The 144179-nt window shown below is 39.7% G+C and overlaps 1 protein-coding gene and 1 long non-coding RNA gene across 3 annotated transcripts; both read right to left on the reverse strand.

The window, feature by feature from the left end:
- Nucleotides 1–1243: 1243 nt before the first annotated feature.
- LOC143176965 (uncharacterized) lies at nt 1244–90703 on the reverse strand. Of its 2 annotated transcripts, none has more exons than XM_076374651.1 (5): nt 90097–90703; nt 7819–8112; nt 4067–7159; nt 2400–2743; nt 1244–2270 (listed from the first exon to the last, which is right to left on the reverse strand). In XM_076374651.1, exons 1-5 carry the CDS (start codon nt 90149–90151, stop codon nt 1728–1730), a joined length of 4329 nt encoding a protein of 1442 aa, XP_076230766.1. In that variant the 5' UTR covers nt 90152–90703; the 3' UTR covers nt 1244–1727. The 2 variants fall into 2 exon arrangements, with proteins under 2 accessions (XP_076230766.1, XP_076230767.1); XM_076374652.1 differs by lacking the exon at nt 90097–90703 and adding an exon at nt 10362–10453.
- LOC143188591 (uncharacterized) lies at nt 82862–83185 on the reverse strand. Its single transcript, XR_013003546.1, has 2 exons — nt 83070–83185; nt 82862–82987 (listed from the first exon to the last, which is right to left on the reverse strand). It is a non-coding gene; the product is annotated as an uncharacterized LOC143188591 (long non-coding RNA).
- Nucleotides 90704–144179: the final 53476 nt, after the last annotated feature.

Genomic DNA, 144179 nt, shown 5'->3' on the forward strand with positions numbered 1-144179 from the left:
TTATAGGTAGGATATGACGTACACGGAAGCGAATATCGTGTACGCTGTAGAGGATATTTATATTTCTCTGCTGCGTTAAATAGTTCAAATTTTAATTACGTTTTCATATACTTACAGTTTGTCAACAACTACAAAATTTGAGACATATGTAACATATGTCTCTAACATATCTAAAATAAAGGCGAACCTTTTCTTATGAGTATTTTTATTATAAAGGAGTAGTAAGCAAACTGTCCCAAAAGTCAGTGGCTCTTTGTTATGTTTCGATGCTCCTTACCATGTAACGCTGTAATTGTGAATTTATTTCGTGAAAAAAATCTGATTTCCTTACCGTGGCTTACCCATCCAACAGTCAGTTTAAATAGCTCTTCTAACAGATCCAATTACGTGGACCTCAGATTCATTTGCAGGAAGCGCTTAAATTCAAAGGAGAATAAAGAGAAGCTTCGGTTCATAGCTTTGGTGTATTTTTATTAACCGAAATCCTAAGCTATAATAAAGAATGCTATGTGTATACATATCCTCCATCTATATACAATAAATCCATCTCTCGCAACGTTACCATCGTAACATTTGGCAACTTGAAACTTGATTCTCTGTGTTCTCTTTATTTGTGGCAGGAGTCACGCGTTAATTCGTCGCAATTCGAAATGTTGTAGTTTCCGGACGTGATCAGCAACACGGCCTTTAGTTCCAGAAACAAAACCGCGATTCCTGGATCGTGGTCAATTAGAAGGGGATGGAAAAAAAAATGAGACGTCGTGTCTACTAGAAGACCTTTCGTTAATTAACTTTAGTGCTGATCGTTGGGACTATCGATACGAATAATGTAATATTGTTTACGCAGCACTATAGGGGCGAGGGATCTCCTCATGGAATATACGAGCATCGATTACGAACATCGTTTAAGTCGCGAATAGTTTGTATGGTATTATTTACAAAAAAATTGTCACACAGTATCGTACGTACAATATGAGCATCGAAATGATGAGAGACAACGGCATTAAAAAATCAGTCTTCGTAGGAGAGATTCAATGTTTCAAAAAGGGGTCGTTTACATCGTTGTTCGGTTCACGTGAGTGGTCGAAGGATCGGTTTTTAGCAAAAGACAATAAACCGTACGGTTCATTAGAAACTTTCTCGATACTAATTGTAAGCAACACCTTCCGGTCCCTGTGCTCCGGTTTCCTCACGAGCCGGAAGACTTCAGATTCTACTCCAAATCCCCAAACTTTTGGCACGTGACAGAGATTTCATTCTTCACTGACATTCCCGATATTTCTCTTTAACGCAATATTTGTAACCCTCGTTCGAGCAGAACGGATATCTCGAAACCCTTCTAACATGCGTCGTTACACTAGTTCCTTTAGTTCTGGATTGAGATATACGCACAACAGTTTTGGCACTTCTCACGATCGTTTTTCCTGCTCGCTAACGTTAGACTTCTCCCTTCGAATCATTCACCCTAACTATCCCTATAAACGAAAACAGTCTGTCACGAAAAATCGTAATTTCCAATTTGTACCCAAGAAATCTTGAAGAACGAAAGGGTAATCGGCACCACTTTCCGATGGGACACCAGCTGCTCGACGTTTATCGATATCTTTTATTCGACTGAGCATTCACCTCGATGGCCTCGGTTAGCCAAAGATACCCCCACAGCTGGGATCGTTCTTCATGTCGATAGCACGGTGATCAGCCTCTATGCGAGACTCCTTCGGCTTGTGCTACGAATTCAAGGGTGTGGTGCCGATATTGCTGATGAAGCTGGGGCAAGTGTTGTCAGCCCTGTCGCCGCTCTGCAGCGAGAAATGCCTATAGGACATATACGCCTGCGGGTTCGAAGACAGAGGTTGGTCTCTCTTTTCAGTGGACCTTTGCTTCTTCATCTTCATGTAGCCCAGCACCGAGATAAGAACAACGAACACGACGAAGCCCATGCAACTGCCGACTATTAGACCCAACCTCCTGGTCAGGATGTTAGCTAAGCCTCCTCTGTCGCTCATCGTCCCATCTCCCACTATCGAATCCGGTGCGTCTAGGGTTCTGACCTCCGTGCATCGACTTGTGGGCGAGTTAACCATCGCTGGAAGGGCAGAGTCCTCGATTACGTCGTCGTGAGAGGCATTCCACTGCCAGGAGCCAATGTCCTCGGGGATTGGCGTAACCCAGCTGCCCAGGCCGAGGACGCAAATTAGGTACCGTGTGTCCGATGCTAACTTTGTCAGTCTTACTGACCGAGCTTTCGGATCGAGCAGCTTCCCTCGAACCTGGAAATTAATTCAATCTCGGGGAATCTGTTTCGTTGGGGGAGTTGTACTCGGTGTGTAGATACCTCTGAGTATCTAGTGCTCATTATGATTGCACGAAGCATATGGACCCACTTTTATGAAACTCACCTCGTCAACGTTATCCAAGGCATGATATGCCACTTGGTAACCATAAAGACCGGAATGGTTTCTGCTCTGCCAGGACACGAGGACGGAGAACGGCTGGATGTCTTGAATCGCGAGTTTCAGGACCAGTGGAGCAGAACAGAAAGCATGAGGGTCGAGATCGAGGAATACCAGACCCCGTAGTTCTGGCGGTTGCTCGCATCTCAGCAAACCACCCTCGACTTCTCCGACCCCGACGCCGTTTCTTCCGCGACCACGGCCACCACCCACTCCGCTAACCAGCTTCTGATGATCCCTCAACCATTCCCAGAGTTCTTGCGACTCGCAACCGCAGTGCAACGGATTCTCTGCGGGCATTGACGAATTCATCAAATTAGATGGGATTTACAATTCAATAAGGTAATTGATGTCTTGAATGATAAGGTTGTTTTAGTAGCTCACTAAGTTTCTACAAGTGGAAACATGTAAGAAACGTTAGGTTCTCCCCTTTTTCTTTATTAAAAATGACAAGGTGGCATTTATTAAAAGTTGTGTTTTTTACTTTCTGTATTATATTAAATTGACATTTTAGGACATACATGAAGTAGGACATTATTTAGAACTGTGCAATACTGTTTAAGTGTGTCTAATGAAATTTTTTTCTATCTCTTATCGTTTAAGAGTTATAGCCTGGCCTAGTTCCGTGAAATATTCTGTGTAATGTTTTACAATAAAAAAAGAGATGTTAAAAATAAAATATCCTTAAAATTTGAATGGGTGAATTTAATAATCCTGCTTTAACATATTCGTGAATTACTGTATGTTTGAATACCCACGGACAAAACGGATTATCGATAATCACTGAAATATTGATTCGCAACGTGTCCACAGTGTCTCTGCTAAATTGGGAAATCTTTTACGAGGGATTAGGAGTAACAGCTGGCTGGCATTATATTTCCGTAAGGGACTAGCAGACTCGAAAGGAGAGGATGAGATAGAATGGCAGAGCGTTTGGTTATCCCAATGTTGAGTATCGATTTGAGACGATTGTACGTGACCAGCGATATGATTAGATTTCCAGTGGCAGTAACTCCATTTGGATCGATAGCTACGATACGTATACTGTTATTCTCCATATCTCACGTGTCCGTTGAATAAAAGTTTTGCGAGTAAATGAAACATTGATATAGCGTTGACTATAGCACTCGTTAGTCTCATTGCTAGATTCTGTGCTTTTCATTTCAGGATATTTTAATCCTTAGGCGGTATGGCACGATTATGGTATTTCTACTAGTTCATTTGGTATGAAAATTACACATGAATATCTTACATAGATTGACCAATTGAAAAATGATGAACCTTCGTATAGAAATTTTAATATAGTTAATTAAGTAATGTTAATTAAGATTATAGGATGATGATGATCGAAGACAAGTTTTGAGATGACGGAGTCTGTCACTTGATTAATAAAATTAATATTTGTTCTCAAGTTCTCTATCCATATATTACCTATTAAAAATGAATTGCTCTAATAGAGTATCAGTGTTCCTAATGTATTATATTATCATACTGATAACATACTGGCTGAAGGTTGAAACCGAGATTCTACACTTGCAGTTAGAAATGTATAATAAGACATAAAGAATATGTTGATAAAATATACACATCTAAGTTACTACTAATTACGTTACCTTCAGCACGTAAGCTCCGTATTTGGGTTTCCAGAGGTCGGAAAGCGCTTAGTGGCAGGTTCTCCAAGTAATTCCTGCTTAGATCCAGCAGTCGTAGTTTCTTCAAGGGTCTAAATGCCTCGCTCGAAATAGCGTTAATCCAGTTACCGTAAAGATGCAATTCCACTAAGCTAACCAAGTTCGTGAACGTCACCTTGCCCACAATTCCGATCTGATTGTAAGAAAGGTCCAATATTTGCAGTGATTTCAAGTCCTCGGGGAATTCGTCGAGCTCTTTCAATTGATTGTGTGTGAGATTTAGAATTCTCAGATGCTCCATGCCCTGCAACCTTTCCTTAGGTAGGATCTCCAAACTGTTCATTCCGAGATGTAGCGTCAGAAGATTGGGCAAGCTTTTGAACGCACCTGGCGACACCCTCGGGATGCAGTTCTGCCCCAGATACAGATGTAACAGAGCAGGGAAAGCCTCAAAGTCTTGGGACGTGATTATGCTGAGATTGGTGCCTGATATGTGAACTTCTTGGAGGATAGGATACATTGCTTCCGAGGGAAGGTCGTGGATCTTGTTTAAAGGGTTTCTCGTCAAGTTCAACCATGTCAGTCCAGGAAGATTCTGCCCCGATAACGCAACCGCCGGTATCTGCCTGAATTTATTCTCTGACAAATCCACTTTGCGTAACATGGAGGAATGAGCGAAGAAATTAGCCGGTAGGGCGCTTAGGTGATTGTGACTGAGGTCAACGGAGATTAAACGTGACAAATTGGCCATCGCGAAACCAGACATCGTCACTATTCGATTGTGGCTGAGGTCTAACTCCCGCAGGTACTTCAAGCTGGCAAAGCTGGCTACATCCACGTTCTCTATCTGGTTATTGGACAGCATAAGGACCTCCAGATTGAGGGCGCTAGCCAGCGCTGAATAGGGGACATCTTGTAACCGATTGTGGTCCAATTGAATTTCACGAAGAGACAACAACCTGTCGAAGATACCCGGTGGTAGACTGCGAAGGTAGTTCCTGTTCAAGTGTAGACGTGCCAGATTTGGATTCAGCACAAAGATCGTCTCTGGTAATTGGTAAATTTGTGCATCATTCAATAGCAATTTCTGCAAAGATGGTAGCCCGTTCAGGCTATGCTCTGTAATTTGACTGAAGTTGTTGCCTGATGCAGACAGGGTACGAAGTCCTGAAATGTACAGATTCATTAAAGCAGGCGCCGTGAGGAGATTATCATCCAGATTCAAATCAGATAAATTGTTGAGTCCACGAAAAGCGCCGTTTTCCACTTTCATGATGGAACAGTTTTTTAAGTTCAGTGTTCTGATAGGTAGATCCTCTTGGAATATAGCATCGTGTAAAACAGTCAGAAGATTGTTCGCTAGATCTAACACTTTTAACTTTTTCAGAGCGGTTAGAGCATAGGGATCCATTCGCGTCAAACCATTGTCCTGAAGGTAGAGTTCCTCGAGTTCGTGCAATTCGGAGAATGTCCTGGCGGTGATGTGATTAAGTTTGTTCATACTTAACTCTAAAAACTTCAGAGCCTGCATTGGTTGGAAGGCGCCATCCTCTATCCTAGATATCGAGTTATTCGTCAAATAGAGTCGTTCTACCAGAAGCAAGTCCCTGAACAGAGGTGCTTGAAGGTGTGTCAGCTTATTATGGCCAAGCCACATGATTCTGACTGAAGCTTGTCCACGGAGCGAGTCATTATGCAGCAGAGCGAGTCCGTTACTGTCAAGTTGAATGGACACCAACGAACTTCCGCCAGAAGATGACTCGGAAGCAGACAACTGGAACACATCTTCCAAGACAGTTAGCTGATTTCCCTGCAAGTTAACGTGCTGGAGGCTGTTCAATGTTCTCAGTGCGCCCGTTTCCATGGTCGTGATCGCGTTGTTTTGCAAATGCAGTTCGAGTAACGAGGGCAGAGGTGAAAAAACATCGCGTTTCACCTCGGTGATGTGATTGTCTTGTAACCGTAGCTCTCTCAGTTGATGTAATTTGAAGAAAGTGCCAGGTTGTAGTTCACGGATCTTGTTGCCATCAAGGGACAGGGAAGAAAGGTTCTCACAGTGCTCGAGGAACTCCCGTGGTACTTTCTCGATGTAGTTGTTGCTAAGATGTAATTGGGCCAATTGCGTAAGACTAGTGAGACCCTTACCATCGATTCTTCTGATGGCGTTCTGCTGAAGGTAGACGACCGCGAGGCTGATGCTACCGATGAATGCATCCCCGGGGATTTCTAGAATATTGTTCTCTGCCAGATACAGTTCTCGGAGCTCTGGTAGCCTCGAGAACACTCTACCGATATAATGAATGTGATTATGGCTTAGTTCGATAGTGCGCAGTCTTTCGTTCCCTTTGAATGTTGACATCTCAAGAAACACTATTTTGTTGTGACTGAGGTCGATTGACTCTAACTCTTTGAGCGATACAAACGCGTCTTTATGAATCGTCTCTATCGAGTTGTAATAAAGCGAAAGAGTATGTAAAATGGGACAAGGTCGAAAACAGTCTTCGGTTAATTTTTCAAAGTTATTGCTGCTCAAGTCTAGGATCAGTAACGAACTCAATTGACTGTAGCCGTCATCTGGCAGTTCTGATATTTCGTTCCAGGCCAGCCTAAGCGATGCTAAGCTCTCCAATCTTCTCAGAGGTGCCATTGGGAATAGCTTCAGCTTGTTTTCAGACAGGTCCAGGTCACTGAGACTGTACTCTAAGCCTGCGAACGCGTATTCCGAGATCTTCGATATTTGATTGGCTTTTAGAGTGAGCTTCATTAGCTTCAGTCCATAGAAGCAGTAGGATGAAAGGTCCTGTATTAAGTTTCCTTCGAGGTCTAACGCTGCCAATTTTCGTAACTCAGCTAACGATTTCTGCGGCACGTCGGGCAAACGACTGGAAACCAGAGCTAACGATTCCAAGCTATCCTTCAGATTCGAGAATGCCCCCTCGCTAATCTCGCGGAGAGACGAATGAGATATCTGTAGGTGTCTGATCTGAGAGCCTTTTGGGAAGCAGCCGTCCTTCAGTTCCTCAACAGTTTTGTCCAGCTCATAAACGCTCAACGACTGCACCATTGTATCTGCTCCTGGAAACGGTCGTAAAAGTTGCGGCCATTAATTTCATTATGTCGCGATAACGCGAAGTTTAAATTTGGCAGCGTCGGTTGGTCGGAATGTTTGCGATGCGTTTTATGGCAGATGTAAAAGATAATGAACTCTCGAAGTACCTTTCTTAACAGATTGAACGACTACGGAGCTGATTTGAGGATTATGTAGTTCTTTACTGAAGCTAATTGTAGGTAGAACGAGTGACTTTACGACAGTGCTACGGAAGCTTAAGTAACGATGTGATTTCTTCCAATTTACCTTTACTATTATGCATAAGGACAGTAGTTCCCTGGAAGAGGACACAATAACGTAAAGGTTTCCCACATCGACAAGCTGTCATATGGCGTTATTATGCAATACCTTAACAGGAATGAGAAAGCTTTATCTGTTCCCGCTTTAAATGCTAATTAATTTTCCACTCGACGCGTTCGGACAGACATGACATCGTTATACTCATAATAGCAACAACCCCACCTCCCCTTATTACCGTGTTCCGACGCAGCACGCTAGGTTGTTCCGTTAATAAATGAAAATTGGATGCTGCGACGCTATATCGAAAAAGTTTCCACGAGAAAAGTTGCATTATCCTTATGTCGACAGCTTGGCGTTTGCATTACGTCCAGGCTCGTATACTTACCGCCTGCACTTAGAACTCCTTGCAGAGTGGTCCTCAGGGTCTTTTCCGTGGCGCCAGCGCATTCTAGGAAAAGACCATCGTCAAAATTGTAACAAGGACAGCCGGGAATGGTCTCTGGGGGTGGGCATTCGGCTATTTGGGCGGTAGCGAATTTCTGTATCAGTAGGATCTGTAAGATCAGCCTCAGAATACGTCGTGTGGCGACGCTGGGGCATATTCTCCATTCTTCCGATGCTCGCGTCATAGTGGCGCTACGTTCGTCACTGTGATGTTTCTCGATTGGGACAGATTCCACTGAAACAATGGAATACAGAACATGTTTAGAAGAGTTGGAAGCTTTTATTAAGAGTTTTGGAAACGGGTATAATTAAGTGAAGTCATATTATATTTTATGTTGTAACAGAGGAGGATTCAAACTCTTAATGGCGGGACCATTGAGTTGAAAATTTACATAATAGATTAATAATTTGGGAGTACTAATTTTTATTGAAGTTGTACACACAGTATGGCAAAATATCTTTGACTTGAAGTTAGTACTGTCAGTAATACTTGAAATGTGCATTACTTCAGTATGATGGAGACAATTAATCCTTCGTAGGCAAGCATATTTCTTTCTCACTTTTTAAGTAAACAAGTCTAATTTTTATACTGTTCTAGATCTCACCACAAGTGTGAAAAAATTCTAGAATTCAAGGTGGTCTTTATTACAATATAATACATCTGTTGTGTCAGTCGTTTAATTTTTGTCCCATAAAACTAAGAATTCTATTGCAGGGCCTTTATATTCGAAATTTCCATATGCACTTAATACAGAAATTAGACGTTAATAATTTGACGCAGTATTGCGCCATATGTAATCAAATGTAGCGTGTGATATGACTCAATGTTGCGACATCGTAAAAGAAGGTAGTTTTTGACTTGACATAAAAGTGTGGCATCTGGTGTTAAGCAATGAGTCTCGTTTCTTCCAGAAAATTACATGTTTTTATAGTGAACTTATAGGAGATACAGATTGTACTATTGAAAGAGTCAGATCTATTGCCAACAGAAAAGGACTTCAAGATGTGCTGTATTCCGCCAACTGCTGCGATCGATGCAGCAATTCAAACCGTAATGAACCTGCCCGTAATAAGGAACCCACTCTTTTTATAATGTTTTTTTTTTCACTTTGTTCTCATCTACCTTCGCTCCCGTTATCGAGGCAGAAAATATTAAGAGGAGCCAAGGAACTGTCATTACGATGTCCTGCTTCTTCGTCTTTTAATTATAACGAAGCTGACTGCCTGCGCAACGTGGCTGAGATTTAATAACCTTCTTGTTAGCTTAACGATAACGTCATTCTTCAGAAATTACAAATCTTTAAGGTAAGAGCGTGAATAATATTACAGTTAGTTTCACGTGAAGTAAATAACAATTCTATAAAAAGTTACGTATCTTCAAATAACAGATGCCTAACAGAGTGCTAAAAAGCCATAAAATAGTAGTAATGAGTCGTTTTAAGTGATAAACGGAACTCTGATAAAATAAAAAGAAAGTACAATTAGAAGTCTGATACTTATAGTACAAACAACTGTTACTTTTCATTTGTTTCACTTTTAAACTCCTCTCAACTAAGACTTAAATCATTTAATATAGAGTTCTTCGTAAAAGGGTTTCGAACGTGTTTAAGCTTTAAATTAAGAAATGTTACGCTTAAGTTACACGCGGTAGAATATTGACACTGCTTATTCAAAGTGTTTTTATCTCAGAAATCAAGAGTTCTCAAACTTCCATTTATATAATCTTTCTAAAGTTTTGTGATCTATGTCTGAAACACTCTGTACATAATACTAACACTTGAGTCTAATAACAATTATAACACTCTTACTTTCAAAACTTATACACAGGGTGTCCTATGTCCCGTCTACATTTCACTAGTGTGTTCTCCAAAGAGTCCATAAATGCTTCATTAAAAAATGGTAAAAATTTCTCTAATTTCTCTTAGTTTAATAAAGGGCAGAACAAGATATATTTATATTATCTATCAATATTGTGCTTTGATTTGACAGGCTATGGTATTAATACAAAAGAAGAATTGGCCAAAGGTGTCCACTTTCTTGGCCTCCTAGGTCACCTAACATTAAACCTTTAGATATTTACTTATGGAGCACCCTATAAACCAACAGGCTTATAATAAAAAAATATCTATTCGAAATGAATTGCTCACAATTCAGCATCACATGCGAATAAAATACACAAAATCATTATCATTACATTTAATAGCAGCTACATCCATAGCAGACTCGTGTCACGCCGCATATTTTCTGCGAATAAAGTATTTACGAATGTATCGTTACATAAAATATTAGTTTTATCTTTATCCATAGGATATATTGGAAAAATCCTAATTTAAGAGGGACCAGGAACGCAAACGAGCAACTATAATCCGTGTTTCCGCTGAGCGATCGCTCGTTCGATCCGTTGCTAATAATTTTGCAAGGAAACATCTTATCAAGAGGATCAGTTACATAAATAGTCGCCCGCAGCGATGCTGCCGATGATACCTCCTAACGAGGCTCCCGTCTGTCTGCGTCCGGCTGCACACCGGAAACACACGATTCGATCGACCAGTTGCTTGCTTTGAGCTTCCTACTGCCCCCTCTGCGCGTCTCGTTGCCATTACTTTTCTTTTTGACAGGAGAAAGACTGGACCCAGCATCCATCATTCGTTAATCAGACGATCGCATAAATATTCGCGGATCAGTTGCCCGTTAGAGGTGGTCCAGGTCGGTGCTAATGCATCACATAAATAGCGATCTTCCGGCGTGAAACGTAGCCGGGATACAACGGGTTTCCGTGCGAGACACATTCTGAATACAGCGATTTCCTGCAACAACAATCGCAGAATTATGTATGCCGACTGCGTAGGCTGTGGGTCCCAGGCTCATTCCGCTACAGATGCTGCACCACCATGTAGGATTATTGGTGTAACCCGCTGGGTGACAAGCGCACGGTATACTTATGAGTATCGATAAACCTTCAGGGCTGCGAAGGAAAAGAGAAAGTATACTTGCGTCGCTTTAATTATTAGGATCTTTTATTGTTGCTAGTTGACTGTGGTCCCGTAATTTCGCCACAGTTCTTGAAACTGACTTCTTGGGGAAAATGTAAATGTCTCAGTAGCTGACTGTGTGTCGATAACTGAGCACTAACATTAATTGTATTTAATTTTAGGTTTAAATTCTCTAATGTATCTAATGAAAAACAAAACTGGTATCATGGAATAGTATATTCAGCTGCTGGCATGTAATTCAAGTGTCGGGGTATGCATAATGATGGCAACTGAATCGTTTCGAATCGCTATGAATCTGTATATGTAACGAATAATTTGAATCACTTCAAATATGTCTCGAAGCTAAGAGCTCTTAAAAGTCTTAATAGTTTTAGAAGTTTTAAAAGATGCAATAGGTCTTAAGAAATGGGTAATAATGTAAAATCTCAACATTTCCAATATGTATCTTTGTCCGAGCAGTACTAGTAACGTAAAGTATTATACAGAGTTTGAAAAGTTTGAGTTGTCTTTTAAGGCTTTCAAGAGTTTTAGGCTTTGAATTATGTTCGAAGTGATTTGAATCTTCATGGTCTTGAAAAACTTCGAATTGCTTCAAAGTTGAGATTCGAACTCCCATCATAGACATGCATCTTTCAGTTGTCCACTTACTCGAAAATTGGATATCTTAAACACCCAAGTATAGAGACATTTACCTTATTATAAATACAGTAGAGCGTCTCATATTCTATCCACCATGTTTTACAACTAAGAATAATCGTCGAGAATATTTCGTATCATATCTGGCAACAGAAATGTTTGACAAGGACAACGCTTTATGTTATAAAGTCTCCTACCAAGCGCAGAGGTCTGTAATAATATCTAATTGCTAGTAAGTTTAAGTTAATCGAGAGTGTTTACTAATTGGTAACTCTAGACTTTAAGGCACTAGTAGGTAAATTTAGACCTTAATGTATCAAGCGATGAGTTTAAACCTGACGTTGCAGGCTCGTAAGTTTAGTTTATGATTAAATTACGGGAGAACTTCTGTAGGGTTTCCCGAACAGGACCAAAGACCTGTAGAGGTGGTATTGGGAAGTAACAGCTCCTGTTACTTTATTAGATTATGTTAGAATGATAGAAGTACTTAGAAAGAAAGACTCTTTAAAGACCACTTTTCTGCTACCTCCGCGCTATTTACAGTGTGTTCCAACCGGTGCTAAAACCGTAACCACTCAGTGCCCTCAATGGTGTGCTTGCGTCCTGTGGTCAAAACAGAGAAAGCAGATGGAACCATTCAAACTTTTCGCCCTCTAAAAACAGTAAGCGCTTACTTCGTGGTGTGCGAAGTGGTCATGCTCTATAATCTCCCATTTAGCAAGTATTTCAATTTCGGGCTAACAATATTCCCTGAATTAGAGAGCCAGTCCTCACCATTCAGAAATCGCAAGCCTATATGACGTGCACTCGCTATCCAACCAAGACAAACTTTACTTCTTCGATCATCGAACAAAATAATGATCGATAGAGTACGCTCGAAACTCAGCCAATATTTCGTGCGGAAGTTTCTCGCGAAAGCGACCGTCTGAGCGATCGTTCATACGAACGGACGTCTATTATAGTGGACACGCTACTTCCATTTCCGGTGATCGTAATAACGTCAGGAATTCCTCCGCGTTGTAGGTATTGTTTCATCAGGGGGAAACTTTTTCGACGGTGCACGCGTTCAGGAAAAGCAGAACCAAGCTGTGGTTGTGGTCCCATAAAAGTTGCTCTTGCAAAAGGCGACCACGTTTTTGCGTGCCACCAGTGGCCTACAAAGCGATTCAACTCGGTTCTACCACCCTCCACAGCGCCGACCTCGTTCTGCGATCGCCAGTTGCACCAATAACGGGGGAAAAGTCAGTACAAAGGAAGCGGTGTGCTTTTTACGAGACTCGGCGCTGCTGGCTCTTATGAAAGGTATCAAGTGTCCCTTACTTCTTTATACATATATCGCAATTCACTCGGGAGTACTATAAGGGGACCGTGAGTGTCAAAGGTGAAATGACTTCTTAGTATTGACGTTTTCCCATTGACGGATAATGAAGGTTTCGTAGCTTTGTTGAGAGTGCCTTTAACCAGAAGGACCAGTTACCCTAGCGTGGAATAAATTTTTAATGTAGAGTATTGCAATATAGAGAATTCTGATTGTGCAATCTGTTATTGATGAAGTCAATTAGATTTTTCATTTGTGTAATCTAGTAAGCGTGTCAAGAGATACGAGATATTGATAGGTATTTCTAAGAAAATATTAAAGGAAAACATTAGAGTTCTGAGCTTTCTCAAGTAGAAGTTTTGAAGTAATATTATAGAAAAGAAAGAAGGTGTTAGACTTGTTATTAACAAATTATTTCTCGAAGATGATTTTTTTATCGTAATTATCTATTCACTTCCTAATATGGAATACTTCTACTACTATCTATTTATAGTACCCAAAGTGCAAGAAAAAGTTCATGTTACTTTAAAAAGAATTCTTAATTTATTAATATAAAAGAGATATATAGCGTCTTTAACAATAGATATTGGAAATTACTAAAGGCGATCCTACATGTTAAAATAAAACAAAGAGGAAGAATGAGTTTCGAATTATTAATTGTTGAGAAAATGCTTAAAGTCTGTGTAAGCTGTGTCTGACTTGTCTGATTCTACTTGCTTTTTCTACTGACACATCTGCGCTTGATCTGAATATGACAAAACGTTGGAGTACAATTTCTATGCACTTGGAAGCCTCATATAAGTGCAGTTAAACTTTATAATTAAACTACAAATGTTTAGGCAACTTCATATTTTAATAAAGCTAATTAGAAAACTCAAAATTAATTAAAGATGTTTGGCGCTTAAAATATTATAAAGTGTATATAACTTTTGATATTCTGTGTGTTTCTGTGTATTATATCTGCACATCTTTACATATGAGGTGTTGAGGGTAGTAAGAGTGAAAGCAATGAATCCGAATTTCGAGAAATAACGCTTTTTATTTACGTTCTACATCTAAGAACGAATAAAATAAAAATTATTTTTGCTACCCTCAACGCTTCATATTGAAGCTTCCTGTATCTTCACAATCATCCCCAATTTATTTATACTTATACTATTATCAACACTGTTAACTGTTCTGCAAACAACGTAAGTATACGAAAAATAAAAAAACACTCCATACTAGGGCAACTTCACTACCTCCAGTTATTTTTCAATGTTTTCTGACCCCATTCGCCGTCCGTTTGCAACCTTTGAATTTTGGCTCGAGGCAGGATTTAATCCGTTCGCCACAGTTCATCGAAATTCCGAATAATACGCCACAAGATCGAGAACAGCACAATGCTCCGATCCGATTGAAAATTTCCAACGGCGCCTGGATGAATGCCCGTCACCGGATGCACGAGCTGTCAGGCGTCGAAGCGACGTACGTGGGTGAAAGGGGACGGAGACTGAGTAAATCTCGCTCGGATGATTTTCTGTTTACTCCGTCGGTTGAACCATTCCTCCCTGCGACTCCCCGGGTGATTCAGCGCGGCCGATTAAGGTCGGATTTCACTTGGGATTTGAAGAACATTTTCAATTTAAACATTAATCTTCGTGCGATTGGCTGACGAATGTTCCAACCCCCTGGAGTCATTCCTTAAGCGTTCCGATCGACCCCGGTGTGTCCCAGGTCGTATCACGCCCTTTGAACTTTGACTATTACCGAGAGATAAGTGTTGACACTCTTCGATAGCTTTGAAAAATAGACGCGGAATGTAGAGATAAGTAGTTTAAGTTGGAAACTGGGAAAGTAAAATTTGTATTTAGAAAATCAAACACGGGTAAGACTTTCAGGTGCAATTACATGTAGTTATGAATATAATTCTCTTGGGTACTGCAGGGAGAAACTGCTAACGATGAAGTAATAATCATTTCGAGATTCTTCGAATAGCATTCCTAATGAGAAATTCTTGAAAATATTGAGAAGTTTAGGAATCTTGAAAATCTTGAGATCTCAAAGGTCTTGACCCTATTGAAAGTTTTTTAATTTAACGGGATAAAGGAATTAAAAATTATAATTTAAATTAAACTCTAAGTGGTTTTAATCATTTTTTAGTTTGAAGAGCTACGAGTGTTTTGAAACTTTCCATAAGTCTAAGATTTCCAAAACTGCTACTTTTATTAGGATTACTAAGAGTTACAAAGCTTCCAAAATTTTCAAAGCCTGGTAGCAATCTTATAAAACAGTATATCGAGTATCTATTTCTAGCAATCGTTATGATGTATAAATTAAAAGAGAACGAAGGATCTAGGTTAGAAGATGAGGTACTGCACCGAATAATCTACTTTATATAATGTCTTTGTATTGGATACATTCAAAGACTATATCAATAAAGGCTTTCGACCACGAACATTGTTCAAAGTCTACTGTTCGAAGCTTCAAACAATTCGGTTCATTTCGCTTTTATTGTAGCGTATCGAGGGGGGCAGACACTACATCTCAAACAATAGCGCGACATAAAACAATACTTTTGTCTCATATTTTCGTTTTCCGTTCGTCGCAATCAACGCCCCAAATGAAACGAATCGGAAAAAGACACGAACGACGACGGGCGTATTGAATCGATTGGTGACGAGGAAGACGTCGGAACGAACGTGGAAAAAAAACTGTTTTGCGAGGGGAGAGGAAAAAAATGTTCGTCCGCATCGTCACTTCCGGAGGATATGGGTGGAAGTAACCTCGAAGTTGGCTGTTTGCGCGAGTCGTCCGACCGAACGCGATTTAACTTCCGTATTTTTACAGATTCATGGTTTCCGCCGAAAGTTTTGTGCCGGTTTTATCACGGTTGGCTGTAAAACGAACGGAACAAAATTTGAATTTCAGAGGAGCGAGTGAATCGTGTCATTTTTTCTCGCGGCCGGTGTCTTCCCTGAATGGCAATGGTCCTCGTTCGCTTAACAGCTGTTTGGAAACTTGGACGACGCTCGACTTTATTGAGATTTATTTTAGCGTTAAATCTGTAAACCCTAATCCTATGTCTGTCCTTGAACTAAGTTCTTGGTAACTTGTATCAAGTCTGCTTTAATATCTCTGTGTTTTGGGGTATGAACTGCGCCTTCTTACGTGAATTATGGAAAAATGGTTACCATTGTTGAACAAATACTTGGTTTATGAAATGAGAAAAGTTCGGAGCATACTAAGGATATAAATAAATTTGTGACGTCCGTGCTGAACTAAGTTGTATCTCTTTCCTCAGTGGTTCCGGGATTTAAAGTTCAAATGGCGATTTTATTCACGTCACAAATGTATAAAAAACATTTGAAACTGCTACGCTTTTTAATTTTTTTGAAAAAGTAAAAAGGAAAACAGGTCTCCAAATAAGTACCTATTATTCCTTCAAGCATGTTTTCAAACGGGAATAATCCCTGCAATTGACCGTAATCTTGCTTAGATATTTTCTCATATTCTAAAATACGACAAAGCTGGATTCAATGTTCATGTCAAATGGGAATCTCGTATGAAGGTATAACATTAATCTGAGTATTCATCGCCAGGCAGTCTCGAGTTTGCTCATAAGGGGAGTTTTATTAATTCCTCAGATAAAAGTCCTGCCCGTCGGAATTGGCCAACTCAACAAGGTTTTTACGATGCTCTCTGCCTATTGCATCGCGAGCTGCTCGTAAACTGCACATAATTCCCGGAATATCCCAGCCAGTGCCACCACGCAATATGCAGATGGAGCAGTATCGTAAAACCACGGCTGGTGCTCGTGACACGTCTTTTGCCTTGCCAGATCTTTCACCACCATACATTGTTTATCTTCTGTTCTTACTATGGTAGCGGCTCGTTTTCCGCTCAGTATCGAGTCAAGACACCCTTTTCGTGGAAGCTTTCACCCAGTAATAGACCTTTGACCTTTTATTGGGACTGTACAATGATTGACGCGCTATCTTGAATTCTGGACCACTGACCAATCAAGTCAACACCGTTCCGTTCTCCCGTTTGATAGATGTTTCGACGGCACGCTTTTCTGACCAAACTGAATTTCGAGCGAACGTTCGATTCCTCGACTAGGCTTTCCCAGAGATCGACTTCTCGCGGATATTGCTTCCCGGTGCATCGGCTTTTAACCGATTTACCTTGTTCTCTTGGAGGAGGAGAGTTCGAGCTCGGTAGCCTCGAAGAAGTTTCCAATTTCCGCGCCCCCTATCCCCTTTCAAACGTTTTCACTTCGAAGATCTTTCTTGGAAGGGAGTCTGAAGAGACTCTGAAACTGGAGGTTTTAAGTGAATTCGAGGTGTACCAGCTTAGATTACCATCCCTCCCTTTTTCTGCTGCTCTCGTCGACTAACGGAGACAAGAATTCGTTTTGGACTTTAAACTACGATCGAGTTTTCTTGCAGACAGATTTCGCGTTATAGGAGGATCGTTGCCGGAGATAGCAAAGCACTACTAAAGAGAAACTTTTGGTATCTACGTGGAGTATGTATCGAATTTCAGATTTGGTTGGTTCCACAATTATTTGATTTCAAAAACGAGAATGAGGATCTTAGGAGGAAACCACTTGTGTAGTGTGCTATAGTAGTTTTCAGGAAGCAGGGAGTTACAGTGTCGTGCCAACTATGAAGCCTAGGATCAGTCCTAGCATTTCGATTATCTTGTCAACTTGTTCCTCTATTTTGATCATATTTCTATTCCTACGTTTCATTAGAATTTTTTGCTTCTGTATCAACTGATTTTGAATTCTGACTAATTTTGGCATATGGATGCTTTAGTCTTGAATTACCCAGTGATGAGTACCTTGCTCCCTCTCTTAATTATATTTCTAACTGTACGTTTCATTGGAACTCTCAGCTTCCATATTAACATCGTTGCTCAGTTCTAAATGCAAAGCAGCGAACTTTTAAACTCTCACTTAATTAACAAGGATTTTATTTCTGCAACTGCTTATGCCATGATGCCAATGAACTTTTGAATTTCGTAGCAAAGTTTAAAGACTAGCGACGAGTGTTTACGAAAGCGCAGATTGGATTGAGAAGCTGAAAGATTAACAGAGTTCACAGTGTGCACGTGGGGGTTAAGTAGGAATGAGTTTAGCTAGCGTACCCTGAGTTTCAGACACCAAGAGGGACAAAAATAAGCGTACGTCAGCATACGGAATTGAAAAAGCTGGAGCAACACGGTCAAAGGATTAATTAGGGGAAGTAGAATTTCAGAGATGTTCGGAATGTATCAAAGTCTGATCATCAGCTCTTTAGGCTCCATTTAGTCTTTTCATAGTTGCCAGTTTTTAATCATAGGTAACAATGAATGATTACCACTTTAGTCCTGAAACAAGCCACAATTCGCGGAATTTCGAACTGGATATGAATACGATTGAACATCTTATCGATATTGTAATCAATATGTCACATGAGTCGGATTCCTTTTGTTAAATGGTCTCCATCTTGTCCGCTTTAATCATTTCCAATCATCCAAATTCCGATTCCTCGCAACAGCAATCCCTATATTCCGTCGTGCTTCGGTTAATCCCACGAACTCCAGTGATCAGAAGCGTCAGCGCTTAGATTAAAGCACATTTCCGTCCGCCTCGGCACCCGTCGAACAGAATAAATCGTCCGTGGGGAATTCCGTTGCTCGAATTAGTCAAAAGGCGTTCCGTGTGCATCCACCACTAGCGAACGCTCCGTTCGTTCGAAATATCTTCTCGATTCAGAAGACCTAGGACGAGTGTAAACGTGATATGAATATTTCAAGCAGCGATGTCAACAGAAGGGGTGGAGAGGAGGTTTCACCGTGAGTGACATGCCATGAATTATTTTCTGTACTTTCGAGCTTGCTGTATGTTTTCCCTTGCATGTTATTTCCTTTTGTCCTCGTTTGGTGCGTCATTGTGCGTGATGATATAGGGCGGCTAGGTCGAGGTGTCAAGCTTTGCTGAAAAATATGAGGCCGTTTCAGGCAACATATGGTGGACGTTGTGGTCCAGTTCGAGGCTGCTCTATGATAAGATTTATGTAACCAAATACCAAAAAACTGACACGAACCTAAATTTCACTAATCCACGAAAACAAAGTAGTTCCTTTCTTTGCACTCGAGTACGCTGTTCTTTTTTTAATTCAGAAAAAATCAATTTAAATGTTAGCTTATGCAATAGATTTATGAAAAAACAAACATAGCGCCTAAATTATAGTAGGTACTACTCACATTATAATAATCAGATTTAGAAGAAACCAAAAACAAGTATTTCATACAGGAGATAGTGGGCTTTTCAAAAATCGGTGTTTTGAGTCAATTTACCTCCTATTGCCCCTGAATAGGTTACCCAAGTTGAGAATTACTTTTCATAGTTGAATAAAAACGGCTATCGAGCAAACAGGACATATGTCAACATCGTCCGAAGAAAAGTGTCTTCTTCAAACAACATCGTTACTATCTGAAGGCAGCTGAATATTGAATACGTTCGTCAAGCTGGGATCGTAACTTCCGGGGAGGGTAGATCAGCCCGACTGGAAACAAATGCGAGATATTTCGGCGGAAAGTGGGAGCAGTCGATCAACGAAAGTCCCAGCAATGGCCGAGGGTGGAAACGACCGGTCCTCCGAATTCCGCGAGTATTGGCACATACGTAACCTCCTTTCGGTCTCGTTCCCGGAAATCGCTGATCTTCGTACGAGCGTTCCATCGAACGTCCCTTACCTAACCCGCTGCCTCCTTACGTGGAATAGTTTCGCCGTGCTTTCCTGCGATAGCTCTCGAGAATTTACTGCCTTCGTCGTACGTGCAGTAACTTAAGGGTAAGGACGGGGGTACAGTAGGAGGAGGGAGGTCTAGGAAACACACTTGGCGGTCCAGCGATTTAAAGTTCGCCTGATTCGAGAGTTACCCCAGTCCTACTTTCCACGATCTCTTGGATACGTTTTCCTCTTTGACGACCGGTTAGCTTTTCCGACCGAGATGAGATCCGTGACGCTGCGGACTGTTGGAAACTAGTCCCGAGGATCCGTGAAGCGAGTACATCGGAGGGGGAGAGACACTGCAGGTGAAACGCAGACCAATTTAATTTGTTTCATCAGTTTTTAGAGTGTCCGCAGTTTTTACGCCTTTCCTCTTCACCCGTGCCGCGTCACTGCCGCCTGGAGGACCCCAAGCGTGAGGGTAGTTCCGATTGATTCGCGGCCGACAACCGCAATCGATCAAACCCTGATGCATGTAGCATGCGGCCGTATCGGCAGACTGCATTGTACGCCTAAAAATCAGAGGAAACGTCGGCCTGCGTTGGATCGCGGCTGGTTTCACGCTTTCGGGGCAGACTGCGGTCAGTCGACCGAGGGAATGGTCTAGTAACTATCGACTTGTGATAAATCCTCAGCAGTTTAAAGGATGCTGTAATGGATTCAGGCTATATATCTTTCTTGGATGGCGGTTCTTCCTCGACTCACTTCGCCGGTTGGTTTCCTGACCCCGATACTTCGGGTGACTGAAAAATTTTAAAGAACAATTGAGCTGTGTGATCCATTTTCCTTAGATTGTCTGAAGCGACTTGCTAACTCTGACCGATCCTGGGTCAGATTTAATCTGAGTATTTATGCGTATATGTACATTATGCAAATAACGAATAACGAATAATTATTTCTGTGTTTTACATTTGTGTTACTGTCTAACTATCCTGTAGATGTATAATAACATAGAATTTTGGGATAGAAACTATTTACAAAATATATTTAGTATGGGTCTACAAAGATCCATGGACAGCCTCTAACATCTTGGCCGAAAGTTGGCTATCCAAGGGTTAAGTATCTACAATACACAATGAGGTCTGCCTCGAGACACTTTTCGTGACTAGTGATAGGACCATACCACTTCGATCCATTCTGACTTTTATTCGATCTTCGAAGAGGCAAAGAGATTCGAAATAATACCAAGTGATCTCAGACCCTTGTCTCGAGACACGTCGCGAGGTAAGTCTCATCGTGTTGGGGATACTTTACTGATAATAATTGAGAAGCAACTGTCAGAGGGTACAACAACTCATTGAACCTACAGAAGTACCTTGGTGTCTCCATTCTACCGTGATACCTTTTGATTAGTGGGACCTAAGCAAAAATAAAGTGAGATTACCTCTGTGAAATGACTCATCCTTCGTCGCAGCGCTATCGAGGACGGTCTTTTATTAGGAAGGATATCCGACTTCATCCGTGCTATCTGAAGGGTCGAGTCCGTTTCAGAGTCGCTTTTTCCTTGTCCTTCACTTCGTTTTGCCTTCGCTGCGCGGGGAGGTGAAAAGGGATAAAGGATTCCCCGCGGATGGGTTAAAGTATAGCGTGGTACAAAGAGCCTGGGCAGCTCAGCACTTTCAAAGAAATATTGTCCGTGAGATAGGTACGGGAGAAGAAGGGGTTGGAGATGGTTCGCGGGATGGCGAGGAGAGGGTGGCGAAGGAGAAACATCGACAAAAGGAGATAGGGAACGCGTGTACCGACGGCCGGATGCGAATAAAAGAATGACTGAATATCGATTTGGTGGCGCGCATCCACGCCTAACCCGTTTTAAGTCTTCCTGGGCGCGGGAGCTTTCTACTCCTCCTCGCACGGATGCAATCCCGATGCTCGTTTATCCTCCGCGGACAGTTTAATCGATTCTCCGCCGTTTTAATCGGCGCCCCGTTGTTTATCTCGGCGAGGACGCCGACGATTTCTACTTCAGAATACGTGACGAAGAGCTGGGTTCACTGGGAGATTGACACTGGGCACTTTAGAGACGTCCGGTGCTGATTGTTTTCTTCTTGAAATACGTTTCGAAGCACGGATTTCTTATAATGAGAGGCGCAGTCTTGTTATACTTCAACCTAGCTTCGCGTTTCACCAGTAATTAATTTCAAATTTATTGTTTATGATTATTTGCAAATGTATTCAAGTTTGGACTATTTCGCGCGATAAATTAATTAAATTAGAAATAAAAACAAGGGAGTATGTTGAAACACCTTTCATTAAAAGATATTTAATATTTTATTAGAATCCTATTTCAATGTTAAGGAGAAACAGACGTCTGATCTTTGGAAAGCAAGAACTTCCTGTCCTGACGGTGTTTCTCGGAGAAACACGGATCGAAGTTGGTTCCTGAACAAGCGAAGTTTCTCTGTTTCTCTGAAGGAAAATTCTACCAACTAAATGGTAAGAACCTTTGAAGAATAAATTTGAAATTAGGTGCATCGGTGCTGAATATTAATGAAGGTTTGCGGCAATATCTCTCATTCAGTCGTTGGTGTCGCAGACACAGTGGACTGGACTCTGTTGAAGGGATGGTAACAAAAGAAAAGGGAAGTTTTTATTAAATCAGATAGAAGTGCAAACTGGGACTGATAGGTTAACTTCGAACAGGAGAATTTATTAAAATTCAACGAGTGATTGTTGAATCATAATGTGCTCAGGGGCAGATGGAGTGACATGACCCCATCTGCATATACTTCGTCGAAAGGGTACGCGAAAATAGAAAAACTGAAAAGCGAGAGGAATAAAAAGAATTGATATAGAGCATTTCCTCCTATCTCCGATGACCAGCATTCGCCCTTAACATTATTTCCATTTCATGTTCCAGTATTTTTATTTCATTTAATTGAGATTGACTATATACCGCACAGGAGCTTCTCCTATTCACTTTCAGCCACACTCAAGAATCTACAACGATTAATTATACATTTTTATGTTAAATATCAACCCTAAATACAACTCATCAATCATATTTAATTTTAGCATAACTTTCCTTGAAACTATCTTATGGAAATATTCGTTAACTCTGCGCAAGTTCAACTAAGGTGCGAGGGAACTTTATATTGAACCAATCACAGGAATCAATTTATTTCTAATAATATAGACCACGAGAAAGTTATATTTTTGCTAGAATGAATCGGCAATTAATGTCAGCCACAAGAGTAGATCGCACGGTGTAGTACGCGTTGAACAAGCTGTAAGCGTGTACGTAACTGGCGATATAAATTAGTTGCTGCCCGGAAACTTCCACGGTATCATAATGGACGGCGCTTTAAAAGTCCCGCGCCGAAGTTTCCATATAAATTAAACTGAGTTTGTCGTAAATAAGACGCAACGGCCTTTTCCACGCTCGCTAGAACAATTGGGAAATATTTATCGTCGCGAGTGTCCGCCAAATAGTGGCAATCTACGAGGGTTTTACGGCATTTTTGTTGTGCATGAGGCCTCCCAGCCGCCCCTCAAGCCGAGGGTAAAAGTGGATGACTGGAGGGACAGACGGCTCTCCACATAGTTCGAAATTCTTACGTATTGCTGGTCAAACGATCGCATACACTGTCGCGAGCCTTTTTCAACCGCTCTTATTCCGTTCCGTTTCCTCTGGAACGATCGACCGATTTCTGAGGCAAACTCCTCTGGAATTTGAAATTCGTACGCGGCAGGTGATCGATAGATAGCGGGACGTTTCTCCAACATGCATCTACTCTTGGCAAGTAGACAGCAGCGAGAAGCAAATCTATCTCCGACTATTGTTGAGATTTCTTGTAACGTGAGAAATTAATTTCTGTGTAAAATATATAATGCAAAAAGAATCGAACAAAAGGCATCGGTGAAACAACGTTCGTTAATTCAGCTTCGCTCATTATCGCCAAGACACAAGCCACTGACCCCTTTTCTATTCATGGAATATAAACAGACAGTGATTGAAGCCAAAAAGAGGGGCAAAAGTAGTTATAAAAAGTTAGAATGGAAACGCTGGTCGGTGTTCGAGCGTAATTTCCCTCGCTCGCGGAAAACTGACAACATTGATATCGGCTAGAAAAAGGAACAAAAATATGGTCCAATTTTTTTGTACGGGGGAAATATCAGTGTACAATCGAAAACTAATTTTTGTTCCCATTTCATGGCGAGTCTTTTTTATCTCGAGTACGCTCCAATTTACGATAGAGGAAAAACTATATTTCCTCTGAATGTACCTGAATGATAACGGAAGTACGCTGCTTGGCGTTGTCCTATAGGATTAACAAGCCATTTTCAGTTGTGTTCTCAGGTAAACGGATTACAGACAAGAATGCAGACAATGAAGGGTGAAACACAGTCTTGATACGGTGGAAGGTTGCAAATTTATTTGCAAAGCTTGTCGTCTTCGGAGTCTAATTGCGCTGCGGTAAGGTCTGTCTTGAAATACCTTGAAGCATAATGAATTTCTCCAATTACTGTATCTGAACTGTACCATATCGATTGGAATAAAATTGTCGATTATATGCACAGTATTGGTCAAAAGTTTGAAATTATTTTCTAGATCAAGAAAAATGATGCTTATATTCTTAAACACGCAATTTAAATAAAAAATTCTCTACCTTTACTGTAAGTACTCAGAAGATCGTTCTTATGAGTTCGTTAGTCCAAGAGTTACAATTTTTTCACTGAAAGTTAAACTGTATCTACAGCTACTTTGAACGTCTGTAACATTTTCAATTTAAAAAATTGATAAAAACTTTTCGTGGCGCCTTTTACCCTCCGTCTGCAAACTGAATCACCTAGACACCTTTGGTAGTTTTTGCATCGTCTTACTCTTTCATTACTCGTCACACTTCTTATGCTAATTATTATAGTAAAATTCAGCGCTAGTTATCTCCCTAACTCAACGTCGAGCGAGTCCAGGAATGTTTAATCAACAAACGAGAACATCAAATCATGTCACGTATGACTGAAAATGTTGCTTGATAAGAATACTGCAGCGAAGGAACAATCCTTTCATCACGCTCCACCGAGATATAAAAAGCTTGAGGTCTTCCTGTTGGCATTGTCTCCTCCTCGAAGGGAAATATAAAATGGATGCACTTCGCCCCATGATAGGTTCGTACATAACAGCTGGTACAATTACATAGTCGCCAATGAACGTCCACGCGACAGCCGGGATGATATTATTTTTAATTAACCGTCTCCCCTAGCGTGTTCGTTCGCTATCGTTTCCATGGCGTCGTTAATCCCAACCAGCCGCGCCACTATCGGAAATCCGACGGGCATAATGTTATTATCGACGCTTTTATAATTAGAATCGGAGGGTTTCATTTTGTCGCTTGCCAGACGCCACCCCCCTCCCTCGTCTCCCTCCACCCCATTTGTCTCACTCTTTTCAGTTTTCGATCGAAGTTTCCATGTGGCCCCTTTAATTTCTTCCACCATCGACTTCGTTGCCTATCCACGCCCCCTGTCACCCTTTCCCCTTTTGCCGCTTTGTACGGGCGAATTAAGGTTTCTGCGTGGCCTGGCGATTCAGAGGTCGACTCGGTACGATTGCAAGGGTAAATCGCATTTCTTTAATAGCACTGAAGCAAACGGCGAAAACAGTCCGCGAAACGTGCGGTTGGCAGGGTCTGAATGCAAGGGAGGGTCGAGCTCAGAGCGAGTCCTGCGAATAATGACTCGCTAAAAGTGCCGTGGAAGGCTTAGAAGGTGCAATGAAAGGCCCAAACCCCTTCCTCTGATGCTTAACATCCAAGGTTCTTCGAGAATCTGAAGTTTTCTCAATTTTGCAAATCTTGAGACTCTGAAACCCTTGTAACGACGTTCAAAGGGAAATTTTACACGATTTTGTTTTCAATACCGATTCTCTTTTATGTTCTCCACGCGGGAAATGGGCACGCATTTTGCCATGGGGCCGCGAGACTTTTCCAATTTTCTCTAATCCCGAAAAATTGCGTGTCATAAAATTCACCGAAGCAAGGTGAGGGCGTTAATTGCAGAAGGGTTAACGAAATTACTGGATAAAATTTACGTTCGTGTACGTTCTGCCTCGGGTTTACATACAGAACGCGTTGAATGCCATTCACGAAGAATTTAATAAATGAATTGAACACATTCGTGGCCGATCTGATAAATTGAATGAAAGCGTGGAAAATGCCTGGACCACTGTTACCAGCAAATTGTGGCCAGTGAAGCAAATTTTTCATGAAATCCGTTAAAACCTGTCGCATAGAACATCCGCCGGCCAAATTTCTGCCCTTTCCGTCCTTCCCACCCCATCGTTTGCATAGAATTACGATTTGGACTATTTGTGCTGTTAAGCTATTCGTTTCACGATGCTTCCGCTGGGAGGTAGGAAATCCTTCATTACTTGGAAATTTTTATTATTTTTAACTTTTCCTTGAATAATGAAGTTTCTAGGTACCCTACTTAAGTGTCGGGTAATCGTTGTATTTTGTAGAAAGTCCATATCGCGTTAAAGTGCATGCTTCTTGACGCAGGGAAGTTTAAACGACAACATTAAAAACGTAAACGTAAATGCTCTTGGCTTGGAATTTTTCATGCATCATGAAATGGAAGTTTTATCAAAGTGCACATAAATTCTGTTTCCAGCGATCCCGCGGTATACAGATTAGCTTTGTTCATGCATTTTTCAGCCACGTTACATACAAATCCTCGCTCGTAACTCGAAGATGCGATAAAACAGAAATAAATTAATATAGTCGAGTAAATCCTCTGGAGACGTTTTCAGCTTAACCTGCATGAAGTGGTGGTTCAATAAGGTCGGATATCGTCATAAAGAAATGAGAAAATGTCAGTGGGATGGGTGGTGGGTAACGCATTTTGCTCACGAGGTGTGCCAATGTTCGATTTCCGAAAATGTCTCCCTTTCCCTGGCGTCTTTCTTCTGGGGGCTAAATCTTTATGTCACGAGAGTCGTAGAAACGCCTTCGCCAGGAGATACTGATCTATTCGATAAAAGTTCCTGCTGAAACAGAGCGATAGTTGCCATAGAAATGCAGAACAACGTCTTTCTTTATGGGGAGACTGGACTTAACTTCGATTTCTGGAGCGTATTCCTGACAATGCCTCCGCTTTTTATTAAATGTTCTTACAGAAAAATCTATCGAAACAGTACAACCTCGCGAAGGGAAGTACTAAAGTAGAAAAGTAGGAGAACGTCCGTGGTAATAAAAGGCGAATGAGATTGTAGGAGTACAGTGGATAACACTGACCAAGTTCAATTTCCGAAGTGGGACCGCGAAAATGTCTATTTTTCCGTATATTTTCTACTCGTGAAAAGGTCTTCATGTCTTGTCGCGACAGCAGTATACACATCTCTTTCAGAAAAAAATGTGCTGAAAATATATCGTATAACATTTATATCGTATAGGAAAGGAAAGTATCATGCAATACCATTAGGAATGTTGAAAGCTCTTTTCATAGATATTAAATTGCAAGTAACTATATTCATTAGGTAAAGATACATATTCAGGTATTTACGCGTTTAGTAGATTGAGTAATCAAATCCTGAACATTTAGATATTTAAATATCTTAATATGTTAGGTATTAAAATATTTAATTATTTTATAGTAAGTAATCAAACTGTATAACCGAGTTTTAGTTTAGATATCCAAATAGCCACATTGTTTGTTGCTCGGTCAATTGGACTTTATGTAAGTACTATACGTGTCCATTTGTTTGTGTCCCTAGGCTCTTCACCGACCAAACAATTACGTTCAAGTATTCTCATCGAGGTAGGCAACCAAGTGCCTATGCGTTACAGTTTCTAAGCTCCAGCGTCCAGGTATTCATATTGCTGGGTATACCAATTATCTGCAGTACTCTAGAAGTTCATATTCTTCACTTCTCCACGTACGCAGTTATGTTTCCGTCAGATAGGACTAACTAGAAAACATTCTATGCTGCTAGCCTAAAGACTTCATTAGTCTAACTAATAATAAAATAATAAAAGATTAAATTAGACTCATGGTTAGACTTGACTAGGCTCTCACTCTATGTAATCTTGGACATGTGTGATTAATAAATTAACAGTATATTTCTTTAATTATATCTTTGCATGTACCCCTTGTATCCCAGGTGGTTAGATACAAGGATTTTCAGGTAATTTATTAGTATCCAAACCTCTCTATTCATATGATCAGTCATTTATATACCATTATACGTATTTAAAAATCTAAGTCTCTTGTTGATAGGTATAGTTAACGTTAAAATACTGTAAGTCTCAGGTACGTATTAATTGTCCAAGTACTCAGACATTTAAATCCGCCAGGTACACATGTACATATCTAATGGCCAAATACTCTGCCCTAAAAGTATCCACAATACGTGAGTATCACTCACGGCTCTCCATTTTCCTATACACACTGTCCCATTCTTAGAGCTTGCAACTTCTCTAAAAAGGAACCTTGAATGGCAGAAACCGCTTTCACATTTCAAAAGAGTTAAGAGTAAGACATAAATATTCTACGCTATTCCACGTCGGTCATGAAAAAAATGTTTCGTCTCAAAAATTCATAAACACATCAGGAAAACCTTTTCCGCTGGCAAGACGAGGTGGAAGCCGTTAAGTGTAGACAGGGCAAAAGGGTAACGCATTTTCGCTTTAAAAAAAAGACGCTTCGCGAGATTTTCTGCCTGGGTCACGCCACTTCCATTACGCTTCTTGTTAGCTTCCCGCCCCAACCAAAAGGTGTTTCCTTGTTCTTGTTCTGAAGATAACCGTATAGCTATGAATAAGAAACGCAAGATTACAGCGAACGCCACCCGCGAGCATTATTTCAGCCTGGGTGATATTCTCTCTTTCACGAATACCCACGCAATCCAAAGATGCAATATCGATCTGTCACCCATAATTGCAGCCAGATATACACGAAACACATTTGGCCCGCGTGATCTCAACGAACGGAACCAACAAACGGATGACGCTCGAAGATAAGAGACAAGCTCGTTGCCGTGGAATTTATTCATGGAGCTCGTCCTGTTTCGATGTTAATGACGCGTCGGTTCCTTTGTGAAGTCGTCGGTAATGAAGGTGCGGAAAGAATGGGGTGCTTCGCTATCGATTACGCGGCACCCCAAACGGGGGAAGGGGGAATCGGTTGCCCCATTACCGCATCGAATCGTCAAAATCGTGAATTTCATGGAATAAAAGTGGGCGCCGAAGCGCAAGATCGATTTCATTCGCGAAAGTGAGCCAGGAAGCTTTAATTTAACCGTCGAAACGAGCTGCAAATTTTGGACGAATGCGGCTGGGTGGGTAAATGAGCGACCAACTCCGTAAATTTGGCGGAGTTGCTTGATTGAGTAGATCGGTGGTCTGTCCCGGGAATTTCGATGAAATTGCTTGATTGAATGAACAGGCGATTCGACTCGCACACTTTTATGAAGTTAGATAAGGAAGGCGCTGCGTGCTCCCTTTGCTGAGGACTTCGGTCTGATGGATCTCTAAATACTGTTTATCTTAAAGCAAAACACGGAGGATACATCTGTATTTTAACGTAATTATTTGCTGAAAGTTCCAATCAAAACTCCGTCAAGCACGTTTTTACCTAGTATGAATTTTTGTATAAAAAAATACATTTTTGTATAGAAACTGGTTTACTCGGAGTTAACGCGATCAAAGGATCCATGGTAGAAACTTGAGTAACTTGTACCTCACAAACGAAACATGACACCGATTCTTGGTTACAGTACCTGTAGGGAAATATCTGACTACGACGAAATACTGCATATGAAGCCTGAATATTTAACATCCACATCGTTCCTTTTCGACGCTCGTTCTATCGACCAGATTATCGAGAGAGATAAGCTCTTTAAGCTACGGAACGAGGTGACAAAGGAAACGAATGTGTTCTCGCGATGCGCCTTTAGCAGCGCTTAATCTTCACCTCTTTTTCCTCCTCAGTTCGCTTTAATGCAATTTCAATGGCCTCTTAATATGCTATCAATCGCTCTTCCTTTCCAGAGGGAAACACGGGATTTTCAGCCTTTCTGGTTAAAATGAATTGTACCAGTACATACAGGTACAATTGAAAACGTAATGAAGGCTTTTGATGATCAGAAGACCGTAAATGATTTTATTTATTTAGAGAAGTGTCTCATCTATTCGAGTAACAATTTTACATAAATATTTTTTCTAAATAAATCAGATGATATTCAAATTAATGAAATATTTGTATAACACAGTTTTATGATGAGTTTCGTGGTTATTAATTTGGATCTATTTTTTAACAGGTAATCCTGAAGAACAAGGAATATTTCCGAAAAATTAATATTGCTCATGAAATAAACATTCCAACAATAATTTCTGCTATACTGTATCATATATTGACACTGATACAAGTTATTAACGTGTTTGGGAAAAGTTCATATGATTTCATGTTTGAAACTTTTACTAAGGATCTCAAGCTAATTAGAAAGTTTTAATAATTAGGAAAATAGAAATTTTAGGTTTTATGTGAACTTTGTCAACAATTTGACTTCCTACATATGTATGCTATATCAATTTGTTATTAAATTATCTGAACAATCTGCATTTAATTTCACATAGGTATTACAATTTTAATTTTTTGTGCCCATAGTGTTGCGTTCTTTTTTTACATACAAAGTCTCAAAAGCGTCAGACAGAAAAAACATTATTTGTTCTGTCTATTCTGTATACACGTCTGTGAGTTTACCATTTTCATATCTACCACAACATTATCCACATACTTTAGAAAGCAATTATAACACCCATTGTGGGAGAATCGAAATTTAAGTTTGCCACAATTTTCGACTTCGGTAGCCATATTTGAGTAACTAAATTGCGCGGGACATTGTTCTGTGCGTGGAGAATCTGGAGGTTAGACGTACATAACTCCCGAAGCGTTAACGTATCCTATTCTGCTTCTAACAGTTTCTGACTGTTTACAGAGGTATGTGTCCTTCATTTGTACATTGTATTACGTATTCAATGAGAAATTTAGATCAATTTCAATCATTTGAATCATTAATTGTGTAAGTACCAACGGTTCGATTTCGTCGAATATGTTCTACTTTAACAAATTTATGTAAACTTAATGAATTTTGAATACTATTTCTATTTTTCTCTCTTTTATCACTTTTGACACTTTTGCAAATATAATATTCATTAGCTAACGATTCATTTTATAGGTTATAATTTTATTTTTACGCTTTCTATAATTGTATAAGGGTAGCATCGTATATGTTTTATTAACTTTTATAATATTTTATGTTTTATATATGAAGTGGGTGATGCAAGACCCTAAGTGAGACATTTTCCATACTACCGAAATTCAAGCAATATTTCTTGAATTCTCAAAGCTTGCGTGTGCAGTTTCCTTCGAACGCCGACTGAAGACGGGTGAGTTTTTCCACTAATTTCTTTAGAATTATTGTATAATTTTGTCAGATTTTTGTGTGTTTTGATAATATGTAATGTACAGTCATGTCAGAATGTCGTAAAATTATGTGCCTTTCAAAATACACTACCAAAAATTATGATTTTCGAATTACAGTCATAAATCAGTTTGATAAATGTACCTGTATTCATTATAAAAAATTTACTAGTTAAACATTAAAATTATAGAATTTATTCAAAGAGCTTTTCAAATATAAATTATAAATTATTTAAATAATAACTGGAAAATTATTTAATGCAAGTAACGCATAACTATTTTTTAGACTAATTATTTAAGTAAGATTACTTTCATTAAGTAAAACATTCTTTATGTCAATATTATTTATTTAGTAAATAACTTTCTCCTAAACTCATAAATAGTTTTTTGCTGTCCCTGAAAGACACATTTTTTTGAGTTGTGTCCCTTTTGAAATACATGTGTGATATCTAGATTACGAAAAATATTTAAAAAGTGGTAGATCGTAAATAAGCAGTTAAAATAGCTGCACTCGTGATCTCCTTCAGTTTTTATGAAGATTGCATCGCATCTTCCAGGAGAGAGATTTGGGTATGAGATTTTAGTGTTGTGAATAATGTAGCGTGTCTCTTGACGTGTCAAGAGACACGCTACATTAGCGTGTCAAGAGACACGCTACATTAGAAGCTCGATTTCTGTATTCGTCGAATTAGCAAAACTCTGTGAGCTCCCTAATTCAATAAATTATGGAGGCATATTTACTTTATCCTTTGATGAAATTTGTATATTTTGATGATATTTGGTATACGAGTAGAGTATCGAAAAATATTAGATAGGTACGTATTTTTCTAATTGCTGGTACTCATGTGTAGGGAGTGAAAACCATCCCCAAAGTTGGGGGAGAACATACATTTTCCTATTTCGAAACCCAATGCAATTAGAAATAAAATGGTAAATATATCGTGGTCTTTTACATCTAGGCAATAAGTTGACGTAAACGAAATTCGAGATATTTAAAAAAATTTCACAAGGTATTTTCTACCTCAACTTTCGAGATGATTTTCACTCTCTAAACATGAATATTAGCAGCTAAGAAAGATACGTGTCTAATATTTTTCAATGCCCTATTCGTATACCGAATTTCCTAAAAACCTTAAGATGATACGAAAGTGATGTCCCTTATGAGTTGATTTGAAAAGTACACGAGCATTGGGCTCCGAACTCGCAGATATACATTATATCCGTCCCCGAAGTCTTCGAGCCTCGTTGATCCAGGAAGAGGATCACAGCTCGTTACCAAGAAATACGGACACGATTTCAAGCCGTGAGTCGCAGCTAACTCCGTAGACAGACGTCTTTTCGAGGAAGACGCGATTAGTCGCGTCTGTCAGGCTCCTTCGGTCCGCTTGTCGGAAGAGAGTAAACGGAGAAGTTAATCCGCCAAACGGCGTATCGCACGAGGCGCGAAACGCACCGCCCGTATAAATTGCATTCACGAGTTTCTTCGAGGTAAGGACGTTAACGCCCGACGCACCCATGGTCCCGCCAGATCGGGCTTAAGCAGACACCGTCGCCGTCGTGGAACTCTCCGCGGGGGAAAATTAACCCAGCTGAAATACAATCTGAAATTAGAGGGAACGCTGTAAATGATGCGTCACGTCGCGAACTTGCCGCCACCAAACATCTCCCCTTAAACCTTGCAACAGCTTAGCAATTTCCCCTGGTGCCGTTCCTGTTAACTGTGGTTGCTCGCTGTTACGCGACAGACTCGAACTGAACAAGGGAGGATGAGAGCTGTGCTTTTTTGGTGGGTTTGTGCTGCTACAAGTTGGGGAATTCAGGCTATTCTGAATTGTACGGAATAACGTAACCCATTATCACTGGTATTTTCCTCTAGTATCACTGTTCAAGTTTTTGCTACTTGGCGCTAGATATTTTTATTCCCTTTATATGGGTTGTTTTCCTTTGTCAGGTAGAAACATAGGTATGTGTTATTAGAACTACCCTGGCTACTTTTATAGGTGGTATTTGTAGGCCACATTTTCTGTGGATTACTGTAACGCTTATTACAGTTATTAGATGCTATATCGCTTGAGTACTGCAGGTTCATTGTGATTATCATGACTAGACATTTTCTGCGGCTGCTATTATCGGCATTGCTGTTATACTAGTATTTATTTAATGAATGCAGAATATATATTTATCGTTTCTATCTTTTGGCGATAGAGAAAGTGTACTGCTGTTATAATATTCATTTTATTTCGTAACTTTGAACTAAATTGTTGGAATACCACGCGGGCGAAGTTTCGAGGGAATAAGTTTCTGCGGTAATGATAATGAATAACGAAGGGAAAGGAAGAGAGCGGTGCAAATGTAGCACGAAACGACTGAAACTTGCGTAATAATTTGTTTCCACGCCGTCAGAAACACAAGAAATTATTAACAGCAATGAACGTAAGAAGGGGCACGTAATAAGGAAATCTCTGTTCGGTTACTCTCGTGTTGAAACAGCCAACTAAGAAAAACTACCCTGAAGGATACGCTGATTATTATCATTCTAGAGGTTGCAGGCATCACGAGAACTCAGTTAAGGTGTGCCACGTAAACAATTAACCTCGGTATGGTTCATGAATGCAGAAGAAAAAGCAATCTACTGTTTTGCTTCACTTTACGACGATAAAGTCTGTAATTTTAATCGGTTATATTAACTATTTTGTATTCGAAGAACCAGCCACTAAAGTCTACGAATATCTATACTGTAGATATCCCTTTACTGTAAGCTTGTTGTTATATTCACCATAATTTGGAATTACCTGGGGCAAATGAGTTTTACTGTCGCGAAATTTTACCTTTACTACCGCTCTAAAGTATCAGGAATACTTGTGAAATGTGTAATAACGATAAATGTTACCGAAGTCTCTAAAATATAACTAAATTCAATTTTTCTACTTTTTTATAGAAAAAAATGACTTATTTAAGCGGTTAGTTATTACTTTATTACTTTCTGTCAGTTTCTAATTATTTCTGAACTAATTTTCTTCTACGTCGCTGTTAAATATTAATCCTGCAAATTTCTTTTAGGCAATTTCATATTACGTTTACCATTTATGGACATGACATTTTATATTTCACATTAGTTAAATAATTTATACATAAAATTCAATGTTTCAGTACTATGATATTTTGCTATATGTAACTAACAGTAGTGATAGTAAATGATAAAGTCTCTATAAATACTTTCATTTCACAAGTAAATCTCTGAATTCTTTTTAATAGAAGTGTATATTTTCATCAAGGCAAACACGAGTAAGAGGTATTGATTTACTTCAGAAACGAGATTCTCGCTTTATAGTGTTATAAAATCTTGAGTACATAGAACACAGTTCGACCAATACAGCTAATCTTCAATTTCCATGGTTTTCACACCATTTTATGGCACTGGATATAGTTTCATTTGAAAAAGGTTTAAGGTCCGTAACAGTTGATAATATTTTCATCTGTTTTACGACCATCACAAATAGCACATACAGAGACAAAAATTGAAACCCCGCTTAATCGTCTTCTCCCATCGACCAGAGCTTCATACGAAAATATTACTCCGTATCGTCACCTTATTATCTCGAAAAGAATTTCTTCCATATATCTCACGAGACATCTTTTACATGCATTATTCCCCGTAATTCTCATCACCCCTAAACGACATCGCTGATATTGAATACTGTGACAGAGTAAGAAATGCTAGACGCTCTTCACGTTCAGAATATCAAAAAATCCTCCGTGCTCTCAGCAAGTCACGCCTATCGCGCTCTTCATCCCTCCGGGACGAGGGACGGAAACGCGATCGAGGAGCGATGCACACGTGTCATTCGGCTTCTGACGCGAGCGTCCGGAAGCGCACACGACTGGTAGTCGAGTAGCTGGCGAGATACGTGACCCTGCATCCCGCTTATCCGTTTTAGTGCTACTCTCGCCGACGTATCGACGAAAAGGTGTTCCTTTTACACTCGAACCGAGGACTGTCTATTTCCTCGGCTCCGTTTCGCCGACGCTTTCAATCGTATCCTTTACGCATAGGCAAATGCACGCTGTCGCGCCACGATCTGCACGCATTTCCGCTCCGAGTGCTGTCGCTCGCCAAGACCCGCAGCGGAAGCGGGTCGCTCGGGGCGACATCTAATCCGAGGGAACCGTGGAGTCGATCGCTTCTGCTCTTCGAACTGAATCGAAATCGAATTTCCACTTGGGAAACGAATACTTTCTCGTCGAATATAATTGGATCTCGATCTTCGCTTGAGATTCGGCCACCGCGACTCTAGGAAGTGACTCGAGAATAGCTCCACGAAATTCAGAATTCGCGGAATTGTGTGGACGCCGCCATTTTGCAGGCAGTTCGTTCCAGAAGATTATAGCGGGAAATTCGAAAGTGCTTGTCACGCGGGGCAAGCGTGCCGGAAAATGGACGAAACTTTATGGCGACGTGTTTTAATTCGCGATGGCGAATTTACTTCCTGCTGACATTGTGCGCCGCTCTTTGTGCGAGCGCGGACAAAGAACGCCTCGGGAAGCGAATTTCGAGAAAATTTAAACTAGAACTCTGTTTCGGAGCTTTCATGTTAGAATAGAAATTGTTTATATAGGGGGTACAGAGTTATTGGTTGCTAATACCTCTTTGTTTTTCTGTCACCTGAAAGCTAGTTTAGTTTTAGCCAATCGTTTTGAAATACCGCGCGCACTATTCGCAACAAAAGGCAAAATCGAGGGTAACGTAACCCGCGAATTCGCAATTTGAAACAGTTTCTCTCGTTTCGTGAGAACGGAATGCTGTAGCTGCTTGTCGTTTTTCATGTAACATAGATTGTTGGAGATATTTGAGAAAAATTTGAGTGTTACGTGCGTAAACAAACGGACGTTGGTGCTTGTGGTAGTATTGACGTGGTCGCGTGTCTAGTACGCGAAACACGATCACTGTCTGCGTAACTGCGAACGAAACGTGATAAATGTTTTTAATAGTTGTTTGTAGGTACATGGACACGGGAAACGAGCAATGAGAGGTGAGTGGTTGTTGAGAGTCTCGTCGCATTTCGATCTGGTTGCGTTGAATATTTCAAATTGGTTGAAAAGTAATAAAAATTTGTAAAATTTCTTCGATATATAAAATGTGAAATTTTATTTTTATTGTGAGAAAAGCATACGTTCCAAAGAATATTTACTTTTCATTGTAAAATCTTTATATTTTTGTTATATATAGGCGCTTGTAAAGTAGATTAATTGAAAAATATTCTTGAATACTTCTATTTAATAAAAAAATTAAAATAGTTCCTTTTCAATTCCTGTAGTCGTGTAACTTCTTAATGCGACGAAGGAAAACTTTCATTACGTCTGAGCAAGGGTATTTTTCAGGGGATGGGCGAAGGGTCTCATCGAAAACCTAATACGATGGTAATCAGTGCCGAGGCTTCTTCGATTCCTCGGTTTACCAGCTCCATCCGCCAACCAAAGAACCCAGCCGGAGCATTGAAAATTTATTGGCCTTTGACCCTTCTCTTCTCTACGCCTCCTATCCTGTAGCGAAACCTTGGAAGATAGGTCTTTCGATATCTTAATAATCCTGTCCTATACACGTTGAGTCCTTTAAGGTCCCTTTCAATTTCTTTATTGCTTTCTATGGAAGCACAAATTTTAAATTCACATTGGGAGCAAAAGTAAGGAAAAATGTTAGATACATCTACTTACATCAAAATTTGTTATTTCAGAAATGCAATAGTTTCAATCACAGCGGTAAATATTAAATAACTTAATGAGTAAGATTAGAAATATTCCAAAGAATTCGTATTGCCTTACATTTACAAGCAAACAATAAATGCAAATTGATACGGAAATCAATTCTCTATTTTTGAAAAGGTTGTGCTATTTAATCCATAGTGAATCGAAAGAAAAGCGAAATAACTATTCATATAGCACTCAAATGAAGACTATAGAGCTGTGACACTAAATTCGTCTTTATTACAATTGCAATTTTAAATTCTGCATTACTAACGATTAATATTCCTAACATATCTGCCTTATTTGTTTTCACTTTGATTCCTATATGAATCGATATAGACGCCGTGAAGAATAGGCACGACAGACAATAGTCAAAATCCGTTCACAGGTCTCAATACAACGCACGGTACGTGGCTGCCATTTTATTCCATTCCTCGGGTTCCACTGCGCTATGGAAGGTTTCACAATTAGCTCCTCTGCTTCGATTCTTACACGCACGAGCCAAAACCGCATTGTTCAGCGAGTTAGTAATGATACCCTCAAGCAGAAAGATGTTTTCCGATGTTCCTAATGAAACGCAGAAAAGCGAGACATTAAACCCGCTCCTTTCGCATGTTTCCCTTCGTTTCACGGACAATCGCGCTCGATGTTCCTTCCTCAAGAAGAAACCATCGTGACCTATTCTTGGGACTCGGAAGCTGGAAATAAAACGTACTGAAGATCGATAGGGAACCCTGCGTGGTTCATTTCATATAGGACTGCCATTCTATTTTTGTTATTCATCCTGAACGTGTTAGAAATTGTTCTGGAACGGAAGAGAAGACAATTTCTCGTGAGACAAGTTTCTTGCGCCCTGTTGTCGCGTGAAAAGGGCTTTTCCTGGGATAATACTTGCTTAATATTGTAGGAAATGGAAAATTTCGTGTCCTCGAGAGGGCACGCTTTTTCGTGGTAGAACTGTTAGCAGGGAATTGGAATTCGCTTAAAAATTTGAAACTCTATTTTCTTGGAAAACATATCGACCATTTCGTGCGAAACGTTCATTTGTGGGACATGGAATTTATTCTAGTGGTGCAGACTGAATGAAATTGAATTTTTTAGTGAATATTGATGAAAATTAACAGTAAGTTCGAATCCACTCGTACGGTTACCATATAATAGAATACCAATTACGGCCAAAGGTTTAATTTTATTTGGGTGAATTAATAATGGAAGTATAATAGACTGATTGAGAATAAAATTCGTACCATTATTTAATAACAGTCTAACAAAATGTAGAAAATTGATATCGAACGGCTTTACCTTTGACTTTGGTCAAACTCTAAGCCAATTAATTAATATCCTCTCATATCTCAATATCACATTTACTTAATATAATTTTTTGAGGCTTACAATTAGCAATAACTTTATAAACCATTAACCTAGTCATATGCACCTGATAGCCAAATAATCGTAATAGCAATTTAAAAACTAAAATTTATTGTCTTTTTACCAAACTCAAAGTTTCAATTTTAATTTAATTTTTACATAAGAATAGTTCATGCAGATACAAGTAGGATGAAGAAAATAGCATGTAAATGACATGAAATACGGTTGATCGTTGACACATATTATTACTCCGGATGAGATGCTTCATTCTTTTCGCCCACAGTTGCCTATTCTCGGGAGCAATTGTTATCTAAGGAACACAATTACGCCCACTGATGAATATTATACTCGCACCACTAGTTGACGAATTGCTGCCACGCCTGTCTCGGAGTTGACTGATCAGGAAGCTTATTCGTCGCCCCACAAATTGTTTCGAGTGTTCGAATCGATCTCTTCCGTAGCAGGCTTGCCCAGCGGTCGTAAAATTGATGTCAAGGGCATTCACAAGGGGTCCTACTGCTAAACTCTCTTTAAGACGAATCAGCACTCGTCATCGTCGAATGTGTTAAAAAATATTTATCTACGGCTACAGAGGCAATTTTGCATTTCTTCCCCAATCGATTATTACAAAGCATTTCCTGCATACAGCAATTTTCACCTGACACTGAAATATAGCTTCGAGACAGAAATTAAATACTGTATATTTTTAGAGGAATTGTCAACAGTGTTTGAAATATTCTTGTTATTTTCCTTTGAAGCAGCATTATTGTGAACAGCTACAAATGTTTATCAGAATTTCATAAATATACAGGGTGATTCAGAATCACAGGTGAGTTGAGTAGGGTAGTAGGGGATATTGAAAGAAATTTTTTTGTTTGATAAATCCATTGGTTTATTATAAGACAATTGGGAAAATTGTGTAAATTCAGTCAAGTTTTGTATAAGAAAGTAAATGATATTTTAATGATGAGACTACATACTTCTTTTATATTAAACTTCTAAAAATAGTTAATCATATTCGACTCATATCATGTCCAAATTTTAGTAAATTTATTTAAAAATGTTACTTTTAACTCTTTCTACTATCTTCTATTTTATTAAGCTGTAACTTTGAATCACCCTGTTCACAGCCATTTCTTTGCTACGCCATTTTCAGAATTTTCGCCAATTCACCATACAATTTTGTACTTCCTGTATGATAATAACGTTATCGTTGGTATTCCATTGTGTTTTCTCAATTTCTATCGATAATGGCCATACCCAAGGTCTGCGTTACTGGTAATAGTGGCTGCAGAAAATGTGGGGGGAAGGTTGGCTCGGAAATCTCCTGTACACTGTGTGAATGGATACAGTTAAGATTTTCAAGAATGCAGCCCTATTGAAGACCATAAAATAGCGCTGCAAACGCCTGCATCTAGAGGCGCCATGGCCGTTAAAAGAGGAATATCAGGGGTTTGGGATACCTTGCTGCCCCTATTTGCCAAGATCTTTTGTTCTCATCTTGCGATCCTATTGAATGCCTGCTGTTTCAGGCATCCATAGCGTCGCTAACTATTTCCAAGCAGATGACTTAGAGAAATTCATGTGAAATTTACATAACAGATAGGGGCAGGTTGTTTTATATGACTACGAAGTTATGAAATGTTTTCGTCAGCTTCTTATACAGGGAATCTAAGTAGGCAGGTTTTTATTGTATCTTGTTTCGTGATCTCATATATCCTAGAAATGTGAAACAAGGCTAATTTGAAGAATTCTAATGTTAGATTATTACTATTAATATTTTAATAATGCAGAAAGGGATAAAATACAAAAAGTTTGATCGCCTTCCCAAAGTAACTTAATCTTTTAAGTAGGAACCTTTTGATCAACGTAAGACTTTCTATCCCTCTTCTGTATTTTATTATTTAAGACGAATCAAAGAGGTTGTTAAGAGAGAAAAACTCCATTTAAAGAAGCTTAAACTTTCTGCAGCGGGAAAGCTACGAGAGAAAATCAAGCGAAATCTAACGATAAAATTTTAAGATTCTTAGTAACCATAAAGCAATTATCGGTTACTCTGATGCATTACTACATCATTTATTATAACACAATGCTCTTATGTAAAACTACTTCACCGATACCTCGTCCATAAAGGGAATAATTGATGTCAGCAAAAATCAGCGTCTTGCTGAACCCATTTAAAAATAAGAATAATAAATTAAATTGCAAATGAACGCGGAATCGATAACGTTAGATTATCAGCACGATATTGCCTCCCGATTTGCTGATCGCTTTTCAATTTCCTCTCGAAAATCGTCCGATATCAACCGAAACGAACTGACCAACGCAACGTTTAATTTTCTGCTACTAATGGGAACAGGGTATACGTGTGCAAGGGTCGACCGTAAAAATTTCAGTGTGGCTCCCGTGCACGGGCCAAACAGCAATAAAGTATCGCGATATACACCCGCTGCAACTTACTGCAATTGCTGACGCCGGCGGAATCGTAATGAGAAAGTCCGACGATCGGCGTGACCAGCGTAACAAAGTTTGGGAAGTTACCGTGACGCGGCTAAATTGTTCGCGAAAACAGTCCCGGAATTTATGCCGTTGTCGGACGACACCGTAGGCACCACGACGTCTCACAGTTTCGAAGGCGCCTCGAGGTACATCGAAATTTCAACAGCGCTTGGTTTTGCGTGTGTAGTGTTACTTCGGCGACGTCTGCTGCAGTTGTCTGGTCAAGTATATTATAGATCAACAATTTCTTCAAGTTATAGACAAAGAGAAAAGTGGATATACTATTGCGTTAGTTATTAGGGCTGAAATTGTTTCATTAAAATCGTAGTTACACTTAAAATTTGGATCATATTGTAGGTACGTGTTACTAAATCTACATCGTAATACGCTGATAATATAATACATACTGATGATAATATAATATAAGTATGTTTTATTTCAAATATATTCACAAGTGGATCATGAATAAAATTTTTAGGTATCAAGCGCTTACCTGGTTTTCCTAATTTCCTCACAAAGGCTCAAAATTCGCACATTCTCTTATCGAATGTACTTGATGGATCGCTATGAAAACATTTACGAGTCGCTATATATCAGGAGGAGTATAAACCATAAAACGAACACATTTGAAAGAGGAAAAGAATAGCGCCTCGAAATGCCTTCCGCCATTCCCTCACGATTGAAGCCAGTCCATCCACACAATGGAGACGTTCCACGACCTACGGCGTGGCCGAAAAAAGCGAAAATTTCATTACTGCCCGGCTTTCGGTTCGCGTTTCAGGCAACGAGAGCTCCGTTCGCGTCCCTACATCGTTATCGTCGAAAACGGTAAGCGCCGCGACGCCCCGGGGTCGTCATTACGGCCGAGAAACGCGCGATTTCATTACCGACGCCCGACCTTACGCTCCGCGGGCCCGCTATTGCACATTGTGTCCCGCGCGTTATGCAGATGCAGTTCCGCATTACGACGTTTCGAGAAGCCCCGAGATCTGTATTAACCGTGAGAATTTTGGAAACGCAGTTACGCGTCGTTGCGCGCGCGATATTTGTCAGGCTTCGCGTTTGCTTTCCCCCATCCCCGATTACTTACAACAATTGCTTTATTCGTTGCGCATAGACCATTCAGGATCACTTGAACGACTTCGTCTGGACAAGATCCTCCAGCCGTCTTAGAACTGCCGGCAGACTTTCCCTTCGAATTCGAGGAGCAGCTCGAAGCGCTGAGCAAGTTACGACGAGTCGATACGCAAACGAGTAAACCGTTTGCATCGAACCGAAGGGAAACTGTTTCCAACAGGGAATAACCCAGGGGAAACTTCGGGTTTGAAACGCGGTACAATCGGTCCCCCAAACTCGGCTCGCTTTCGAAGTACTAGACGCGATATGGAGACGACGATGTTGAGAGCGCGTTACGCTGCCTCTGGTCGCCAAGAAACTTGGAGTTCCGATTATTTTTGGGGATCTCGATTGGGAGGGCCGTAGATAGCGCTGAGCGATCACGGTGGTTGAGGAGCACGCACGCGTCGGCGCTGGCCTTCGGTGCTTTATGGGGAAAGTCTTGATAATGCTGTGGGAAAAGGAGCCTCTAGATCCAGTCCAGCGACGAGGAACGCGGAAAGAAGCGGCAAATCGAGAGAGCTAAGAATGGAATGACCTGCAATCTGCGGCGACGTACACAGCTTCGGGCTGTGTATTATACATACATCGGTGTACGTGGAAATGGATGGACTGAATGGAAACGGCATCCCCATCTGACTCGACCAGGGAAGAGTAGCCTTCTCCTATAGGGGAATGTTCGGTAGACGCCATTTTGCTGGTTGCCGGGAAAACAACCTTTCAACTGGACGCTGAAATCCATCTCGAAATCCTCTCGTCTGGGAATTTATTAAACGCGTATCGAAAGCTCTAGCTGTTACAAATGCAGATTCTATGGCTTTTTAAGTAAGCGGATACACTGGGGCTGATGGAAACTACTGCTGGGTTTTGTGTTCTTCATTTAGCATGTAGTAGAGTGTGTTTATTGTTATATCGATTCGTATGTATATGGTATCTATTATTATACCTGGCAAAACGTTTTCGATCAAACTCAACAATACGAAACCATTTAAAAATATTGTAATTTTTCAAATGTAAAATGTTATTGTATGGATATAGAACATGTAGGAGTATTAAAGGGGTTTGGTATGGTAGTATTTTACATTTTCAAAAACTACGATATTTTTAACTAACTTCGTATTGTTGCGCTTCATGAAAAACTTTTTGTGAGGGGCAGTGTACAGATATGTGCTCCTCTAGCTCTTTGTGGAAGCTCTCACAAAAAAGACCGGTTTTGTAGTAAAATATTCGACAATCTCTTTTGACGTTCTGTCAATTGTTTATATTTTTCGATCTGAAAAATTCTGTAGAGAATAGAAAAGGGAATAAATATCATGATTCGAGCAGAGTCTTTTACACAAATTTTTGTTTTTCTAAATTAAACATTTTTTAATTAATTGTTTCGGAATTATGTTGTAATTGATTACAGAATATTTTCAATCTATTATTTCTCTAAGTTTTACAATTGTTTTAATGTGAGCGCAGGTATAAAGTGTGTATTTGCATAGGATGTTCGACAACAGATGTCATAAATTATAAGAGGTGATTCTACACATAAAAACAAGATAAACGTTGGGAATGATAAAAGTGCATTTAAGCTCTTGTTTCAAAGTTATTAATTATTGAGGCATGACTTAAAATTCGCGATAAATGTGTCTGACGTGAGATTTACTCTACTAATTTAGCTGTGTCTGACGTCTGACCTGGCTAGTGCACGACGTCAGTAGAATAAGTCCAAAGTCAGACACATTTCACATATACGAGTATTCTACTCGTTTTCCCCTACAATTAATAATTATGAAACGAAACCTTGAACGCAATTTTGTCACCCCTGATTTTCTTCCTATTTTGTCATGTAGGATCACCCTTTAAAACTTCTGATACTTGTTATCGAACACCCTGTACCTATACAGTGTACAGTTAAATACGTACATATGTATGTAATACTCGTACGTGTATGTAATTAATATAATTATACAAAATTAATTTATTTAGATTTATTATTACTGTACAAATTAAAACGTGCACGGTATAGGAATCTCTTCTTTTAAGTACTGTATGTCGCTACGCAAGCTTACAATTTGCTGTCAACAGTTATTGGCGATCAAAACAAAAAAAATCATTGTTCAATTTTCACGTATTCGACGAAATCATCGTTGGGAATATTCAATTAATTCGTGAATTAAAGCACGCGTGACCACTGTCCCAGCTTTTCAGTATTTCGAACGCGCGCCGGATTTCCTACGCGTCGCTGAATATTAATTCGTCTTTAGCCTTTCGAAAATTGTGCTGCCATGGCATCGATATGGTAAGAGAACAGGATGAAATTCAGCATGACGATCCCTATATAAGATAAGGACGTCCGGGACTCGGAGACTTTTATGGCTGATCCATACAATTCATTACAAGCCAGCAGGTATATCTCTTACTACTTGAGCTCTCCAGCTTCGCTTGCGCAGACCTGTTCACTGGAATGTAATCACCATCTACTTTGACGTCTGTGTGACGAGCAATCGTGGGTGGATAAGTTCGAAAATTTGAAAACCTAACACTCCACGTGAAGTAATAATTCTTGAAGCCCAGTGAAAGCCTTCTGCTTCATGTCACTATATTATTACGCTGAAACCGATAAAAAATCCACTTCTTTCTTATTCGTTATTCCGTACAAGTTCCTCGACGTAATGCTTACATTTTCGTTTAACCCTTAACTAACATGGAATATTCCTACCATCAATATTTCTAATATACTGTGATACAATTGCTGCCTCATTGTAAAAATGATTAATAGAGCGAGCAAATATTTCACAACTTCTCAGTTTATTATTTATTATCTGTACCTACTTAATTCACTGATACTTTACATAAGTAATATAAAAAATTAACTATTATAAATGCTATGATTCCACCATGCTAGTTAAGGGTTAAACTAGTTACAAATAGTTTTGTATATCTTGATTCTATCGTGGCCGTGTATCCTGAAGATTCAGCAGATACCATGATTTCCGTCGATTCACGCGAAATTCAACCGAGTGTCACAACTGGTTAGAAAAGGAAAGGGAAAGTGTTCCTAGAAGTTCCACCCCATTGCATGAGAAACTTTCGAGAATCACTGTGGCCTACTTCATGAATCATCGGGGGCCTGTACTTCGCGAAAGGTGAGGCATACTGAAACTTGATTTCGCGGTTTCCAAATACTTGCACGTCAGCTCTGCAATGTAGTTTGTTGCCCCTTGATGCGTGAAAACTTTAAGGGAATGTTACCTAGAACTTCGACGAACAACTAGGGAGTCGCTATTGGAAACGTATTTTGTTTTGGGTTTCTCCCGAGAGTTTTCTTTAAGAAACAATGTATTTTATATATTTGACAATAATTGCTATTAATGTAGTTACTATTGCAGAAATAATTTCGCTGCTCAATTTCATTATCCCTCTTTTATTGTTTACTACTTTTTCTTTTTCATCACTCATTCTTGTCATCTCCTTTTCCTTTCTTCTCTTTTTAAAGCCCTTGTCATCATTATACTAATGCATTCTTTCCGAGCTATGATATTCTCCTGTTCCTTACCAGCAGCTTTTCATTTTTCCTATCACTAGCTTTTCCTTCTCTTTTGTTATGGCTTTCCTTTGTGCATATTGCTCATTTGCTACGACAGTAATATACCACAAAGGTTCGCTGTGTATGAATTATCATTATAGAAAGATCGATTTTTGTACTAAATGACGATTAGTATCTCACTTTTCCCAAAATTCTAAATTTCGAAGTATATTGTTATTGCAGTAATATATGTATCTCTCTATTTTTACTTTACATTATCCTGTACTCCTTTTTTGTCGTGAATCGTGACTTCACAGCGGTTATTGCTATTGTTTACTCACATCTCGAATGTAATACGACGTTAAACTTGGCAAACATTCGCAGAACGAAATTGTGGAATGCCAAAACATATAGTACCGTTTTATTAACGAGTTTGACGGTAGCGAACAAGCGTCAGGCAAAAGAAAATTGCGAATTGAAAATTAAATACCAGCTGGCTGGCTTTGGGATGATCGACTTTATATTTTCTACACGTCAAGTCTAAAATTCAACCAGCAATGAAATAGCTTCAACCGTTTGTCGGTGAAAACGATTGAAAGATTCGATTTGAGGAACACAATGAAGTATATACGCGTGTTTCGTTCGCCGCTTTCTGTCATAGATATCGTGAAAATTTTTATCGAAATTCGGACGTTTCTTTCGCGAAAAAACAATTTTCGAAAAAGCAACAAAACTGTGGGCGAATGTTTTCTGTAGCTTTAAAATCCATTTTCATGCAAGAGACCGATATATTTTTCCGTCGTGTTTTGACGAATCGACAGAGGTCAAAACAGCACACGCATATTTCTTCTCAAAAACCCATGACACCCATGAAATTACGTAGGATCCCGCGTCGATTGTCCACCAATCTCGGGAAAAATTTGTCCTCCATTTATCGCGGAGTTGCGATCGGACGAGTTCAACGAAGAACTGTCAGAAAACAAATTAAAATTTCTCGATTTTCTCCACCACAGGGCACTGCAAACAGAAACGCTGCCTCTAGCACATTCTGTTCAGAGAATTCCTCTTTTTTCTAGTTTTGCAGCAGTTATATTCAATCGTAGAACGTCACTCGTTTCTTTACCATGGTTCGTGAAATTTTTTACACTGTTGAAAAAGTCAAACATGACGTTGACTGAAAGAAGAGAACTACCACTGCTGCTTCCCCTTTTGTTTCTTACTCGTTTCGTTAGACCTGTTATACGGTTCATCCCATAATTTACCGTACATAATTTGCGAAGTCTTTGTTTCTGTGACCTTTTGACCCCGCTTCACCTCAACAGCACAAAACACGCTTTTCTGATGTTAATAATGCAACATCAACCGCGCCTATAAAGCACAATGGGTATCTCATTATCAGCTTCATTTCAGACAATTGAGTTAGGATCCGATAACCCCGCGGTAAGAATCTTTCTTTCGTAATTGCTCGAAAAACAGCGCGCTTTCGCCTTAATCTGTTAGATAGCAGTTGTTTTTCGCAAGAAATTGTCAACTCTATCTATTCTAGCCTCTACAGCAGTGGAATTGCTGTGAGATGGCTAGACGAGGGCGTAGCGTGTCCCAAAACAACCACGCGGAAACCACCCCTCGTACAACCACCGCCCCAAAATAACCGGATAGCTTGAGTGGCTTCGTCGAATCATCTTATTTTCCTCGAAGTATCTCTGCTTGTATGCAGCGTACGTGCACGATTCTTGCGAGGACACACCCTCCTTGCTGATAGAACGGCGGCGCGAAATTAACGACACTAATGATCGTCGCCAGCGTGGCGGTTCGTCTGACAGCGAATTAGAAAAATAATTACTCGACCCGACGCCCCGTGAATATTAAGCTCCAGCTTCTTTTTGCGAGCCGCTCTAATCTCACCCGTGAATTAATGCAACCGAGGAAGAAATTAACCCATGGAACTGAAATCCTCGGATATAATTGTTGGAAAGATGATCGATGGTCAGCTGGCGTGATTGATTTCTTCGTCTAGGTAATTCATTCTGGGTTTATCTCTGAGATGCTTTCTCGGGCGAGTTTCTTTGTTTGATTATGCTGAAGCTTGCAAAGATTGGTTGATAAGGATTGGTGGATGAAGGGTAAGTTCTACTGTGGTTGGTTAGGGTTTAGGACTTTTTGGCGTAGTTAAAGTGTGTGAGAGACGTACAATCAGAAAATGGGGAGGTATCTCCTTTTGATCGTTAGTTGCAAAGTGATCCTCTAATAGTAGTGCATCTGATAAACAATATTCTATACTTTAATATAGATGTCTGTAATCTCTAATTTAAATATAGATTTCTTAACATAGATGCCTTAATGCTGTGTAGATAGGAACTTCGATCAATATAAAATGTCATTTATTGTTCTAGTTTCCAGTCATATAAAATAGGTGTGTATACTATTGTCACTTTAAATGATTATCAAGTCTCACAGTGTTCTTATTGATGTAATAATCACTACCAATCCACGTCATTGATTTAGTATTACTTATAACAAACTATGGTCACTATGGCTCTATTATGAAAAACTAGTACATAAAAATTTTCACCTTTTTACTCTGTTAATCCCTACAAGTAACCCAAGAATATTTTGATGTCAAATATCCAACATTACGTTAGTACACTCTACATATTATAATCTAACAATACCAGCTACAGATTAAAAATTCTTAATTAATGTATTTGCAATTTAACATATTTGATACTCGTAAATTGAAAAAGTTTAAAAATGCCTTTTTATTCTCTGAAGCTATCTACCCATTTCTTGAAGTACCACTTTACCACTTTCCAATACTTATATATTCTGCTTATCTTTGCAGTTATATAAACACCCTACCTACTTCTTTCTTGCACTCAAGTAAGTATCAATGTTACAAGTATCGGGGTGCATTTTCTTTCTGCTAGAATGGCTGAATACCGAGCCGAGTTTCCCATGGGCACTAGTTACACGACTCTCAGGTGTTTCACTTTCGAGAAGCCCTTCGACTGTTGCAAGAAGACGATTGCCATTCATGGGAGCAGGGCTCGCGAAAGTTGGTAGCCCGGGGAAATCTTTGGAAAATGAAATCGTCAGGCACGATAGAACGCCATGCTTTCACCAGTAGGAAGTCAGGAAAACTTTCGACAGCGTCTGTACACGCGATACTTTGCCTAGCGCGGTGAAACAATCTCCGCTTTAAGGCTTCCATCTCCGTTCTCATCTCCTCCTAGGCCATTGCACGCGATAACTCCGCGTTATCATTATCGAGCGTATTGTTACTCCGTCAGCGGGCGCTGTTTTGGAATTCACGAAACCGCCACGCCATCGAAACAGAGAAGTTGCGAATTTAACCGCCTCGAGGGCGGGGTCAGCCATAACGACGTATATTTACTGCGCTCGTTCGATGTTTGCTGCAAGTTAGAATATTCTATTTAACTTGAACCGAGTTAAGCAAATCGTTGAGACCGAGATTCAAATTTGCCCGTCGTTGAGAGAAAAATCAAGGATGGAGAATTGTTTCCATTCAATCCGTTTCATCCAGCTATCCCTGTTATTTGCCCCTTTGGAAAGCGGAACACGCAGGCGTGCTGAATTTACTTCGCCGGACGAGATTTTTCTCCGTGGCGCAGCCGGCTCGAAATTTCCCGGAGACAGAGAAAAATAATGTGCAAAACGACATTCTCCGGGGCGCATCGGATTACCCGTCACGCTTGGCCCGCGCCGTTTGCATTTAGAGCCAACGAAACTGCAGCCCCCTTACTCAGCGCCCCTCCCTGCCGCATTATGTCGTGTAACAGCAGCCTGCCGCTATTATTCCACGTTTATCTCGCTCTTCTACGCGGAGATTACGGTCACGATCGTTCCTAGTTTTTCCACTGTCTCCGGCTAGGCGAGTCAGCCGATGTCATATGTTCTGAAATTGGGAGAGAATGCTAAGCAGATTTCCAGAGTACTTATGTCGGGGTCATTGCAAGACTCTTTTCTACTATAGATTGATAGCTGGAGATAGAATGACTGGTTGAGTCTATGGCAAAATTATTGATTGTCCTGGGAGTCCTTGTTAATGAAAAGACGATGTTATATTTGAGTTTTGAATGTCACACCTCAAGATTGAATTTAATGTTTAGTTATTAACATGGAAAGCCCTTTTTAATATGGCAGTAGCGCAGTGATTGTAATTGTAAAACAGGAAGGTCGTAACTTCTGAAGCTAGAAAAGGAATTCAGAGAAAAAGTAAACATTATCTCCACATAATCTCATTTACAAAGTTAAATTAAATTTAAAATGGTAAAAAGAAAGAATTAAACAACAACTCATGTCTGGTGTCACGATAGGGAACGTTAAAATTCATTAAATCTAAAGCATGAAACCAGTATTGAACCACTGGCAGTATTATGTAAAAATAAGAAATAATTCACATTTTTTCGACACTTTAGGAAATACTAGCAATTTTTCCTAATATAAATCAAATAAAATTTTGGGTAATAAATATCAGTATTCATCACAGGATCGTCTATCCAAATCACTCTTCATAATCCCACTTTGTCAGACAAACCAGATCCTGAGGAACTCTTCTCCCGAAAAGCTGGCCACTTAAGCAGGCTATAACCTAGTCCACTGAAGCAAATTAAAATTCGCAAGACCACCTGCTACCTCTTATAATATTATTCTTGCAGGAAGCTCTGTGACCACAGGATCCACTCGTTTCCCTCCGACCGCAATCGATAGCATCACGCAATGCCAGACACCTTGCTTGACCCAAAACGATGGTAATTTCCTTGCGAGAGTAAGTGGAGCACCGTGTCCCTCGACCTCGCGATGGACGCTCTAAAAAAGGAATTTAATTCTGACCAACTCTGATTAGTATTCTGACGCTGGTATCAGGAATCGTGAATGTTTCAGTCTTAGCGATCTTCCTCTGTCTCTTGCTTCCACCATCAGCTTGAACCCAGATTTCATCATTCCACCGAGGAAGAAAACGAGAGGATCATCTCCTTTCGTTCTCGCCTTGTATTAACCGGAAATACTTTGCGGCAGTGAAGAGAATCATTGCACCGTTGATCGAAGACATTCCCCTCTTCCATTTTAGTCCTTTTCCTCTTCGGCAGAGAGGTCTCTCGTTACCAAGTGTAACGAATTCTGTGCCAGGTCCGCGCGTGCTGTCGTTAAGTGGTTGTAAAACGGAATTGAAGAAAAATCGAGTCCGTTAAAATACCTTTTCTCTTAGATTCTGTCGGAGTATGAGTCGATCCGCAAAGCTAGCTGGTTGTTCGAGTGAGGTCTCGTCACTTCAACTTAGGTTTTTACAGATTTGTCATTGTTCACCGTGAGTTGTCGAAGGAACGTATTTTAGGAAAAGAACAATCCACGTGCTATGAGGCTCATCTCAGAGGTGGACGAAGAAAAATCTCGATAGCGTTCATCGAGAACACTTTATTCTTCCGTCAGTTTGTTTTTCCATCGAGGTTCGGGGGAGAACTGGGCTATTACATCAATTCTCAGCGATTGTCGATGCAGCTAAGAGTCTGGCACAATACCTCTAGGTTTGGACAGGGTGAACAGAGTGTTAGCGTTACTATACAACCTCGTCTTGCATTAATAGGTCAGGAACAGTGACTTATGGAAACTTTGGCTAAGTTTTAGTAGCTATATGCCCCTTTATACGATACTTGTCGCCCTTCAAAAGACGGTACGAAGTTGGAAAAAACAGCATCCAAGGGTACATTTGAAAACATGTTACCATCAGTGTAGAGTCTTTGCTAACTTCTGATCATACAATTTCTACGTAGAGTCGAGTTAGGTTTTATAGTAACGCATTGTACGCAGTGGCCAACACCATCTATCTCAGTTTTTGCATAGGATCTTCGGAATAAGTTCGTGTAGGGGTCATGCTGCGACGAGCATTTTGTTGCAACGTGCTCTGAATGCAAAGTGCACGAAGACTTCCGCGCAGGGTAATGTTCGTTTATGCGTTGTTCGTGTCGAGAGGATTAATTTGAATGTAACATGCATTCGTTGTATGTATCGTTGAATACATGCCCCTTTCTAAGAATTTTCGTACACGTAGCATCCAAATGAGGGAACACGCCACTAGTTCTCTAAGATAATTTGCCGTATTTTGCTGTGGAAATTTCCACAATGATGTAAGAAAAGTAATGGAGAAATTTAGGATCGTATAATAGAAATAATAGTAATAAAAAGACGAGACCACTTTTAACATAATAGAAATAAAATATAGGGCTGTCTAAAAACAGCTGTTTTGTAATTTCATATTCTTCAGATGATTCTGTTTTATCTGGGATAGTTCAAAAATATCTTGAAATAAATGTAGATACTGTACTCTTTCGGATAGCATGTAAAATAGAATTTTCAAATTTAGAATTTCAGAAAACTTTACCTCATTTGAAAGATTCGAGATATATGTTATTTCGATTCAAGCTCGATGGCACATTCATATTTTCTGAAAATATTGCTTTACTATATCTGGTGCTCACTTTTAGGGAAACAGATTCACATTGCTCGCACGTAAGCTGATCTTAGAATACCAACGAGTATCTTGAATTCTATAAATCTCTAAACTCTAAGGTATCCCCCACACGATGAGACTTATCTAGCGATATGTCCCGTGGCAAGTGATGGGTTCGACACCAGTTGAAATTATTTCGATTCTCTTTGCCCCTTCGAGGATCGAATAAATGTCACAATGATTCGAAGTGGTCTGATTACATCATTAATCGCGAGATATACTTCGAAGCAAGTTTCATCGTATAGTCATAAGGGTTACTTAACTGATCCCAAGATGCAAACTTATAGAGAAACAAAACTGAACTTGGCATTGTAAATTATATACTGCAGCAAATACAATTTTGTAATACCAAAGACTTTTATTTAAATAAGCCATTCTGTATGAATGCATATTACATATCACTATTCAAGTCCTCTCTAATTGAAGCCACATTGTTGGAATACTTATACCATGTATTCTTCATCCTACACATTTTACTTACATTACCACATGTGATGGACCTCGATTAAAATTAATCTGTCCAGTTGCTAAGAGAAAGGATTAAACTGATATTCATTGTTTCCGAGCGATGCAGGAATGTGAGGTCTCTGCACGATGTGCCTCCCTTCTGTCTCACTGGAGACCGAAAGAAGCGGCTTGGGATGCGTGGTTATAAAGGTCCAGTAATATTTTAACTCGCGCATTGTACTGACGGAATTGTAAAGGAAATAAATTATCACGCCCGGGAGACCAGCCTGCTGCCGGTGCTTCTTCGCGGTCAGAACAATTCCGCGCAGACTCTCCCCTTCCGCTTTACTCCTCGCTGTTTTTCAGCGTAGAAAGTTACAAAAGGAGAACGATGCAGTCGTAAAATCGCGTTTTCGAGAACCGCTGCGTTACTCTTCGCCGAAACATCGCAATGCGTTCCTTCATCGTTCATTCTTGCAGTAAAACTTCTTTAAAGTATGGCACGACTTTAAAATTGTTATACATGGGGTAGAAAGGTGGGATGCATATACATTGCCGCGGCAATAACGTGGAAGATTGTGACTCTTGAGTTGGAGCACTCTCAAACAGCAGAAAATAAAACTGATCTAACACTGTTTTATTTCTCTGAGCGAAGTTCTAGGCCCTTTCTATTTGGTTCTGAAATCAAACAGTACATTTTTAGGGTTCTCTTATCCATTATCTACTAGGAGTAAGCACGTTTTCGTTGCAATGGTTAAAGAGCATTTACAAATCATGGCTGTCCTAAAATCCATTTCCAGAGACAATTTTTTCGGCGGTTTCATGAAACGTTACTGAACGTGAAATTCACAGGTTTTTATATTGCCTTTTTTTTCGAAGTTCGAAAAACTGGGAGGCTGGAAACGTTGACAATGGCCGCCAGAATTTCCAATTCCCCGCGTATTATCCTGGATTACTGGGGCGGGACACGGCATTTTTTGAGATATCCGATGATACCGTAGAATGTGACAGGAGAGGATTAATTCGAGCGCCCTAACCGTATGACGCGTTCGTCACATTTGCGAGCCGCTGCTAAGCCGCGCCACCTGTGCCCATCCAGAAATTGGATAAATAGCGTGGACAGACCTTGTCGCGTACCCGTGAAATTTCTCGCCTCCTCTCATTGAAGCTATTTTGTCCATTTATGGTATTTTTCGTGCCCGCGGTACGTGTATCGTATAACAGTTGGTTGAACTTTATTGGGCTTTTTTATCTCTGATCTGGTGAGAGAGGATCTAAGTGGCACACTGAACTGTGCAGAAAAATTCGCTCTTGTAACGAATGACGTTAATACAAACAAAAGTGATTAGGATATTTATGGTAATAGCGAGATTTTTAAATGGTGTGTTGTATTTGCAAATTTAAAGCTACTAGACACACGCTGAACTTACAGGACCTGTCGCCGCAGATTCACATAACTCCGCAAGCTGCCCAATACCATAAAAACTGTAGTCGTTCCGCGGTTGTTTTTTACGATGCCGTCACATTTCGAACCATGAAGTTGAAACACGAGAAATAAAAGTAGTTGCAGGATAAATCTTCGTCTCCTTCAGCGATGCACCTATATCTTCTTTGCCTAGCTTCAACTGATGCAATTCATTAACTATTCCTCCTTTGCCAGCAAAATGACACGCAACTTTCGAAGAAATTTATTTTGATCTGGATCAGCTTTTTGATCTGGATTATATTCCAATCAGTTTCAACAGAATAATTCAGAAATACTTACTTTAAAACGTAAATTAAAGATTAAATGAAATTATTGTAAACCATGGATATAAATATTGTAATATTAAATACTGACTAAAAATAAACTTCTATAGGTATGTATAATTGATACCAGAGGCCTATGATCGTTAAATAAATGAATAATAAAAAAACTCTTAAATGCAGTTGTTCTGTATTGCATATTCATATAAAATATTAATATCAAATTAATATACAATTTTGAAAAATTGATTAACATTTATTACATTGTATAAAAATTTATATTAATATTCTCTACTTTTATAAATGAATTCCAATCAGTCTTTCCAATAATCAATTTCTGTAGTCCTTTAATTGTTAATAATAATTACTGCCGTGCATCGTATAACACGGTTAATTGGTTTCAAGGAAACCCCATATTATGGAAGCTCGCGCTAATTACTGTATTACAGCATCTACTGAATTATTTTAGTTTTATTCTCATTTTGGTACATGCACGTATTACTACATTTTAATTACGTAGTCATGTTTTCTTGAGCTTCCATCGAATTTCTTTTAAATTTGCTTTAATATTATTTACAAGCTACGTTATAACAGAAACACGTTGCACCAAACCGCGGTACACGATATATTATTCCGCACTGTATCATATATCCATTACTAGAGTAAAAAATAACGATAATACGACCACCGCCCCAACTTAACTAACCAAAAGCCTTCAATGTCACTTGACTCAATAAAATCTAAATCACCGGTGGACGACCTCGGATTACGACCCATGCAGAAGCCATTAATTTCTGAAATAACGATGTCGGTACATCCAGAAGCCTGTCCTCAGCAGAACGCGCCACCTTTCACGCAATCCGACCCTTTTCCGGTTTCCCTCGCGAAAATTTCCGTTTCGCACGCCTCGGCTAGGCGTCAAAGGCTCCCCTTTTACCGTAAGAGAAACGTTTGTCGCGCATATTTACAGTGGATTTCGAACGCTGCCCTCCCCCGTCACACCACTCTGTCGTTTCTCCGTGCAAGGCTTTCTTCGCGACGATAAGTCAGCCCTGGGCTCTCTCAAAGTCCTCTTTCACGGGGCGCGAGCGCGTATCTATTCACGGTATAGAAATCGCGAATGGTTATGACAGATGATTCAATACTTTACGTGAAGCCAGCCTTTGAACGTCTTCACAAAAAAGTCGCTGGCCCCCAAGGCTTTCGTTAACGTGAGCTTGTACAGTGACCAGTTACGCATGAAACTAGCCTGTGAAATATGTTATAATACAGCAGAGCATTCCGTATCTGAACTAATGGGGATATAAAAGTATTTAGATGATAAAATACTTTTCTGATATTAAACACCGCTTATTCAGAGAGAAGTCAATAATGTTGACAGTTTTATAATATCTAAGAATTTCTATGTGTTTGACTGCTAAATTAAATAAAGTTTTCAGTAGAAGTAATTTTGTGGTTGTAAGGCAAACCTACCTATGTTTACAAAAAATTCGAGTTAAGGCTTTAGTTGATATCTAGAATATAGAATTTATATTTTTAAGAAGAAAAGGCATTCAAAGAATTTTTCACGTAAAAATAAAGGTTGAAGAAAACCTTTGGCCTTTGAAGAAGGCCTGAAAGATAAGTATGTAAAACAGTACTAAAGTTGACAAATTTTAACGCCAGTTTCTCGAAAACAGAAATATGTGACTTAAGTCGTTTTACCTTATGACCACAGAATTCTATAGAATTATATTCCATATAATTTATTTTTCTCAATTTTGATAACTTGCTTCCAATTATTTTGTCTCAACATTTGCAATTCAGGAACGCCCTGATAACTTCGATAGATTTTTTATAATTTGATATGCTGCATAAATGTATCAGTGGATATGTCAAGTCACATTCAACGTTGGACTACAAAGAGTTAAACCATTGAAGGTTTTCCAAATGCTTCAAATATTTCCATGTCAGAAAGCACATCTTCATTGCCATATTCAACTGCTGTTTCAGCTTGTGTAAAACTTATGTGCATAATACCTCGATCACTGTTGTCACTTTTATCACAAAAAGTACAGAGTATTTATTTGCTAGTATGAAGACAGGAAGCACATATAGTGTGTAAATACTACTCTATTTGTAACAGAAAATGCAAAGATGTTAGGAGACATTCTGTTCGAGTAACAAAATGTTTGGATAGTAGAACGCTCGGATATTAGAGTACTTGAATAATAGGAGTTGAGATACGGGAGGCTTGACTGTACTTTCAGGAGCCATGATCAATTTCAACATGCTTGTATCGCTATTTTCGGCAGGAAGAGGGATCCTCTTTTTCTCGTGAAAGAGTAGCTACAGAGGAAGATCAGCCTGCGTGCTTGTAAAGCAAACTCAAGAACACTGGAGGGTGTTACGACACTCCAGTTGTTACCGTACATTCTGGAATACCTGTAACTAATTAAATATCACACGATATCTGGGAAACGAAGTGGAAGCAGAACGTCCTTTGGCCAGACTATCAGAGTGGAGTATCGATTGGAGGCAGCTAACTCATAATTACCGCTTGAATAGGCTCTCAGCCTCGTCAGATAATGTTGTCGAATGATTTACGCCTAATAAAGCGCCAGGTAAAAAAATATTATCGCCTCGGGTTATGTTCAAATTAAATTATATTCGGTATTTTAATCCTGTCGCGCTCGGTGTCGTACAGCGAAAATATTTTCACAAACAACGACAGCCGCGAAATTTCACAATTAATGGTCGTCGGTGCTGTACACGGCATAATAAAACGGAACAATTAATAATAGAAGTTCGATGCGCCATTCTTCCACTTTCTAAAGGTCGAAAATTCATTGACTACGCTCTCGAGCAGGGCCTCCAGTCTGGATTGTCGTTCGCGTCTCGAGTGAGTCGTATACCAAATCGACGGTCTTAAATCTCGACGTGAAGTGAAGACGAAAATGGAGGGAGATGGAGGCACAGCTGCAGAATTAATGAACGCAAAAAACGCAGCCACGGTTTTTCCATCGACAAAACAGCCGGAGAGTTCTTGCAGCTAAAGTTCCCATTGTATACGGTATTTAAAAATTAATAAGCACCACGAGAATTCCCGTTTTCTTTCTTTAACGGTCTTCTGTCCCGTCACCGCCATTTTCGACGCGTTTTCAGTCGAAACAATTCTGATATCGAAGAAAAGACCATCGTCAAAGTTCTATCGACTGCATCGATGTGCTTTGTTTTTTATGTGAAATTTGTCGAGCCTCTTTATCTTTTCTTGCCATTCAGTGAAACTCCACTACTGAAGAAGTTTTACTGGACTTTTGTCTTCGCATCTATTGTTATTTCAATAGCACTTTAGATTTAATATAATTTCTATAGGAAAAATTTTCTAATTATCTGTTAAAGTTTAATTTCAAATGGATACTCCATTTTTATATAAAACGGAGAAAGGTCATTACGTTTTACAATACTTCATTCTCGTAATTAAAATAGAGCATTGTCAAAATGAAATTAGCAGTTTCTGGAGCTCTGTCTATTTTTATTGCCTAAGGAAACGAGTGAACTTACGCAGTTTCTCAATAAATGGCTGTAACGTGTTGCAGTAGTGGTAGAAACAAATTAAGTGGTCAGTTTACTTCGTTTTGATTGTAGCTTTAATTAAGGTTGGAGATGCTGGGTTAGAAATTTGTGTTTCGTGACTAGAACCTCCTGCAACACAAACACCTTCACAGTCAATAAAGTTCAGACTGGACTGAAGGGTTGAGGACAGGGAATTGGTCTAGGCGGTACTTGTTAGAGTACAGTTTCAGTTTTTGACATTTGTAACTTTGAACATGAAGTTGCTTATAATAGTAGTTCTCTATCGGTTTACGCTTTGTCAACTCATTATACACTCTCCGTGTTTTCTATTACAAGTAATAATTTCTATCTGTTTTTAATCTTCTCCATGGAACAATCCTAATATTATTACGTTTGGATTAATGTTTCGGTAGCTATAGATTCATGATCATTATACGAGGATATTTTAAAACGATATTAATTTATTTATTAAGTACTAGTTAGCGTATTTATTGCATAATATTTCATAGAAGAAAGGTACGAATTTATATGTATAAAGAAAAAATAACAGCTAGAAACGTTATCAATAAGACACTCAAAATAATTGCTCAAATTTCGGTATTTACAGATTTCTTAAAAAATATAAATAAAACAATGATCCTCAATTAACACGTTTTATCAAAATTTAACACTGTAACAACTTGCTTCTTAGTGTGCAGCCAGTGGCCGCCTCTTGGGACACTTTGATACAAGATACCTCTACCTTTAAAGTAACTTTCCTCAAAGTCATGGTACTAGTTTAATTATATAAAATAGAGCCCATGGGTAAAAGAAGCGTGTACCTAGCATTTAAAAAAATGAAAAATAAAATGTAGAAAAACACAACTAGTGTCGGCTTTCCCTAGTCCTGAGTCTTTTAGGAAAGTACCTATTATAAAATGCTCCTCGTCTGAATTTCCATGGTATATAGCCCGCCAATCTCACAAGTCTTCTTGAAACCCAGTAACAAGCTCGACCAACGATTTCTAATAGTACCGTCTCGACAGAGGCTAGGTTTTCTTCCCAGTCGTTTCCCGCGATTAATGGACCGATCATGCCTCGCTTGCGCCTTTAACGCGATGCCTGGGAAAAGCTTGACTCCATGATGTGTGCGGCTTCGAGGAACACGTAGCGTAAACGAGCTCCCATAAAATAACGTACAACGCGGCGCGGCGGGTGATTGCAGCGTTCGATATATCGAAAGCTGCCGCGAGAATTCAGTCCCTTTTATTGCAACAGCGTAATAATCGCGGACTGGCGCGGATTTGAGTAATATTTCGAAGAATAGATGAGTTTTCACTCGGTGATCGTTGTCGTAATGGGGAAATAATAATGATCAACCGTTTTTAGTGAAAACCGATGAAATAGACTGTCCCGGAATTACGTATTTGAAGCATGGAATTCGCTATTATTGGAATATTGAAAATCCCCATGAATGAATCGCGCAGTTTTATCTTTTTCCTCGGAGACCAAAAATAGGGGCAAAAAATACTTTGAAATTCTTCTTCTCATGGGAAAAGTGATCGATGCAGAGTACAGGCACTATTGTGTTTTCCCTTTTCTGGCTCTCGGGAGCAGGTAGGAAATTAAAGGCGGATCACCGCGCGGTAACGTGAATCACGCTGTTAACTTAATTAAACGTAGTTTTAAATTAGATACTGCTGCTAGAGGAGAAAGGCAGCCGGCGCGGCCCATGCCATCGATTAATTTGTTAATTTATAACGAGAAAATTTCTCGATGCCTGGCTAATTGAAACGTTAACGAGTGCGAGAATAATGTTCGTCGCTTTAGTTTGTTTGTTTTGTCGCGCCTCGACACCAAGTGTTCCACAAATTCCCTCTCTGGTGGTTTTGATATTAGAGTAACTTTTACATAATTCTCTTCGTTAAACGTTGCTTTTTAACAACCTCGTGGCGCGTTTCGTGTCCTTTTTTTTTCGTTCTGTTTGCCTCAGACGAAGCTTCGTGATGCGAGGATAAGATAATCGTCGATTCTTGCAGCGGTGGAAAGTCTCGAAGCTCTTTTACTTATTTTTACTTATGGCGAAAGGTAAGTCACTTTAATCTCGCGAAAATAAATCCGATGAGAAACTTTAAGTTCAATCCTAATTAACGCGACTGTCAGTAATTAAGGGCAGAGCGTTTCCTTCGAACTTCGGTGCGCACTACTGTTTATGTTCTAAAGTAGTTCGTGGAAATTCCCTTAATTTTCCGAACGTTTATCCCCAAAGATAATTTAACTGGCGAAGAACAATTTGATTTCGGTTCACTCAAGGCTTCACGACGATATAATAAATTATAAGACTTCTGGGGACTGTGGAATAAATTATTTCAGTTTTTTCTGAAATGCCGCAGCTCTGATACAGTTAACTAGAACGTCAACCGCGTGATGAATGCGTATGCTAATGCGTGCAATTTTTATTTCGTTGACGTTTTGTCTCTCCGATGTATAGGAACAGGTGAGCCAATTTTGTATAAAATTTATGAGGGGAGAAACATCCTTTCTGGAGAAATTCCCGGCTGTGTTCTCAGCGAGCCCACGTAGAGATAGATTTTATAAGGAATGAGGTTGTCTTCTTAAAACCGGGAACGTTTACTGTGAAATTGGAAGAAGATTTCGCTATTCTCCTCTTACGCAGGGAAACTCGGAAAAATTCAATTTAATTGATAGAAAATTTCTTTCCTCGAGGTACAGAAGAATATGTTGAAAAAAATGAAGACTCTCCTTTAGGTTAACCCCTAACTTCTGGCAATAAAAAGACAAGTGCGACCAGATACTAAACTTCTTTTGAAGCAAAAGGAAAGGTCGAATCGGATCAGGATAGCAATTTCTTCTAGGTCACTTGACTGACGGTACTAAAAGTCGAACGACAGTGAAGGGAATTTGCTTCTTCTAGTTTATTTTTCGGTTACGATGGTGGAAAATTGAAACGGGACAAAGGAACGAGTAACTTATAGGATGCCTTTAACTCACGAGACTAAAACTCGAAATCTATAACATACGACAAATAAATATAATCAAACCGTTTTTTATCTGAATATCACTATAGGTAGTAGAAACTCGTCTGCATATTGAATAGTTTTAATAAACTGATGTTTGTAAGACGAATTTGGCACGTACTCCTATTCCTATTTTATACCTATATTAGAATAATTTCCTAGTACATACATGCCATGTGCAACAAAGCTGAGGTCCTGACTCATAAAAAGATACATACTCCGTTTAATAGTAGAGGATAATTTACATCCAGCGGAATAGAGGTTGTTCAATACAATCAAAATTTACAGTCGCAGCAAATCAACTTGCATCAGAGATCCTCTGTTTGTATTCGAGGTTCCATACAAACTTGTTTCAGGCGTATGGAGGTTTTTTTCTCTTTATTATTCATTACATGGTTGCTCCAAATGCTTTTGACACGACTACAAACTCTCTGCTTTGTATTTCAAGAATGTAGTGCTTTAAACGACTAAAAATAGTCGACAAACATAACCCTTTTAAACGAGATCCACGAGTATTATGCTCATTACTTGTTGAAGTTAGACAATGCAAATGTACCTATGTTTCGTTCGCTGACTAATGCATAAACATGAGGATTTTTGTAGAAAGAACAGTATTTTGTGTAACCGCAGTACATTACTTCTTTACATTACCTTCTACAAATGTTTTTCCATTTCTATGATTTACACAGGCAGAGGTAGCTAGTTACATGGAAACTTATTGTTCAAGATGCACGGCGTTCAGTTCGGTTTGATAATGGAAAGATTTGGTACTTCATTTGCATGGGAGATTGTGCTTAATCGTTGTGTAATGATATAATGTATCGCGGGACACCATAGCGCGGTGTAAAGTTCATATATCAAACTGGATCGTTTATCAAACTTTTCTTAGAAAAAGACAACGCCACATCTTAACGGCTCCTTGACCAATATTTTCACTGTGATTAATGTCTTCCGAGATATTCTTCTGCGCGCTAGCCTGAAACGGTTTTCTATCCTTGCTTTTCTTCGTTTACTTTTTCCATAAAATTACGAAATTTCTTTCATTTAAAACGTCAGATTAAATGAAATACTTCTGGCCATGTTTTACAGTATCATAAATTTCTGACGGCAAAATGTTGAAAAAAGTGATGCTAAACACAAGAATGTTCGTTAACTTAGTGTTCTGCACGTCGGCCTCCCATTCAATCCAAGGCTCGAATTCCCGATTTTCACTAGTTGTGTATAAAATAGTGTACAACAACTGTTAATTAAAACAAGGATTCAAATCAAATTTCGAAAAACACTCAGGAAGAAAAAAATGTTCTGGAGAAATTGTAGCTCAAATGAAAAATGCCGCCATAGAAAGAAAAACATGGAACTCGAATTCAAATAAAATGTTGACCTAAAAAAGAAAATCTCATAAAACACAGAAGAAAAAAATGCCTCGTAAAATACTTCTTTGGACATATGAGTAAAAAGCAGCAGAAACTTCCGCTGCAGTAAACCAACGAAAAAACCATCGAAAAACTCTCGCTACGTAGAGCCAAAAAAAAGAAAAAAAAAAAAAATGAAAAGTAGTTCCAAAACCGCAATTGACAAGCTGGAAGAATTCATCTCTCCAGCATCCTTTAATTAAATACTATTCATTTTCAATTTCGCTCAGCAAAGAATTTGTACAAGGGGTCCTCCATCAATTCAAGATCGTTCTCCTCCCTGAAGAGGAGACGATAGAGGAAAATGACATGGAAGAACGTTCGGTCAGTTCGTCAGAAAAACCTCGAAGAACAGGAAGTTAACGGACATTAAGTTTTTGTATCACTGGAGATTGGCGGTGGCACGAACCTCGTTGCTAGTACAAAGAGCCTCTTTTTCTATCCGGGTCGCCTCCCTCGTCTCTCTTCTCAGTGAATGCTGGACTGTGAGCCTGCAAAGCATACGTAACGATATGTTGTTAATAGACCGCGGGATATCTGATGCGAGCAGGGCTCGTTAATTACTCTTGCAGCCGGCCTGCCATGAAAATCGGGATAACATCGGGATCAGAAATAATTAGTTACTCGAAACACCAGCTTGTCGGACTTATAACGAATCATCGTTACTCTCAATTGTAGATAATGGACGTATGTACTACGTATATTTTTTAGGTCAGTTGTTTCTCGCGGCACCTTGAGGATTTTTAAATTCCTTTTTGTTCATCTTAACGTCTTGATGGAATGAAGTAGGTGCATTTTATTCACAAGCTTTTATTTTGCGATCTTGCATTTTCTTCTGTCAATTAGGACCGAATTATGATTTTATGAAATTCAGGGCTGGGTCGAAGGAGGGGAGATGATGCTATACTAAAGCATTTCTTTGTAAAGGATAACTATTTTCAATCCTTGGGCCAAAGTGAACTCCAAAGCTCTATAGCAAATATGACTTTTGGAGAAAGTCGTTAATAAATCAAAAATAGTCTTTTTCTTAAATATTTGCAGTTTATTTTAATATATGAAAGATGAGGGTGAGACCCAAGAAAGCCACCCTAGTCCTTCCCCTTTATCTACGCTTATCGTCAATATCATCTATTTAGTTATTGTAACCGTATATTTACTATGGTGTTTCAGTGACGCGAGATTTTGACGATTTCGTTCATGAACGTATACCCACATCAGTGGACTGGATTCACGTTTTAGAGTCGGGCACACTGGTTGATTTACACTGCTTCATTACGATATTTGACTACGCAGTCGTATTGATGAATTGACAAACACCAGATTGAGTAGATACTACTCTCTGCAATTCTATCGGACTTTTCGTATTTGCGCCCGTCTAGCTAACAATATTCTAGAAATTCGTAGTTACCTAGTATCTCAATTTTCGTTTAGTTCAGTTGAAGTCAGTTTTTATGTAAGATTATTTTACTGCCGTCTGATTGCAAGGCGTCGTCAAGCGCCTTGCTTCAAAATTGATATAGAAATTCTCTTAATTGCTCTAATAGTTCCCTTACTATTTCTCTCGTGAATTTCCGTTGAAAGAAGGTCGACGTAATTTGATTCCAATAAACTGGCGACGGCTAAATGGGATCGTTCTCGTAACGTTTCCAAGTTTCGAGGAGGAGTTAGTTTCACAAGGAGGAGACGACCATCGTCCTTTTTTTTCCTTCGTCGAAGCGAGACAAATGCGAGCGAGAGAGCAATATGATTTCGCTGCTTTTCAATTCAATTTCTTTTGCTCGCTTAATTTCTCTTACTGGTACAATTAGCATGACTTTCTACGCGAGAGGTCCTGCACGCTTCAATACTTTTATAGTACACGCCTTCGCTCTTTTACGATATCGCTTAATTTTACGTTATCGTAGGGCTATCAAACATTCTATGCGTGAACTTTGAGGTCGGGCAAATAGAGTGACAGGTCGCATACACGATCGGGCCTGCAGCTTCCTCAAACAGAGGGGTTACAAGGAACGTTGGATGCCGTTTCCCAATGACGTGTAGCTACAAACGGCACTATCGACGATCGTACGTCGAGGCATAAGCAAGATACGAGGGAAAGGGATTGGTTAACTGTGCCCTGTAAGTAAATACAAGTAGCAGTCACCTAAGTGACCTAACCCGACGAGGAGACATGGGGGGCACTTATGAAGCAAAGTAATGTCGCATTAAGTCCCCTCTGGCTTCGCGGTTCCCTTTGTCTGGGGCAAACCCTCGTCCCCTTTCATCCGTTCATCGACAACTCCCGCATCATCTCGCGAGGAAACGGCCTCTCGCAGATAGTTTGCGAATTGTGTCTACCATAAGTGATGGGAAAGGCTCTATGAAAGATAAAACTTCTGTGAAAAGCAAGACGTTCTAACGTATACACCGATCAAATTACGCTGTTGATCCAACTTCTGCTCAGACCATAGATAAATGCTATGGAATAAAGAAATTTATGGGTACATGAGGACTATAAAAGCTATCCAATGGAAAGTAAATGGCACCACAGCAATTTCGAACTAGATGAGTAGATACATAAATGCTATCTAATAAGAAATTCATGAGAAGAAAAGGACTATAAAAGTCATCCAAAGGAAAGTAACTAGCGTCACAGTATTCTAACTAGGACTACTTATAATTTAGTATTCCTAAATGTGCTGACAGTGCAAGCCTAAACTGACTAAAGGGAGGATCTAGAGCTGTTTTAGAAGAAGCTAGAGTTTTCAGTAGCTCAGAAGAAGCAAATTTCTTGGGGACAAGTGCCTTTAATCACGATCAAGAAGCCTAGATCAAGGAAGTACTTTGTGTGAATAGCATGTGCTCAGCTTCCTTAACGAATGCGGCAGTTCTAAAAGCGTCCAAAGTTGCCTCCGTAAATAACGAAGCTTATTTCTTCCTCCTACCCCGGATTCAGACGGTCAATGCCGGTGTACGAATAATGAATCTTTAATAACGCACCGCCACTAACGAGGAGGGTAAGGAACGAGCCTTCTCTCGCCAGGTTGTCGCTCCGGGCGCTTCGACCCAAATGCGACCCGTTGCACATGCACATTCCCCTTTACGCTTATCATCAGGGGGCGACATCAAAAGCGGGTTTCCCAACATCACGGGAATCGTACTTGATACGCTGAAACACCGAGGTCAGGTATTAACGAGTGTCACTCCCGCGTACCGGTAGCAAAAAGTCGGCTACGACCTAACTTCCGGTTCTTTCAGGCAGGCGTCTCTTTTTTCAGGCTGAAGCAGCTGGAACCATCCTGCGCCTTTTCATCGGAGCTTATTGTGACTTCTCTTTTGATAGAAACTTTCTTGACACTTTCGTAGCCTGCTGTGACTTCTGAGTGGCGTTGCATGCTCCAGCAACTGATTCTCTGTCTTACGTTTGTGAGTCGTGCATTCATCTTGATGCTTACGGCAGTGCCGAGCAAGAGAGGAAGTATCCTGCAGACTGCATCCGCTAATTTTCAAATTTTTACGAGCTTATTGTGCCACTCGGGTCTACGTAAGCAGGATTTCGGAGTTAAAGCTAGGAATTTAGAAAGGGTTTTGAATTTTATCCAGTGCTTCGTATATATCCCTTTAAAATATGTTGCTTGATGGCGTGGAGGATTTAAGTATTCTCTTTTTGGCATCGTGATCTTAATATTCCACATTTAATATCGCATCAGAATAATCCCTAGCCTAGTAATATTTCTGTTACCATAGAATTTCGGTGACGTCTCAAAGGACGGAGATGTCACCGTGCCTTCCCTGCAGCGTTCACACGTAGCGAGCTTCAATTATACTGAAATTTCGTTCTACTTGCATAAGTAAATGAACCGAAGTCGCAGCGATAATTAAAGTATACTTTAAGCGAGTTCACTCAAAATATATCTGTAGTTGCATTGATGTCTGTTTTAATGAGATCGAGAGAACACTCAATATCTTCTCCAGGTTCTAAGTTTAATTAAGTGTCTTATATTGGGGTTACGCTACTTCTAAAACTTCGAAAGATCGAAATCTATTTCTTTTTACGAGTGTGACAAAAGTATCTCGTCTATGACGAAGATTGGAAGACAAGTAGATATAAATCCTTAGCTGTTATAATGAAATTACAGTAGAATTTATATTAAGTTAATTTTCTATTCTTGCAGTGAAAAATATTTGTGTGCAATGTATTTTATTTTTGCATTTCGTAATTCTGGGGAAGGCTTACGTAAATTTTATCATCTACTTCATTTTTTAAATATCTGAAGTTCGTGGAAAATAAGATGCAACCTGGAAATATTTCGTTTTTATTTTGGATTATTCATTTTTTTTTTTTTTTTGTTACTATACAAAGATTAAAATAAGGTGGGGAAAAATTTAAGCTGATAATGGAGATGCAACTTGTTTAAACTAGGAACGTCGAATGAAATTGTTCGCTTAATACATAGAATATTTCCAGCTTTATTTTATCCGTGATAGAACATTAATGTGAATAATGTGAATACTGTCACCAGAAAAAATGTTTTAAAATTATTATTCGCTTTGTCACCAGCAAGGTGGCGCGAGCCCTTAATTGTTTCTGACAAGAATGAAGGAGTCGCATTTTCTCGTTCCAACCACGAAAGAAGGACAGAAAGGGGAGGTTAGTCGGAGTTGATTAGCAAGAACGCGTGAAGAAGTCGCGGCATTCTTAGCCGTTCCTATGAACGGAGCTCAAGGAGAGCTCTACTAGAAACTCGTGGCACGAGTTGCAGTTAGCTTTTCATAAACTTATCTCGTTATATAAATGTCCTCTTTTCTACCCTCTGAAGCGATGTCAAGAGCAAAGTGTACACGCGCTGGACGCACGCTAACTCAGAATGTTCCGTAACTGTTCGCGGTAACAGGTCGAATTCGTGACTGGTTAATGCGATGTACTCTGCAGGGAAGAAGTTGTGCCAGTGAGCATGCACTCCACGATAACTCCATGATGACATAAGGAAGTTTATGGTACTACTGAATTGCTGGTAATTTTGTCATCATCTGTTAAGTGTTAAATGCAATAGATAACAAATAGATCTAACAGTCAAGAGATTTAAGACATGCGTGTATCTAATTGTAAACGTTGTAAATATAAGGCGAAATGAACCACAAGGACTTCCTTTTTATATTTATATTGGCATTACTTTATAGTATACGTTAGTGGTAATTATATTAAACTACGGTTTTAATATTTAATGATTGAAAGTTGAATTTGTTGTTTGAAGATCTCAAATGTTATATAAAACTATTAATCAAATAAATTCTGAAGGATAATATTTCAGGGGGAAGTTAAGATAATTAAAAAAAAATCTTTTTTATTGTTAATATTGGGGGACATATCTTTCTGCATATTTCGTAGACTTCAATAAAAGTATAAACTCATATTTTTTGAAAATATGGTTTATATCGTTTTGTTTTACGACTACCACTCTAAGCTTCCTCAATGCATTTCTATATATGTTTTTGACCATCAAATTAATCTAAAATAAAAGCTTAAAACATGGTTATATCCATATTTTTATCTGAACTAGAAATTAGTAAAACATTTAACTTTTGTCAAACATTTGAGACTGTAAAGTATTTAAGTGGGTAAAAAAATGATATATCTAATACCTTTTTTAAACTCAACATCAAGTTAATACTTTCAAAATTGTTATTTTAAACGGGGAAATTTAAATAACGTATGAATAAAGCCATTATAATTGAATACATAAAATTATATATGTATATTGAAATATTAAAGTCTTATAGAGGTACTCCATATCAAGTAAGCATTAACACTTCCAAGCAGAAAGCCATGTTTTTTAGAAAGCTTTTTAAAGAAGTAGCACGCTATTTGTAGTTGACAATTTATATAGATTAATAATTTCTTTAAATTTTCCATTTCATAAATTTCAATTAATGCATAATCTACATTCTTGGACAGATTGAATACCTCAATGATTACACTAAACTTCAGGCAAATGTGTTAAAAAAGTTTCAAAAGACCACACGCATAACATTACTCAAAAAGTATCTACAAAATTATCCTTACACCCTATGTATTTCCTGTATAATGAGAACTGAGAACCCTCTTTTAATGGACTCTGTTCCCTGACTAAAGTCGTCACAGTTCTCAAATGTTATCGATAGCGACGTGCTCATTACCAGCTTTTAGAAACGGACTGTTGCTACAGTCTAAGCAGTGCTATTATTACACATGGCTTTCCGTTTTCGCGGGTCAAAAATACAGCGTCGCTTCCTCCACCAGCGTCGATCTCCCTTCCGTCTGACGACCTTTACGGTAAACCACGAATAGCTCGTAAGCTCCGTGAAGCCCTCTCTTCTATGAATACCTCCTCGCGCGAGACAGCACGATGCCCGTGGAGAGTGCGCCTAGCTCTGTCACAGACTCGATGACGCGCCCGAGGGCACTGCACTCAGCCGTCTTTCGACCAATATTGTGACACGTCTGGCTTTTCCGCGGCTTCCACACGCGTTCCTCATTTCGTGGAGTCCCACGGTTGTTGCTGCTGCGGCTTGGAGATCGCCTCAGTCGCCCAGCTGTTTTAGAACCGCCGATTTCGTGGAAGATTCAAGAGGATCTCGATGAATGTAACTGACGTTGACAACCTGGTCCATGTCAACGCTGCACTCTGCCTCAGTTTAGTCCAAGTATTCAGTGTCCCTCGGATGCGGTAACTCGAGACGTGCCTCTTCCGCAGAGATGAACCCTAATCCCACCTGCAGCGCGTACCTGACACTAAAATTCTATGAACTTACCCTAATGGAAGTTCAATGAATGCTCGATTAATTAACGACTAATTGCTTCAGAGCGTAAGCTGATCGATGCACGGTGTGTCAAGGGAGCTCCTTTCAGGGAACTTTCCGTGGGAACAGAGCGGAAGTTCCGAGGCGATGCACACAAGAAAGTATGTTGTCTGTTCGCTGGTTTGACGGCTGCAAAACCTCCAAAAGTGATTACCTTTCTCGCGGCTATTCTCGATACTGGTCGCACTCCATAATTACTTGAATACTTTCGCAACTTTTAATCGTTTCGGCGGGGAGACACCCGCGCAACTTTTCCCGTCACGGAAACGATGCTCGGAAATTCCAGGTTCGCCCGCGGCAAATTAAATTTCCCAGCCGCGGTTTTGCTAGGGGGACAATTAAGAAATGTCGATGGAATTTCCGCGAAGAATCAGTGTTCTGCACGTCGAACTTTTTGTCCGATCTTCCTTAGCCTTGGTCTGCGTTATTCTCAGCGTTAACATCGCCGTTGCTGCACACGAATCAGCCATTAAAAAGACAGATAAAGGGGACTTCATAATTTGATATGAGAGGGTACGCGCGCAAACGACCCAGGAACATTTTAATTCTATGGAAACGGGGAAGTTGGGTTGAGGCGCGATGGGGGATTTGAGTCACGTATATCCCTTTATCATCGAGCGCTCGGCGCTCGCTGTGCAAGGAAACGAGGGCTAATCGTCAGCGGGTATTTCATTAACTCGATTGGTTAATTGACTTTATCGGTGCACTCGGGGCGTCGCTAATTGCGAGAGGAATTCCGCTCTCTTTGGCGGTGGCGGCCGACTTTGCGAGAACTGAGCAAGAAATTTGGCTTCGCCAGCCTTCGCCCTCTGCTCTTTTTGCCAGGCTGCTTGCTTAACTCCTTTCCACGGCCTCCTCATGCCAGTCGCATGATGGATACTTTAGTATCGCTCGCGGACATTCAGGAATGTTTTTCTCTTGTTTCTTTTAGCTGTATAGCTGAAAACCCAGCATTTCAGGGAGATTTACCGCAAAGGAGGCACGGCTTCATCCAGTTCTTATATTTTGCCAGACGGCATCTCCTTCACTGATGTAAATCAGCCGATTTCCCAATTTCACTTGACACGCTTCCCCTGGAATGCGAGATTGCTTCCCCCTGCTTAAAAGCCTGAACGCTTAGGAACTTCGCGGAGGGATTGGTTGCTGGTGGTTGAACTACTCCGCGAATCAATTCCGGTAATCTGTCTGGAAGCCGAGGCAGTGTTAAAGGTCGAAGAAACCAGTTTGGAAATGAGGATACAGTGGTAGTAGCTAGTAAAGGGCTTGCCGATAAATCTTGTAATATTCACACCCCGACTGTCGTCATACCAAGAAATTGGCTGTCTGCAATCTCTAGATTGGAGGCACGTCAATTTAAGATCGCCAATTTTTCCTTCAACGTAACTAATACGAACGAAATCTTATTTCAACGAATCCTGAGGTACCCCAAGGAGTCGATTCGCAAAAATCGTGGGGATAGAAAGTAGGGTCTCTTTATTGGATTACTATCCTACCAACCTATGTAGCTACAGAGGGCACAGAATTGCCTTCGTCTAAGCCTAAATCCAAACAGCTGTCCATATAGTGAAACCAGAGCTTTCTTAACCTGTCAATATTTGCTTCGGGAAGTATTTCACGTAGCAAGAGCCTTGAGTTAATATAAGAAAATGAACCCTACGAGTACACGATGATTTTATTTTCAGAAAACTAACAGTGTTAGAGAACTTCAGAATCGAAAGTTTAAATGTCACAATGGATTGAAAACGAAAGTTCCTTCAAATAGACACAATTCGATCCCTTGATCTGACCGTCCCTTAAAGTCCTTCCTTTGCCACTGTCCTCAACACCACCAACCGAAACTAGGGGACTAGTGTATCGCGAATTCTCGTTTCGAAATTGGACGTCGTTAAACGTTAGATTCCTCCTTTGCTGCCGAATCAATTTCCGTCGGAGACCCATTAACGATCAGCCTCAACCGCAGCACCGGCGAAAGCAGACACTCCCGTTTCTCTGAGGTTTCTCTAGCGACCCTTCGTGAATTTATTCGCGCGAACGCCGGGCACGTCGCCGAGGAATTCCATTAATCGACGGCCAGGCACTTCGAGGTGACAGAGGTACTCGCTATACGCTTTATAGGCAGCAGTGAACGTCGTTTAAGCTTGGATTTATACTGCTCGCTGCAAAGCTAACGACGCATATTCTTGTCGACTGGATGCAGGGCCAGATTCGATCGATCCGTGACCGAGAACTTGTTGCACGACGAATCGATACGCGTGAAAAATTTAATTGCGCTTTCAGTGGACGCGAACCCCCTGTAACAGTGCCGTTACGGTTCGTGAGTTTGGAAACGATTTGTTCGCGACCGTGCTTTGGATTTCGACTGATCGCGATTGTACCAGAGCGTTTATTGAAGGTAACCATTGTTGACGAAACGTTTTCGGATGTAATTTGTCGAAAAGGAAGCGGCACGCTTTTTTTTTCATTCGTAAACTGTTCGAAAATAGTGTTCCGCAGAGAACCTGGACGCAGTGTATTTTGCTCTGTGACTATTTCATACGCGACAACGCGACAACGCGAAAGTTCGAAGTTGAGGAACTATTTCCATATGTCAAAGTATCGATACTTAACCCCTTAGCGGAGAAATCGAACGGTCATCCCGTTTCGAGGCTTCCGTTCTGAGAGCCTTCTGTCGAAGGTGGGATCATCTTCTGCATAATTCGATGCGACGCTGCAAACTTTTCTAATAAAAGTTACCGTGACGGATTCGTCCCTCCTCCAGCGGGACTTTTTTCCGTTTCCTGTCATCGTTAAGTTATCAGGGACGTTGTTGACCGGTAAATGCAATATTGGAAACTTCTGATAATATTTTAATAAAAGCAAACAGCAATTGATTGGATTTCTATCGAGAAAGAAGAAAATAATTGGAAAAGAGAGCTGAATCAACTCAGCCAAGAATATCGAACCTCATTTTATAGACGTATTCGACTTTGAAAACAGTATTTACTTCATTGGTGGCATTTTGCAGAAAAAAGATAGGTAATGGTCGTCTTCACTAATTCACCAGAAAAGCAGGCATGAAAGAGGAAACTTCTGAAGTGGTAGGTCCTTTTAACTCTAGGTAGCTAGAACTCTATTCGACTTGTCAGTAACTCCCTCACTCGCATTCAAGGAAACGTGGAATAAAGTTTTCTTACAAACACTGGGTAATGGAAGATTGGAGCGCCAACAGTGGTGGAGAGGTTTCATCGTCAAGAAATTCGAAGCAGAAAAAATTACATGGGACGTTAATTGTCTAGAGGATGTAAACAAGGGTAGGGAATTACGGCGAATCGAAATGTGAACAGAAGCAAGAGAGGCGTTTCGAGAGTAGACTCTATCAGCAGGGGCGAAAGCGTTCGTGGAAGCGACAGGAATCCCCACGGCTGTGCAAATGTTTAATGTGTAATTAAAAACTAACATCGTCTATTATGACGTATCTCCTCGTTACCCGTGAGCGGCGTGTTACGTAGGACCGGGATAATAACGGGACAGGAAGGTACTTTCAACAATGCGAGAACGTCTATTTCGACTTCGCGAGAAATTACTACCACCGGCACGAGTTTGTACAAGTGGAGCCTGTTCGAAGGCCCGGGGGGCACCAGAGATGTTTCCAGATTATTAAGGGGAAATTACCTTTTGTATTTCTTCGAGACCTTTCATTTTGACTTCGAATAACTCGGTCGTTGAATCGATAAAGCGTTCGAGAGTCTACCGAGGCATGCCTTTGTGCCTCCCTCGATCCATATTCGGGGAAACTCTTCTTTCAGACGCCGAAGCTTGGTCGCCACTGTGTCTTTTAAAAGTGCCGCGGCCTACTTCATATTACTCAGTTCTTTGTGCATTCCGATGTAAACCCTTGGGAAATGACAGTCATGTACTGCATTCCGATAGATCAATTTGCAGAATCTCTACTATATCGTTACGCGTGCGCATATCTCATTCACGCTCGTTGTGATTGGCCTACATTTTGCTCGGTCTTCTCCTTCGTGTAGTCTGAATTTATGGGATTGTTACATTGTCTAATTACCCTCGAGCTATTGAAGCGGGAATCTGTATGCGCGCACACATACACACACATATTTAGAAGGAATGCTCTTGGTCTTGATTTGTCTCCGTCATGACGACGTCATAAATTCTCGATCTTCGTTTTGCCGGGCGAGGACAGAGGCAAAATAGGATACAGAATGCAATGAGACGGAACGAAATCTAGCCGCTCCTAGGCGCTCCTTCAGCCAGGTAGAGTGCACCGCAGTAATGAACATGCTCACGAGTAATTACCATGATTGCCCCGGTACCGCGGCTGATTTCGCCTTTTCCCCTCTCCTAGACTATTCTCCTTCCCCCCCTTTCCCTTTTTCTCTCTTTCTCTTTCCTTTCGCCGTGGCAATTACTACTCTAATTACGGCGTTTTGTCCGCCAGCGGTACTTTCGACGACTGGCGCAGTTAACCGAAATTTCGCCCATGGGGAGACTCAGCTATCCTCGCGATGCGTGCCAAATTGTTCGCGAGATCGCAAGCATGATTCGTGGATCGAGTGGTCGACTTTTTTACCAAATTAAATTGAGTGGTAGTTTCATTGTTAAGAAAATATGAAATAACCCATATGGCAAAGTGAAAATTGGGAGAATTATACTAGTATTTAGTGAATGATGTTCTTCTCAATTTAATTCATTGACGTGATTCGACAAATATATATATAAGAACACTCATGATTAGGGTAGATTTCGAGAATATGTGACCATTTAACTTAGTTGCTCAGTCTTTAATAGTCTAAACCCTGAGTTTAAACCTTGAACCAAAATGTTCAAGCGACTCTGGGTCTAAACTCTCAGGTGATCCTGGGTGTAAACTCTGGCTCTAAACTCTCAGTCTGATCCATGGTCTAAATCCTGGGTGTAAACCCTGTGTCTAAACCGTAGGTTTAAACCCTGGGTCGTCCCTGGGTCAACCCTGGGTCAACCCTGGGTCAACCTTGGGTCTAAATGCATGGGCAATTCTGGGTCTAAACTCTTGGACGACACTGGATGTAAACTTTGGGTCTAAATTGTGGGTGAACCTTCGGTCTAAACTCTGTGTCTGAACTCTGGATTATTTCTGGGTCTAAACCTTTAGTCTGAACTGTAGTGTAATTAAGAAGTCGGTTGCATAGAGCTCTAGAAAGTTTTATCTACTTAAATCTAATGTTCAAGAAGGCTATCGTCTGTGCTCAAGACTCTCCACTTCGAAATCTTTTTCTTGTACATTTTATCTTTCAGTGGATTTTTCAGAGCAAAAAGAATAAACTTTTCCTCCCAAAATGGCACAAGTTTAATAAGTCAAGATAAAGTCCAAACAGGAAATCATACATGCTGTTATTAATAGGAGTTACTCCTGTGTAGCACTGTTTATAATTTTGCTTATTAAATAAAACAACAAAGGTGACGGCAATATGCTAATACTTACAAATATTACTCTGTCGTGATAATTACACCAACGCGGAGGATGAAAAATAACTTGGTTTACGTCACACCCTCCATGGCTTTTCGATATTTCATTAACCCCATTATTTATTTGAAATAGCGTACTGACATTCTTACCAATTATCAGTGAAAAACACATGTCCCTGTTAAATTAGCTGACAAGTGGTAATGTCACTCACAGTAAGGCTCCCTTTAAATCGGATTAAATTGAAAATTTTGCGCGTTCTCGCGTTCCATCCACAATCTGGTCACTCTTCGATCGAGCCACATTCAAATAATTTATCTCGATACCATCCAATGTCGTTTATCACAGGCTTATTGAGAGTTCTTCTGCATTTCCGGGCGAAATAACGCCACAGGAAGATTTACTCGCGAAGGAGCTTTGCCCCCCGAAAAATATGGAGCAAAACATAGCCATTGCATCTATTAAAATATGGCCGTCATTTAATCAACCCTCGCTTGTAAACTCCTAATAGGAAGCGTATAACGGTAGCTTCGACCATCCCCGGAAGTTTCCCAGCGTGATGTTAAATGGAAACCTAGAACATCCGGGAGGCTAGTATCTGTCGCTAATTTAGAGCGACCGAAGTAGCGAGAAATACATACTGCTCGAACTTTATACGCGGTCACCGACGCGACTGAATTATCTGCTCAATTCGCAAACTTTTGGGTTCCCTGAATCCCGACTAGTCGAAGAAACTGCGCGTGAAACGTAATATCGGATAACTGGAGGATCCCATCGAATCGCTTTTCAAGCGTCGTGCACCTACGAGGAATCACTCTACGTGATCAAGTGTCCGTTATTGGATTCTACTCTGTTCTATCATCAACTATTACGTACGCGTAGAGGTATTAATTATAAGAAACTGTTGTCGAATTTCTAGACACTGAGAAAGCGAAGCCAGTGTATTTTGGTGCTCCACATTTGGCCGAAGGCTTGTTCCAGGAAGACCCGAGAAGATCGCTCGTGCTTTCACAGCGAGAGTGCACTTAAGCGTGCGCGGAGCCGCGCATCGGCCAAGAATGCACTGTGGCGTGCCGCAGAGTCGCTGCGCGGAGACAAAGATTTTCGAGGGAGCAAAAATCCATCTCTTCGGGACGAATGGGCCGAGGTCAGCCAAAGCTTACGGGAAACCGTTGGCACGGTTCCAAGGCTTCTTCGGTCAATCGAGCTGCCCGATAGACTGCAAAACACGCGGCGTCCTCGCGATATTTGCTCCGCTGCAACACGAACCACGTCTGACGGGGACGACGCGGCGGGAGGTGCGGGGTAGACTCGTGAAAATTTCACTCTGGACGATTTAATCGGGGCGGGAGGAAAAAGGGAACCGCTCGGGATGACGGACGTCCAGGTCTTCCTCCTCGTACGAGCGTGTCGCGTTCTTTCGTCGCTGATACGCGTCCGGTTACGGTTTGCCGGGATTTATAAAAGCTTCGGGGCCAATTTAAATGCATGAATGTGGCGGATGAAAAATGCGCGCGGCCGTGAAAAACTCGCGAGGAACGTGTTAAGTCAGAGTACGGCGGGAGATGCGGCGGAGTGATAAAGTTCGTCGCATTTTTCGGCGCTTCGAGCCCCTCGTCGCGACAGCAAGAACACCATCACCACTGAAAAGGATCTTAATCCGCGATGACTCACGGTTTTTCGTGCTCCCTGTCCGCAATTGTGTTGAATGTTTCAAACTACGTTTAAGAAAACTTCTGTATCTTGATTGTTGGTGAGGCCTGTTGAAGTGTTCCTAATCGGAGTTAAGGCTGGATTTAAGAAAAATTACAGATACAGTAGAAATACGAATATATACTGAAGTACCCATAAAATCGGAAACTTATAACTATTTGTTACATATTTTCATGTCACTAGCAATATAGGGTAAGTCTTATGAGTTACTTGGTTATAGCTTTCTCAGTGATGGCTTCAAGGTAGTAAATGAAGAATAAGAAATAAATAAAAAAGTAAACAAATAGTGTATAAACTTTATTTTCATACGCTGTATACTCAGTATTGGCTCTCATTGTAGTTTTAAATAACTGTTTGCGTATCATTGGTATTTTACGAGATAAAATTGAATGAATATATTGAAAAATATAAAAGTTTTCAATATTCTCTTCTCAGCTACAATTCTCAGAAAAATAAAGAAAACTCGTAACCTAGTAAATATATGTTAAAGATTATACGATTTTAATCTCGCTTATTCTTTGATCATACTCATTCGGGCTTACAGGCTACGAACGTCGGACCGGCAAGCTCGTGAAAGCAGATTCCCTCGTGAATGTGCCTTTCATTATAATTTCGTCCTTTGTAATGTGTGCTGGTCATTCCCAACGGGCTCTCTCCGTAATACAGGAATAGATATTCGCTTCTAGAAAAACTCTCTTACCTGACCGCGAAACTATGTAACTCGTACATACTGTTCGCGCCAATGACGCCCCTTTTTTTAACATCCTCGACGAACGTGGAAACCCTGGCCAGACTATTTTTCACCCGTTACTGATATTTCTCGTTGGCCCGTTTCTATTGTTCGCGCTCTCCATTTACCGCCAGGCAGGATGATTCTCACGATGGCGGCGCAGCAGGAACACGGCCCCCGACTACAAGCCTCATCAGTCTTCTTCGGAAGCTGAACTTCAAACCACCCGTCGAATCGAATGAGGAAAAGCTTCCCCCTGTTTCAAGAAGATGATCCGTGAACGAGGGAAACAACGAGGCAGAGGAAACGCGAGGGACGAGCGACGGCAGGCGAAAATTCGCGACAACGAGAGAGACTATCTGATAGATAGCGCCTGGCTTTATGTCACGCGTGAAAGCGTATCGCGTGGAAACAGCCGTTTCAACGCACACAGCCGCAACACCGTCCCTCTTTTCTCTACGCCGAGCTACGTGTCTTGCTCTAGCTGGTATTCGTTAGCGCGTTTCAGCTGAGTTAACGGTGGGTCATAGCACCCGAGGTCGTCCCACCGCGTGGGTCACGGTAATATGCTGCGGGGTAATGTGGATCAGGGTGTGTCACTCTCGTGCACCGGCATGAATCACCGTGCCACGTTGCCCCGAAGTAGCACATGGGTCAGGGCGTAGCGATAAAGCAATTTGAATCCCTGTTTCGGTTAGATACTGGCGAGAATGGAATTCAATTTTATTTTCCCGTTAAATGTGTACTCTGGGGCATCGGCTCGTGCGGGATGAAAGAGTCCATTGAAAGAGGGATGATAGAGGGTGATGGAGAATATATTTTTCATTTAATAAATATATTTATAATGCTACTTTAGTCTTTGGTTATGAGGATTTGTATTGCCGATTTTGGGCGATTGCCAACGAGCTATTCACTGTAATGCTTCAGCTGCAAAAAGGATTGTATCAATGTAGGGAAATTTTTCCTTTTTAAGAAGCTTATTTTATGTTTGTTGGTTATTGATTCTACCTACTCTTTAATTATTTTAAATTGCAATATTCAAACCGAGTAATGAAAACAAAATTAAACGTTTATCTTATACGTGTAATATTCATTTCGCAACGACATGGAAATCCTCAACCCCTTTTATATTACTGTCATTGAAATCCTATTCATACCAAACATTTTTAAAAGATGATTTAAATTAAACTTAATTATATATAAAGAATTTTACATTTTCGTATAAAAATGTGAAAATTACAAAAGTTTGAGTCATAACGTTTTTATCAGTTTGTATGGAGAGAGTATGGAATTTTCCCGTCAAGAGCTCAACGAAAGCGTAATAAAGCCTCTTCTCTAGACAGTAAGGAAAAAAGGAAAATGAATATACTTTTACGAGAAAATGATTTTCCGTCTTTTTCCCTTATTCAGTTAATCTATAATTTTGAATAATTCTGTTAACTTGTATATGTACATTTCTGATAAAGATCGTAAACCACTAAACAAATATGATTACGCAACGAAGTCTTCAATCATTTTCGGATTTGCTCGTTATCCAGATGTACATATCATTAAAATTTCTATTTAGTTTGAAATACAATGTACGATATCGTTTGATATCCTTCCACAATAATAACAATAAAACGTATTTAGCAATGTTCTTAATTTTATTGATATCTTCAACATCGACAGCCTCGTAAATAATTACACAGCTTATTCAATTAATTAAAACGAAATCAGTATTGTATCGCACAGGAAATCATTTGAAATCTGTTTAGTACAGATTTGTATTTAATTAAACTCTCGATTTGATCAGCTCCGGCTGTCGATCGCCTTCAACACTTTTGTCCCACCAGTCTTGACCATTTTCATTGTAATACTATTGTAAATAGTCAGAATCGATTAGTCCTGAGTACTGTCTAATTTGTTTCCGATAAACTCGTCTCATTATTCAATTATCCATTTAAGAAGACTGCACTGCGCGTTGGAACATTTACGATTTCGTCGCAGATTTGTCATGGAAAGGTTGTGAACGATCCCAAGCAGCTTAACGATTTCGCGTCTATCATTGTCATTCTGCCAGACGTTTGCTCTGCGGCAATGGCAGACGGTAAATAAAACAAATAAGGAAAAAGGATGGAAGAAAGGAAGCGCGGAGAGATCGTAGCAAGTAGAGCGTGATCCATCAAAATCAAAAAAGCGCCGCCACGGCCAAGACGCGTTTTACCCTCTCGTGGCACTCCACAGGTACTTCGTTATTTTTCGAGATCAACCCCTCTCCTCCACATCGCGCTTCTTTTTCTTCTCTCGCGTCTGGCGATGAGTTTGCTTCATTAGCTTCGTACATATAAAATTGCTGGGGATGAAGGGAGAGAGATGAAGAAAGCGAACAAACGAGATGAAGGGATAGAGATAATGAAAAAGGGGAACGGTACAAAGAGGCGGGTTACGCGGTGTCTGCACTTGCGATTGCTAGAAAAGTCTGAGTGCATTGTGTTTATGCAGCCGTGCCTTCGAGCGTTCGCTAAATAGACGGCTGTTAGAATGGAGCAACGAAGATTATGTTGTCCAAACGGGCAAGGGGAGTGGATACGGTTTGACGTTTTTATCAATACGTAAGACACATTAGTCTGACTCTAATTGCGCTTTAATTATGCTTGACTCAACACTACTATGAACAGACAAATGTTCAGAGCAGGTGGAGTAGGAAATTTAAGAAAGAAGTAATGAACACACCTTCGGGTTGACACTATGAAATATTCAGTTGGAAACTTAGAGTTTGTTGTTCAGGCTTCTTGTAAGTAGTCATCTAAACCTCTTCTCATGCATTTAATTAATAAGGCGTGGCACAGGGGGTTCGACGGTAGGTGTCCAAAATTTTAAGTGATTCTATGCGCTAAAGTAAAATAAGAATCAAGAGTGACAAAATTCTGTTTCAGGTTCTCTTTTCGAGTTTTTAGTTGTTAAAGATAGATTTACAGTTCGCGTGAAATTTGTCTGACTTGTATTCTACTGATATCGCCAGGTCTGACCTGGCTATATGTACTATTCCTGCCTCAGAAAAAGTCTCCTGGGAAGCTTTAGTGGCAACGCAGTAGTACTACACGCTGACAGTAGAATAAGGACCAAGTCAGACACGTTTGCAGACAATTGTAAAAACATGCTGACATATTTGACTGACATGTTAGGAAAGGTGGGCCATAGGGAGGAAATTATACTAGGACTAATTAACTCGCATTTCTTTCGCTGGACTTCTTTTCACCTCTGCGTATTAAACTGTGTCCCCCAGCACAGTATACATGGTATGTTCTCTACTGAGTGTACCCACTTTAAAATTCTTTACAATGACCTTCCCTTACACACATCCACTATGTCATGAAGAGGAACAGCCACATTCAAGCTGGTCAAGCCAAGAGGGACACTTTGTATACTGTGACATAGTCAGAACAAAGCAAATTAACCTCTCGAGGCAACTCAGGGATCGTGATTTGATTTGCGCTGTCGTTCTATCATCTCTAACCTTCCCGCTCCGCCTTGCTCAAGTTAATTTTCGTTGCATTCACGAAAAGATGAAAGCGCAGGATTTTGATGACTATAAAAAATTACTGCGCGTGTCGCATTTTCGATTTTAATTAAAATTTCATACACAGATGTTCATTCAGCCTTTAACGGTTGGGATTCGCAGAAAGCTATGAATAAGTGGATAACATCGTTAGCTTGGTTAATTTCGTTTACAGCGGTAAGCGAACTGTCCATCAAAGGACGCCAAGAATTCAAAAATAGAACCTCATTATTTTGCTCAAAGAGCCTCGAAACTATTTGAAAGAGCGAGCATTGTCCCCTGCCTGCTCACGTGCACACGGAGTACCATGTAATTAATTATCACGTCCGAGGTACGGTGAATACGGACCAACTTTTCTGAAGTTTCTTTAGAAAATTTGTACGATGAGGCATAGCAAAAAATGTTGAACGCGCGCAGGAATGAAACATATCTTCGAGGCTGGTGCGTACCGTCATAAAGCCTAGAGCACTTCGTTCTCTGCTGGCAATCCACGAGCACAACCTAAACGAATATAACGTTATCAGATTACCTACCTATTTGTGGAACGACCTTCTCTAATATTAATTACACCGTTCGTCGAATCTTCGAGGCTGGAAATCCCCGACAAAAGGGCGGCGGATAATCGTGGCGACGTTTTAGTAAATGAAACGGAGGGGCCGACGCGAAAACTGACAGTTAAAGCGACGAGTTCCCCGTTTCGATTAGTAGCGGCATTATGAAGCAAATCTGGGGACGAAGAAAGGAAGAAAAAGGGGCTTCGTGCGTCGTTGAAAATCGGTTTAAGCTGGCGGAGAGAATATGAGAGACTCGAGTCCAAAGGGCGAGCACAATAATGGATGGTAGGCCCGCGGTGTCACGCGCAACATGCCGAAACCGCGCCGTCCACACTTTCCACGGTGTTAATCAAACGACGTATGAGGTACAGAGGTAGTCACTGTGCTGAAGGACGGCTGGAAAGCTGTCGTTTGAAAGGAACACGCATAAAGGGTGACTTGACCAACTTGTACGATTAGGTACTAGGATTCCTTCAGTGGTATCCTGCCTGTCGTGAGTACGAGTACAGTCACATCTGTTTGCACGAGCTAAAATATATGAAAGGAAGCAGTCATCAACCCTATCGCTTTGACAAGCCGATCACGTAAGATACGCGATTTGAATATACAGTGGGTGCAAAAAGTGTTCGAATAGTATTTCACAAGAAAATTTACTTAACCCAAAAGTCTGATTTTAATGAAAGTTTGTGTGCATATAGAGCATAATGGAGTGTATACGGAGCAATTGTTTGCCGACAGGAAATTTTTTTATGGGAGTAAAATTAAACCACGAAAGTTTTAGTACTTCTTCATTTTTTTAATACGGTTTTGTTTGGCATTTTTTCGTAAGAGGGTGATAGAACAGCTGAAAACTGTTCATTCATTTCAGCTGAAAACTGAACATTTTTTTGTGGGAAAAGTTTTGCTTTATCTTGTGCCATTATTTTTGTATGGAACAATTTTCATATTCAAGTGTTGAAGTATTTTTCACGGAAAGGATGTTTTTTATGTTTTGGAGAAAAATTGAGAAAATTGTACTTTAGAAGTATCTATGTAGCTCTGGTATCATAAAACAATTGATAAAAGCCGTGTATACAAGTAGATTAATCGGACTGATACGGTATTGTCATGTTCCATATTTCGTACTGTACAAGAGACTGCTGTGGTACTAGAGTAGGATTTAGGTAGTGGAAATCTATAACAAGCATGCAAACCTGGTCTGTAGGATTTCATCAACACATAGTGGGAATGGTAGTTTCGTTAGCAACAAATATGAAAAGCGATAGCAGAAGAGGGAGCGCTAATCCTATTATTGGAACCGATAATCTCCAATTTTTATCAGACTTTTGTAAATTTGTAGATTAGTCAAAGATATTAGAAATAAACGTTCTTTTTATGATTATTACTCATGGTTAACGAAGAAAAGCATCATCAAAATTCTGGATGGGAAACGTGTTTCCCCTAATACCTCTGATACTACTGGATATAGAAGAAAAATTAGAATTCGACGATTGCGTATTTTCAAACGACGAATCCGTTTATGCACACAGCTTTTGAAAATATTTACTTATTTAGCTTCGCTCAGTGAATGTTTATTTCGCTTTTGCATAAATCTCGACCACAAGGGAGCTTCCACCATGCTATGTTATCGTCGCTACACTTTTCGCTAACAACACCACCTACAATACCTCTGCTAGTTTCCTTCATCAATATTACAGAATCCCATAATAACACTATCCGCTTGAGTTGCGCCCTATTGGTGTTTCGATGGCGAAGCACACTCTGCTTTGATAGGAATTTCGGTAGACGAGGCACATTGTACTTCCTTCAACAGAGCCGTCCATCAAAGCGTTAGGAGACAGCCTACAGGCAGGGACGCGATGAAAATCATTCCCCTGCACGAGAACCGTCTAACCAGCGAAGAGCCCCTTTGGCCCCGTGATTCGAATGGCCGATCATCTGTAATCCACGATCAGCATTCTCCCAAAATCGAGACTCGATTATCACACACGAGATAGTATGCTGATCTCGTGTTGACAGGTCTCCGTCGGCACTCGATCAAACCGCGAAGCGGATTGATGGGGTCTCTGCTGTCCAACCGCCCCGCAGCGCTGCCGCGATAATACGCGCAATATGGCACGCGGTTTAAAGAGATCCCCTAGAACTCTGTTATCGATTCCACCAGCCTGAGACCCATATATAGCAGGAAGGTGTTGTTTCCCCCGTGGAAATCGGCTTTATCGCAGGGCAGTGTCTGTGTGATCAAAGAAACATGAAGCAGGGGTGGAGGTTGTTAGGTGTCTGCGCATTGTTTGTCTCTGAGGAAAGATGATTACCGTTACAGCGTCTGCAGAGAACAGTATTAGAGCGTTCCATGTACTTCTTGCGAGACGAATGGAACAAGTTTGAGAGTTTAGAGTTCCCATCGACCTAGAGGACGGCAGCAGTTCTGCTCCGTATGTAGGTTAGGATTAAGATGTACACACAGTTCTCTTGGGCCGTTCGCCGTGGCGTAGCCGCGTTCCGCGTTACGTGGGAGGTAGAAAAATTGAAATTAATTTATTTTCCAGCGCCGATGTAACTTTTTACGCGCACGGAGTAAACACACAACCGAGTAACTTACCATCAGCGACGGTAGCCGTTGAATGGCCGCATTCATTCGGCAGCGCAGTTCAACTGCGAGCGTTGAGGTTCAGCCTGGTCGAAGTAACGCGACGGGTGGCGTCGTGCTACCTCGCAAGTGATCATAAAAGGAAAAATATCTAAATGAGAAAAAGAGCGGGAAATAAGAGAGGAAAGGCTGGAAGCTTCAAAGCGTTGCGATGAATGTGCGTGCGTCATCAATGAGGAACCAATCGACGGTGAAGCGTTTCGTCGTAGGAAATATCCGTCGAATAAGCGGTCGCTTATATCCTAGGGACAGTCCTTTTATCAGGGTATTTTGCAATCCAAAGATAATAAAAGAGAAAAGCAAGAGAAGGTACGCGAGGCGTCGTTCCACTTATTCTCGCGACGTTGACGTAGATAAAGCGGAGGATACAATTACTTAGATTCTGTAAAAAGTAAAAGAGGCTCCCCCTCCCACCTAGACTCTAATTTCGAAATATCGTTTTATTCGTCTTCCTATACCAGGACGCATCTACCCAAGGAAAGAATTTATTGCTTCGCCCATTGTGCACACCTTCTCTTCTCTTCCTATACTTTCATAAAATTAATGGACGATGCTGTTTCACAGCGTAACTTGCGTATCGCTCTACCCGCGGGTAATTACCCCAAAGTAACTCGTATAACGCCTCTAATTAATTAGACCTGCCCGTTTTCACGTTTTGGGGATCAGTTTGTTTGCATTCACTGCTGGAGCCTAAAATTAATCTCGGAATTAAAAGTGTCAGACCACAGAATTGTATAGTTCTACCTATCTATTCGAAATGTATGATGAAAGAGCATGCAGTTTCATGAATGATTTTAATTTCGAATTTATTGAAAACGAACAGTAGCTTTTGTTTCGCAGTTGTTCAGAATTGCGACGGCACCACACCCATTGCTACTCACAAACGTACACGCTGCTCCAACTAAAAGCAGGAATATTTAAAAGGAAATACAGGTCAGAGGATGTGAATTGCATCCAGGAAAATTAAATGGAGAAATTCATCGACTTACAAAATGGAGGAGGAAATGTATGTGTATCCTTAAATTATGTTTATTTGTCATCACGTCATCGCCATATTATTCTTCAGAGGGTCAATGGACGTAACCTTCGGTTTTCACCTTTGAAACGTGATGACGATCCAATTACTATTTTATGCATATTGGCTTTTAATTAAAATGTGCTCGTGCATCGAAGAATGACGCAGCTCCCAGAAATAATTTTGCAGCGAATAGAAAGAGAGAAAATTAAATGCATCGGTCAGGGTATTATTTACATTGACGAAGTTTTCCGGAATTAATCTTGCACCGTGCGAGGCTTTCACGTGAGAAAATAAACACTATTATTTGCTTCCATGCATCAGTTTCGTAATAAAAATTGCTACCACGTATTGAAGACACGGGTTAGCGGTTCGTACGTTTATTATCGATCATCCCACGTTCGAATATAATACCCCGTTTCCTGTTATTTACCCTTATAAAATAAATATTGTTATGTACCATTGTGCTTCACTCGTGTCTAAGATTATTGCTGACAACGTTTTATTCATGAGTTCTGCATCAATATTTGTAGTATAATTGTATGAGATGTGAGTGGTGAAATGAATGCTACGGAGTTAACTTTTCACACTGTAGATGATGAAATGAGGTTATACATTTTTAATTTTAACCGTGTAGAGTGTAGTTAATGCAAGGTTGACCGATAACAGCCTAAAGTAGGTAAAAGGAGTTGAACACACTGTATAGTAAACAACGAAAACCATTTCTAAAAAACTTTTTAAATATATCAATTGAAAAAAAGTAGGACTGACGTCAAGAAAAATCCTATAATTTCCCGATTTTATAAATACAATGCAGTCCCTTAAATTTCATTTCTGTCTCTGAAAAACAGCCTCCCCAGGAAACTGGTCCCGTAAAAACGAGAAAACACGAGAAAACCGCAAAGCTTGCCCAGGGATGTAGAGATTGACTTGAAGCTCCCGTGCATTATCGTTGCCGCGGAACTGAACGATTCGAGATAACGCCTGTTTCCAGCAATTATAAAAATCCCTTTTATCGAGGCTGCGTCGATGGATCGTGGCGGCGTACCGAGCAGAAATCGCGACGATCTGACCCCATTGTCGCACGATAATGAACCCGCGAGCACCGAGTTCGCTTATCAAAGAGCGTTCAGGCTATCTTCCTGCGGCACAGTGCCCTGTCGACCAGCCACGATCACGATTCACGCGAACTGTTCCGCCTACGTTTTCAGTGTAGGAACCAGTCGACCCCGGTCGAAGCTAATTTGTTACACGACCGCTCAACTCCACCCAGCACTTCGCCGACTGACGACCGAGACAGCTGTCGCAAATTAATTTGCCTTGCAGGTGTCAGACGCAGGTCCGTGCCCGTGTTGTCGTTCCAATCTGACCTCTTCGGAGACCCCTCCGAATGAGTTATTCGATTGTCTTCCGCGAACCCTTTGGTTCCGAAATGGTTTGATTTTGTGATCCTAGCGTTTTATTTCTTATTGACTGAGTCCAAAATTGATCTTTTTGTTATTGCTTCAAGATCTTGGTGTTATTTTCGTTGTAAGTTTTTCTAGCTTCAGGAGAAATGTAAGGGAGTTGTTGTAAATGATAATTTTAATTAGACTTGAGGATTAATTGAACATTCTGTTTTACATATTATAATTATGCATTATGTCACGTAATGCAATTTAGATCTACCCTTATCTCAGATATTTACAAGAGGAGGTTATTCTTTACGTCCTGGAATTTTGATAAAATTTAATGACATTCCTTAGTGTACTTTTCTCTATTTATATTAAATTTCATTACACAAAGGGAGAGTGGGGGTGGGGTTCTAGGTTGAAGCCTAGATACTTTATTTTATTGTATTTCTCACACCTAATTCAAACGTTAATTCCATTTTTTAACAAATATTGCATACGTAACAATATAAATCAGTTTTTATATCCTAACATATTTTTTTCCATTAACTACAAATAGGTCAACAAAATAGGTATCTCATATTCAATTTTGAAAATTGTTTCAATCGTACGGATATGAAATTGAGTCACTATAAAAAAAGAAATGGTGAATATTTTTGGTTGCTTTACTCACAAAAGAAGTTTTTCATCAAAATCGTAGTATGTCGAGTAATTTTTAGATTATTTATGGAAATTAGATGTTTATTTATAGTGACAGTGATATTTACATCGATCATTTGATCTGATTTTCCCATAAATCAAGGACTGTTACAAATAATTACTGCACCACCATTTGAAAACGATATATACTTATAATTCAGAGAACAGAGACTCTCACAGTAGACCGTAAATTTTCCCCGCGCTCAGATTCGGTCGCTGTGGTAATACTTGTGGTCGCTGAGGAATGCATGGAAACCCTTAGAACTCCGTTTACAACGATCACTTGCAATTACTATCGCGTTGCCCTCTGCTCCGTCGGGTCAGATCAACCGCCTGACAGGCGTTCCGGTTCGGTAACTCTCTCGAACCGTTTCGTATGCCGAAGAATGTCATTAAAAGCGATGCAAAGGGGCCCTGTTCCACCAGATGCACAAATGTCTTCGGAATTTCCTGGATTAGTCACTGTGAAAGGAGCCCGCAGGCTTTCGTAGAACGAAATAGCAACATAACGTGGTACTCTCGTTAAAAGACCCGATTACAGAGAGATGAGAATTGTCCATAGGTGGTTGTAGGGCAGGACAGTAAAAATCATATGCATTTATTTTTTCGAGAAATTTATATTGAAAGTGAATTTGAATTCTGAATCAGATATTGGTATTTTTATGTTCTCGTTTTTGCTTTTAAAGGGAAATATTCTCTAAATTCAGTCTATTTTTGTTGAAAATACACATTTTTTTTGCAGATTTCAATTATGACATGAACTCAAATTTTTTGAAAATGCGATTTAAAGCGTTGGCTTACATAGTTATGATCCCTTTGACACATTTGAAATGTATTTTTTAATTATTCACTGTTATCAAGCATTTTATAGTTAATATTGAGGTGTCTGAGTCCTTTTACGTCTGCCTACTATCGCTCAATAGATATTTTTCACTTAAATATGAGTACACTATTAACAAGAGAATCTACAACTTGTGTTGCGTATTTTCGTCAAGCGTACAATCATTTAACTCACCTTCACCAATTTCCATAAATCATGACTACCCTTCATATCAGACTTAAAAAGCGAAGTTAGCCTAAAGTCTGTGATTTTATGATTTATTTCCATTAGAGTAAAACGTATTTCTTGAACTAGTCTACAGTTGTCACTTCCAATAGGAATACCTTCTTAAAGTGTCCATCGTTTCAAAAATAAAACGAATCCAACTTTCGGAGCGCTTCCTCTTATCGACCAAAGTTGTTTTACTGACTTCAGCAACTTTTCTCGAAATACAGCAGCATCGACGTTACAACGTTCAGTTTGAACCTCCCGACGAGATAAGGAAGCCCCGACGATTGCCACTAGCTGCGACAGCCAGAGGGAAAGTAGCAAGTTTTTCGGCGGTCTGACCGTACGATGCAGGAAGTGCACAATGTAAACTCATATTTCGTAATGGGAGACGCAGTCGGGTATAAATCTGCGGTATCCGTAGATAAGTTATGCGGTGGCGCATTGGAACGTCTTGCACCGCGACGCGCCTTTTGGCCTGTTACCAAAAGCGCTGTGGTACTCTCGACTGGCCGGTAAATATCGTCGCGCGAACCTGAAATGTAGACGTCGACAAACGATTCCTCAAATCACTTTAATTAAATATAAGAATAGGAGGTCTTCCAGCGTCCACGAACAGTCCTAGTACATCACCGTTCCAGGTTAGGAACGGTGTCCTCGCTGGGCGTCCGGAACAAAATAAATTCTGCAGGTGTCCAAACATCGGCGAGAGCCAATTATTTATTCAGACCAAGGCAGGGCTTTCCATAACTCATTCGACCGACGCCTATTTACCCAATTAGGAAAAGGAATATTCAGTGCAGAGCGCAGAGGATTTGTGCGGGCGGCGAGCAAAACGTTAAACGCTTCACTGATTTCCTAATTGCTTCCCCAAAGCGTATCCTCTAGCTCGGGACGAACTTTGGACGACCGATACGGGCCCAGGCTCCCCGTTGTTTATAAATAATTTGTTAAAGCGTCGTACGTACCGTTGATGAGAAAACCTTAATTAGGTATCTCGGTCCCATTGCGAAAATTCGGCCACGAGATACCCGTTTTATCGTGCCGCTTGTATCGACGATCGCGCGGGGGAATAAATGAATGGCCGTTTGCAAAATTCAAGCCTGGCAATTTTCGTGTACATTGGATACTCGCGAATGTATGTACGCACCGTGGACAAATGTTATTGTTCCCATTCGAATGTGATGCTTAACGATATAATCCGCGAGAATTAATTATTTTCGGGAGTTTCGATGAATTATTTGTCCGTCTGAACGTCTGGCGGAGAAACGAGGAGTGCAAATTGGGGGGGGGGGGGGGGGGGGGGGGGAAGGGGAGGAGAGAGGGGTGACGAGATTTTAGACTTATTCGGCCAGGCAGAGATGGCGGGAGACCCGGAATTCGCAAACAAAGGGGAAAACAAGTTATCCGGGAAATGGACGCGCGATCCGTTGATTGAAAATTTCCAGCCGGCACTCTTTCGGTAGCCAGGGCCCGACCTCGCGGATATAAGCGGATTAAACTCCATCAAAGCGAAATACGTCGGAAAAACAGAGAAGAATCATTCAACCATAGGCGTAGGCGTGTGCCAGGACCATTTCAGGGAACTGGCTACGCGATAGTTCAATCATTCTGAACTCTATCGAAACCGTCTGGCCTTTTGATACGAGCTACATTGTTTTTTTCGGATTAACTTCAAGTGACAGACTCGCTAAACTCGGTGCGATGTCAACGTGTCTAGACGTTCATAGGCTGCAACTATCTTTTGGCTGAGAGTGGTGGATATTGGTTTCGGAATCTGTGGTTCATGGTTCTCTCAAGTATCGTTCGACATACGTGGAGAAGATGATACACTGCTTAGATACACTACTGTTTATATATATATTTGTATATTGGAAGTACCAATTGATTATAAATATTTTGCGTTATGTATGTATAACACATATGTAAGTTGGTAAAATATCTAAAATCTTATAACTGACAGTGTCAAAAACAAACTGAGAAATGTTATCTTTACTAAATAAAATCATAAAAATTACTTTTTAAAATGCTATTTCTGTATGTGATTAGTTTAATTATTTAGTAAAATGGCATATAGTACTTGAGCTTCTAAAAATCCCATCAAAGCAAGTACTCATTGTCAATTAATCTAAGCGGTCAGAATATATGTGATAAAAGCTCTAATCGCATCAAATGCTCATGAATATTACCCACGAGTTAAACTGGAAATAAAGATTTCATTCGTCACATTTGTTTCCTCAATTGAACAATACTCTACGAGGAAATCTATTTTAATTTTAAATCGAGTTGAAACGAACCATATCACAGTAATTAAAAAAAGATATTACCTTTGAAAATAAAATTAAAAACCACTTAGGTAATCGAATAGAGATAGAACATTAGAAGACATCAAAACCTTACTCATCGAGTACCTGAAGTGATCAAACCTGAAGTGACCTGAAGTATCAATATAAGAAACTAACATTCCAACGCACCAGTAAACGACAATTAATCAATTAATTGTAGCCCTAAATATATGAAAAGCAGAAGAGACACTCACCTGTAGACGTAGGCAGGGAGTAAGCTGAAGAGCGCATCGCGTGGACCAACGGCATCGTGGTGCACACTTAATCCCACTTCGACACTGGCAAGTCACTAGCACGCACGAGCACCAAGATCAATTGTCTGCGGCCGTGCAACTCGACGAGCCATAGCTGTCTTCTCTACTAACGATTTCCCAGTTCGATCAACATGATCGTTTTGCGACAACTGTTACTCCCTGATAGCCCTTCCCTATCGCGATCGATTCAACGAGCCAGTCGAACGTCAATCTGGCCGTCGCTCGTATTGGAAACACTCGACGAGAAAGCGTCAACCATCGTCTACCTTGGCTCACCCTTTTCGGAGATTAAATGTTCGCGCGCCTTTGCGCACGATTTTCGTTGCACACGCGATCCAGACGATCACGATTAACGTCTGGCCAGCCTCCAGACTGATCGATTGATTTTTGCTCCCCGAAAGCCCCCTGGGTACCGTTTACACGTGTTCAGAGGCCACTGATCACGTCGATTTCCGATACACCGATTGTTCTTCGTTTCCAGTCTGCACGGCGACCGCTTGACCGACGTATTTCACCGAGTCCCTTGCTTTTTCCAGCCCGAGCATTCATCGGATTCCTGGGATGATCGGTGCGAGGGATTCGCCAATGCTCCTGGCTCCGCCTGTGCGATAAAGAATTCAGTGATTCCAGTATCGGGAAGGAACGAACATGGGAACTCGTTAAAAGTCAATTGAGAGACCAATTGATAGTGGGTGCACAAGTTAATGGATCGGGTGGACTTGTTCTGACGTCAGGGCTACTGGTGTTCTAGTTGTGTTAAGATATGTCTTGTTCGAGAAAGCAATCTTGTAGTCCTATGATCTAGGCATGACAGGTTGCTTGTCCTGTGATCTAGGTCTGACAGATGCCTAGTACTATGTTTTAAGCCTGACTGGTTCCTTCTCCTTATTTTCTTATGTAGGGTACTTAACACATTGCCAGTCGATAGAATGAATCTGTTTGTCCTAAAATATATCAGTAAATAACTGATTTGGTTCGTTGCATGGCATTAACCCTTACTGGATATTGTGGGGTCACAGCAATTTTAATAATTTAACTTTTAATATTTTGTAGGAAAAGCATACATTTCCTGCAAACATCTCAGACATTTAAAGCTTTATAAAAGTTGAACCATAAGATACGACAAAATGTCTTACAATTTTTTTATTCTATTTTTACCCTTCAGTGTCTCTTTAAAATTACAGAATCTGATTTAGTTGCAAAATGGAGATAGGTCGGTAATTAAGTCATAGGACATTTTGTGTTCCATTTGAGCTCCCTTCGTACCCTTCAAAATATTACCATATATAGTGTTTACACCCTAAAATTGCTTATAGTAGAGGACCTAACGATTTCTGTACAAAGCTGTCAGAGCCATTACCGTGTCAATTCTAGTATCGTATTCCAGACTTGGGAACACTCGTCAAGACCTCCCAGCTATGTGTAACGAGGGAGAAAGGTGCACGTCATTTTTCAACCTGCGAAATAGACGAAATTGCCGCGCAAAGAGAAAAACGAAGTAAGATAAATCGACGAGAGAACACGACTCTTCGAGAGAGGAAGTACAGAAATATATGATCGACCTAATCGTTAATTCGAGGCAAATTCACCGCTTTTCCGAATTTTCAACCCTGCCAAACGAGTGCCGTGTACATTGTTAATTGCCTACGACCACTAATTGTAGTTCAAGCGCGTAAGCACCTGACGGGATTTCCCTCGAACCCGAATTCGAGTGCCTATGGGAAATGAGGCGTTTTCAAGCGGAAGGTCTTCCACCTGCCAGCTAGCAGAGCCAGCCTCATGCTCTGCCATGTGATCGAACGAACTCCGCAGCAACCGATACTCAACCAGCAATCGTTTCACATCCCAAAAACTCATCTTTCCAAACTCTAGAGAGACTACTCTAAGGCTACCTCAGCGCAGGAACCATCAGTTATCCCGATGTGCAGGAGTTCTTAGTTTCCTGCTCAACGATGGTACTCATTATTCTTCTGTACAGCTAGATCAGACTAGAACTTCCTACAGGCAGAGTCTTTAATTTTCTTCCCTCTCGTTTCTTTTGCCACTGATATCGAACAACCGAGGCAGCGCAGGAACTGGAAGCTCCATCAGTACCGTCGTTAACGTGGCCTTCCGAATTCGCCTGGTAATCGGGACCAGATACGCGAGCCATCCCCTTGGAAATGATTAGCAACGGCCGTTAAAGCTCTCTAATCATAAATCGGCTCGGTTTATCGTGGCAGCGCAGTTCGCCCACTTTGTTCGGCCCATGGTATCCAGCCAGTAAACGGCGCCTTAATGAAGTCGTAAAACGGCGGGAAAGAGTACGCATCCCCGAACCTGAGTCAGGGTGGTTTTATAGTTCCGATCGTTGATCGCCCTAAGTGCAATACACTACTCCTACCGCGTCGAAAATGGCCGACTCGATACGGCTGAGAGAGCATTGAGGAAGTTTGATGGAGCCTGGGATCTGGATATCCAACTGTTTTGGAGCCGTTTGAAACGATGATCCCCTGTTAGAGATTAGCTTAAGCTTCGTTGCCCGCTGGAATGAATCTCTGATCAAGTGACTGGCGCGAAGTGGTCACCAAGTAGTTTGAGTTTTATCGTCTGGAAGGATGAAATTTTAAAGTGATAAGCGATGATCCTGCAGCGGTGCTCATTTGCTCCCTTTCAACTAATATTTCAAACTAACACTTCATCCGCTTCATCCTGGACACAAAACTACGAATACATTAGAAGTCTAATCAATTGTATATAGCACAAGAAATGTATAGAAGCAATAGTAGCTATCGCGAAACCGGAATCAAGTAAACCGACTGCACAGTTATTTTATAGTAGCCTTGACTCTGGGTCAGGTGTCCTAGTTTCTTAGCAACCCATCAGGAACTACTCATTTATAGAACTGACACAGAAATATGTTGTAGCCCAGTGCATTTAAACGCCACTGTCGATCAGACGATACAGTTCGACGTTTCCCGAGTGCCGAGAATTCGGTGAAGACGTAACCTTTATGGAAACGGACACCGAAAGCGATCAGTTTGCCTGCCACAGGAATGCATCAATGTCGAGGCATTGTGCTCGATTCATGTCCGAGGCATACATTATTAAAAATGCGAAGGAAAGGTGAGCTCAAAATGCAGCACGCGCGAGAATGTCGATAGCCTGATACCGTTCCATCTGGTAAATCGTGCTTTCTGACGTCAGACCGAGTTCCAGACCCGTCCTCAATGATCCCGACATATATCGAGAAATAGGCTAGGAGGAAGAAGGACAAAGATTGTCACGATGCCATTACGTTTGGGATGCAAATAGTGCGTATAAATATTTACGTTCCTTCGGGGCGTCGCGACAGCCCGCCCTCTCTGTTGATATTCCTTTGACGCTGATGTTGTTGAGAAACATCGATGTGTTTCTATAGATCACTAACTTACGACCTCTATGCAAGTTTAATTTTTAAGTGAAAGCGTTTTCGTAATTTGTCAGAGGATTTGTTCGTCACCGTCTTCTGTAGGTTTTGTCGGCGATGCTTTTGTCAAGAAATCCTTTTGGCCAGAAACACATGAAATCTCGGTTTTCGTGGAAACTAGAGGCAACTGGTATAGAACTTTGGCGTCTCATTTGTCATTTTGCACCGTTTCCACGCGAGAAAACGCATATAACAGTCTTGGTGACCGAGCGTCGCTTTTCTCAACTCCAAACGAATGCAACCAACGATTGATCGATACGAATATTCCACGATCTCGTCTCGTCAATCATGGTTGCCTATAAATGGAAATCTTATCTTACAAAATTTCCTATTTCGTTGCAAAATTTACGAACAGCGGTACTCTAGGGATTTCGGTGTCGAAATCGAACTGCCATCGAATAATGATCAATCCTTTTGTAATTATTTTTGATGATATGCAGAATAATTTATGTAGAATAATGAGGCTGGAAAATCTGCAGTAAAGTGCACTGCGAACGCCGAACGTTGTTTTCATTGTCTGGAACTGTATTATATTTAACAATCGCCATCGATTCCTTCTCGGTTTCAGTAATCAAGACAACTTTGATATGAAGGAAAACATGATTGTTACCGATAGGTAGAAATTGGTAGCTTTTATGCATACAACCAGTCGTAATAGTCTGCACATACTGTGTGAATTTGCAATCCATTGAATAATACGGCAGTATATTCTTTTCAATAAATGAGTTTAATCATATAATAAAATAGATACAAGATAAAATTTTGTTAAAGTATTTCTGATTTTAACCCCTTGATACTTGAGATATAAATTGCTATAATTTTATACATATATATAAAATAAAAATTTGACATTTTATTTGAGACTAGAGTAATTGTCATAAATATGCAAATATAAAATTTCGTTGTAGTGATAAGAAATAGAAATTGATAACGAATACCGTTCAAAAATATAAACTTTTTCACAAGAAATACTTATTTAGTACGTTATGAAGTTGTTAATACTGTGACCGAGTATTGAAACAAGTTGTGTAAATCTGTATGTACATACCTATAGCGCAACATACTTTAAATGTTACACATATAAATTAGTTTAATGAATATCGTAATTTTCATCCTATGATTGCTGAATAATTTAATAGTAATTTGTATTTTCTCACATTAATTTTAGAAGAATAAAATATATTTTCTGAAACATCGTGATTTATAATTTTTGAAAGCTGTCGAGAAAGTGATTGTATAAATTCAAATACTCATAATGACAACCAAAATCAATCAAGCCTTTACGGAAATCTTCCCCTCTATTCAAGCGTAACTTCTAATTTCCGTCACTTACACTTGTCTGTCACGTGATGACTGAGTTTATCCTTCCGTGCCATCGTTACGTGTCATTCGCTCCAAAGGAGAATAGTCAAAACCGTCTCACTCGTCAGACACTTCACTTTAAACACGACACGTCCATCAACAAGCAAAATAGAACTACACTAATGGTAGTCGTCGTAGAGAGACACTCCACAGAAAAGAATACTGCTCTGTGAGTGAGATATTCTTGACACAGACAGTCCCGATCATTTTCCCCAGACAGAATATAGTATCAAAAGCAAGCAATATATAATTTCATACAAATTTTGATTGTTGATCCATTAGAGCTAGCAAACGATGTATGTAATTATAAACGTGGAAGGAACAATTTGATTAGGCCGCATGTGCGCCGCCCTTCGCGGTCAAAGGGTGAGCGCTGCAAGCTCGCCCACGATCGCGAGGGTTGCACATTTTCGCGTAATCCAACGCTCTTCCTGTTCCTCCGGTTTGATACAGACTTACGGACCGACAGATCACGAGATTAAAAGTCTCCAGCAAGAAAGTTAGATTCATCGCAAACTGCTTCCTCGTACCACCCCATCCTTTATTAAACTTGCTCGCTGTAGCCTGTTCCCCCACTAGTAAGCGAGCTTCAAACGTTTTCGAAACGCGACTCTGCGTACTTTAAATTTAGATTGAACTGCTGGTTCTTGCTGTGTCTCCAGACGTCAAGAATGTTTCAACAGTCCTCCCGTTTCTCCCTTACGACCATAACCATTCTCCAGTTCCGATTCGTATATAATCTTTAACGAACGTATCTACATTTAACAGCACACATCCATCAACAGTAACCATGTCACGTCTCCTCTCGGAGCAATTCTATGATACCAGCGTACCCTATTGACCTCTCGAGTTTACATCTCCGTAATTCAGAGCAATTCGAACGCGTCAGCACATCGACACTTCAGCTCCACCAGCAAAAAGAATATCAAAGATACCAGAGAGTATCAGAGGCAAACTACAATTCACACTTCCTGTTATCAATCGTCACCACGACTCAACGCACCCCTTCCTCCTACCATTCATAACCCCCGAACAAACTACGTGATCTATCTAACGTGAAAAAGAACGTGTACCAGTGATTGAATCTCGATCACTGGACCCATGTACTACTGTACTGTCGTCGCGTCAGCGTGGCCAGCGATCACGACTTCTGGTCGACGCATCTCTCCAGCTCGTGACAATCCGAGGAAAAGCTTCGACGCGGGGGAGAGCTCTGGTAAGTCCGCGAGGATTTTTATGGGTGGACGGAGTGGGCACGGTACGCGAGAGACACGCACTTCGCCGCGTTTATTTCCGTCGAGCGGAAACGTGACACACGGTGAGAACGCTCGCCAACCACGCAGCCGTCGTTCTCATCGAAGAGTCGCCGGCGGACTGCGAGCCGCCGACGAGATGGGAGCGGTGGAGCCGGCGCGAGCGGCGCGGAGCAAAGGACGAGGGAGTGGGAGCGAGAGAAGCGAGAAGGAGAGGCGAGAGCGAGGGAGGAGGCTCGATTGAGCCAGAGGATGGGACGGCTGAGGCGGTGTGGGAAACGTTGGATGAAGAGGGCCTCTCGGATGACCCGGCGAGGTAGACAGAGAGGAAGCTGGGAGAGGGTGAGTAGTGATGGGCATTCGATTCCCCATGTCACGAGTTTTCGAGCTATTTGGTTGTACAGAGGTTACAGCCGCTGCGAATGCAAGGGTTAGGCTGCTGGGGGGTCTAAGAAATCGATTTTTTGTTATTATGGAGTGTGATTTTTGTTTCTGGCGTTGACCTCCTGATGTCTGTTTTTGTTGCGTGGTTCTTGACTCCAAAATGTGCTGTCGTTTCTTGTTTTAGTGTTGGGTGTGAAACTTGCAGCTTTCGAAAGAAACAAGTTAGTTGCTTTCTTCAGATTCGTTTACTTTGTGGTTTGTCTCTGGATTATATAAAATTTCATTTTAGAATTATCTACTGTTTCATGGGCTTCATTTCTGTATTATCTTAAAACTTTCAAGTATGTCAACTGTAGTATGGTTTTTGTGTAAGATATTACTGAAAACTTAGACTAATATTTAAGTGTCCTCTTCAAAGGGTACACTGTGCTTGATATTGGTGGACCTATCTCCTGTTACTGTCACCTGCTTCCACTCTCTCAGTTAACTCCCAGCTAATATAATGTCGACACTATCATGTAATGTGATAGGATTGCCCTGATTCCGTTGTAAAAAATTATTAACAGTAGATACATAGTATACTACAAAGTCATAATATTACAGTTTATTAGTCTGTAAAAATTATCAGTAGGTATTTTATATATTAAATGTGAAAAGTTGACTCAATATAAAGTTAAGATTAATCGAATTCTACATAACTAGAACATTTATATAGTATAGAATTTATAAAATCAATGAAAATGTATTCAATGAAGACCCATAATACGAAAACTTCATCTCATACCTTTATTACCTAGAGTCTAGAGTTTAGATATTACACTTTGATTGACGGACAGCAAAATGATTTATGTAAATATCTGTTTACCTTCCACTGACAGGTCTTCATTGTGAGCGTTGAATTACTCTTGAATCATTGGCCACTAATTACATTTGAAACCACAAATTTCGATTTAAATAGTAGTACGGAGTGAATAGAGTGCTTTTCGACTATAAGTATAGAAAATATTTCCACATTATATCTGGTTTTAGATATTTGTATCCATACTATGAATATCGTTTCTGAAATTCATACTGTTTAACAGAAACTTAATTCATAATGACCAGGAATGTAAACCAATTTAAATATACTTATTAAATCAAATAAAATTATCTCATTGTAGACAGATTTCACAATAACAAAGTTGTTTTAGTTGAACATACAAAATGTTCACACAAGTTGACTGCTTATGACACTGTCTGAAAAAAGGAATATTTTGTTGCAACTTTCACTTATTTTTTAATTCTTCTTCATGGCCGTTTTCGACTCGATCTAATCAAAGCAAAGGCTTTATACTCTCTACTGAAAGACACTCAAAGTTTGAACCTTTCCAGAGCTTTAAAAAGCTGTAATCCCCTCAAAGATGGTCGAAAATCTGCCACGGACGCAGGTGTGAGGAATCTTGAATTCATCGTTAGGCAGGGGATACAAATAACATTCGAAAACGAAAAGGGAGATCTGTTGAAGGGTCCTCGTCCTTTTCCTCTGTTTTCGATGCATCCTCTCCTCCCGCAGTCCTCCCTCCTACAACTCGGCTGCTCGCCACCCTCTTTCGCATTCTTTTCCACATTTTCGCTCGCGTGCCCACGCATCTGACCCTCCCTTTCACCATTTTTAATGCGTTTCCCTTCTTCCTCGCTCCCTCTTCATTGCGATCCTCCAGCGAATTGTTGCAGTTTATCGAGGTATATTCATAGCAGCAGCGAGGTGCAATGCAGTTGTAGTTTTGCAGTCCCGTGTACTTTCGAAGCTCCTGAACCAGAACTTCCTTCACCTTCGTTAATCTTTCAACTCGAGCGCCAAAGAAATCACGTTTAGATTCACTGTTTCAGTAATAAAACTCGAGCGTACCCGATTGAAAGAGATCCGATGATTTCAAGGAGCCGAAGGAAGTTTCTCGAAACGCCGTGATTTAATAGGGATCACGTAACCCAAGTTCCTCTCGCGAGGCGACGGCAGACGTGTTTGGGCGTCTTATCGTGTTTCTAAAACGTGACAGTTGCCGGCATCGTATCCGGGAATTTTATGACCGCGGCTAAACGTGTCTTAAACTGACGGTAGACTAACGTAAATCTGGCAGCCAGCCGTGGCGTACGCACGCCCACGCGTATGCCGATATCCCATATTTTGTGAAACTTCGCGGAACCGTGAATTCTCTGCGAGACACCCTCCAGTCGCAACTTTCCTCTGTAAACTGTCTTTTAATCTATTCAATACTGCAGATGGGTGTATCTGTCGATACACGATACACGACTGGTAAATTTGTCAGTCGAGCTGGCACAAGGACAAGAATAGCAAACTGCTTGCTTCACCTATTCTCATCTTTGTTACGCGACGCTAATTGCATCTATTAGTCGTGTGACCAATTCGATTAATAACGAAAGTTCGTGTGACCTGACTTTATGATTGTGTTCAAGTAGATTGACTTATTTTGCTATGATCAATTAAGATAAATTTCTTAATACCTGAATGCTTAAGATGTTAAATTTCCCAGGAAGTGTATAACCTTTTTAGGTACATATTTGTATACACTTCGTGATATTTGAATTGCACCTTAGTAGCTGAATATATTATTCTTTATTTTTTATGAAATAGGTATGTTAGAATTTGAGCTTAAAATGAAATAATATTAGCGTTAGTGTTCAGGTATCGGGACATGGTTAGCTACTGAGACATTTACTTTGAATTCACATTCCTTCGATCTGCCGATTTACCAGTCCTCTCCAATATGTTACTACTCATTGTCAGTATCGAAAAGGATTGACTGATAGACATTGTTGCCTTTACGAATTGAACAAGTCAGATAATTCATCAGTACTAAATCATAAAATCCTGCAATAGGAACTCTCAACAAATTCATATGATTTAATGGTTGATACCACTCCCTCTAGAGTACGAGTGCACTTGTGCAGATTCTTCCTATCGTTCAATCGAGACTCACCCTCACTCCTGGTAGACAGGCAGGATTAAAGCAACAACTTCTCCCAATGCAGATCTGGCGTACTTGAAATACCGAATTTTTATCCCCCCGAAACTACGAACATCTGCTCCTTGCCGAGAAGACAACTCGCCACATTAGGTCGATTCAGGTGGATGCTTTTAGAAAGTAACGCGAACCAGACGCACACCGCGTCTGTGTGGGTCTCGTTGCCACGTATACCGAGAGCCTTTCAAGACAAGAACGCCAAGGGTGAGCCGCAAGCTTCGAATTTTCTATCGTGGGCTTGCTGAAAACCTCGGCTGAGGTTAGGTCAGCCAGCAATTTCCGCACCAGTCTTTCGAGTAGCGGGGTCTCTTGTGCATACAGCAATATCAAATTTTCTAGAATCTGATGTACAGGTTTTAGCATCAGGTATGAAAAATTAACTGAACATGATGATCAAAGCGTAGGACTTTTTTGTCTGGAAACGTTGGAGGAAATCACAAGATGAACGGAACGTGATGAGTGTATAAAATGGACGTGAAGTAATCACTGATGTATGGTGAAGTATCTGTGACGTGTACGTTGATATACATGTAGTAACTGGTACTTAGATTTTTCCTCTTTGCGTAGGAAATTAAATTCTGACTTAATGTTTCATTTTTTAAGCTAGGGTGAGTTTTAGCGAAAAAGCGTTCTAGGATTTACGTTTATCCATAGGTACATATTTTAATGTAGTTATTAATTTTGTTCATTTTACCAAATACATTCACAAGACAATTACCTAGTTGTTTCGATGGAAATTAATCCATATAGTCAGTGTTGTAATTGTCATTTATTATTATAATTATTGTAAATATGAAACTGTATTTCAAATTTGGCCTGTACGGTAATGTTTGTTGAATAGAAGTCTATTGTGAATGCATTAATAATTCAAATCTAATATACCTTTCTATAAGATTTGGTGCCACTTTGCCCATGACACAGTGTGACACAATTCAAGTCTAAAATAACCCAATCTCTATCTAAAATAACCATACGAGACCTAACATACATCACGCATAGACCTACCAAGACCTGGTTCCAAATCTACATCTTCAAATCTAACCACGTCATGTCGAAGCAGAACGTATCACGGATTTCCAATTTTTCCATCCCCAAGGTGTTGCTTCGACAACAATATTTCCGGTTTAACGCCAAAGCGTCGTACAATAGCGCCCCTCTATTCAGCGAAACGTGTTTATGACGCGTCGAACAGAGCATCGAGACGCGGGACAGGTAGACGCTTATGCAGACGTCGCGTCGTCTGCGATGGTCCATCGATATAAAACCGCGTTCACTTTACCTCGACGTTGTCGTCGCGTACGTGACGCACGGACAAAAAGTCGTCTGCTGGACCCTGGAGCTCCGATAAACCGGAAGTGCCGGACATCGGGTGAAATACGATTGCATGTCGTCGAATGTGTGGGTGGGTTGAGAACGAAGGCGGGAAAAACTGGTGAAACGGAGTAGAATATTGGCGATGTTCGAATTCGAGATGGAGTTTGCTGAAAGTTAATCGTGTGAAGCGTTTGGTATTCGAGGGTTCTAATATTAGATTGAGACAGAGAAAGTCACAGGTATGATAATGATTGAGGAGTCCACATTATCTATTAACTGTGCACTTAATAATTTGTATTTACAATAAAAATCTTCAGTAGTTAAAATTCATGATAGAAGTTGTTAAATATTAATGTAGTTAGGTATTATTGGCAATAGTGAGCTAATATGTTATTAATAATATAGTGGAAATAATTATTGCAGGCTCAGTGTAACTCAATTACTGGAAGGGATTTAATATACAAGAACTTCATGGTACAATAAAACCTTGATTAATCAGACTAATTATGTTTAATTTTTGATTAATTATGTTTATTTATTTGCTTTTGTGCAGGATTTCAATTACCTATTCTGGGCATTCAGGACAAGAGTATAATAAAACTGAAAGTGGAAGTCGAATTATAATTTAATAAATTTAATGAAATCTAAAAGTTAAGATACTGAAAGGCACTTTAACTTTGAATTTCTTTTTAGCTGATTAATAAAGGTCCTATTACATTTTCTATAGCTTACTCCTTATAGATTTCTTAGTTTTATTATGAGTTCAGTCGTTTTATGAAACATATATAAGTCTGATGGTACACACGTGGATGGAAGAGAGAAATGAAAGTTAACCTAGGTCAGAGTTATTACAGACTCGGATCACTTTCGAGTCGATCTGAAACTTAGCAACGTACAACTTATTACTGTAGTCAGATGGCAAATCCTGCTATATCACTTTTTTTCAAAATCCAGATATGTACTCTTCCATACGTATTTAGATGAAACCTATCGGCTTAAAAAGAATAATTGGAGAAATTAGAAATTATGACATATCAAATTTTGCTATCTGACTACAGATTTATGCAAATATTGACCTTACCTTTGTTCATTAAACAGGATACTATCTTATTCATGGACCATCGTGGAAAACTGCATGCACTTTACGTGAACGCCTAGAAATCCAAACGCAACATGAAAAATCTGAAATCTAGATTGGTCACTGCCGATACTCATAGAAACATGTCTGGTTCGTTTCATCAAGTCGCTGGTAAAACAATGCGTATTGTTTCGTTGGTGTATCGCGTTTGCGCGTCTTCGCGTGAATATGAACCAGAGCGAATACCTTCGTTCAGCCACTTCTCGAATGAATTTCGACGTCGATATTCCGCAGCTGACCATACTAGCCGAGGTGCCTGCGAGCGCAAACAAACCCAGTCCATCGAATATCAGGCGTAACATTGTTTCACACCGTGGCGAATCCCCGTGGGACGGGTAGTGGCGCTACGGTGTGACAATGTTTTGCAATTCATGCACGCAGATGTCCATGTGGATCGAATAACCATTGAAATTTTAGCCAGAGACCAAGATACCTCCGACACAGGGGAACTCATTGGAAAAACAAATGATCGACTCATGCCCGCTGAGAACTATTATAAAATGAGCGGTAGCTACCAATTCTAGGGCTTGCATACGATCATTTTTGCCCGAAATGACATTCTCAGAAGCACAGTTTATATTTCGAAGGATAAACTTCTCTAGTACCAGATTTACTTATTTAGTAACTGAAGACTTTGGTCATCTTCATTCTATCGAATAGGTAGTCTATTTAAAGCTTCGGTCAGGGAGCACTTTTCAATTTCCTATTCCATATTTATAAAGTACGTCTGATAGAGGATTTATACTTGCCAGGAAAATTTGTGTATTCCAAATATTTCAATTTTTTTTTCAACTTTGCATATTTGTTGAAAAACTTATGAAAGAAAACTTCAGTAGGCTTGTAGTCAAAGATCTCAATGTTTCATAGCTATCAAAATCAGCTATATTTGGAAGATATCCTAAGAAATAGGACATAAATCAAGAATATCAAAATATGTCTGCTCAGTATTTGTTTCTTAATTACAAACTTTTAAAGTTTTAAAGAAAGTAGTGGCTTGTGGCTACCAATCTCAGTGATATAATAGGACTTGACACAGGCACAGCAGAATGATACACTCTAGACTCAAACATTGACTACAATACGTAATCACTGCTCTTCATCTACAGATCAAGTCAATTCCACATTGACAATAGTGGCAGACTTTCAGGCCGAATTGACCAATTGTTATCTACTTATAATTAAAATACAAAGACTCAAACACAATTTTGTTATACTTTACTTTCGTCTTATTTTTACATCTAGAATTATCCCTTCAATTTTTCTTCACCTGTAGTCAAACATCTTGTATAGAGAAATGGGAAAACACCCATTAATCTTCAAGAGGTGTTTTCACTTTGAAGAATCAAAATTACCCAATATTTCTCTTGAGATCCGCAAGAGGTCTACAAAATATAAAAAACCCCAGAATTTTTCGGGTATCGAAGTTCCTTTCTAAAATAATTTGCATCTCACTGGATCGATTAAGCCTAATATTTAGAGGTTCCTATAAACCAGTATTACCTATAGAAAATCTGCAGAAATATATAACCTATAATCAGAACATCTACTTACCAGAGCATACATATCAAGCTTTTCACCCAGGTGTCCAACAGACTCGATACACAATTAAAACAAATAAGACAAACATGCCACAGTATGTTCTTAGTCTGCAGGAATCCGAAGGCGTTGATTTAGCAGGCGGAAGTCCGTCAAATGGAGGCATTCAACCTGTGAATGTCTTCGTCTATGCAACGGCTGATTGGTCTTTAGTCTAGCCAAGCTGGCTCAGCTGGCCTCAGATGGTGCACGATAGCCAAGTAGGAGGATCGATTCGCGCGCGTTCGATCATCCTTTTGAACACGACAGACGGACATAGAGGCGCATGGAGGTAACAGGCGTGGCAGTGTCGGTTCCGTTCCGTTTCGAAGGTACTTCTGCACTTTGTGTGCACGCTACAGGGCCGAATAATAAGCAGCGGAGTAGCGAGAGCCCGGTCCGTAATATTACGTCAGATCGCGGCTGTAGATACTGGGCTGGCTCTTCGTCTGGCAAGTTCCTTTGCTCAGCCAGGTCGTCTCGCCCGGAGGGCGGCTTATCGTGGCCGACTACAACCGCTGTTCGAAATTTCCTGAAACGCCTACGACTCCACGCGAGGGAGTTGAGTGTTCGCGGGAAAGCGAGGCGAAGTTCGCCGGAAATGTGGCAGGCACAAAGCTCCCTTTTGGGTGAATTGCGATTGAGCGGTGCACAGTGGAGCCAAACGCGAATCTAGCTAATAATAATTCATAATTTGGTCACTTCCTATTGCTCAAGTTTTGCGTGGTTTACGTTCCTAAATCCCCATAGATCTTGGAATGAAATGTCATTTACTTATGAAACTTATTTAAATAGTGTAAAATATACACTGAGGTTTGTAATTATTACTGATTTTCGTAATAGCACTGAGCGGTTGGAGTTTTGCGCTTCAGTAAGTGGTGATATTAACTATTAAATTGTTTTGCTTTTCGTGGATTTTGTATAGGGGAGCACTTAAAATGAATAATTGCGGCGTAAAATATAATTCTATATTTTTTTGTATTATATTTTCATTTTTCTAATTTCATCCTTTGAAAATGGTTTTATGTATAATATAAGGTAAGGGTTGGACATTACATAATTTAAAAATATTAAAGTAAACATTAACTTATTAAAAGAAGGTCGTGCAACAATCTTTACATTAGCAATTTAAAGGGTGAACGTCAGGTTTTCACAATCCTAAATTCAATTCCCGCAAAAAATACCTTTACAATAGCAATTAAGTGCAAAAATTATAATCTGAAAGCCATTTGATAGCCATTGAAATGGCTATAAAAAGTTGAACAAATTTTGTTCGTAATTGAAACTAGCTTGTATTTCGAAAAGGAAGTTTCCCCTTTATAACGACCCTAAAAAGGTTAATATAACGAGCCACATTTAGCGAATAGGATTTTTTATCAGCTAGATTCGCGTTTGCCCCACTGTGGGGCGTGCTTGCCCGTTTCTCGCAAACACGCGACGACGATACTGTCGGGATTTAATTCGAGTTCTGAACGAGGACGTACTCCTCCGCCCATCGCCTTTTGGAAATAGAGGCAGGACATGTTGAACGACGTGTGCCGCTCCGAAGGATAAAGCATTCTGGGACGGAGAAAATGTTGAATATGTACATGTGTCCTCAGCCGGTTCTGCTTCGAGCTTTCTCTGATGATCAAAAGCATGCAAACCACCCTTTCGAGAGTAACAGTCACGTGGTAGGAGTTATTCGTGAATGTAGAGCAGTGTTGTCTTCTTGTATCGATCTGCTCCTTTTTTACATATTACGCTTCATTCGGATGGATCCTATGTGCATATTATTGCATGAATTGACGTTGCCCTATATGCTGATGCTGTGAAAGCTGATTTACTCGTACTTACTCTGTCCGTATGTGGATAGGATGGATGGACTGAGACTTCTTAAGGATATCATTGCCATACAAGAGTGCACTTGCATTGTGCTCCTTCCTTTGGTCTTACTATTAAAATTCAGGCTGAACTTGTCTACCTGATAAATGGGGAAGTGAACATCTTATTATTTTTCATTTCTGCTACCTTCGTGTCTGAACTTAACCCTTTTGGTGACAAGGTACCGATTTATTGGTACTAAGACAGAATTCTAATCTATCGTTAACAACTTAAAAACTCTTCTGACCTCTTATATTATTAAATGTGTCGAAAAAATACAACTTTTTTTGGTTGGTATACTCTAGAAGAATTTATCGATGTGTAGAAAAAATTTCGTTCATCAATAATATTTATTGTGAGTGTAGAGATTTTCCTTCATGCATGAAAACAAGGTAAATATTGGCTTAGCAATTTTCACTGTATCTGTGGTCAGGGGCTTGACACTAAACGGGTTAAGTTTAGGGTAGCGTTGTTAAATTGATAAACATGTATCCAGGACATGGGTAAAATAGATAGTTAGTAATTAGTGACAGCTATTCGATTGAATTTGATCGCAAAATTGTCGAAGCGTTAAGACGCATCCCATGTAGGATCTGGTTTGAAGCTAAGAACCTGAAGCACTAGCAGCTGCTAAACTCGAGTTGTAGAAGCTCGAAACCTCTAATAATTTTCCATTAGTGAGTACAGTCTAGTAATTTTCAATGTATAATCTAACAACTTACATTAATTTTCCACGGAACGATCTGTACAACTTATAAGCGGAAGTTCGTTACTCGGTGCATGAATAAAACCGATAACGAGCGACCGCTTAACCTGACGTAATGCAATTCAAGTAGGATCCTCGTGATTATCATAAATTAGAGCGGCAACTTTGTCAAACACAACATAGTCCATGTTGCTCCGGTAAAAAGTGTGCATGCTGTGGAATTAATGGGAGAAATTTGCCGTGAAGACGGCAAAGGATGTCAAAGGGTCGGCGGTATTAATTAAACTTAATGCTTTTGAAGGATTCCCTGTGAAAACATAATGCATTCTCCATTAATATTCAATGAATTTCACACTATCGTTGAACGAGCCAAATCATTGAATAAATTGTGAGAATTTCCTCTTCCCTAATTTCCATTGGAACGGATATCCTCGTCGTTCTAGTGGGAAAGTGAAGAAGTATAAAAGCGCAAATTGCGTTCTTCTTTTCCTCAGAAGCCGCGTTTTAATGACTCCCTCTCGGATAGTCTTTCCACTGGATATCAGAAAGGAACTGCAACCAAGTCCCACCATTATGACGTCAGGATAACGCGTGACCTGACGTTCTCGTGTACCGTCATGCGCGCAGCTTATTAATATTTATACGAAATGCTGTAGGATATTAATACATTTCGGACAAACAGGTTGTTTCGTTCACGTGGCAATCTCAGAAGCTCATAATGCTATAAAGTTAGAGCGCCTCTGTAAATATTCAGGAGACCGTACTACGCGTGTGTGCACAACCGCTCGCGGCCGCTTGCCCTCGTTCGCCACGCGTCACATTTAAAGGGGTCCACGCGCGGCCGTTAAAGTGTTAAATTATCCGTCACGCTCAAATATCGTGAAACTTGCAAAGCATCACACCGCTCCCGGGGAATTACAATATCATTACCATCCAATGAAACCTCTGTTGCAGCGATGCCACTGTGGTATACAAAGGTATTGGGGTATTATTACAATTGCAGGAAAACACTGTGCGTTTGTCCAGTGTTTGGCTTTTTCTGAAACGACTAGTAAAGCTCATAACAAGGATCGAACGAAACTGTAAAGCTTTATAAATAAAATCTGTTTACCGAATTTTTAGCTCTTAAATTATGTCTTTTTTGTTTCAAGTTTATTGTATATTTTAACATTTTTGTCAAAGTGCAATTTCGATTAATAAAAGTTCTGAAGGATCATATATGTTTAATAGGTATTTTAATAGATATTTTAAATATAACATTCAGTATTTATAAACTTTATTGATTTTTCATGAATCATTAATGTATGTAATTAGAGAGGTGTTGAAAAAGAGTTAAACAATGTGGCTAAGATATGGGACTCTTAAAAGTGGAGAAAAGTGAAATGAAAAAAGGGATGATATCCTACAATTAGTGGTAGCATCTAGATAAATGTTACACATATAGACTCCAATTTCTTAGAGAAGCTAGTACTTAGGTAATATACTGCAATAAATTGATGATATGGCAAGAATCTCCTATTTATATACGTATACATGTAATAATATACGTACACACTTAGGCACCTAGACACACTTGACCAATCATTGAATTTCATTTATCAACTCACACGCAAAAGGCAGATCCACGTTATTACCTACTACCGATCAGGCACAATGCCTAGCAAACAATAACTCGTAATGCAACGCTCGCCCTTCTCAACCCCATGTAGAGGGATCGTCTGTCTTTCCCTTCATTCTCGGCCACGGCAGCGTAGTGTCGCGACCACAAACAATGAACTGGATGGGTGCTGTACACGCGAGGTTAAGCGGTTTAGCACGATGGCTCATTGTTGAAATCAGTTAATTTATGTCGAAGTGTAGCCCCTCGCGTCTTTTTCAGTTCTGCATTTCACTTTGCTTTGCTAAGGTAGCTAGAGATTAAGGAACTTATAATTACTTGAAGATTATATATATTTGTTGACCTTTCTAAATTAAATTACAGTGAATAATTGAATCTAATTTATTTTTCAGAAAATAATTTATTGACGAATAAGTTAGAATTAAAGTGTTAATATATTAGATACTAGTAGTTGCTACTTTCACGATAAACCCACTTTTCAGAATTTTCACCGCATACTACATCCACAACAATTCCCAATAAACGGACCACTGGAAATCCAATGACATAAACATCACGCAGGCAGTGCTATTGACAAGCCCTCCATTTTAACACAAATAAAGTGTAGGTTTCAATTTCACCCTTTGATAGAAGGATTGAATTCGACTGATTTGTATCAGATGACGTTGCTATTTTTGCAATGGATTCGATCACAGCTGGTCGCAATTCTACTCATTTCCTCACCTCCCGTAACCCAAACAACAGTTACTTTTTATGCAAATCGATGCGCAATTACAACCACGCGAAAGATTCTCGAACAATTGGACCAATTACCATTGCTCGGTCCTCCTAAGCTGTGTTCTATTCGAAGTCGCTGTCGAGGATAACGGTGTATGATCGTTAATAGGCTTCGATTATCGATTCCGTGGCCTCGTAGAACGGAGACGATCGGCAATGAGCGCGGAATAGGAAACAAGCTATATAATCTTGTCAAGTGGCATTTGCGTTCCGATTGTTCCAACGATGCATTCTTAATCAGCCCAATGAAACGTTACCAGACTCCAGGGAACAGTTTCTAACGTTGCACTTGAGAACTGTTGCTATTCGATTGATTATTGGACCATGGTCAGACATCGTAGAACTGAATGCTCCCTTCTGAAGACTGAGGTTGCACTTAGAAACTGTTGTTGTTCGATTGATTATTGGACTATGGTCAGGCGTCGAAGCACCGAATATTCCCCTCTAAAAGCTGAGGTAACTCGTTTCATGCGATAAATTTAAGTTCCATACAACTTATTTTGTTAAGTTCTTAAGCTCTACTTTCAAGTGTTCAAAGTCTTTCAACCTTTCACTTTAATTCAATTCGATAGAAATAGGTATTGAATATTCTCTGACACTTCATGGTTGCAGAACAGCCATTTATCAAACTGAACACAGTAAGGAGAACTAAATCTGGAATTTAGTGTTCTAATATTCGTTGTTATAATTAGAGGATTCTGTCACAACTCTTCCCTTGAGGAAATTCGATTTATTTCATAAATTCAAGTTTCATAGAATTTACTTAGCCAAGGTTTTCAGCTTCATTTCAAAGGCTCTCGGAGTCCTTTGGTCCTTCGCCTCAATTCCTCAAGAGTAATCACTGAACATTTTCTGATACCTACCCTACGGTTGTGAAGTAGCTAAGTAGCCACTTACTAAGATAAACGAAATAACTAAAACTCAATCTGGGTCTTAGCGCATTAACCTCAGAACATACAAGTTATGGAACACTCTTCTAACCTAAATGTCCATAAACTTGATCATTCTCCCATTTTAATAAATAATCTTATCAAATACATATAAGCTTAATTTGGATAAAGCATATACATCTTAGACCTACGTATGTATTGACACATTGCATTTTATGTCAAAGCGTCATTAATCGCAAAAATGACGAACCCTTACGCTGTATAATTAGTATTAGAAATTCTCAAAGCTGTAGGATACATCAAGTATCAATGTAACTTCATTCGATTTAAAGGGCACGCGAGTTAAGTATGTAGAATCGTTGATCGCAGCGATAGAACGTTTAAACGACGCGCCTGAATGTTACAGAACCACGCTTGACGTTCGTCTATCCGCTTTTCGCTCTACCATGCATGGCCGTATGTGGACCTCGGTCAAACGGTTGCTTTGTAAACCTGCATTTCGCTCTGTACAACCGTCGGTTGTCATGGTTCCGGTGGCTACTGCCACGGTTACGCGTTTCCGTTCCGCGTTGCGAACGGGAATCGACGCATCGCGCTGTGTTGGACTCTGGGCAACTGGGGAACGCAAAGAAGCGTCCTTTGCAAGCGTATGTTGGTCAACGCCATTTCAGAGATTAATAGTGGCATTCACTAAAAGAATATTTCCTGGCTTGGGTTGGTTCAACTCATTACAGTGAATCGTGCAAGTTTTGTTCATTTCGCAGGTTTTCGAGGCAGGGTGGGCTTTCGACGAAGCTGATAATCACTTGGCCACGTGATGGTTTAGATAAGGCGACTGCAGAGATGTCTGACTATGGTTATGTGATTTCACTTCTTTCTGCTGATTTTTACGTGAGCAAAGAGTAGTTTATTTTAGGGGTTGTTTTCAGTGGCTTACATTTAGATAATCGATAACTTTATACAATTTCTGGGAAACTAGAAATTGTTAATATTTTTTAAAGTGCTAAGTACTTACTTGCAAGTATTATATGATTTTTCCTCGATAGGATATTGAAAATGGCTTACATAGAAGAAACCTTCGTTAGAACCTATACACACATTTTTGCCGCCATTGAAAAGTGTTCGTCTGAGACAGGGGTATGAAAGTTAAAGGATTTGAGGAATAAAATCCTCCATACTCGAGACATAATTATCTATAAGAAGTTTTCATAGAAAGGGGATGTATCAATTAGATGTTGCATATTTAGATTAAATAAACAAAATGTTTGTCTCATGTAGGTAATTTTCATTTTCACATATAAAAACGAAAACTAGGTATGGTACGACCCAATGCATTTTTCAACTTTACAGATATTATAACATTTAGATATAGTTTACATAAATAGAGCACTTTATACGTATAAAGGATAAACACATCTGGAATATTCGGATCCCATGAACTGGAACTCCTGTTCTACTTATGTACATATTTAAGTTAATTTCAATTCTATCAATAACATTTAAACTTCATTTTTCATTTAATTCCTATAAGCTCAGTATCAATTCCTCTTGACTCTCGTTTCCAATCGATTTTTCCACCAGAATTTCCTTCCTCTTCGCGAGTAGGTTCACGTGCGAACTTAATAAATGTAACTATAACCGGGCACCTCCATACTTAGAAGCACAGCTCGTGTATCACTTCTTGGTACACGGCCACACACGCTTCCTAGCCATCGATCATCCCCCATATTTTAGTCAACGAAGAGGCAGCGAATGCTGCTGCAATGTAATATTTTCACGTTAATTTGTTGATTTTCTCGCCGTCGCCGAGATTTATAATGAAAGTTTATTGGCGGACTGCAACCCAGACAAAGCGCCATCTTTCGCCCGTCATAGCGAAAATTTTTCGTCGTTTCGCATTCTCATAACTCTCGCCACGCTGTCCTGTTCTTTCTCCACTTACATCTGTTCAACACAACCACGTACCATTTCATTGTCGGCTTCCTCGCGCGAACAGAATTACAATCGGGACTCTGCTTCTAATTCCCCGCTAATACGCAATCGGGGACATCGTTTGATAACCCTCATCAGTCGCAACTAGTGAATCAAATCATTTCTTCGTTAGAATAAATGCACGGTTACGCGCGCCTATCTACCCGCTGGACGCATTATTCAATCGGAATTACACGCCCAATGACATACAGTTATTGTACGTGTCCAGTGTTATGCAGCTTTCGCGTCGGGCATCTGGTTTCCCGTATGTGTCGATGAAATGGAACACGATGCCTGTGTATCGGTCAAATAAAGCCTTAAGACCCTTACGCTGGATTATTCGCACAAGATACCCCATCGAGAGCTATACGAGCACAGACGACAGTGATTGAAAGTAAATCGAACGCAGACTCGAAATTCTGTCGCGTCATTGTTCGACTCCGCTCTAATCGATATCGAATCCGCTCGGACACGCAGAGCTACACTAACGACGTAACGAACGAAAGAGAGGCTATCCGGGAATAGATAGAGTTTGGTCAGGTTTCGGTCGGACCCATTTTATTCTGAGGGCGTACCCTGTCCCCTTTTTGCTCTATCTCTTCGTGGAATTGCTCGTGTCCATGTACACTATCGGTTTGTTTTGCGCTGTGATCACGTTAGCGTGATTGGAAATACAAAAATTTGAAATTCACGGCGGTTTCTGTTGGATATGCGGCACGTGTCGTACGACACTCGGTTAAATTCTCCAGAATTACAAAAGAAATTATTGAATTTATTCTCCATCGAAGACTTCGCGATTCAACAGGCTACCATTACTGCTTCTGGCACAAGTGCGCATTTTCTTTATTCATTCCACGTGTCTGAGCGACGTCCTTTGATGTGACAAACGTACGTGTTCCTCTAGTTCCAAGAATTGGATTCCGATCGAGCGTTCGACAAACATTGAATAACCTGTTCCTCTGCGATTACCCCTAATTAAAGACACCACTCGATAGCGCACGAACAATTCAAAATCGATCGTGGGATGAGTCCAGCGCGGAAAGAGGGCTGCCTATTATCTGAGCGGAACGCCGGAAAATCGAGGAGTTGACTTTCGTCGGCTCCCTTCGTAATAACTCTTTTGCCGGGTACAATTAGTGGTTAGCCCTGGCCAACTCGTACGCCGAGCACGTCTGCAAATGCTTCATAAAGCGTTGCCCTGTCTCACCCTCTCTGCAGATCCCTTCTCTCTCACTTTTGCTCAGCCAGTCACCCAGTCGCTCGCTTATCCACTTGCTCGTTTACACTATCGCGCAAAAGTTTGCGCGGGCATACTGAGGAGAAACGAACTTTGAACTTCTTAAGTTCCCTGGTTAAGGCTGGCGGCATCTACAAAATAATTTTATTCGGGGGAATATAAGTTAATTGTGAGAATCTATGTACATTCTGTGAATTGCGGTATTTTAGAAAATATAAGTGCTCCGTTAGTTGCTGTTTGAAGGGAATCGTTTGTATTCATTCAACTGACTAGCAGATTATCATCTTTTAGAGTTATTGTGATATTACACATATGCTATTATGAAATGTACATATCTACAGTTAATTATAATACTCTGTATGCATTAAAAAATAATATGGTTGATTCTTAATCAGTTCAGGGATTAGAGACGTGAAAATACGTGTATAATTTTTGATACTCCAAAAATTGATCTACAATATTCAATTTTTAATCAGGAGCCTTATATTCTAAACTAAACAAATAATCCGCGTATAGGTGGATCCATATTGTTAAGAAAGAAAGACAAATATTTGAATAATAGCACAGGATGAATTAAATTTCTGAGTTACTGAAACTAAAAATATCTCGAGATAGTGCTTAATAATATGACGTAACAAGAGAAGTTTGAGTTTTTAATATACTATAAATTTGCAATTAAGGTATATCATACTTCTGAATCCTAAGCACAGTAATAAAGTTTAAATTCAGAACGTTTTGCATCATAACTATAAAAATACTTTTCATAATCTCCGCTGTAAAGCTAATTAAATATTTTATGCTAACTTAGTGACGCACCACAAAATTTCGATTGATATTGTCCGCGTGCTGTTATTTTCTCTCTTTCTCGTCCTGCTCCTCTTTTATAATTCAGATTTTCTCTCTTATTGCAATCAACTATTTATTTACGCACCCACGTTGCACCGCGAACGTTTCCCTCTTTTCTCTCTTTTCCTTGGAGCGCAAACTTACAGACACGGCAAAGCGCCGCTTGACGCAGTCAAAGGTGAACGCAGGGGCAGGGGTTAAAGCGCTGGCTGAGTCGGAGGGTGGTAACGTTGGTAGAGACGGAACAGTTAGTAGTCAGCTGAAGTGGTTCACGCTAACCGACTTACGCCAGGGACAAGGGACCCTTCTCAGAAATAATGAGAAAATAATTACGACGGAATTTATGAAGGCTCTGCGGTGTTGTCTCTTCTGCTTTTGTCTTCAAAGCAGGTTGTCCTCCTTCACGAACTTTTGCTCTGGAACCTTTCGCTTTCGGTTGTTTGAAGCTTTTATTACTTGCAAGATCGTGAATCAAAGTAACTAAATTGTCCTGTCACTTCGGGACTAAAATGCGTAGGATATCGGACGTCAGCTGTTCAGATACTTAGATATGTACTTAAGAGACTACATTTTTCCTTATAGTCATCTCTACCTCATACTGCTATTATCTAGGTATCTATTTGTCAAAATTTGTTATTACCAGCATTCATTCATTCATATATTTAAGCAGTTAGGTATCCACTTGCTTAGACACTGAGGAACATAGACATTTACTTACCTCAAGTTTTGGATGCCTAGATTTCACGTTATGCAAGTATTTGGATAGCTAAGTTTTAATATTAGGGTATCTAAACATATCCTTGTTCAAAGTTCTGGGTATCTAGGTGTAAACACTGATGTTAGGTAAATGATCCAATATCCGGATGCTTATGATATTACATGACCCAATAAGTGGACAACCTAAATGTGCATGTTCTGACATTTGAATTGCATTGCAATAACGGAGTATACTATTTTTTCGTTTTTACTGTTTCTTATTACGTACATTAGAATTTAAGCTTAAAATTAAATAAAATTATGGATAACGTCCAGATACTGAGACATGATCTGCTATTGGGTCCTTTACCTTATCTATTTATCCAGATCTTTAAATACTTAAATTTTAATGTACCCAGATACTGAAGTGTCCAATTACTGAGAGACTCTTAAACACACAGAAGTTGAGATACTCAATTACCCAAGTATCTGTGTTACTGTCAATAACCTATACTCCGAATACTAGTATCTCAGTTTTTAAATATGTACTCAGGTACTCATTAATTCATATATTTTTTATTCGTTTTTATAATGACGAAATAATACTTGGAGTGTCGGAAGACCAAAATTATGCTACGCAATTCAGCAAATGAATAGTATCGCCATGCTCCACGTACCATTTAACTCACGTTTTACTTTAATTCGCTGTTATTGTGCGCCAACTGGCAGAGGCACCTATGAATTACAATCACATTGGTGTAGAGGGGAGGGATAAAAGAGTGCTTAATTATAATTAGAGAGAAAATTATGACAATTCCAGTTGTAACACTGTAAATAAGAGGGCAGAAACCATTTTTACACACCTCCCTCGCGAACTTCAACAGCTACTGTTCTTCCTTGTCCTTGGCTTCTTTTTTCCACTAAATTCTTTCGTTTCCTCTGTTAATCCTACCTTCTCTGTGGTTTAATTGTGATTTACAACCAACGTGTGCTCGTTTGTAAAACCTTTCGCGTAAACCCATTTTCTAAGATAGGTGGATCGCTGGAGTCGTCCACTATTAAAGACTGCACGAGCTAGATGATTCTTTTAGATTATTTACATTATTTATATATCAATAAATTGAACATTCACTTCTGACACAAATGTGAAGCAAGGTCAACCACTCGAGGCCTCAGGCAATCCTTATGTTGTCGCCGAACAAAGTCAGAATTTATAAGAGCCAGAATGTCACCTATTTTCCTCTATTTATCAAATATTGCATATAGTATATCGATAAATCCATCTCATGGTATTTATGTGCAGCTTTAACATCGCACTTCTTAAAAGATATGATAAATTTCTAACGTCTCCTCCTCGCGCTCCCACTATATGCTGAATTTTTATTACTTTTTTTGCCTAACTTAAATCCTCGTTAATTCTTATTTCAAAATACTCTTATTCTTCTTTAGACATTTCTCTTCTCCCTTTTCAAATCTACCTTGCAAATGCAGTAAATGCGAAGTCGATTAACATTATTAAAAGCTCTTGACTGTATTCTCGATTCACGTTACTCGATCCACCAAGAATCCTCCTACCGATTTATCGAATCTCTCTCCATCAGTCATGGTTTGCGAATTTATCGTGGCCGTAATTGCACGACACAGTCGACCCAACCTTCTTTGCCCAAGAACCCTCGCATTTTCTGCCAGTTAGTCCACGGTTCATGAACCGAGGGAAAAATAATGAGTCTGCAAGTTCCAGGGTGAGATGATTCGATTCATTCTTCGAAAATTCCGTACTCCCTGTGCTTGAAACAAAGTCCAACGAGAGAGCGTTTCCACGAGGTAGGCATTAATCCTCGTGCAGTGTCTCAATTTTTAATATGCTGATAGTAGACTGAGTTAGCTTTGCGCTCGACCATTATTAAAATCTACCCCTGGTATCCAGAGTTTGTTGCCCTTGTAATGCTTATGGGCGTTTGAAGGTTTATGGAAACATTGCGATTTTTAATCTTGGAGAAAGGTTTCTTCATCCATTGATAGAAAAATACGAGTTTTTATTGTGCGCAAAGTTTAATTGAAATTTGCGTGCATAAGTTGATGCTACTTTGTTTAAACTGTCTATTCAGTCTGTCTGCTTGTAGAATTACACAGAAGAGGACTTAGAAATATTTTAGTTATGACTCTGCTGTAATGTTGCTTCGTTTATTTAATTAATAGTTTTTCAACTAGTCATAGTTGCATTGTTTATATGTATTTCAATTATTCTGCTTCTATTTACTCAGCGATTCTACGGTTAGTGTACCAACCATTCAGTTTCTACAGTTGCTACCTGTGTGGCTATTCCATATCTCGTATCATAGTTTTACTCTACTTCTCTAATTGCCTGTGTAATCCGATATCTTCTAATTCTACGTGAAGCAAGTTTCTCAAGCGACATTCCTTTCGAAGGAAATTCACAACTGGCGTTTTCAGAGTAGTTCCGCTAACATTTTAGCTGAAATCTAGTAATAGTTTACTGCTGCTTTCTTGAACAATCTCAGAGTTTTGGTTCTTGTGTGTCATCGATTCTCCCAGTCTTCTGAAGTAGTTTTCGATATTGATTCAACACTTTGACAGCTGTTGTCGCTAAGACGTTTATCTCTCTATATCTTTTTAACGTTGTTCTCATCAATCTTCCGTAGTTTGCTTTCGTGACTAAGAGTGGCTCAGGGCAAGCTTCTAAGTTCGAGTGCTTTTTACTTCCATGCATTTTACTTGTAGAATCTTTCTACTGAAGGGATGTCATCTGAAATGCTGCCAACAAAATGGCAAATCATTTCAAATAATGGAGGAAGTACTATTGATGGAAAACAGAAATTGGTTGTTTTCTCGTACTTATGAACCTGCTCAATACTTCGTAGCTTTTGAAAGGAAATAGTTACTGCAGTCCAAATGTTCTGAATATACTTCACTGCAAATGGATCTTCTGGAATGTAAGCCTTCAGAATATTACTTTTTCATCAATATCAGTCAGTGTATTTGAAGTTCTAAAGGTTTTTGAAGAATATCTAGAAGTGAAATGTACAAGGTATTCTGGTTTATACTATTAAAGGAAATATTTTGAAATCTTTACTGCGACACAGAAGAATATATGTAAAAGTTCCAAGATAAAGAATTACAAAATAAGGTTGCACTTTAATATTATTTAATATTTATCAAATTTTTCGAACATACACTAGTTGTATTTATCTATATCTTCTTATCCTTATATTAGATACACCATCAATAATTATTGTACTAATAGTGAATAATCATCAATAGCAATATACTCCACACAAGTAAAAGAAAATTAAAATTATGCAATAGAACCCCATACATCTAAAAAATTATAAGCTTTCCCAGACCTTCATACGTCAAACCTTCCTCGTTACTTCCCAGCTCTATTATTCAACCTAGACCAGTGCCTCTGAAACGCCTCTTATAAACACAGCCTCTGTCCACGAACGATTGCCTCGAATATTCGACAGAAACGCCATAACCGGTGCCTGGTCAATATTCAAAGCGAAAGCGATCGACGAAGCAGGAAATTTCATCGCCCTTCCCGAAAGAAAAATTGCGGACAAGTGTTATCGAGCCACTCGAGGTCCCCTGCGTTCGTTCCTCCATTTACGAGCGCCGATTTGGCAGGGCGTCCCGGAAGCCTGCCCTGGGAATTTCGAAAGTTCCGCGTTACTTTACGACCGACCCAAGGAATGGAAAAACCGACGACGGTCCATCGGCTCGGAATCGTCCTGGTGGACGTGGCTCGCCCGCGGCTCCACTGTGAACGCTGTCGAACAGTCGACCTGGGACAGGTGTACATTGTGCATCCCTGCCCGCCGAAATATTCCCGCGAACTTATTCTTCCTCGCGGCTGGTATTTTTACGGCTCGTTGGCTTCCCTTCTTGTCTGGCCCCCTACTCCCGCCGCAGGGAAATCGACAAAGCGGGGAATGCTCGGCGATCGCGCACCGGAAGATATTGGCCGCGGCTTTCGTGCCAAAGGTGAGTGTAGATGTCGCTATTTTTGCGGCGAAATGTACACACCCGGGATTTGCGTGTGGAACCATGGAAAAATTCGTTCGCGACTGGGAAGGGAGGTATTGAAAGGTATTTCAGGCATTTCGGGCAGCTTTGAGGTAAGTGGTGACGTTATTGCGGTCCATGGATTTCGTGGAGGTGCTTATTCAGCAAATAATGTTTTTTGAGAAAGCACAGGGCTGCTTGAGAGTTGGCGAAGTTGGACACTGACAGAGTGAGGTAATCTCATTAACTTTTGTTATGCTTCTTTTTAAGTTTGAGTATGTTGGAGGTGAAGGAATTTATATTGGATAACTATCGATAGTCATATCTTGTATGCTCATCGATGAGCATATCTTTCCTAAGCTGGCGCATAGTAGTCTTAATATTTTGCAGATTCTGATTTTCTCTATATTTAGTTAGTTATTCCTACTTTCAGTTTATGCATAAAGTCCGAATGAATCAATGTAATTTCTCTTCCTAGATATCTTATTCTTTATGGTCAATTCAATTGTATGAACCGTCTTTGCACAAATGCGAACAGCTTCTATAATTCTGAAAACTTCTTTATCAATTCTTGTCATTCTTTTAAACGCTCAGTGTACTTAGCTATATGTAACAATTAATAATACATAAATATTTACTGTTACACTCTTATCTTCTATTGTACACAAAGGGTAATTCATTTGATTTCGTTCTAAAAGTGTTATTAATTCCAGTACCTCGAATCTAATAAAATGTGTTTGATAGTGTATTTAATTAGGAAATTGTGGTCAAGAGACAGAGGGTATATCATCTTTAAATGTTAGGTATAATACGTGTTGATTTATTGATCTGAGAAATATTATTCCTTGTTGTTGAATTTGTGCGAAACAAAAATATATACATTGACTAATTAGTCGGTAATTATTATTACAAGATGAATGAACAAACCATTATCTGCTGAAGGATTCTATATAATCTCGTCTTTCTCATTAAATTTGACGATGTATCAATGTCTGTTTCAATATTTAAAACATAATTTATATTATGAATATAATTTGTTATTAGGGGGTTAAGTTAGAAGGGGGTTGAATTAGCTGCATTATAACGTCCTAATTATTACATTCTTCAATTTTATTAATATATTACTACAGTTATTGAATTTCATTTAGTTAAATAGAATGTAGTATAGAGACAGAAATTCTGTGACGTTCGCAATATTCAGAATTTCTCTCTTTTGCTGACTACGTATTCAATTTTCATAGAAATGTCTCGGAAAAAAGAATATAAAGATTGAAAATAGTATTAGAAAAACTCTCGAAAATTAATTAAGTAATGCTCTTAGCTTACTAATGTCTATATAAGAAATTGAAGTTTACAGTTTTATATATTCATTTTTGTATTCCCTGTCTGCCTTACCCTAAGCAATGTTCATAAAACATGAAAACTGAATATTTTAAAAAATATGGTTGAGAGACCAAATACTATTAAAAATAAATAACTTATATTAAGTTGATTGAAAAACACTGTCAGCCTCTGTTGAAAAGTGTTATTTATTTTTCCTATAAAAGCAAAAAGAGTCAGCTTTCGACAACTACAAGAAATAACTTTGGAAAAATAAAGACAATAGACGAGAAGATTAAAAAATAATTCACATTCATCAATAACAAATCGACTTTTTATTCAGATTTGACCGTATTCTCCGCTGAATTCAATGCAAAGTTGAAATATTTTCCCATTCCTTAAACAACCTCAATGCTACGCAGCCATACCCTCGATTAAACAAAATAATTTAAAATATAAAAAGAAACTAAGCCTTCCTTCTGATTTCACTCAACTGTAAAAAATTTAATTGAATATAAACACGAAAATCAACAAAACTTCTGGCAAACACGATGTCAGCACTAAAGACAAGCTAACTCCAATGAATTCCAATGATGTGAAATTGTAATGGCCTCATTGTATGCAGTCCATACGAAATAGGTATTGAGCAGCAAGCAAACGGTATCAAGAAACGATCTACGGAGATTGAATTTAAACAATGAATTGGAAACGCGAGCAGAGCGACCCTCGGAGGAATTAATACCGCGTCCACAAATCACCCGTATGTACGTATTAACTGCCGCGTTAATGGGACCGTGAGATATTTTAAGCGTTTCCTGGAGCTCCGTTGCGGCTTTCTGTGTATCGGCAAACAAATTACAATCACGAACCCTGAGTAGAGCACGCGACACGGCGTTGTATCGGAGTCAGCGGAATCGAATGGAGATTTTGCCTGGGGTAAACAGTCATGACATTTAAATACGACAGACAGTTCAAAATACATTTTATTGGGTAATATTTGGTTGGTGTGTTGCGAATAAATATTCATCAATACGCAGCGTAGCTCAAAAACTCTCGAAATAAAGGACATTGAAAGCTGTTGATTGTAATGTTTGCGTGAATTTTGAAGCAGCTTGCAGCTTCGTATGCAGAGTGTTACAGAAAATGTGATGCATTTTCGGAGAATTGTTTCTGAAAAAAGAAAGTTTGGAAGAGAAGGGGAACAATACTGAGGAAATATTTTGGTATAGATGTATGTTAAGAATATGAAAAAATATCTAGTATAAAAAGCAATAAGACTCATGTACAGGGTACTCTGCAACAGGTATCAGAAATTTTTAGAACTGAGTTTACGTACCAAAATAAGACGACAGAGTTTTATTTTAAAGTTACTGACTTTTGAAAATGCAACTAGAATGCGTGTAAAGTGTGTCTGACACATCGACCCATTCTACTGCCACTGCTGTGTTTGACTAAAGGTAGGTGTCCGCCAAAAGTTATAAACTTTGTTGTATAACATGTAGTGTAGACCCACTTTAACGCGCGACAGTAAAATTACTGCTCGTGTCAGACACATTCCGTGATTTTAGGCGCATGTTTGACGATTAATAACTAAAAAATGAAGTTTCAAATACAACTTCTTCATTCTTGTTTTTCGCCTTATTTTGGCATGCAGAATCATTCTGTAAATTTCTAACACCTGTTTTCGAACATCTTATATACAAATACTAATTCTTATATTTCTTGTGTCTGCACTGATTATCAGGAAATTTCTAGTTCTTCAGTTATACATTATTTCATAAATATCCCCTTTAAAGTACCTCATTGATAGTCCCAACTAATTATAGTCGAATTTACAAAAGTAGCCACATTTTCCATAACAACCTATATGTTCAACCGATTTATTAACGAGAGTAGTAATTTCGACAGCGACATTTCACTTTATCCAACAAGCTAAAATCGAATCGAAAATCATCTCTCTACACAGTTGCAATCGAATTGGTTGCAATACTCGTAGAACGTTTTTAATCAACCGCTAATTAAGATCCGCCACAATGGGGTAAAGCGTAATTCGAAAAAAAGGAGGCTACTCAATTTCCAGAGTTAACCCGCCTTAATTACCGAAATGACCGCGCTGGCCAACTCGTATGCGTCCTCGTTCAATTATCCAGGCTATTATCGTGCGGGGGATCGATTTGTCAAGCCGCGACTGAACTTCTGCTCGTCTTTGATCTTCGCGTAGACGGATCGGGTTGGTCGGCGCAAAGTGGCGAAGTTTATTCGTCCCGATCTTCTCGCTCGTTAGACTAGAAGTTTGGTGAATTAAAAGGCTGACAGAGACCTAACCCTTGGCGCTGAAGATTTTGTGAATTCATGAACCTCCCTGGGACAGAAGCGTCTTAGTCGTGATTTCGAGATTAGTTTGAAAAGTTCAACACGGAGGAGCACGGATATGTTACTCCGTATGCTCACCACGTGTTCCCTGGCTCTTTCATTGGTTCAATATTTCAGAAGTTGGTTAGTATAGTGGTACGTATTACTAATGAAAGAAAGTCTAGCAGAGAGCACCACTAAATACTGATTTTCGTGAAATTTTTCTAAATTAAGTCTTGCAGAAATAACAGAAATATACGTTCCCCTATCGAGTGAACGCAAATTTATTCGAACGTTTTGCAAGATAAGATAATTTAGATGATTGGATCGTTAAGATAATAGGAAGTCGTTAATATTCTCTGCTGCGTGCAACTTTTTGTTCGAATAATTGAAGTTCTAGTTCGAGTAATTGGATTCGGGCATATGTACTAATTCGGATTCCAATATTGTGAAATGTGTAAGTATAGAGATGAGTTCAAATGAATTGATTGTAGAGCATGATTGCATTTTGTTTGCGTGTCAACTTCATTCATTTGAGTCCAGGCCAGAGATCAGTTAATTATACTCTTGTTCTAAATAATAGAGTCCTACTGTATACATAAAAATGAGTTTCAAAAGTGGGAAAAATATCACGTTTCGTTCAATAGAGCAAAACTTTGAATACTTAAATATTTTGTTGGCTTTAAAATAGATTGGCATTTGTCAGTGATCTCATAATTGTTGATATTTGTATTATATTTTTATCGTTTCATATAAAGTAATCATTTCATATAAACACACTCAGTCAATATTTCCAGCGAATAATGTTACTGGCTATTTGTTAAACAATTTAATTCAGACAATAATCATTAAATACTTTATGTTTCAGGAAATATTATAATACGCAAAATGTTTACAGATAACAGTGATTGTTGATATATGAATAATTTCGCAGAGACAACAAATTTGATTCTCAGCATCAATTTCCTTTTCAAGCCCCCAACATGATAAATGTTTCCCTTACTGATAGAATAATATTAACGGTGATATTGTATCTTTATAATATTCATAGTTGCATATGTCGATTGAACAACAACAGTAACAATCGTTTGTATTATTGTACGTGCAGAAGAGATAGAATGTTAGTTTGTAGGATATATCCAGTTGAAAATAACAGTACCATGTTTTGGGTGTATCTGGCTACCAATATACAAAAAATAGCAATTAAATTTTCAAACTTTCAAGTTCTTGAATTCTTAAGTTTTTAAATTTTCACATTTTCGAACTTTCCAATATTCAAATTTTCAAATTTTTTAATATTCAAATATTTAAATTTTCGAATTTTCAAATTTTCAAATTTTCAAATATTCAAATTTTGTAATGTTTAAAGTTTCTAATTCTGACATCTTTCCAAAGGATGCACTGATGTATTTATTTCACTTACCGAATTATATAAACAGACAAGGATTTATCAAAACGTGCGTGTTACACTTAAGTGATAAGTCTTACGTCTCCTCATAAGTCACACGAAACAACGTAAATAAATTTCTCTCCACAATCAGAGAAATCTATTTTCATTGAATTAGTTTGCAGATTTAACGCGCCACGTATTCGTGTAAGAACGGTTTGTACAGGACTCATAAAAACTGTCCAGTTATATATTAGTACAGGTCCCAGTATGTTCACGTCGTACCATGAAAAAACGAGCCGAGGGTGAAATTAGCGACACCTCGACGTTCAAGAGAGCGGTGAAATCGTTCGAGCGACGCGACGAGGCGTTCTGCCGCTCGGCGGCTGATAGAATTCTTCTGGAACGCGAGCTGATTTTTATGAGCGATGTCGCTCCGCCCTTTCCCGTGATATCGTGCTCTCTGCTCGTCGAGCACCGGCTCGCTTCACTTTTCCAACCCCGCCGCCCGTAAACATGCACACGTCGGCCCTGGGACTGAAAGCAGCCAACTTCGGGGAAAACTACGCGTTTTTACGCCGTTCCTATGTGACATATGAAGCCACGGGAATTTCCGGGGCATCGCAGTTAACGAACGCTGGCAAGCACCGAGACGCTGCCCGTTTCCCTGTCGCCGGAGATAAGCCGCTATCTCAGGTAAACTGAGAGTTCTGCGATGCAATTTGCATGGGGCAACACTGATCAGACATGACGTAGCCTTGAAATGGATCAATGCAGCCTACGGGTTGAGAAAAATCGAAGTGTACTTAATGTTAGGTACCATCCACGTCTGGGCAGAAGTGGACTATTTGTTGGACAGGAACTGTTTGTTGGTAGCTTGATTTAGGGGGTTCAATTAACCAATTGGTTTTCTTTTTCTTCATTACCTTATTTCCTGGGAAAAGGATAAATACACACTTCGATCTGTCAATACTTCAGATTCTTCCCTAGATTCGCTGAAGAGGGATCTCCCCAGAGCCCTAGGAGTCCCTTAGGTGAATGCCTCAAGGGTGCCCCTTGAGAAGATACGAGATCTCGCTGCCACCTGTCTCTCTTCGTCCCTATAAAAGGGGCGACCCCTGACTCTTGATTCAACCTTCAGAAGACTTTCGTGATCATTTTCATTCCACTCTTTTCTTTCTTGAGCGCTCTCCCTTTTTTTTCTAATCCTCTCGTGAGACTTCCATTGATAGGTATATTCGATTGTGGTGGCAATTGTATTTACTACATCCTACTAGCTAATATTTATTGTTCTCCAATATTAAAATTAATACTAACACCTCCTACTTAGACGTAGTCTTTTTTTACATAAATTTTCTTTTTGTTCTCAACGTCCAATTATTTAACAGCTGTCAGCGTTAGAGGTACATATATGTATGCACATTAGGGGATAAATTTCACGATTATGGCAAGATTGTCATTCTTCTGACATGAACGTCACAAGAGAAATTGATTATGCCTTTCGAAGTCAAAGCATTACTTTCAAAGTAGTTCTGTTGAGTATTTAAAGAAATATTGAACAGAATCAACAAAATATTAACTTTTCAATCATAGGATGTTCTATACAATATTGAGCTCCTTAATGCACTGGCTGATGTGTGGGCATGTGGAGGCATAGTAGGATGACAGGTCTGCCAGAGTGCTGTCAATATAATACGAAGGCGCTTTGTTCGTGACACAATATCTTCGGACAATAACTTCATGAAGGTTGATTTTTTTTTTATAGGTGAATAAAGAAAAATTTATGGGATAGGTTAATCCGTTGTGCCTGAGGACTGCTTTGCAGGCATCATGAAAAGTTTTCATTTAACGATATTTCATAAAAATTGTGATTTATATATGATTAAGATTTTCAATATATTTAAGAAAATTCTTTCAAGAAAAATTTGTTGATCAAATTGTATTTTTTAAAAAAAGGTCACTCTATAAAAATGTTATCAAATTAGAACAATTTTATTAAATAGTGTCATCAAGAAAGGAAGCTTTTGTTTCGCATATAAGGGAAGTCAAATGGAAAAGCATATTTCTTTTCTTTAAAAAGGAAATAATGCTGTGCATACAGTTCATCTCAACGGAAAAATAATGAGGAAGGAAACTACAAAGTTGTTACTGTCACATACGTATTCAAATATTTGAGTTGCATGTAGTAAACTGTATTTGAAAAATACAAGAAAAGAATTAAAATAGATACTACTATACATATGGTCAGCAAGAAGTTGGGTTTTGAAACAATATGTAAATTTCTAACTCACAGATTTTAAATGTATTCAGAACATAAATTAATTTTGAACATTACGTTGCTGTATTTTTTCTTTTACTTGTTTCATTTTCTGCTTCACAGCTCTGGAATTTAAATTCATAAGTTTAGGAATACTGTAAGAAGTATTTTACCCTATTTATCACCATCTATTTTATATAACCTGTTATTTATCTCTTATTGCCCTGGAAACACGAACTCATAGAAAACTGCCAAACTAAAATCAAAGAAATTAAATCATACATAAGCCTCTATCGTTTCCACAGTGCAATAAATTATACTCCCTCGCATTCTCATCCCCCCAACATTTCACATTTTCTCTCGCAATGAGCCTCTCGTTTGTCAAACTCTTGCGCCCCCTTCATGTTCTTTAACCATTCATATTTCCGTCTCGAGAGCATCTCTCAGTGGGCACCTTCCAATAAGTGGCAGGCATGCACACTTGCAAACGATTGATCTCAGAACCCATTACTCCGTCCATTCTCGATCGAGCTACTGTTGGCCCCCTTCCCCCCGGTGGCCGCCCTCGTTTCCTCGTTATCGGGAATGAAACTTATTTCGAGCAGATGCATGCCGCCCCTCCCTCCCCCACCGATCGGACCCCTCGACGAGCAAATTTCAATTTTCGCCCGGTCGACGCCCGCGATAATCGTCCCCCAACGCTCGGCCGCAGCCGCGCGGATTTCTGCCCTATCTGTGCGGGCGGCCGCTGGAAAGAAGAGAAGATACTGTCGTTGCCAGCCGCCAGCCAGCGCGAGATGAACCTTATCGCGCAGCTGGGATCTTCATTGGAAAACGTGCGCGCACAGCCGGCGCGAGAAAACTTCTGGCGACGTTGACATTGCGGCCACGATTCATGGCCCCCGGTTTCCGTCGGGTCACTCGTCCCACTGGCACGGTGCACTTTCAACCGTGCGTTTGTCATACCCCTCGGCCCATTTCACCTCTCTCCTTTTTTGGCGAGCGTACCCGCGGACGTTCACTCCGTTTACGATTTTTGCTGTTCACCACGCCACTCTGGCTAACGAACAATGAATTCCCGCTTGCTCTTTTCAGAATATACGCGAAAGTAACGAGATCGCTTGTTTCGTAACTCGGCGGTATTAGTTTTGTTTAAGGGCCGTGTAAGTTGGTATGGAACTTGTGCGGGTTGTAAAATGTAGTTTAATGTTTTACGTAGAGACTGAGAGGGAGATGGTGAAGTGTAGTGGAACCGGGAACCACTCATGAGACGGAATTTTGAACGTAACTAATTTAATAGTAAAACGTGGAGAGTTTTACCTGTGATGTAGTTACGTAGTATATTAAATCAAATTGTACGGCAATAAAGTTTGTCAATGTCAGCAGAGAAATTCAAACGTTTCTTAGTAGAATGTGTAAGAAGTTTTGACACTGTTTCAAGCTAGTGTATACATAGGTTACATGTAACTATATTGAAGAACAGAGTACGTAATTATACATTTTTATATTCACTTAATTAGCATTGCAATTATATCACTTATTTGGAACATTTATTCACATTAATTGTAACAATTTTCATACTTTGATTTTCAAGTTTTATCTCCAGTTATCTTCTAGTTTAAGTTAGCTAGAGGTTGAGGTACATCTAGCTCAGACGAATCTGGTCGCATTGATAGTCCCTATCTCTTTCTTACGCGGAAGCCATTGAATAAGAGAGAAAGAGGGAGAGAGCAAGAGAGAGTGTGAGTGAGTGAGAGAGAGAGAGAGAGAGGAGGTTGGTGGGGGGGGGAGATAATGTCGGTGCAGCCAGAATTACTTCAATTAGCCGTACAGTGAGTCTCATTGATTCGCAATTCCGTATTAGACTAATTATGTTACATTGCTTAAAATGATAATATTCAGCTACTGCTCAAAAAATCAAATCGATGAATTGTTTATTATTGGGATGTAAGTGGTTCAGGGAGTCGCGAATCGATGGGACTCATTGTGCCTGGACCTCCAGTTAACTTTAACTGGAAAGTAAGTTAATAATTCACCTCTGAATAAGTAGTTACTCAGTTAGTTAAGTCTTATCTCTTTGCAATTCAACTTTTTTAGGCCGATTGACATTGTTCATGCCTGACAGACACTTTGAGTGCAAAGCTTTATCTTCTATGAATCATTTACCTAGTGCATAATTTATGCAGCTTTCTTTGATCTCGATGAACTCTTACAATTAATATGTAAGTTCAATTATTCGTCTGCCTAAGATAAATCGTAAGTCAAATAGTTAAAAAATAAATTGGTTTTGGAAAGTATTTGTCTAAGAGCGACGGCGAAGGCCCAAGCATAGTGCTTCATCGGTAAGACCAATTAGTAGACTCATTATAAGTTTCCAGCACGATAAACGAGGTCGTAGAACAGATATTTTTTAAAAAGAAAAATGCGTGAAAAGTCAGAGGATCGAGCGTGCTCCTATAAGGGGGCTTACTTCGATGTCGACTTCTCTTCTTAACCACGCCATTTTTCCGTTCTCAACATGGGGCGAGGAAGAATCTATTCTCCTTCGCCAAAACTTCTCCACTTCGAGTAAACGATCCACCGTAAAAATCTGCATGCGATCATTCCAATGATGGTTATCTCTTGAATTCGATTCGCGACTCGATCAGCGAGGAGCACGCTATGCAAAATTTCTTCTCGTTTTTCTTTTTTGAATTTTCGTCCACGAGACTTTATATGAAGTGTTTCTTAAATGATATGAAAGTGTCAGAGGGAGACTTTGATCCTGAGGAACCGTCTATTTCCGTGCAAGCAGCGTCAGAACTTCTTAAATCCTTAATAAGTTAGGAAATTTTTGGATCACTTATTTTCCAACTCCAGGGTTTTAATATTTCAGGAACTTTTATTAGTTCGCTAACCCGTTTAGTTAAATAGTATTTAGTTTCCTAATTGATGGATATGTTTCTTGGTAGTCTTTTAGAGTATCGAGAAATCTTATTACTTTGAGTTTTGATATTTTAATTCAATAACTGTGTAAACATAATTTCGAAATTCCCAAGCAGTCACGAATTAGTGAAAGAGGTTACGTAATTACAGTTTCTAGTGCATTTTTTATGATTTTCCATTTCCTCGATGGCCTCCTCTCCCTATGTAATGAAAATGACGAGGATGTAATCGTAAGTTACGTGTCCTTCGTCATTCTGATGAACCGTCTGAATTTCGATCTCGCCTGAACGACGTTTCGATGGATTGCCTTCAATTTTGGTTGGTATTTGTACACTGATTGGATTCAAAACGGCTCCGAAAGTTAATATGAAACTCTAAAAGGTAGCGATGGTCGAAAAAGTGTATTAGGTGAATAAATAAATGATTCTATTTATTATGTTTAATATTACTTTAAATACTTTTTGTACTAGTTTATAGTGGTTGAGATCTCATAAAGGGCTCATTTCGATATCTTATAAAAAACCTTTTTCTAAGTAATTTTTTTACTTTTACCACGATCCACGAATAAAAAATGAAGATTATTTTCTATTCATTCGTTTTTATAATAAGGTTTTCATAATTATTCAATTAATTTTTCATTTCGATCACCAAGGAAAAATTATATTTTTTACTCGGATCAAATCTACCACTCAAATAAACAATAAAGTTTTCTAAGTGGAGGAAATCAGGCAGATAAAAACATTTCTTTATTCACTTTTTTCTGCACGTGCCAAATACGAAGTAAATTCGCGAAAAATTGTCACGGACAGAACTAACTGAGAACCTTCGAATACAATTCCCTTTCAATCATCAGAAGATAAAACGTAGACCACTAGAATTGAATCAGTTATTCAGTTACGACCTTAATTTCTCCACAAGTAATCTTTTATTATCAATCGCATTGAATCGTGATTGTTTTTAAAAGTATTGCGCGAATTGATTTCGTTTCATATCCATTTTAGTCCAGAGAAGATTTCAAACCATCGCGTTTTTATGATTGAAAGCAAAGTGGGACGCATTCATTTTCAATATGATGAAGTTAATGGATATCAAAATACATTGGGTTTGATATATAATTGTTACAGTTTTCTCCATAATCTACCCTTAGGTTATTTGTTATTGAAATTTTAAAGGTAATAATTTATATCATTTGGAGAAATCATTTTTGGAGTGATAAATGTTTCATGAAAGAATTTTTAGAATTTCAAATGTCTTTGACATTTCATATACATAGGTAGATATAATAATTTAATATACCATATCACTTTAAACTATTTGATTTTAAAGGTGATATAGAATTTCTAATGTGGAATAATGTTTGATATGATTATTTAACATTCCTGTTACACATCAGTATTATTCAATATCGATAATTATTTGATACAATTGTTAGTCGTTGCTTGTAACAGAATGTACCACCCGAGGACCTACTTTCACACTTACATGATAAACGATAATGTTATAGGTAAGGCACTGTTAACAAATTTGATCTGGGTTCAATACCCACTGGACACAATATCCTCGAGTATCAATTTTTCACCATCAACATTTTCTCGAGGGGCGAGAAAATTCTTTTACGATGCTAGTCGACAAATAGCAAAGCAGAAAAATATGATTCAATACTTAACACAAGCTGTTCCTCATCTGGCATCTGTTATATGGTCAGTTCAGTAGCTTCTCCGAAGATCATGAAAAACCCACACGTTCCAACAGGGGAAAGGTAGCAAGAAATATTGAGTGTCCTTCAAAAGACTCACTGCTGGAGTATATGTTAACAGAATAGTGGGAGCTCCAAGGGTCTGAGAAATTTTCCAGCGCAGGGAGAAACGGTTAAGTCGCAATCTATATGCAAATTCCCGAAATCTCAGAGTCTCTCGTTTGGCCACAAACACCCGTGATTGCGCAATTAAGACGGTCGCACTAGCTGGTTACGCTTAGACGCCTCGTGACAGGGTCCAAAGAATGGACGTCAAGGCGAAACAATGAAGGCTGTTAACAGGGCGATATTTTCGATGATGAAGAAAATAGAATGTAGATGGGTGCAATTCCCAGGAGCGCACAATAAAATTCTTATCGTTCTACGATGTCAGGTATTCGAAACTAGAAAAGACAAATGGCTTTGAGAGCGAAGTGAAATACTTCACCTATGCTTCCACGTCTCTCGAAAGTTCACTATAGTCATCAGTCTCTGTGACGTGCAACAAGACCTACACAGCAGGAAGAAAGTAAGAAAATTCGAAGGAAACGAGGAAGAAGCAGGCAGCGGCTGATATTAGCGGTAGAGGGCCGCCACGTTGCACGTATATTCTCCCGAAAAGTTTCCAGAAGAAAAGTGGTCGCCAGTTCTCGCTGGCCACGGAGGACATCCAGATGCACTTGTCTCTAACTCTTTCTTTACCCCCTGCTGCTCCTTGGCGTCGCTCTCCTGATTTTATTCTCGGTTAGTTACGCGGAAATTCAACCGTTGTTCCACTTAACAATCGCGATTAAGAACTCCGGACATTAGCGGGGAAATGAATGTCGGTCGCGTCATTTCCGCTGAAGGTGTGACTGAGATAAATAAGTTAGAAATAGGGTTTAAAATGCTTGTCGAATTTTCGTGCACTCGAATGTTTGAACAGTTTAATGACTAAAAAGTTCGGCGAGTTTAATTTGGATCCAGTTTAACTACTCGACTAATTACCGAACAGGGTGATTCCCAAAACGGTGATTCCACGTTAGCAGTTTATGTTACTTCTCTTAAAGATGAAAAAAGGTCTTCCATAGGCCTTGAAATTCTTTCTTTTCAGCACGTAAACATTATTTATGATGAAGTATTTTATGAATGCTCGAAACTTAGAAAAATTAATGGAACTAATTTCCTTTTGTAACAATACATATCCATACTATACTATACTGCAACTTGAAGTTAACAACGAAATCCTATCATAACGCAGACGCAGTAGTTCCTCATGAGATCACTGCTATATTTGCTACAATTCGAAGTTGTCTATTTAAAGTGAAAATGTTAGAAGCTAACATCAGAAACATATGCCTCGTTATACATCTGTTACTAAGCCACAAGTCCGCATCAAAGATGCACTCTACATGGAGAAACGACATTAAATACATGAATGGAGAACAAGTGGATGTTAAACTTCGCACAGAGCTCCTTGGATAGAAGCTTCCGTTTTACTGATACTCATTGTAGCTCACACTGGTCGTATCAAAGATGTAATGTTCTAATGTCTTCTCAGCAACAACAGAACGCCACGGTGCTCACCGAAGAGGGCAGCCCATCGCAAGGCGATAGACGTTTCGAATAGAACATTTTTCGCGTGATAGTTGGTCTCCATGTACAGAGCAATTAGAGCTACGCCACGAAATATAAGCGATGCGCACGAAATTCAATTTGGCTTGGTAGACACAAAGGCGTGACAGAACACGGTAGAATTTATCGCCGTGGCCCGGGCTCTATGTATTTCGCGCCCTCGCATGAATTAACATTATAATAAGCTAACGTAAATTCGTTTCGACAAATGCCCGGGAATAATCGCGTGCACGTTTAATTGGTATTTCGCATTGATTATTGCGGGTTACCGTTGTAGCGAGCCTGTGCGCGTTTACCTGGCAAACAGGCAGTCATTTACACCTCCATGTGTAATTCGTAAATTACTTATTCACCTGGTCTGGTTTCGGTAATCTTTAACGTAAAGGAGCTTCGATTCTTGTGATAATAGGAGCTGTAACGTGTTCAACAGGAGGGAAAACGATTTTGCTTTATGATTTGTTTATATGAAGTCACACATTTGCTTTAAAATTGAGATAGAGTAAGAAACGTGACTTTTTAATTACGTTCGCTAATTAAAATCAGTATATTTTGTATCGGTTATATGGTTGAAGTATATTTTGGTAATAATAATTTATTGAGTTGTGTCATTTTTGAAGCAAATTTTTCAAAATTTATAACATTTTTCATATTTAACAAAAAGACCGTATTGAATGATAAAATTTCATTACAGTTTCCAATGATTTCCAGTGGAAGTTTACAAAGTTTCATAAATTTAGAGAAGAACAATTTGAAAATTTTCGTACAATATTAATTCTCAAATAGCTTGTGATACTTCAGAGAATTTGTTCTTAAACTTCCAATTCCTGACATTTTAAGTACCATTACAAAATGCTTTTATTCACTATTACAAGACAAAGAAACCTAATAAAAGCCCCTGTTAGATATCGTTCCATTTTTAGTCACAATCATTCAGAAACCCAACCCCTTCTCACTAAAACAGTAAGGAAACAATGCATCAGCCCCCGCATACACCTCATGAAAACGAAAGCGACGCATGAATGGTGAAAGATCTACGAACTGGATCTCCGATAGACAACACGGTTTAGGCAGTCAGACGGAGCAGTAAGAAAGCAGACGAGCAGCTATCTGCGAGAGGAAGGAACGGGCTAACAATAAGAGAAAGAGATGCACAACGGGCTACGTGTTACTGAGACTCCAGGGAAAAGACGGGCGAAGGGGGATGAGGAACGAGGCTGAGGAGTGTGCTGTTATTCAAACGGCATGTGAATCCACTGGCAGAGCTGCACAGCGGGCCTTCCGACAAAAGACATTCTTTTCGTCCACGATTGAATATGCGATTCCTTCTCCCCCTCCTTACAACCCTCCCCCATTCTGCAACGCTAGAGGCACCTTTCGTTCGCCTCACCCTCCGACTTTCTTCCCTCGTACGACTTCTCAGGCCTGTTTTGTTCGCCTCATGCAATGACCTCCCCTTCGTAGCGCGGATGAGAACAGAAGGAAAGCGAGTCGTGCAGAGGAAACAATAAAGATCACGGGGACGTTTATCATACACTGGATATCGTGTCCCGCTGCGGACCTCCATGAAAGGGGCTCCCGTTTCGTTGTCCCTGCGCGCCGCGCGAATCTGGGTGAAGATCCCCCCCTCCCACGTGCAGCCAAGGGCTTCAAAACGCTCGCCGTCTCGGAATGTTTTTAATTTCGCCGAGGCATCAACGTCGTTTTGTTCCCCGCGTTATACAATCTCGCCGTCGGAATTTTCACCCCTTAACTCTGTTTTGCCTTTCCATTTCTCGAAAAGCTCGACGCGATGACGCGCCCTGTCAGCTCCATAAAAATTCTACGCCCCTTTTACCGAAACATCGACAAGTAAAAAGGGTGCACCGGTCGTTACAATTTCGGGGGAAAGTAATCCGGCACGGTAAAATGTTTTTCCAATCTTTTTCCGAGGGCCAATGGAAAATTGTAACCGAGCACAATTTCAGCGTCCATTCAGCGCGGCCATCAGAAATTTCCATCGGTCGATTTCGCCGCATACCACATCGGGAACGATTCTGCGTGGTCTAGATCTGATAATTAATTTATCATGCTCGCGTTAGACGGGATCGGTTCGCAATTAGCTCGACTGGTTGTGCACGATCGAATCAAGTCCTACCCCGTTCGATCGTTTATTTACCCTGGGGGCCTCGAGGCAGCTCTCGTCAATAACTCCAGGAGGTAAGAAAGTCTCGTGGAATCGTGATTCCTGCCGGAGAAACGTCGCGGACTATATTCACGGCGACGATCTCCTCGTCGTCCGGCGGGCGGAAGAAGTTTAATTGCCCCGATAAGCCCGCCTGAATCGACAGTTTCGAAGCCATTCGAGCTGAAGGGGTTTTCTGCGAGGCGGAGGAAAAAAGGAAGCTCGAATCCCGTTAATGATGGCTCCCGCTTCCCTGGAGGAGCTATTCCATCGCGCTTGTGCTCGGGCAGAGGTTGTACTTCAATCAGCTTCGAAGGAAAGTTTCAATCTGCGGCGAAAAATCGTTTCGCGACACATCGCTTGCTGTAGTGACACAGGTAATTATCCCGTTACTTTGATATTTTATCGATTCTTCGATGTTTCGCGTGGCTTTTCGTGATACAATTTTATGACTAAAATGCCGTGCTTTTGGAGGATTTTAGTAAATTATTGGAATATGAGTCGGTTTGATGTTTCGCATATTTTGAAGTACTCTGTATTTTTGAAAATGTGGAGCGATGTCAATGGATTTTGATTTGTTATGCAATGTGGAGGCAGCAGGAAAGATATATTTGAAATTTTGTGACATTAAATGCAGTCAATACAGGGTGTCCCAAAGCTGGTGGTGCAAGCGGAAAGGGGGTAATTCTGCATGAAAAAATAAGACGAAAATGTAGAATACAAATTTTTGATATCATACTTTGTTTTCGAGAAAATTGACTTTGAATTTTGACCGAGTATAAGTGTACTGAACTACAGTTTTAGGCGTTTGAGGGGTAAACAGGAAAAAGGGAATGCTTCTAGCTTACTGTAGAGACAATCAGTGGTCAGACAGAGTATTTCCTTACCCCTTGTACCCTTCAAGCATCCAAATTGTACTTCCGTGTAGTTGCACCCAACTATAATTCAAACTCAATTTTCTTGAAAACGAAACACGCTATTAAAAAGTTTATTCTACACTTTCGATTTATTTTGTTATATAAAATCATCTCTTTTCCGCCTGTGCCACCAGTTCTTGGACACCCTGTATATCAATCAAAAATTGTAGTCTTTTAGTTATATATATTGTAACAAAAATTGAAAATAGTTTTGAAACATGAAAGCTTGTAAATCTTTTAAAAATTGATTCTCCCAACATCAAACGCACTGCTATCAAATTTATATCTTTGCTCTTACTGATTCGACTAAAATAACAGATATAGGTAAATAATTAGAAAATTTGGAGAATGTTGAGGAAGAAGTATTATTTATATATTTTTTTGTGTATATATTTTATGCTCTGTTGTCCATTTTTAAAAAAATATAGGATCTGCAAAATATAAACGTTGATAAAGATTGGTACGCAGAATTTAGAAGTGACTTGTATATTACCTTTAACAGATTACATGTCAGGCAACTGATAAAATATGCAGGTGTGTATTGCACTATCTTCTGTTTAAATATTTTATTTTTCCAGACTGACTATGTTTTTGCCTGATGTTCATGAAATATCGTTCACTTTGTACTATACTATATCAGTCACAGACCTAAATCCCGATACGATCGAATGAAATTGAATTGACCGAAACTCGTCGATATTTCTTCTATTCTCGTAATTGAAATGTCACGTTATGAGTGATAATACAAATTTTACTCTATGCCCGTCCTATTGGTGAAAATCCATTTTCAAACTGAGGCATCACTTCACCGAATGATCTTCGTATCAACGTCTCCTCTCTGGAATGGTAATTCAGAGATTTGAGAAACGCCCAAAATTATTCTGCCCATACAAAGAATTTCCACGTTACCATTTAAGAATTAATTAACAAGTCGCGTAGTCCTAAAATTTTTAAACGTGAGATTGTGTGAGAATAGAAGATATTACGAATTAGCTTCGTTTTAGTACTACATAAAGTTTTAAGGTTTAAACTCAGTTGAAGTATACTCGTTTCTTGTTTTATGTAAAAATTTATATCTCATGAAACTTTGAAAAAACCTCTTGCTACATTTGTCGATTAAATAAATCATATATAATATATGTTTTCACACATTCGCAAGTTGCTAGTCAGGTTCCTCATTATTAAAAACTGTTACATCTCACTTATTTTGACATTCAAGCCTGAAATTTTAATACTGACAGGAAAATGAGTGGGCCACCGCAAATTCATAAACGAATATTATGCAAAAGCGACAGGAGCATATTGTAAATAAGAACGAGCAAACTTCGTCTCCATCAGCGGCGCTCATAAACTCTCACAGAATGCCAGAAGAATCTCTTTACGGACCGAGTAATTATAATTCCCGTTATAATATTCCCCTTTAACTTTCCACGCCGAAAATTCTTCTTCGTTCATTTTGCAACCTCTCCAGCTACACTTTAATTTTGAAAACTCTCTTATGAGACCACAGGAGCGATGGCGAATTCAATTTAGAAATTTCTTCCTCGCGGTTTTATGTACTTGGCCAACTAATATCCCATGTAAAATATTAGTTCCCACAAAAGAAGAGTTGGGTGATTCTGCAGGCTATATTTCACCTGCGCGTATGACATAGTTGTTACTATCTTGCGTCAGTTGTTTATTAGGTGCAATATTTCTTTATACTGATTTTTTTTTAATTCAATAATTAATTTCAAGACTTCTGTATTAAAACACCAGCTCATTTTTGCAATCTGTTGTCACATGAAATATTATCCAGTCTGTATAATACATTTATTTGAAGCATTCTAATTGGTAGGTATATGAATGTCAATTATTAATCCAATTTTGTTACATTACAAAATGTTAAAAGAAATTAAAGTTACTTCTGTTTTTAATTTCATTTCAATTTTTGAACCTAAAAAATCTTAGCTGAAGCTTCGATAATTATTTTATTTCTCTCAATTCTTGATTCGAAACATGTAAATTATTGACAGTAGTCAAAGGTCGCCATCACCAAATTACAATCTGCAGGAATCCGGAAGATTCGATTTATTCGAAAGTTGACTACATCGATAACTCAAGAGTCAATGAGACGCCTACGCTTTTCTATTAGCCTCGAAACGAATACACTCCAGAAGGCGTTATTGATAGGGAACATAAAGATCGCCGTAGATTATTATCTGAGGCGCGTCCATTTCTCTATCGTAGATTATAGATTTCCGGGTTCGTGTTCAATTTTCTTGAACGGCCACCATAAATCCTCGTTCGAAAATTGAAGGCACCGTTCTGGTTCGTTCCATGGAGCCACGGAAGGTGGTCACGGATGCTTGCAATCAGTTTTTTCATATCTTTTCAACACTTGTCAAGGATCCCTTCATTGTTATAGTAGTTTCCTCATCAGCAGAGGAACCCCTTTGGAGGTCGTTGCACTCTCCAAGGTCTGAAATCGCTACTTTACATGTTTTCGTCGTTCGAGTCTCCTAAACTCTTGCAATGTAAATTATAAGCAACCTCGGTGCCCAGTGGCATCTCTTAGCGAGGTGTTTTCTTATACTTTTAATTTGGCTCTCCTCCTGCAACTCCTTCCCGACTACCGCTGTCTAGGACACAAAATTTCATCTGAATTATCAAACGTTGAAAGCATTGGGCCACGTATTCACTGGAATTACTCCACGCAGAAACCATAATCGTCGATCATCAGGCGGGCGACTCGAACCCAATTATAATATGCACGAGGAGTTAACCACCTGGAGAAGGAGCAGCGAAGGGAGGAATGCGACAACAATTAAGAGGTCCCGAACTCGTGTTCCTCGAGGATTCGCCGGAAACCAGAACCACCGACACACGACAGATCCTCCTGGCATTGTAGGTGGAAATTAATAATCGCGAAGCAGATAATAGCCGGATCTCGAGAGGGTAAGATGCTCGCTCCAGCTCCGACATAACCACGTAGCCCACTTCAGGGAGTTTCGATCCGAGGATTCTTGTTCGACTCGCTGCCACCCGCCAGGCTCTTCTTGTAACCGAGAAACGTACCAAAGATGATTAGATAGGTTTCCCCGGTTCTTTGTTCGGTCTCATTAAACCCACGAAATGTTTCAGCCTTTACGCCTGCTTCGAGATAACACCCTCGCCCGGTACGGTTATGGCGCTGATAAAAGGCGAAATGAGTAGTCGTGGCTGTTGATTCGTCACCGAAGACTCGCTTGTAGTAGGTTAAAGTGTTCAGATATCGACGTTTGAGTCCTGGAAATCTTGTTACTATCTTGGGTGTTCTGGTTTGTGATGGCGCCTTGAAGTGACAGATTTAGGTATCTTTATTGTTGCGATGAAGAAACTTCGACACTGTTGATTACAAAGGATAGAGGAAGCTGAGAAACCAAGACAGATTACGGATTTTCGAGGACACGACTTATGAGTCTGTTGCAGTATTCTCTTGTGTAGTTTCATTACTGCATGTATGTATGTATGATTCATGGCTATATTTTGAAATTATTTAAAGCAGATGCGTTTGGCTTGTTATAAACTGTCACATGTTTGGTACGATAATGTTGGGATATTTACATGGAGGTCTTCTACACAGGTAGAGTTCTGATCTTTTTTTGGGATTCCAATTTTCAGCGCATATGCACTCTAAAGAATCAGTATGAATATAGCTCTAAAACTTTGTCATTATAATATCCTTTGGTAGTAAACTACTAAGTAGAAAATAATTGCTTGTTGTAATGGTCCCTTTTAAATGTTGAAGCGTTATCTACTGCTTTTGTCGAGTCTTTCCTGTCTCTTTGAAACATTAACTGGCAGAAAATGATTATTCGCGTTATTACTTTCAGCACATTTTTGCAAGAGGTAAACTTTTTAGGGTAGTAGACGAGGAAAAGGCTTTTTAAATTTACAATGATTTTCAATCATTTAAATAACAATTTTAAGAGTTGTTTTTAATTGTGAGCTGTAACTGATTACATTACATAATAGTGTCTGTCAAAATGAAATTACCCTTTAACATTACAGGAATAAGTGCCCTAGAAAGGTACTGAAGACTTTTTTATGTTAATTGAACTGTATATATTGCTTTCTGCTATCTATAGTAATCGAATTTTATAACTGTGTAATGTGAAGGTATTAAACACGATAAAGTTATACCTAAATATTTTTAGTGTTGTTTTCTGTCTATTTAAAATATTGAATCTTGTCACCTAGTAGGTCTTTTTATCGCCAACTAAAATTCATATAGATATATCACAAAATCCATTATAAATTCGAAAAGTTGGCTTAACCCACCATATTCCATATGAAAAACGTTGAAATTTTGATCTCCTCCATTTTTTCTAGAAATATACTATTGTATATTTACAAAGTGAAACACACTGAAAATTGAAAGCACGAATATTTTGTATATTTCCAAAAAACGTTACCTCTTCGAAATATTTCATCATTCGTTTCCAATCCTATTGAAGTTTCACTATTGTTTCATCCTTTATGGAACCTACTAAATAAATCAACCCCAGGAATATTTTCAGCACTATCACCTCGTCAGTGAGTTATAAATCCAGAAGATAACACTAACATCAAATCCCACAATTTAGGTAACCTTTGTAATACCGCCATTTGAATTCATCTTCTAAAAATTGTTTATCCTAATCTCGGCTGGTTGAGATCCCACAAGACTGGCGATGAAACGAAAAGATCAGAAAACCTTCCGTCGTCTCTTTTCTACAATCTCGCTCCACTCTTCTTCCATTCGTCTTCGCCACCTCGAGGGGTTTCACGTCTATGCGTCGCTTCTCCCCAGAGCTCGCTTTTTCCACCTTCGAAAATTCTCGCCGCGGGGCGGCCGTTCTTCTCCCAGCAGCCCATTCTTCCACGTCCAACGCCGAGGTGGCATTTGGATAATTTCTTGTTCCCTGCTTTTAATCCATGGACGAATCTCTCTTTTCTTCCAGAAGTCGATTTTTCGGGCGTCGATAATGGCTGGCCCCGTTAAATAGAGGCGCGAAACGAACGTCCCGAAGATAATTAAACGAGAACGAAACGGGGGCTGACGCTTGTAATTAATGGATTTTTACGGCTAGAGGTGGCTGAACGTCTTTGCGAGGAACCGATTCCGCGTTGCTACCCTCTGCCTCGCTTTTTTGTCTGGCTGCATTCTTCTGTAAGATGTCCGCGTTAAAGAAGACAAGAGGGGGTGTTCAGTGCTCGCGTTGTCGCAGAGTAGCATCACTTGGCTGGCGTTTGAAGCAGCTTAATGAAGAAAAGTATAAAAGTATTCTAAAGAATTTACTGTTCTTTTGCCCCGCTTCGCATGTGGTTTTAATAAATTCTATTAAACGCCAGCTTGGTTCCCGTTTCAGTGAAATTTAGTCCGAGATATAAGCGTATTAGTATTTAAAACCTTGTTTAATTGACAGAAACGAGGAATGTCACATTAGTTTGTTCTAGAGGAACGTGTTTAATAGAATTTGTATTATTTTGATTTCGCATAAACGAAATTTAGCTACTTGCATTTCAAAGGATTGTAGAATTGTTTTAGTTGCAAGCTCTTTAAACGTGAGTCCAAAATCATATTCATGAGTAAATGAAGGGGGATATTCTCGTGGAACGGGTATTCAATTGGACGTTCACAGACGAGAAATTCACTGAAATACGAAATGCAATTTCGAATTAATCGTATTATTTGGTGTGTACTTTTTCGATTCACGCGACTCAAGGGAAAATATTTTATTACGGTACAGGGCAATTCGTCGGCTTCGTTGGAACGCGTTAGTCGGAGAACGAGCTATGAATATAGCTTGAACAAGGGTAGCTTTAAAGCGTATTACCTCGGAGCCGTGTCTACCAATTTATCACCGATCGTTTATCCTGCTCGGGCAAATTCATCGACCCGTCAATTACGAAACAATCGACGCGCGATTAAGTTATCTTTCCGCACAATTAATTAAAAACAGAGAATAGCCCTCGTGTCTATTGAAACTTCACTTTGGCCAAGATAAGTAACAATTCTCTGTCACGAAAAACGTAATATTTAAGGTCTAGTTTTCATAAACCTAAAATAAGATAAAATGTTAAAGAAACAAGTGTTACTATTTGATAAAACTTTTTATTATTTCAGAGGAAAAGTGTGATGGTGTATAAAAAATCGGGCAAAGTATTGATCAGATATTGATATTTGTTATTTGTTGTGAATCTTTTTGTACATTTTTGCAGGAATACTATTTCTCTAAGTTTGTAAATTTTTGTTGAACGATTTGTAGGTAAATGTTTATCCGCAGACGTGTCATTTCACGATAATATTTATATTTATTTTTGCATGTAGAACATGAACGACAAATAACTGCGAGACTTATTTACTTTTTCAAAGAAATATCTTTGTATTTATTTTTCTGCGGAAAATAACTACAAAAAACGAGTTATTTCTCAATACTGAAGTTTGCACGTAAAACTAATCATGCGTTTAGGCTATAGCTTATTATACATGCATGCTGCGGGCGCTATGTTGTATCCCCATATTTCTGAACTTTATCGCGCACGATTATTGATGACTAAATTGTCAGAATAGTTTATGTTGTGTATCTATCCTTTTGAAACATTCTGAGTAGACATTATATCAACGATATTGCGAAATTAATTACGTACGAGTGGTTGATCACGAAAATTAATCAGACATAATAGCAAGCCATATTCACTATGCGTCTGTATTATTAGAGTAGTTCAAACAGGTACAGAACAAGTACCGACAAATTTCATTCAGATTCAATAAGTTTGTCGAATCTTCCACGTAGCACTAGCTTTCCACACGCTCACATGGCTACATGTATACGTACCTCACGTTCAATATACTATGCTCGCAAAACGATTGTATTCCTAGAAACTCTCAATCATGAAAATACTGATACGAAATAGTTCACACAGTTTGAATAAATCTGGACAGTTCTTTCGACACGTGAAAATCGCTGCTATGCATTTTCGATGCCCCACGGAATAAACACTAGAATTTCCCGACGACACAAAGGCGCAATCCGTGGTGACAAGTTAATATCGCTATAATTCCAGTTTACGGGGGCTGCAGTCGTGCAGCGGGAAAATTATTGATGCGGCCGGAGGCGTGCGCGTGTGTGCGGAACGAAGGCAGAAACGGGAATCTCCCAAAATTTAAACGGCACGCTTCGACATCGTATTTCCGCGGGATGATCTATGAAGTTGCAAGTTACCAACAAGCAGCTTATCTGATCTAGCGTATCGTCCGTGAATCGAGTTTCAATACGCATCGTCGTTCGCTAAACTTTCACGGGGGAAGCAGGTCGGCACTATCAGAAGGATAACTTGCAAAATCTGCGTTTACAATCTCGAGACCTGCGTCGCCATTATTACTTCCCATCCACTGGCTGGATATTCTTTGATTTGGGATGAAACAGAATTTACGTGAGATAATTTATAACTTTCAGTGTTTGGAATGGATTCAGTGAATAGGATGGAAAAGAAAATTGTACGACTGTTTTGGGTGTTTAATGCAAGGAAGTTTTTAGTTAGCAATGCTTCAACGTTTTATTTTCTTTATCCAAATGTGATCAAATTTCTGTCAGTCCTTTTTTTCCCAAGAAAATTTTAATTTTCTCTCTGTATGTGGTGTTGTAAATCATGAAATGGAGTTATTATGAAGTCATTCTTTTAAAAGAGTAATGTTCAAATCAAAAGTCCTAAAAAATAAAATAAAACTGCACTCCTACTCTGTTGTATGTATGTACAATCAGCCCAAGGGTTCAATAGTGACTTCTTGTTGAATAGGAATAATATATCGTGCATTTCCTTTGAATTGGAATGGTACCTAGCTGGCTATACAAATAGGCTGGAGGACCACAAAAAGCTCTGCGTCAAAGTACATTAGTTGTTTAAACGTGTTCATGCGTACAAATTCTACGTTGCAATTTTATATTTCGTAAAGAGTCTCATGCAAGAATAAACAGGTTAAAACAGAATTTTCCTATACTTTTCTCTGACGACTTCGTGGCAAATAAAGCGTGATTTGCTCGAAGTGCTCTCTCATGGTGGTGGTTGCTAGGTGGTAGATGAATTGCTCAGTGGCTACACGGTGGAAGCCCCGAGGAGATTCCGAGGCCCGAACCGGAACGACATTCGTTCCCCAAATGGGCACCATCGGCTAGCCTCCGTGCACTGCGCCGTAGAATACAGCGGCCACGAAGATTACAACTGGCCAGGGATTCAAAAACGCCCGAATCCATTGGAATTTCATGAACCAAGAACTCCCCTGACGTCTACGGGAGATTTGATAAAAATCTTCAACTCTGAAAGTTGAAGGGAAGTTGGAGAACTGACATAATCCAAAAGTTGGCCAGTGTCTATACCGAGGAACGTCTCTGTTTGCTAACCAACTAGCTCCGCGAACTTCACCACGAGTTCTGGCGACGGGATCGCCATTGAAATGATAATCGCGTACAAAAGGAAACATTCGGTATCGTTTCCCTCCGTTAGGCCATTGAATATCCATTAGGTGACCAACCGTGGTTTGACGCAGCAATAGTACCCGTAATCGTAGCAATAATTTCGCCGGAATGCCGGGTTGGCAACTCTAAAGTTTTAATTGGAACCTGTCATACGCTGAAACTATACGCCGCCGCAGCAGGAGCGCGCGGGCAACATTCGAGGGGTTTACGAGCGGCCAACCAGGCGAAGGACAATAAAGAGGGTTTGCGGGACACGTATGCGCTATTTCGTGATGAATTGTCCGCCATTAGCGAGAAAATACCCGAGGAAATATATTGGCTTTCCTAGATAAAGAGGGACAAAGTGCGTCCATGAGTGCAGTTTTGAAGAGCAGTTCCCCGAATGTCCGCCACTAGGGGGCGGGACATTTTGAAAAACAGCCGGAAATAAATTAGATAGATCTAACGGGTCCGTGGAACGAAAGCGGAAAAGTTGTCGACGAGAATTATTTTTACAGGCAAATGGGCCTGGAATATTATTTAAAGCTTCTATCTGGCCGAGCAGAGAGATCCAACCAGAGGATCCCCCTACTCGGCCTGTGTTTATTTCAATTTCATGCGTCCGGTAGTAGCATGTTACAGTTCTTCGTGAAAGCGTTTGACGCGGTGTTTTAAGTGATTGTTAAATTATTGCTGTAGTTCATTACGTGGCCCCGCTTGTGCGTTGCATAAAAGAAGGGATGCGTTCGTACAATTTGGATCGCTGCAC

This window comes from Calliopsis andreniformis, chromosome 3 (assembly GCF_051401765.1).
Source record: "Calliopsis andreniformis isolate RMS-2024a chromosome 3, iyCalAndr_principal, whole genome shotgun sequence".
Taxonomy (NCBI): Eukaryota; Metazoa; Arthropoda; class Insecta; order Hymenoptera; family Andrenidae; genus Calliopsis; species Calliopsis andreniformis.

What these genes read in the sequence shown, in the direction of transcription:
- LOC143176965 (XM_076374651.1), bottom strand. Translation starts at nt 90,151, where the DNA reads ATGCCGTTGGTCCACGCGATGCGCTCTTCAGCTTACTCCCTGCCTACG. An exon ending in CTCCCTGCCTACGTCTACAG is followed by an intron (nt 8,113 to 90,096) that starts GTGAGTGTCTCT and finishes CCATTGTTTCAG; the next exon opens with TGGAATCTGTCCCAATCGAG. An exon ending in CCTTGGATAACGTTGACGAG is followed by an intron (nt 2,271 to 2,399) that starts GTGAGTTTCATA and finishes ATTAATTTCCAG; the next exon opens with GTTCGAGGGAAGCTGCTCGA.